General features: G+C 41.9%; 1 protein-coding gene across 1 annotated transcript; it reads left to right on the forward strand.

Annotated features, from left to right (window-relative positions):
* The first annotated feature begins 27,709 nt into the window (after positions 1-27,709).
* Positions 27,710-101,595, forward strand: LOC142741824 (tetraspanin-18-like). The gene is made up of 7 exons (XM_075851152.1): positions 27,710-27,742; positions 77,042-77,236; positions 84,379-84,453; positions 84,581-84,679; positions 90,830-91,009; positions 92,427-92,510; positions 101,548-101,595. The coding sequence occupies exons 1-7, from the start codon at positions 27,710-27,712 to the stop codon at positions 101,593-101,595; spliced, it is 714 nt and encodes a 237-aa protein (XP_075707267.1).
* Positions 101,596-144,179: the final 42,584 nt, after the last annotated feature.

Consider the following 144,179-nt stretch of genomic DNA (forward strand, 5'->3'; position numbering starts at 1 on the left):
GCCCTGCCTTGTTTATAGTGCCACATAGCCTCCCCCTTGTATATAGTGCCACACTGCCCCCCTTGTATATAGTGCCACACTGCCCCCTCCCTTGTATATTGTGCCACACAGCTCCCTCTAGTCTTCTATATAGTGCCACACAGACCCCCTTGTACACAGTGCCAGACAGCTCCCTCCCTTGTATATAGTGCCATACAGCCCCCCTTGTATATAGTGACACACAGCCCCCCTTTGTATATAGTGCCACACACCCCCACCCCTTGTATATAGTGCCACATAGGCTCCCTCCCATGTATATAATGCCACACAGCCCCCCTTTGTATATAGCACCACACAGCCCCCCTACCCTTGTATATAGTGCCACACAGCCCCCCTTGTATATAGTGCCACACAGCTCCCCCTCCCCTTCTATATAGTACCACACAGCCTCCCTTTTATATAGTGGCACACAGCTTCCCCCTCCCCTTGTAGATAGTGCTACACAGCACCAACACATTTTTTTTTAGCAATGAGGAGAAAGAAATGATCCAGTGCTGGTGGTGGTATTAAAAGGGAGATGAGAGTCCCATGTTTATTTGAAAAGTAGTAAAATCGGAAGGGAGACGCAGTCCCAAGATGCATGTAGTCAGGACTTGAACCTGAGCCTACGCGTTTCGAACGCGATCTGCGTTCTTAATCATGGCAAGTAAGGTAATGACCGTGTGTCTGAGCTTTCTCTATATGCTGAGCAATCAGGTGTTGTAGCCAATATGCAAATATCAGTAATTGGCAAACCACGTCAGTTAAGGAATAGCTGGCGATCGTCCGGCAGGTAAATGAAAAATGAATGAATACATAACATATCTACACATTGACATTCTGTATACATCAAGTGTATGATGTTGATACAATTTATTTCAAAGAGTGCAATATACGAAGATAACTACAGCGTTGTTGATATTGGGTGAGCCCGTTTGTAATTGGTGAGCTCGTACGGGAAAACTGAGACACACGGCCCTGCTATTACTTGTGCATACATGAAACACAAACATTACATGTTGACAAACCAAAGCATAAAAAATGTTAGTATGTAGAAACAGTTAAAAAAGGAGATGAAGAAAAAACAAATAATTATATATTTCTATAATATGATGAACTGTTCAAGATCTGTAATTGTTCAAAAGAAATCTCTCGTTTGTGGAGTTGATATATATTGAGGTAAATAATTTAATTGTAATATAATATGAATATATCGAAGTTATATCATGTTAGATGTTATAATGATCTAATGTCCCAAATGAACAGAGAATTATGGTCTTTATATGACCTATATTGATGTAACAATATAGTTTATTCTTACAAGTATGTTAAATGTTGGATGTTAGATATTGATCCTGTTATAGAAAGATTAAAATACTTAATTCAAAATGACCAATAAAATCTGTTTCAAAAGAGGAGAAGCATCATGGTGGATAGAAAATTGACGCTGAGTCTCAGACCAGACAAAAACCTGTGAATGGAAAGCATAGGCCCATGTATACACCTAATAGTCTGTCAGTACCGCAGGAAAAGAGCTTCTATGAAAAAACAATAAACATAAATATGGATGTAAACTGCATATGCTGATGGTATTGTTACATTGACGCAAATATATGTTATAGTATAAAGTGCTATTGCTGAAATATACACTAACGCATCATGAGGAGTGTGGATTAAGTCTGATGCTATGTATGAATAGAATCCGTTTTCTGATGAATAATAAACCACAAATAAATTGACCAATTATCAGTTGATAGTAATATTAATATAAATGTGAAAGAGAGTGTCACAATGTCAGAGTAAAAATAAACAGTATAATTTTTGTATTCGCAGAAAAACATGTAATAAACCCGTTGACATAACTACAAATTATAGGTGACCGTATGTGGCCAATGTATGCATGTCAAATTAAGGTGTCCTTCGTACGTATGACACATTTAATTGTGTAGGCATCTCTCACTGCGTATAGAGAACAAAGATTGATAAATCGTAATGGTGAATATAAATTATATCTTAAGGGAAAACGTGGTATGGATAGTTATAAAGTTGTTTACATGTGAACATGTATGATCCAATAATATAGGTCCGATTTGGAGTGCGTCTATGTTCATTTGCCATGGAAGTCGCTAAACATAAGATTGTTTTTTTCGGGATATTATATGACATATATATGAAAAATATGTGTAGAGAGATTATGACTAGTAGGACTCATAGGGCCTGCATATAATTAATCCTGTATATATTATAATGAAATTGATATTAGATGGAAATAAACAATCAAAGTGGAAGAGACCGCTACGCAGAGAAAATCCATCTCGAAACAAAGCCGAAAATTGCAGGGAGACCAAGTCGAGCAGAGAAACACCCCGCAACCACGGCCAAAACACCCAGCAATACCGGGTGAGTATCGGGTATATTTGAATGGTGGTACAACCAGTCAAAAAATGATATATATGGGGCTAATGTTGGAAATATCATAGTATGAATATACGGCCCTTGAATAGTTGGCAAGAATATTATATTTGTCCAGAGCAAAGCCAGTACCAATGTTGACAAAGGTGACAGTACTTTATTATAAGGGATAGGTTGTTCAGAAAATTGGATAGTGTGTTACTGGGATGGAAATGTATATTGAGACTCAGTTAGTGTTTGTTTGTATTGTTGGTTATTTGTCATCAATAAGTTCTTATATCTAGGATATGGATGAAAAACCAAATATCACAAAGTTTAGTAGCAAATCATGATGTTAATATAATTGTCAGAACCTGATTTAGAGGGATATGTTTGGTAATAGACAAGATAATGTATTAATCAGCAAAAAAATTGTGATTGAAACTAGTTGTTACTATATATATTGCTTATTATTAACATCAATGAGATTTGCATTCTGGAGTATAGGATGGATATTGAATATCTATAAGTTTAGTAATGGAACATAAGATCCTTCCTAAGGTTGAGTCCTTTCGGAAAACGAGTTTCCAAACTGTAAATCCAGAATGCCTCCCGTGTAAGTAAACAATGTTTCAAATCTCCTCCTCTTTTTGTCCCCCTTATTTTCTCTATAGCATATGTGCAGAAAGAGTTGACATTTCTGTTATGGCAAGTGACAAAATGTCTGGCTGCGTTGGAAATGTTGATAATAGATGGATTGCGTATATAACTGAGATGTTCCAAAATACGAATTTTAAATTTCCTTGTAGTGCAGCCTACATATTTAAGTTTACATGTAGTGCATTCAATGATATACACTACGTGGTCGCTATTGCAGTTCATGTAGGATTTAGTCGCAAAAGTAGTGGTTTCTGTAGAGTTTGAATATTGTTTGGTTGTTTTAACAAATGTGCAGACTTTGCAAGGGCTGACCCCACACTTGTAAAATCCCTTATATGTCAGCCAAGTAGGTTTGGGGTTGTTTGTTGGTAACAATGATGGAGACAATATATTACCCAGGGTTTGTGCCCTACGGGGTACTATTCTACATCCGTCTTTCAAGAGGTTCCCTAATTTGGGGTCTTCGTACAGTAAAGGGATGTATTTTAACACCATATTTTTTATGGTGTCAAACTGCTTACTATATTGGAGTACGAGAGTTGGAATACTATGACTTTTTGTTGGAATGATTTGGGTTCTGTCCGTTAGTATAAGAGAATCTCTGTTTTTAGTTGCAACTATGTTTTTAGCCCTTGCCAGGGTCCAATCCTTATAGCCTCTAGCTTTTAACCTTTTATAGATGAGAGACTCTTCTTTGGCATAGCCTATGTGAGAGCTACAATTGCGTCTAGCGCGTGTTAATTCACCTATGGGGATGGCAGAAATGGTGTGCATGGGATGACAGCTTGATGCATGCAATATAGTATTGCCTGATAGTGGTTTGCAATAGATTTTAGACTGAATAATGTCTCCAATTTTACATGTCAGACTCAGATCTAGAAAATTGGTACACGTTGAGTTATAGTTGAAAGTGAATCTGAGATTGGAATTATTGTTGTTCATGAACGAAATGAACAACGGTATGGCAGATATATCTCCCTCCCATATAAATAGGAGATCATCAATGTATCTGCCATACCAATGAATGAAGTTGGAGAATGGGTTGGCTGGAGAATATATATGGTGCTCTTCCCACCATGCCATGGTGAGATTGGCTATCGATGGGGAGAACTTAGCCCCCATAGAGACTCCACGTTTTTGTAAATAAAATTGATCTGTAAAACTGAAATAATTATGCGTCATGAGATACTGGGTTGTTTCTATCAGGAATGATTGCATGTTATGGTCATATCCACTGTATTTGTGGAGATGATACCTCAGGGCCTCTAGGGCAATATCTTGAGGGATGCTGGTATAGAGAGCAACAACGTCACAAGTGAGCCATGTGAAATCACAGTGCCAAGTTTTCTTGTGAAATGCCTCTAGGATGTCTTTGGTGTCCTTGAGATATCCCGGAGTTCTATTGACCAAGGGCTGGAGAAAGGTATCCAACCATTCAGATATCCTTTCTGTAAGGGAACCTATGCCAGAGACAATAGGTCGCATGGGGGGAGGATTCAAACCCTTATGCGTCTTGGGAAGTGCATGAAGGATAGGAACTATCGGATGTTCTACCAACAGATATTTGAGTTCTTTGTTTGAAAATATACCTAGATTTAAACCTTTTTCCAATATTTGTTTAAGAGTGGTAAGAAACTTTTCAGTTGGATTGTGGTGTAATCTGGTATACGTATCTGTATCGTTTAGTAATATAATTTGGCTGATATACATATCCTTATCTAGTACCGTGATGCTACCTCCCTTATCAGCCATGCGAATGACTATATCTGGATTATCATGTAGGGATCTAATTGCTTGTTTCTCAAGTAATGTAAGGTTGTGTGAGAAATTATCATTTTTAGCCATTTCTTGAATTTTGTACAGCTCACGTTCCATGATCTGCTGAAATGTGTCCATTGACTCTGTACGAGACTGGATGGGGTAGAATCGTGGGTTCTTAATTTCAAATGTGGATGTAAAGATGGGAGATGGATTAATATGTTGCCCAGCTAGATCTTCCAAATGTAACAGTGTAGTTTGTTCTTGGAACAATAAGTTCCTGTATACATTAGCTGCTGGGAATGTTGGCAATATTTCTGATGGTGAAATGACTGGAGAATCTTCAGAGATTGAGAAGTGTCTCTTAATAGTAAGATTTCGTACGAACTTGTTGATATCAAGCAAAGTATTGAATAAATCGAAATTTTGGTTAGGTACGAAATTTAGACCCAAAGAAAGAACATGGGTCTGAGCTTTGGTAAGTGACAATGATGAAAGATTGACAACATCAAGGGTTCTCAGTGTCTCTGGTTCCTCAGTCTGCGGGGCAGTATGATGTCGGCTTGATTGATGCTTTCGGCCCCCCCTCCTCCCCCGTTTTTTGGAACATCTCGAGTACGGTTGTAATTGGATCTTGATCGTTGATTGTATCTAGACGTATCCGTGTCCGATTCTCCTTCTGCTCCGTCTGTAGTATCAGGTTCAGTGGAGCTGAAACTGACTTTGCGGGAGTTCAAAAACTGATTGTGTGGAGAGCGTCTATTCCTCAGAATGGATTTGGTCTTGTATTTGGTATAGTTGACTCGATCCCATGTGTATACTTCATTGTTGCTGTAGTCCTGGTTATCTCTATGGAACTTTGTTCTTTTGGTTTCTGTAATTGATTTCTCCAATTGCTCCAGGTGATCGTCAGTGCGTTTCTGCAGCATAGTGAAGTCTGGTGAACTGGAGGATAGGTTGATCTCATCCCTTACTTTACTAATGTCCCTTTGTAATTCCAGTAGTTTGATATTTTCTTGCTTTGTGATAAGCCGCATGAGGTTAATGGAGCAATCCGTCAAAGTGTTGTTCCATTCCTTCAGAAATTCATCAGAGTAATTGTGTGTGGGAATTTTTCTTAATCTCAGACCCCTTGGGATCATGTTTTTGGAGATATAGTTCTGTAGTGTGGTTAAATCCCACCATACTTTGGTTTCCGTAGCTGATAATTTTTCTAATTCCTTAAATTTGTTATGTAAGGATGAATTAGATAAATCAGAATATTCGGAATCTCCAAATACTAGAGCTGCCATTTCTGCTCTTGAGCGCTGAGGTATTTGGGAAAACGACATATTTGTAATGATAATGACTTGGATATAATAGCAATAGATTCAAACAAGAAAGATTTTCTTGATACTTGAACCAAGAATGAGTATAATGGTATTCTTCAAATCTTGATTAAAAACATAACACATGAAAACATGAAAGGAGCAACACATGCGTTGATTGCAAAATATGTATGCCTTGGGAATGTAGATTGGTGCACTCGCTTGAATACAGTCCCGGAATAGAATGGAAATATTCCAAATATCTGTAAGTTTCAGATCGAGATAACGTTATGATCAATGTGAACTAATTGTAGAAGATGCCAGCTGGTATGCATAAAAGCTATATTTAGCATATATTGCAAATAAATTGTAGCTCTAAATTGAGTTAACGTTGAGATCAAAATGACATGGGAAGCTGTGCAAGATGCTTGCCGGTGTGCACGGAGGATAAGCCGTAATATGAATTATAGAAACAGGGAGAGAACCTCCAGCTCACCGGTCTGCGTCTCCTGGTAGCGTCAGTCGGATCCCCGCGACGGCCCGCGGTGTAGAATAGCAATGAAGAGAAAGAAATGATCCAGCGCTGGTGGTGGTATTAAAAGGGAGATGAGAGTCCCATGTTTATTTGAAAAGTAGTAAAATCGGAAGGGAGACGCAGTTACAAGATGCAAGTAGTCAGGACTTGAACCTGAGGTATCATCTCCACAAATACAGTGGATATGACCATAACATGCAATCATTCCTGATAGAAACAACCCAGTATCTCATGACGCATAATTATTTCAGTTTTACAGATCAATTTTATTTACAAAAACGTGGAGTCTCTATGGGGGCTAAGTTCTCCCCCTCGATAGCCAATCTCACCATGGCATGGTGGGAAGAGCACCATATATATTCTCCAGCCAACCCATTCTCCAACTTCATTCATTGGTATGGCAGATACATTGATGATCTCCTATTCATATGGGAGGGAGATGTATCTGCCATACCGTTGTTCATATCGTTCATGAACAACAATAATTCCAATCTCAGATTCACTTTCAACTATAACTCAACGTGTACCAATTTTCTAGATCTGAGTCTGACATGTAAAATTGGAGACATTATTCAGTCTAACATCTATTGCAAACCACTATCAGGCAATACTATATTGCATGCATCAAGCTGTCATCCCATGCACACCATTTCTGCCATTCTCTCATCTATAAAAGGTTAAAAGCTAGAGGCTATAAGGATTGGACCCTGGCAAGGGCTAAAAACATAGTTGCAACTAAAAACAGAGATTCTCTTATACTAACGGACAGAACCCAAATCATTCCAACAAAAAGTCATAGTATTCCAACTCTCGTACTCCAATATAGTAAGCAGTTTGACACCATAAAAAATATGGTGTTAAAATACATCCCTTTACTGTACGAAGACACCAAATTAGAGAACCTCTTGAAAGACGGATGTAGAATAGTACCCCGTAGGGCACAAACCCTGGGTAATATATTGTCTCCATCATTGTTACCAACAAACAACCCCAAACCTACTTGGCTGACATATAAGGGATTTTACAAGTGTGGGGTCAGCCCTTGCAAAGTCTGCACATTTGTTAAAACAACCAAACAATATTCAGACTCTACAGAAACCACTACTTTTGCGACTAAATCCTACATGAACTGCAATAGCGACCACGTAGTGTATATCATTGAATGCACTACATGTAAACTTAAATATGTAGGCTGCACTACAAGGAAATTTAAAATTCGTATTTTGGAACATCTCAGTTATATACGCAATCCATCTATTATCAACATTTCCAACGCAGCCAGACATTTTGTCACTTGCCATAACAGAAATGTCAACTCTTTCTGCACATATGCTATAGAGAAAATAAGGGGGACAAACAGAGGAGGAGATTTGAAACATCGTTTACTTACACGGGAGGCATTCTGGATTTACAGTTTGGAAACTCGTTTTCCGAAAGGACTCAACCTTAGGAAGGATCTTATGTTCCATTACTAAACTTATAGATATTCAATATCCATCTTATACTCCAGAATGCAAATCTCATTGATGTTAATAATAAGCAATATATATAGTAACAACTAGTTTCAATCACAATTTTTTTGCTGATTAATACATTATCTTGTCTATTACCAAACATATCCCTCTAAATCGGGTTCTGACAATTATATTAACATCATGATTTGCTACTAAACTTTGTGATATTTGGTTTTTCATCCATATCCTAGATATAAGAACTTATTGATGACAAATAACCAACAATACAAACAAACACTGAGTCTCAATATACATTTCCCTCCCAGTAACACACTATCCAATTTTCTGAACAACCTATCCCTTATAATAAAGTACTGTCACCTTTGTCAACATTGGTACTGGCTTTGCTCTGGACAAATATAATATTCTTGCCAACTATTCAAGGGCCGTATCTTCATACTATGATATTTCCAACATTAGCCCCATATATATCATTTTTTGACTGGTTGTACCACCATTCAAATATACCCGGTACTCACCCGGTATTGCTGGGTGTTTTGGCCGTGGTCGCGGGGTGTTTCTCTGCTCGACTTGGTCTCCCTGCAATTTTCGGCTTTGTTTCGAGATGGATTTTCTCTGCGTAGCGGTCTCTTCCACTTTGATTGTTTATTTCCATCTAATATCAATTTCATTATAATATATACAGGATTAATTATATGCAGGCCCTATGAGTCCTACTAGTCATAATCTCTCTACACATATTTTTCATATATATGTCATATAATATCCCGAAAAAAACAATCTTATGTTTAGCGACTTCCATGGCAAATGAACATAGACGCACTCCAAATCGGACCTATATTATTGGATCATACATGTTCACATGTAAACAACTTTATAACTATCCATACAACGTTTTCCCTTAAGATATAATTTATATTCACCATTACGATTTATAATATATATTCGTGGTATTGTATATCGTCTACCACCTTGACAATGTTGGTTTAGCAAGCATAATCCGTAAATTATAACAAATAAACAAGATTGATCCGGAGTGTATATATAAAAAATAACTTTTACTTAAATTTCTTTAAAACATAAGCATTTTTGCGACATGTGCGCATAAATTCAATTCATTCGTCACAGTTGTATGCAATTTTTCATGTGTTTTTTCAGTATGCATATACAACAATATTGAAGACAGCAAAATAGTCCACCTTTTAAGGTTTCCTAATCCATATGGTTTCAATAATTTGTTAATTTCAGAGGTTCTCTCATGAGCACTTAGATGATCTGTTTGTCATATAAGATATACAGGAGACATAAGATTTATTCGGGCAGTTGCCCTACCCCTTTATTTTTGGGATGATGGTGTTCCTTTCAGGAGTTGTCTGTAAAATCCTGGATTTAGTTGGACCTCTGAAGTAAGGTAATTTTTCTCCCAATTTCTCTCCCAACGCGTTTCCTCTGACCCATTGATTCCTCAGGGGAGATAGGTCATGAATGCTGCTTCGTCCTATTCCTTGGGAAGCTGCATGAAAATTAGATGTAGCTGTCTTGTGAAGAAAGTAGTTTGCTGTCAGCAAAACATGCTTGCAGTTGGCAAGAGAATGGCCTCTCGGTTTGGAGGCAGAGTATCGGTGTCTGGTCCTGACAGACGCTATTCTCCACAGCGGGCCGTCGCGGGGATCCGACTGACGCTACCAGGAGACGCAGACCAGTGAGCTGGAGGTTCTCTCCCTGTTTCTAACATTTTTTTTTACTTATCTTGCCCTGCGCATGGATTCTTCCCAGTGCCTTATAGGGTGCAGGCATAATGTGGCCGGCAGCCTATAGTGTTCAATTGTATCTGTGTCCTGAGGATGCAGATACAATTGAATGTGGCTGTCGCTACCACCAGTGCCCCCCTGGTACTAGCGATGCCACCGGGCATGAGGGGGCCAGTGCCGCCCGGCCCATAAATGTTATGTGCCTGTCAACACGGGCTTTCTCATGCCTCGGGCCCCGTTGCAGCCGCTATAGTGTTTATTTTAAACCTTAATTACCGAGCAATTTTTTAAGTTTTTCCATCGTCGCATTCAAAGATTTATAGTTTTTTTATTTTTGCGTCGACATAGCTGTATAAGGACTTTTTTTTTGCGGGACAAGTTGTAATTTATAATAGCACCATTTTGGGTACATATAATTTATTGTTTAACTTTTTAATAACTTTTTTATTGGGGTACTGGAAAAAAACAGAAATTTCGGCATTTGTTTTGCGTCTAAATTTTACGCTGTTTAACATGTGGTATAAATAACATAATAACTTTATTCAGCGGGTCGTTATGATTGCGGCGATACCAAATTTATGTTTTTTTTTTATGTTTTCCTACCTTTACACAGTAAAAACAAATTTTTTCAAAATTACTTGCTTTATTTTAAGAGCAATAACTTTTTTCTTTTTTGACCGATGCAACTGTCTGAGGGCTTTTTTTTTGCGGGACGACTTGTAGTTTGTATTGGTACAATTTTGGAGTAGATGCGACGGTTTGATCACTTTTTATCAGCTTCTTTTGAAGGCAGGATGAACAAAAAACAGCAATTCTGGCGTTCTGTTTTATTATATTTTTTACAGCGTTCACATTGCGGGTTAAATAATGTAATAATTTTATAGTTGGGTTATTTCGGGAGTGGCGATACCAAATATGAGTAACTTTTTTTCATAAAGTATAAGGGGAAAAAGTGTTTTGTTTTTTTTTACTTGGAACATTTATTTATTTAAAACTTTATTTAACTTTTTTTAACTTTATTTTTAGTCCCTCTAGGGGACTTTACTGTGCAGACTGTTGATCACTATTATAATACACTGCAATACTTCGGTATTGCAGTGTATTATTGCCGGTCAGTGTAAAACTGACAGGCACCTGCTGGGTCATGCCTCTGGCATGGCCTAACAGGCAATTACTAAAGGCAGAATTCGGAGCGTTTGTTAGGCCCCAAGGCTGCCATAAAACCCATCGGCACCCCGCGATACACGCGGGGATGCCAGTGGGATGAGAGAGGGAGCCCCACCCTCTAAAATCACTCAGATGCGGCGCTCGCTATTGAGCACCGCATCTGAGGGGTTAAATATGATCGGAGACAACTACTAGTGGTCTCCGATGGTTGCCTTGAAGCCTGAGGCTGTTACTAACAGCCCGGGCTTCAGCAGCACCCCGCACGATGCGGGGAAAGTTCTTGTAAAGTGCCAACGTGGAAACACGTTGCTTCAGAAGAACTACCCTGAACGGCCGACGTAAAAACACTATACGCCGGTCGTTAAGGGGTTAAAAGCAAATTATTCTTCTATTACTTCTCCAACCTAAATGTATCTGGTTTTGTTTTTCTCAGAACATGTTGGGCTTCTATATCGTGTAAAAAAAATTGTGATATATTTTAATAAGGCAAATAAATAATTTAAAAAAATGTGGATATGTTATTTTAGGTGATATTTTTTTACATCTGGTACATGCCACTGGGTAAACACACCTGAATACATATTTGGCAACTTCTGCCGACTTCATCGATATTTAATGTGTGTTAATTTCTTACACGCTGGGCGCAAAGTGGTGCTTACAATAAATGGTGCGCAAAGTGGCTTTTGGAGACCAAATTTTCCAAAGCTGGTTTGCTGACACCATATGACCATTACAGATGTTCTAAAGTGCCAAAACACTGTCAACACCCTCAAAATGATCTTTTTCGGAAATTAGACCCCCAAAGGTATTCGTTTAGTGACACATAAAAGATTTTAGTCCTCTATTTTTTTCCAGGCAATTCATTGATATTGATGGTAAAAATTAAAACTGGCCTTTTTTCCCCCCAAATATATGAATTTAGCTGACTTTTTTTGGCATCTGGTGCATGCCACTGGATAAACCCACCTAAATACATATTTGGCAACTTCTGACGACTTCAGATATACCAAATATGTGTGCATTTCATACAGACTCCGCAAGGCGGAGCTTACAATGAATGGTGTGCAAACTGGCTTTTGGAGAGGAAATTTTCCAAAGCTGGTTCCAAAGCGAACTTTGTGTATGCGACCAGTGTCGTAGCCAAAGTTGCCATGTAGCCCCAGCCTAAAACTGTACAGTACATCAATATATATGATATGAACAATATAGATAAAGAGATAGGTAGATAGAAATTATAATCTTTATTTGTACAACACCAAAAAAATCACAATTTAGATAGATATACTAGTATAAAGATATTATAATCATCTATCTATCTATCTATCTATCTATCTATCTATCTATCTATCTATCTATCTATCTATCTATCTATCTATCTATCTATCTATCTATCTATCTATCTATCTATCTATCTATCTATCTATCTATCTATCTATCTATCTATCTATCTATCTATCTATCTATCTATCTATCTATCTATCTATCTATCTATCTATCTATCTATCTATCTATCTATCTATCATCTATCGTATAGTTCTAGGCTGGGGCTACAAGAGGACTTTAGCCACGACACAGGTCCCATGGCCAAAAATCGTTTTGTCCAGTAGCCTACATTGCAAATAAAATGACCGCTACCACATTCACTGCAGTTACTTGCCATGTAGGCTAAAGAACATACTAATCTTTAACCATGTGACCTGTGTCATGGTCAAAGTTGCCGTGTAGCCCCAGCCTAAAACTATACTATATATCAATATATATGAGAGATAGATGATAGATAGATAGATAGATAGATAGATAGATAGATAGATAGATAGATAGATAGATAGATAGATAGATAGATAGATAGATAGATAGATAGATAGAATAATAATCTTTATTTATATGACACACAAAAAAATCTGCATTTAGATAGAATGACTTGAAAAAAATCAGTATAATATCTTTATTATGGACTAGATAGATAGATAGATAGATATGAGATAGATAGATAGATAGATAGATAGATAGATAGATAGGTATGAGATAGATCAGGGGTCTCAAACTCGGCCGGGTAAATGGGCCTTACATAGAAAAAACTTTGAAGTTGACAGGCCGCATTACATTCAAATTTGATAAAATACAAAATTATTTGTTAATTAATTTTTTATTTTAACTACTATAACAATACTACATTACTATAATAATACCGTTAGTTTTAAACTTAACGGAAATTTGCGAGTTTTCCAGTTTAGGTGTCGCTAAATGCAGTCGGGCTAGTCAGTTGGCAGCATTTGGCACAAGAACGTCAAGATTGGGCTGCCCGTTTTTAGATAGTGCCACAGTGCCCTCTGTAGATACTGCCACCCCCTGTGGATAATGCCACAGTGCCCTCTTTAGATAGAGATACACCCCTTTAGAAAATTCCCCAGGGCCTTCTGTAGATAAGGCCACAATGCCGTCGGGAGATAATGCCACAGTTCCCTCTGTAGATAATGCCACACAGCCCCGTAGATAATGCCACAGTGTCCTCTGTAGAATGCCACACCACCATAGATAATGCCACAGTTGCCTCTGTAGATGATGCCACACACACACACACACACACACACACACACACACACACACACACCTTTGTAGATAGTGCCATACACACCCCTTTATAGATAGTACCACACTAGCTCCATTAGGGTTCCCTCTAGGAGTGGAATCTCTAGGCAAAGCGTTGCTGACACTTTGGCCGGGGATTCCTCTCCTGGAGGAGCCCCTGACGTCAATGTCCATATAGGGACAATTACGTCAGGGGCCTCGTCTATCAGCGGAATCCCCGACCAGTGCGTCGGCAAAGCGCTGGCCGGGCATCCTGGTCCAGGAGGAGCCATTGACGTCACTGTCCATATATGGACAGCTATATCAGAGGCCTCGTCTATCAGCGGAATCCCCGATAAGAGCGCTCTGGCTGGGATTCCACTCCTAGAGGGAGCCCCAATTAAGTTATCTATAAAGAGGGGGAGTGTAGCGCTGCCCACAGGGTGGGATGTGTGGTGTGTCACTATCTACAGGGGGATGTGTGCTCCTCCTTTGGCCTGCTCTCCTCTCTCACGTTGTCAACGGGCCGCAGATGACCGCTTCAGGGGCCGGATATTTGAGATCTCTGAGATAAAAACATTAGATACAAACATATTTTTCAAAAAAACAGGCAGCACTTAAAAAGTTGTAGCAAAATTAGAAAAGGTGCTTTATTCCATCAATCCAATACAGCAACGTTTCAGCTCTTCAATAGAGCCTTTTTCAAGCTAATGAATGCACACTCAACAGCATATATATAGGGGAAATACAATCAAGTGGGAGGTACTTGCATCACATGGCAATCCACCATGAAACCACACATGCAGTGAATAATAAATGAGCAATCATAAAATGAGTTAAAGAGGCTCTGTCACCAGAATAAAAATGCTCTATCTCCTACATCAGTTTATCGACGCTGGAATGTAGTTACTAGCAATGTGTTTTTATTTTAAAAACGATGTTTTTTAACAAAGTTATGGCGTTTAGAACATTTATGCAAATGAGGTCCTTCATGCCCAACTGGGCGTTTTTTAATTTTCAACCAAGTGGGCGTATGACAAAGAGGTGTATGACGCTGGCCAATCCGCATCATACACCTCTCTGTCTTACACCTAAGCTAGATTCACTGAGCAGCGTGACCTCGCGAGACCGCGCTGTGACGTCACTTCCGCCTACAGGTCCTTCATCCCTGCGTCTGAAGACATCTTTCGTCTCCCTCCAGGCCGATGAGAAGTCCCAGTCGTCGGATCGGTAGTAGCAGCAGCAGCCTGGAGGGAGACGAAAGATGTTGTCTTCAGACGCAGGGATGAAGGACCTGTGGGCTGAAGTGACGTCACAGCGCGGTCTCGCGAGATCACGCTGCTCAGTGAATCTAGCTTGGGTGTAAGACAGAGAGGTGTATGATGCGGATTGGCCAGCGTCATACACCTCTTTGTCATACGCCCACTTGGTTGAAAATTAAAAAACGCCCAGTTGGGCATGAAGGACCTCATTTGCATAAATGTTCTAAACGCCATAACTTTGTTAAAAAACATTGTTTTTAAAATAAAAACACATTGCTAGTAACTACATTCCAGCGCCGATAAACTGATGTAGGAGATAGAGCATTTTTATTCTGGTGACAGAGCCTCTTTAACAACAACACATGCAATGTTATGACCTGCCAGTGTGCAGGTTCCAATTCATAAGTGACACAATAATATTCTGTGAATCTTCGTGATTTTACATAATCGGTTACAGAAATCACCTGTGAAAATAATACATGATAATATGAGGAAAACACTCACCATGATGTAATCGGCCATAGTGTTTCAAATGCTGCCGCGCTAATCGCGGCACCCCTCGTGCGCTACTGCGCATGTCCGGGAAGTAAAGTATGTCAGGAATGCACTATTACATTGCGCATGTCCGTGCATGTGCAGTCGCACCGACTACGTCAAGATCGCCATTTTTATTGTGGGAAAAGACGATATCCATCCATATCGTTAGATATTAGGACGGAGGAGAGCCCCAAAGATACAGCAGGCAAAGGTGTGGCACAAGGTATATAGTGTGTACAGCACCTTAAATGCGAGAGTCCACTAATTAAACTAAATTAGTAGTGCCACTACCTCCAATGTTCTATACATATATATAATTATAACATGTAGAAAGACAACCTATTTTTTAATTATGGATTCGCGCAACCTAGGTTATATCTTTTTGGTTAAAGAATATATAGGAGCACCCACAGGAGCGCACTCAAGGCTCAGCCATCATTTAAGCCGGAAAAGCCAATAAGTGCACGGGTATGGAAAACGCATACTAACCACATTTGTAGTGTGAATAGGTGCCTATAAACCTCCCCACTCAATCCTGTATAGGGTATCTCATAAGCACTTCTTATTCAGTCCCACACTATAAAGTAGTGTATTATTCCAGGGAGCGGTTGTCACTCTACATTTAGTATTGGACACAAATCGTCACAGACTAATTACAAATAAATAAGGGACACTATATCCTCCTGCTGAAAATGTATAGGCTCCACCCACACGACCCTGTGATAGACATAGTGCTGATAAAGAGTATGGTACAGTAGATAATCATTTTTATTGTCAATATAAAAAGGTTTTCAAAACTAATAACTAATTATTAGCCGATTACACTTCTGGTGTGTTCTTCCATTTCACAAAAAAGCATGATCTGTGAATAGATAGAAAGGTGAAATATTAAAATCAGACAAACACTATAAAATCAAGATACCTCCAAAGAGGCTGACATCAGTGCAGTTCAAAGGGACATAGAGGGAAGAGGCAAGTTATATAGCATTACCCAAAGGGAAATCAATATTTAGCCCAAGTGGTTTTAGGGTCTTTAATCTATGTATCCACTGTAATTCCCTCGTCTTCAATATTTTAATACGATTACCACCCCGTCTAAGCGGGGGGATGTGATATATGATACAGAATTTGAGGTCTCGTTCATTGTGTCTCAATTCAGTAAAATTCACTTTAGTTAGCTCACGGACGACACTACAATTTTTGGACGTCCTGGTGGAGTTTGACGGTACAAACTTTACAACAGACCTTTTTATAAAACCGACTGACCGGAACAACCTACTAAGATATGAGAGTTCCCACCCAAGTGGCAGGTCATAACATTGCAAGTATTGTTGTTAACTCTTTTTATGATTGCTCATTTATTATTCACTGCATGTGTGGTTTCATGGTGGATTGCCATGTGATGCAAGTACCTCCCACTTGATTGTATTTCCACTATATATATGCTTTTTGAGTGTGCATTCACTAGCTTGAAAAAGGCTCTATTGAAGAGCTGAAACGTTGCTGTATTGGATTGATGGAATAAAGCACATTTTCTAATTTTGCTACAACTTTTTGAGTGCTGCCTGTTTTTTGGAAAAAAAATATATACCTTGGAAGACTGTGGCCGTATCCCTGGCGGGCTTGCACCCTCATTTTTATGAGACCTGGACTGTGCGGTTGAAATTTTTTGTGTACCTAGATACATACATAGATAGATACAGGGCCGATTCCAGCTTTTCTGCTGCCTGAGATGAAAATTTAAATGGCGCCCCCCAGATCTTGATTGACATACCTCCGGCTGTTCTACATCACTAGCAGCCTCCTCCAACTCTTCCGTTGCCTTGCTCTGCCCTGGCATGCGCTATTCAGCGATGAAGCCAGGCAGAGTACACCTCAAGTAGTGCCAAAGTAGTACAAGGCAATGGCGCATCCGAGACTTGTAGTGCTGTATAACAGCCAGGGGGATGTCAATCAAGCATGGAAGAGTGGGTTTGGAGGCAGGACTATATGACTCTTCAGTATAGCGGCACCACCAAATGAACCTTTATTGAGTAATTAGCATATAGAGTGTGCCGTTTTAAAAGTTGATTTTATAGATTTTGCTGAATCTTCAAAAAAACATACAAGGGAATGTTTGAAATATTGTCAGTTCATCTATTACCGCATGGTGGCAGTTCAAGGGGTTAAAACTTCTTGACAGGTTCCCATTAAATATACAATAAATTGAAAACACTTCCATCTGCCCTGCAATTTTGTTATTATACATATATCCTATATAATTACAGCACCAGAACCATGCTCAATACATATATACAGCACCAGAACAAAGCCCATTACATAAATACAACACCAGGACCAAGCTCAGTACATGAATACAACACCAGAACCAAGCTCAATACATAAATACAACACCAGAACAAAGCCCCACATATAGCCCCCCTGTAGATAGTGAGTGCCTCACATATAGACCCCCTATAGGTAGTGCCCCACATATAGTCCCCCTGTACATAGTGCCCCACATTTAGTGTCTCAGAAAATTAGAATATTATATAAGCCCAATTTAAAAAATTATTTTTAATACCGAAATGTTGGCCTACTGAAAATTATGTACAGTATGCACTCAATACTTGGTCGGGGCTCCTTACTGCATCAATGCGGCGAGGCATGGAGGCGATCAGCCTGTGGCACTGCTGAGGTGTTATGGAAACCTAGGCTGCTTTGATATCGGCCTTCAGCTCGTCTGCATTGTTGGGTCTTGGTGTCTCTCATCTTCCTCTTGACAATACCCCATAGATTCTCTATGGGGTTTAGGTCAGGCGAGTATGCTGACCAATCAAGCACAGTGATACTGTGGCTATTAAACGAGATATTGGTACTTTTGGCAGTGTGGGTGTAGCGTACATGCCGCGGGCCGTCCGGTGTTCTTACCTCCCGACGCCTGCAGCCATGGATCTGTGAGCGCTGGTCGCCATCTCCTTCCTAGGAGGCACCAGCCCTCACTTCCGCTCCAGTCCGCTGTGTCCCGTAGGGTGCGCGCGCTCGTGCCCACTCTTAAAGGGCCAGCGCTCGCACATGATCAACACATGATTTCCTGGACTATAAGAAGGCCCCTGCCCTTCTGATCCTTGTCTCTGCGTTGTTTGTCATATCCTAGTTTGTCTAAGCAAATGGTCTCCTAGTGTTTTCCAGTTCCAGTGTTCCCTGTTCCTGTATCCTGTATCCCATGCTATTCTGGTCAAGTTCCGTGCTGAGCTGTAGTCGTGCTGTGCTGTATCTATGCCTGTCCTGCTGCTCCACGCCTGACGTCTAACCGCTGCCTAGTCCCAGCCGAACCTGCCTTGCTACTGTCCGAGCTGCCACAGGTACCTTATACGAACTGTGGACTGTTACATGCACCCTGTTGGCCAGCTGCCATACCGCCAAGGCGGTACGGCCCAGTGGGTCCATGAACCCAGCGTGACAGTACGCTCAGGCCATGGACCCCGCTGCTCAATCCAAGACCATGACGACGTCACAAGAGATGCGGGCAGATATGCTCGACCTCCGGTCTCGACAGGACCAACTCCTCCAGGCCTTAAACATTTTTGCACGTCGGCAGGAGGCACAAGCTGCGGTTCCTCCTACTACACCTCCTGGCAGTACTGTTCCTCGGACTACCCCTCCTGTCAGTGTTGATCCTCGTTTTTCTTTTCCATTTCCTGACCGCTATGGTGGAGAAGCAAGTGCCTGTCATAGATTTTTGAACCAGTGCCAGATCCACTTCCGCCTGTATTCAAGGGCATTTTTGTCTGATGGCGCAAGGGTCGCTTTCATCATCTCTCTTCTTACTGGCAAGGCCCTTACATGGGCGAATCCTATCTGGGAGAGACAAGGACCCGAGACCCGTGACTTCCATGGGTTCCTCCGGACATTTCGCACAGTGTTTGAGGAGCCTGGACAAGTCTCATCTGCAGCGGCTTCCTTACTGAACCTACGCCAAGGAGACATCTCTGTGGGCGAGTACGCCATCCACTTCCGCACCCTAGCGGGAGAACTGTTGTGGAACAATGAGGCCCTGGTGGCTACATTCTGGCATGGACTGGCTCATAAAATTAAGGACGAACTTGCCGCTCGTGATCTGCCATCTGCCCTGGATGACCTCATCCTTCTGTCCGCCCGGATTGAGGTTCCTCCAAGAGGTTCGACGGGAGGGAGTCCTTCCCAGTCTCGCTCCTACTTTGCAGCAACCCCTGCTGTCCTCAGATGTCGATGCTCCTAAGGTGTCTGTGATGATGAACCAGTGTAAGTTATCCACCCAGGAGAGACAACGCAGACGCACTTCTGGACTCTGTCTTTATTGCGGCCTCGGAGGCCATCTTGTGCATCTGTGTCCCCAAAAGCCTCAAAGCCTAGGGTTTGTAGGAGAGACAACCTTGGGCAAAGAAGGTTTCCCGTCTAAATTGTCCATACCCGTGACCATAGTGTCCGGTGAGAAAACGCATCAGGTCTCTGCGTATCTGGACTCTGGATCCGCTGCTAATTTCATTTGTAGAGACCTGGTGGACCTTCTTCAATTACCCACTACCCCTCTGGAAAGACCGTTGATGGTTGCATCAGTAAATGGACTACCTCTGCCAGACCCAGTTATAGCTGTGTCCAAGCCGCTGAGGCTCCAAGTAGGGGATCTCCACTCCGAGCTCCTCTCGTTCTTTGTCTTGTCCAATGCGGTTAACCCCGTGCTGCTGGGCCTGCCTTGGCTCCGACTGCATGCCCCAGTCCTGGACTGAAACTCTGTAGAGGTTCTCCAGTGGGGCCCCCAGTGTCACAGCCGATGCCTGGTGCGGATTCGTTCGGCTCAGCCTCCTCTGCCTTGGTCATTTGCAGGATTGCCTGGTCATTATGCTTCATTTTTGGACGTCTTCAGCAAAAGGGAGGTGGAGACACTGCCCCCACACCGGGCGTATGACTGTCCTATCGAGCTGATTCCTGGTGCATCCCTTCCCCGTGGTAGGATATATCCGCTCTCCTTGCCAGAGACTCTGTCCATGTCCGCCTTTGTTAAAGAGAACTTGGAGAGGGGCTTCATATGGAAGTCGTCCTCCGAGGCAGGAGCCGGGTTCTTCTTCGTCAAAAAGAAGGATGGCCCCCTGCGTCCTTGTATTTACTACCGGGATCTCAACCAAATCACGGTGAAAAATAAGTATCTGTTGCCACTGATCTCTGAATTGTTTGATCGTATACGTGGTGCCAAGCCAGGGTGATGAATGGAAGAATGCATTTAACACCTGTGACAGACACTATGAATATCTAGTAATGCCCTTTGGCCTGTGTAATGCTCCCGAGGTCTTCCAGGAGTTCGTTAATGACATTTTCCATGACCTCCTCTATGTTTGTGTTGTGGTCTATCTTGATGACATCTTGATTTTTTTCTCCAGATCCTATGACGCATCAGAGACATGTCAGTCAAGTTTTGCTGCGGTTAAGGGAGAATCGTCTGTACGCCAAGTTGGAGAAGTGCGTATTTGAAAAAGATGCTCTACCCTTTCTGGGCTACATTGTCTTGAATAGAGGTCTCAATATGGATCCTGAAAAGGTAAAGTCTGTCCTGGAATGGCCACGTCATCAAGGCTTGAGGGCCATACAGCGCTTTCTGGGATTTGCCAATTTTTATAGACACTTTATTCCAAACTTCTCCTCACTGACATCTCCTATCTTTAACGTCACTAAGAAGGGCATGAACGCTAAGGTGTGGACTCCTGAGGTAGAGTCCGCATTCAATAGCCTGAAGAGAGCCTTCACGTCAGCCTCTATCCTCCATCATCCAGATGTTTCCCTACAGTTCTCATTGGAGGTGGACGCATCCTCTGTCAGTGCTGGTGCACTCCTGTTCCAGAGAGGTTCTAAGGGCAAGTCAATGGTATGTGGATACTTCTCTAAGCTCTTCTCTTCCGCAGAACGCAACTACTCGATTGGGGATCTGGAGTTACTGGCCATCAAATTGGCCCTGGAGGAGTGGAGGCACCTACTAGGGGGCGCAGCTCATCCCATCCTGATTTTTACGGACCTCACTCATCTTCAGACGGCCCAACGGCTGAACCCTCGTCAGGCCAGGTGGTCACTATTCTTTACCAGGTTCCAGTTTGAGCTCCATTATCGCCTGGCCAACAAGAATGTGAGGGCCGATGCCGTGTCCAGGTCTTTCGAGACAGAAGACACCATAGACATTCCTCCAGGGAGTACTTTTGTGCGCCTGGCTGACAGAGGGAGAATCCTCCACTGGAGACACTCCTCTAGACTGGCAGGTCACACAGGTACTCGTAAGACCTGGGATCTTATTGCCCGTCATTTCTGGTGGCCCACGCTGCCCAAGGACATTATGGACTTAGTTTCCTCCTGCTCAGTATGTGTAGCTAACAAGGTCTCTCACTCCAGACCTGCTGGCCTGCTCCAGCCATTGCCTGTGCCCGATGCTCCCTGGCAGCATATAGCTATGGACTTTATTACTGACATGCCTCTCTCTGCTGGATGCAGTGCTGTCTGGGTGGTGATGGATCGATTTTCGAAGATGGCCCTCTTCGTTCCTCTGACCGGTCTTCCTTCTGCTCCTCAACTGGCCAAGCTTTTCATTCAACACATCTTCCGCCTGCACGGCTTGCCGCAGCATATTGTGTCTAATCGGGGGGTACAGTTCACCTCAATGTTCTGGAGAGCCCTCTGCAGACTCCTAGGTGTAAAGTTGGACTTTTCCTCGGTCTACCATCCTCAGTCCAATGGTCAGGTCGAGAGGATCAATCAGATCTTGGAGAACTACTTACGCCACTTCATCTCCAAGCAGCATGATGACTGGGTGCAGTTCCTCCCGTGGGCTGAATCCTCCTACAATAATCACACCAGCGAGTCCACTAGGAATACTTCGTTCTTTATCGTCTATGGTCAACACCCACAAATTCCTCTCCCGGTGCCTGATACTTCCAAGGTACCAGCTGCTGAAACTGCTTTTAGGGACTTTCTGCAGATCTGGCAGCAGACTCGATCCTCCATCCTGCTGGCGGTCGACCGCATGATATGGAAGGTGGACACAAGGAGAAGAGAACCTCCTCAGTTTTCTCCTGGCACGAAGGTCTGTCTGTCCTCCAGGAATATTCGTTTGAGGGTGTCATCATACAAATTTGCTCCCAGGTTCCTCTGACCCTCGAGATCCTGCAGCAGATCAACCCTGTCCCCTACAAAATTTTGCTGCCTCGTACCATCAAGATCCCCAACTCCTTCCATGTCTCTCTCCTGAAACCGGTGGTTCTGAACGGCTTTACCAAGACTCCTAGCCCTGCGGTTGCCCCCAGTGGCCCTTCAAACACCTTCGAGGTTAAGGAGATCTTGGACACCAAGAAAGTGAGAGGAAAGACTTTTTATTTGGTGGATTAGAGGGGGTTTGGTCCTGAAGGGAGGTCCTGGGAGCCAGAGGAGAACGTCAATGCTCCTACCCTTCTGAAGAAATTCCTTTCTCGCTCTGGCCCCAAGAAAAGTGGGCATAAGAGGGGGGATATTGTAGTGTCCATGGCCGTGGGCTGTCCGGTTTACTTACCTCCCGATGCCCGCAGCCATGGATCTGTGAGCACTGGTCCCCATCTCCTTCCTAGGAGACGCCAGCACTCACTTCTGCTCCGGTCCGCTGTGTTCCGTACACACGCACGCACGCACGCACGCTCGTTCCCGCTCTTAAAAGGCCAGTGCGCACACCTGAAAACAATCATCATCATCAACTCACATGATTTGCCCTACCCTTCTGATCCTTGCCTGAGCGTTGTTTGTCATATCCTAATTTGTCTATGCAAATGGTCTCCTAGTGTTTTCCAGTTCCAGTGTTCCCTGTTCCTGTATCCTGTATCCTCTATCCCGTGCTATCCTGGTCAAGTGCTGTGCTGAGCTGTAGTCGTGCTGTGCTGTATCTATGCCTGTCCTGCTGCTCTACGCCTGACGTATACCCGCTGCCTAGTCCCAGCCGAGCCTGCCTTGCTACTGTCTGAGCTGCCACAGGTACCTTATACAAACTGAGGACTGTGACCTGCACCTTGTTGGCCAGCTGCCATACTGCCAAGGCGGTACAGCCCAGTGGGTCCACTAACCCAGCGTGACAGTGGGCAGGTGTCAAGTCCTGCTGGAAAATGAAATCAGCATCACCATGAAGCTTGTCAACAGAGGGAAACATGAAGTGCGCTAAAATTTCCTGCTAGACGGCTGTGTTGACTCTGGACTTGATGTAACACAGTGCATCAACACTGTTGCTCAGTGAATCAAAGTCCTGTTTTCAGATGAAAGTAAATTTAGCATTTTATTTGGAAATCAAGGTCCCAGAGTCTGGAGGAAGAGTGGAGAGGCTTTAAGCCAAGTTGCTTGCGGTCCAGTGTGAAGTTTCCAAACTCAGTGATGGTTTGGGGAGCAATGTCACCTGCTGGTGTTGGTCCACTGTGTTATATCCAGTCCATAGTCAACGCAGCCGTCTACCAGGAAATTTTTCTAATTTTCTGAGACACTAGATTTTGGGTTTTCATTAAGGGCGGATTCACACGAATGTGAATTGTGTCCGTGCAGGTCGCGTGGTTTTCATGCGGCACACATGGACCAATAGAAGTCTATGGGGCAGTACAGACAGTCCGTGCTTTTTGCGCAGCGTTTGTCCGCTGTGTAAAAAGCGCGACACGTTCAATATCTCGGCGTATTTCGCGCATAACGCACCCATTGAAGTCAATGGGTGCGTGAAGACCACGCAGGTCGCACGGAAGCACTTCCGTGCGAACTGCCTGTTTCGCGCAACAGCTGTCAAAAGGATGAATGTAAACAGAAAAGCACCACTTGCTTTTCTGTTTACAAACATCCAAATGGCGTGTCATAATGATGGCGGCTGCGCGAAAAGCACGCAGCCGCGCATCATATGATGCTGCCTCACGGAGCAGGTAAGTGGCTTTTGCGCAGGCAAAACGCTGCGTGTTTTGCATGTGCAAAAAAAAGGCCACGTTCGTCTGAATCAGCCCTTACTGTCAGCCATAATCATCAACATTAAAAGAAAAAAATGCTGGAATAAATACGAATTTCTGTTTTTGAATTGAATTACTGAAATAAATTAACTTTTTGATGATATTCTAATTCATTGAGAAGGACTTGTATAATTGGACATTAGAAAGATCTTTTTAATTATCTGTTTACACCTAGGCCTGTAACAAGGACAAGGAGGCATCCTCTACGTCTAGAGGAGAAAATGTTTCACCACCATCACAGACGGGGATTCTTTACTGTGAGAGCAGTGAGACTATGGATCTCTCTACCACAGGAGGTTGTGATGGTTGATTCATTGAACAAGTTCAAGAAGGGACTTGATGCCTTTTTTGAAAAATATAATATTACAGGTTATGAGTACTAGATTCTGGAGATGGGACGTTGATCCAGAGATTTATTCTGATTGCCACATTTGGAGTCAGGGAGGAATTTTTCCTTTAATGAGAGAATTGGCATCCACCTCATGGGGTTTTTGCCTTCCTCTGGATTAACACGGTAGGTTATATAGGTTGGACTTGACGGACCTTTGTCTTTTTTCAACCTTATCAACTATGTAAACATATAGCTCTAGTGGCATGTCCGGCATCACAGTTCACACGTGGCAAATGCCGGCCCTTTTCAGTATCTTATGTAGCTTAGGCTGATTGGCTCCACCTTGTCATCTCTGTATTTGGGGGCAGCACAGCCTAACTTTACTACATTAATATGTCACTTTACTGCTTTGACCCAAGTACTGTCACAGGACTTTGATAGCGCTGGGTGGATTGTGTTTGGTTTGCTCTAATAGAGACTGCTCCTTATAGATATGGTAAATTTTCTATCTAGCAATGGAATGCAGGTAAAGCTCCTCTTACAAATATCAGTGCTGTCAGATTAATGTGACAGTTCCAAGGTCTAAGCAGTCAAGTTAAATGACTGCACAACACTGACCTTAGCACTTATTAGAGCAGTGTATCTGTTAATTCTCACAAGGTTTGGTGCTCAGGCCCTGGGTACCCCCGGTTGCCAATGCTGCAGACCAAAATATATATTTTTTCATTTATTTTTTGTTAATACTTTTAAACATGCTGTATGTATACACTTTTTTTGTCCCTAAAAATAAGTGTTTCTGCTAAGAGTTTGTGTATGATGATACTATTTAACTAATGAGAGATTTTGGCTGCTGCTAATGCATTTAGTTCACAAAGTACTGCCTAAATTGGATCTAATTGTAGCAAGCTTTTAGAGTTAGGTCTGTAGAGGTTTTCAGTATCTGGTTGTAAATAGAATGTTTCCATTCACTGCAAACAAACAAGACATCCTGAAAATGTAAAGAAAATAAACGTAAATGTATTTAAAACTTAAAAACTGTAGATGGGGAAGCAATTCACTTATCCGTGTATGCATCAGGCCATCAGAAATCATAGCTTAATTTTCTGGTACCTTGACGTAGTTTATAGACTCTGCTTTTGTTTTTTTTATTCAAGTCTTCTTTTTTTTTCTAGGTTTGTATCCAGCCAAGTCCTGATGAATTATAATGGAATGAGGACGATAGTGCGCTGATAAATTTAGAGGAAAGGGTAAGGTTGATAATGATACAAGTCATTTCATTTAAGTTTCTCCAGTACAGGAGAAACTCTTTTGAAGTGTAATTGTGACATGGATTTGGTTACTTGTGTAGCCATAAACAATAAATTACTGTGTGATGGTACAGTGAACTTTCTAATCATGGATTCTCTATAAAAAAAAACATCAACAGCAATGCATTTAATTAAAGAACTGTTATTTTTAACCGCTTAACCCCTTAGGGACGCAGCCTAGTTTGGGCCTTAATGCTCAGAGCCCATTTTTCACTTTATGTGGTAATAACTTCGGAATGCTTTGACCTATCCAAGCGATTCTGAGATTGTTTTCTCGTGACACATTGGGCTTTATGTTAGCGATAAAATTTGGTCAATACATTGAGTGTTTATTTGTGAAAAATAGCAAAATGTAGTGAAAATGTTGAAAAATTTGAATATTTTTTAATTTAAATGTATCTGCTTGTAAGGCTTATACCACACAAAATAGTCACCAATTAACATTTCACATTTGTCTACTTTAGATTGGCATAATTATTTGAACATTATTTTATTTTCTAGGACGTTATAAGGCTTAGAACATGAACAGCAATTTCTCATATTTTCAAGATAATTTCAAAAGCCTTTTGTTTTAGCTACCAGTTCAGTTCTGAAGTGGTTTTGAGGGGCCTATGTATTATAAACCCCCCATGAAACCCCCAATTTTAAAAACTAGACCCCTGAAAGTATTCAAAACAGTATAGAGAAAGTTTTTTAACCCTTTAGGCGTTTCACAGGAATTAAAGTAAAGTGGAGGTGAAATTTGCAGAAATTCAATTTTAATAAAAAAAAATCTGTAATACAGAAGGTTTTACCAGAGAAAGACCATTCAATTTGTATTGGCCAGATTCTGAAGTTTTTAGAAATCTCCCATATGTGGCTCTAGTGTGCTAGTGGACTAAAATACAAGCCCCAGAAGCAAAGAAGCACCTAGTGCATTTTGGGGCCTGTTTTTTATTAGAATATATCTTAGGCACCATGCTAGGTTTATGGTGCCAAAATAGAAGAAATCCCCCAAAACTCACCCCATTTTGGAAACTAAACCCCTCAAGGAATTCATTTATGGATGTTGTGACCATTTAGATACCACAGTTTTTTCACAGAACTTATTTGAATTGAGCTGTGAATTTAAAAAAAAATTAATTTTTTCCAATAAGATGTAGTTTTGGCTCAAAATTTCTTATTTTCACAAGAAATAAAATACAATTTTGTTGTTCAATTTGTCCTGAGTGCGGCAATACCCCATTTGTGGTGATAAACTGCTGTTTGGGCCCATGGGAGGACTCAGAACGAGTTCAGATTTTGCTGGATTGGTTTTTCGGTTGCCATGTCGCATTTGCAGAGCCCCAGAGGTATCAAAGCAATGGAAACCCCCAAGAAGTGACCCCATTTTAAAATCGACACCCCTTAAGGCATTCATCTAGAGGTGTAGTGAGCATTTTGACCCCACAGGTATTGTTTAAAAGGTAAAGCGCAGCTGATGGTGCAGGGTGAGATTTGCAATTTTCTATATATGAATACCATTTCAGTGTCCAATATATTGTGCCCAGCATGTGCCACCGGAGATATACACCCTATAAATTGTTATGTGGGTTCTCCTGGGTACGGCAATACCCTACATGTGGCTGTTATCAGCTGCCCGGGCACACAGCAGGGCTCTGAAGGGAAAGATGAGCGGGAGAAGCAGTGCGGAGTGCATCAGGGTAAGTTAAACTAGGGTAGATTGAATATCAAGGGATGTATGATAAATTTTAAAACACTTTCATACAGAGCCCTGGTTTTTCGGGACACATGTCACATTGATATATTGTGTCCTTCCTTATCCCCCTCTTATAGCAGACTTTGCACCTCTTGACTTTTTCCCTTCTTGCCAGTTTGGGGAACTTCTCTTGGAAAGTGTTGCCCTGGTACGATGCGTGTGGCCTCGCTTCCAGAAGTACTGGGTGCCCCCCCCCTTCTTGGTCCCTAAAGATTATGTTCTTGATAACCACCTCTTGAAATTCCAGGAAAGTTTTCGTTTGGCCTGTACATCGACGTAGCACGTACACATTGTATAATTCCATCGGTATGATGTGCATTGCCAGCTTCTTATACCACACCGCATGGCGCTGTAGGGCTTCAGGACTTGATCTGACAAGTCCACCCCTCCCATGTACCTATTGTAGTCCAGTATGTAGTCTTGTTTGGGGGTCTTTGTACTGGTACCTCGTACATGTACATGTACATGGGTACTAGTGTGGCCATGTATTGTTGTCAATACAAGGACATCTCTCTTGTCCTTGTACTTAACACACAATAATATGTTGCTGCTAGAATGTGCCCTGCTCTCACCCCTTCTGAGTGTTTGCCCAAGCAGTGTCTTAGGGAGGCCTGCCAGATTTCTTCTAGCAGTGCCGCATGCTGCAATACTTCTAGAAGCGAGGCACTTGAAAAGTGGGACGCTGGTATAAAAATTATCTAGGTAGAGGTCGTAACCCTGTTCCAGCTGTGGGTGCACCAAATCCCACACAATTTTTGCATTAACTCCCAGTAAGGGGGGGGGGGGGCATTCTGGGGGCTGAATACTGCTGTCCTTCCCTTCATATATCCTAGATTTGTAGGTATACACTCTCGCACAGCTTATACATCTTCACGCCATACTTTGCCCTCTTACTCGGCAGGTACTGGCAGAATTGAAGCCTCCCTTTAAAATGTACCAGGAACTCATCAATAGATATACAATTCTCGAGGGTGTATGCTTGGGAAAACCGGGCACTGAAACGGTCTAATAGGGGTCTCAGTTTATACAAACGGTCAAAACTGGGGTCATCCTGGGGTGGCACTGCTCATTATCAGCATAATGTAAGAAGCGAAGTATTGCCTCATAATGCATCCTGGACACGGCTATACGGTACATCGGTGTGTGGAATAAGAAAAAGCCTCTTTTTTTTTTTTTCTTAGGTTGCAGTTCAGCTCTGAAGTTGCTTTGAGGGGCCTATATATTAGAAACCCCTATCAAACACCCCATTTTAGAAATTAGACCCCTCAAAGTATTCAAAACAGCATTTAGAAAGTTTATTAACCCTTTAGGTGTTTCACAGGAATTTAAAGCAAAGTAGAGGTGAAATTTATATAAACAGAAGGTTTTACCCGAGAAACACAACTCTATATTTATTGCCCAGATTCTGCACTTTTGAGAAATATCCGACATGTGGCCCTAGTGCGCTCAGAAGCAAAGGAGCACATAGTGGATTTGGAGGCTTCCTTTTTATTAGGCACCATGTCCGGTTTGAAGAGTTTGGTATGGTGCCAAAACAGTGGAAACCCCCCAAAATTGACCCTATTTTGGAAACTAGACCCCTTGAGGAATTCATTGCAGTTTTCATGGCTTGCATGCGACTTTTTGATCAGTTTTTATTCTATTTTTAAGAGGCGTGGTGACTAAAAAACAGCAATTGTACTATTGTTTTTTATTAAAAAATTTTTTACAGCGTTCACCGTGCACTATAAATGACATATTCACTTTATTTTGTGGGTCGATACGATTAAGTTGATATCAGATGTTTATAGTTTTTTTTATGTTTTATAACGTTTGCACAATAAAATACTTTTTGTAAAAAATCTTTTACTTTTTCTGTTGCCTTATTCTAAGAGCCAGAACTTTTTTATTTTTCCATCAATAAAGCGGTGTGAGGACTTGTTTTTTGCGTAACGAACTGTAGTTTTGATCAGTACATTAGGTACATGCAACTTTTTGATCTCTTTTTATTCCATTTTTTGAGAGGTGAAGTGACCAAACAATTGTGATTCTGGAATGGTTTATTATTATTTTCTTTTATGGCGTTCACCGCGCGGGATAAATAACGAAATAATTTTGTAGTTCAGGCCGTTACGGACACGGTGATACCAATTATGAATAGTTTATTTGTTTATATATTTATTTTTATTAACCCCTTAGCGCACCAGGACGCATCGGTACATCCTGGTGTGGGGGGTGATGTTTGGAGCGCGCTAACGCGCTGAGCGCGCTCCATTTGCTACAGGCGTCGGCTGTGTTTTACAGCCGACACTCAGGACTAACTGTCAGCAGCATCGATCAAGCTGTTCCTGGATGTTTAACCTCTCAAATGCTGCTGTCAATTGAGACCACAGCATCTGAGGCGTTGAAAAGAGGGAGGGGGGAGCCCCTCCGACTGCTCATCACCCCCCCCGCAACGAGATCGGGGGGTGACGATGGCTGTTATGGCAGCTCAGGGGCCTAATGAAGGCCCCCAGGGCAGCCTTCATTCTGCCTCTGTTAAGCCCTGCCTGTGGCAGGGCTTAACAGATGCCTGTAAAAATTACAATTAACTGCAATGCATTAGTATTGCAGTATATTGTACCAGCGATCTAACATTCGCTGGTTCAAGTCCCCTAGGGGGGCTAATAAAATGAGTAAAAACAAGTGATATAAAGTTTTTAGTAGTGAAAAAAATGTATAAAAAAATAAAAAGTTCAAAAAACCCCCCTTTTCCCATTTTTCCTCTAAAGTAATGTAAAAAATAAAACAAGTAAACAAAATTGGTATCGCTGCATCTGTAAAAGTCTGAACTATTACAATATAGTGTTATTTAATGCACACGGTGAAGGCCGTAAAAATAAAAATTGTAAACCGCCAAAATCTCAGTTTTTTGGTCAACTTAGCTCCCAAAATTTTTTTAATAAAAAGTGATCAAAAAGTCATATGTACCAACAAATGCCAATAAAAACTACAGGTTGTCCCGCAAAAAATAAGCCCTCACACCGCTCAATGCACGGAAAAATAAAAAAGTTACGGCTCTCAGAATGTGGTAAAACAAAGCTATTATTTTTTTAACAAAAAGTTTTTTTTTTTTTAAAGTAGTAAAATATAAAAAAATCTATATATATTTGATATCACCGTAATCGTTCTGAGCCGCAGAATAAAGTTAAGTTGTTGTTTTTACCATACGGTGAAAAACGGAAAAACGGAACCCAAAAAATAATTGAGTAATTGTAGTTTTTCCCGATTCAGCCCGCAAATATATTTTTTTCAGTTTCCGAGTACATTATATGGTACTTTAAATGCTACCAATAGAAACTAAAACTCCTCCCGCAAAATATAAGCCCTCATACCGCTCTATTGTTGAAAAAATAAAGAGGCTATGGCTCTTGGAATGCGGGAAGTGAAAAATGAAAAATAAAAAAATGGCTGTGTCCTTAAGGGGTTAATAATAAAAGACTGATAAGGGAAAAAGGGGGATTTTTACTATTCTAACTTTTATTTTCTTATTTTTAAACAACTATTTTTTTTACTTTGTCCCACTAGGGGACTTGAGGGCAGGAGGCCCTGATTGCAATTCTAATACACTGCACTACATGCGTAGTGCAGTGTATTAGAGCTGTCAGCTACTCGCTGACAGCAAGCATAGTGGGTCCTGACTTTGTCAGGACCCGCTTGGCTTCCGTAGATAGCATAGCCGGACACCGTTATTAGGCGTCCGGTTGCCATAGCAACCATCGCCGCCCGCTATCATGTAGAGGGCCGTCGATGGTGCTTTAACCCCTAAGAAGCCGCGATCACTATTGAAGCGGCTTCTAAGGGGTTAATCAGCGGAGACACAGCGATCGGTCCCCGCTATAGGAGCTGCGGTAACTGGTGTACGAGACAGCAGCTGCCACAGCTCCTGTATGTGTCGGGAGGACAGCCGAAATGGCCGTTCCTCCCGTGACGTACTGTTCCATCATGGAGCGCGAATGAATTGGTTACCATGACGGAATTAAGGACACGGCCAATCTTCGTTTTTTCATTTTGTTTTTTCCTCCCCGCCTTCCATAAGCCATAACTTTTTACATTTTTCCTTGACATACCCGTATGAGGGCATTTTTTGCGGGACAAGTTGTAGTTTTTCATGGAACCATTTATTGTACCATATAATGTACTAGGAAGCTGAAAAAAAATTATTTATGTATTGAAATGGGAAAAAAACCTTATTCTACAGGTTGATACGATTACAGCAATACCAAATTAATTTTTTTTATTTATGTTTTACCATTATTAGAAAAGAAAAACTTTGCTAAAAATAAAAATTGTTTTGTGTCGCAACATTCTGAGAGCCATAACTTTTTTATTTTTCCGTCAATTTAGCACTGTGAGAGATTATTTGCGGGACGAGTTGTAGTTTTTACCAGCACCATTTTGGGGTATATGCGACTTTTAGTTTTTTTTCATGGCGTTCACCAAGTGGGTTAAAGAACGCTATATTGTGATAATTCAGACTTTTATGGACTTATTTTTTTTAACATTGCTTTAGGGAAAAAAAAAATTGGTACATTAACCCCTTCCTGACATTATATATGGATACGTCATGGAAAGCTAGTGCTTCCTGCATTTTGCCGTATTCATACGACAAATGGATGTCACAGGCTCAGAAGCTGAGTCGGTGCCATCATCGCCAGATGTCATCGGTGTATTACAGCTGACATCTGACAAAATTTGCTTAGATCCCAGCCATTAACCCCTTAAATGCAGCGGTCAAAAGCGATCTCTACATTTAGGGAGTTTGCAGCTCATTGGCACCCCAGGAATGAAATTGCCGGTGTTACAGTGGCTGCAATGGCAACCGGAGGCCTAATACTGGCCTCCGTGATGCCTAGTACGGAAGCCGTTCAGGCCCCGCCCAGAGCCGACGGCAAGATGGCGCCAGCTCAGGAGCTGAGCGGGCGCCATCAGTGGTGGATGTTACAGCTGACATCCACCTGTAACGGCTAGCTCCGATCCCTGCCATTAACCCCTTAGATGCAGCGATCGAAAGCGATTGCTGGATCTTAGAGGTTGCTAGCAGATCGACCGCCCTGCCTTGCGATAGCAGGGCTGGTGACTGCTGCTATGGCAACAGGAGGCCTAACAATGGCCTCCTGCTCTGCCATTACGGAAGCCGATTAGGCCCCACCGGGAGGCAAAGCCTAATCGGCTTGTTGTCAGTCAATGACTAACAGAACTAAGATATTGCACTACATATGCTCACTACAGCACTAGATGAATTCCATAAGGCTGGGTTTGCACGACCTATTTTCAGACGTAAACGAGGCATATTATGCCTCGTTTTACGTCTGAAAATAGGGCTACAATACGTCGGCAAACATCTGCCCATTCATTTGAATGGGTTTGCTGACGTACTGTGCAGACAACCTGTCATTTACGCGTTGTCGTTTGACAGCTGTCGAACGACGACGCGTAAAAATACAGCCTCGTCAAAAGAAGTGCAGGACACTTCTTTCAGACGTGATTTGAGCCGTTCTTCATTGAACTCAATGAAGCACAGCTCAAAATTTATGGCTGTCAGAGAAGCCTCGCAAAATGCGAGGAGGAGCAATTACGTTTGAAACGAGGCAGCTGTTTTCTCCAGAAAACAGTCTGTCATTTCAGACATAAAAGCCTGCTACCGTGTGCACATACCATAAGGGGTGTAGTTTCCTAAATGGAGTAACTTTTTGGGCGTTTTCACTGTTTTGGACCCTCAGGGGCTTTGCAAATGTGACATGGCCTCCACAAACCATTCCTGCTGAATTTGAGCTCCAAAAGCCAAATAACGCTCTTTCCCATCTAAGCCCTACTGTGCTATTTATGACCACATGTGGGGTATTGTTTTTCTCGGGAGAAATTGCTTTACAAATTTTGCAGTGCTTTTTCTCCTTTAGTCCCTTTGGAAAGGAGAAAAAATTAGCCAAACCTACATTTTTTTTGAAAAAATTTAGATTTTAATTTTCACGGCCTACTTCCAATCATTTCTGCAATAAACCTGTGGGGTCAAAATGCTCACTATACACCGAGATAATTTCCCTGAGGTGCTCCTTTGCTTCTGTGGCCGGTGCTTCAGTCCATTAGTGCACTAGGGCCACATGTGGAATATTTCCTAAACTACAGAACCTGGGCAATAAATATTGAGTTGCATTTCTCTGGTAAACCTTTCTGTGTTACAAAAAAAAATGGATTAAACATGAATTTCTGTAAATTTCACCTCTACTTTGCTTTAATTCCTGTGAAACGTCTAAAGGGTTAAGAAACTTTCTAAATGCTGTTTTGAATACTTTGAGGGGTGAAGTTTTAAAAGTGGAGTGACTTATTGGGGGTTTCTAATATATAAGTTCATTTCACAACTGAACTGGCCCCTGTAAAAAACAGCCTTTTGAAATTTTCTTGAAAATGTGAGAAATTGCTGCTAAAGTTCTAAGCCTTGTAACGTCCCAGAAAAATAAAAGAATGTTAAAAAAAACTATGCCAATCTAAAGTAGACATATGGGGGATGTTAATTAGCAAAAATTTTGTGTGGTATAACTGCCTGTCTTAAAAGCAGATACATTAAAATTTAGATAAATGCAAAGTTTTGCAATTTTTCGCTAAATTTTGGTTTTTCACAATTAAATAATGAATGTATTGAGTAAATTTTGCGGGTAACATAAAGTCCAATGTGTCACAAGAAAAAAGTCTCAGAATTGCTTGGATAGGTAAAAGCATTTTGAAGTTATTACCACATGAATTGAAATATGTCAGAAGTGAAAAATGAGGCTCTGTCAGGAAGGTCAAAAGTGGCCAAAGCAGGAAGGGGTTAAAAAAAGCTTTTTTTTAAACTGTTATTTTATTTATTAGTTCCCCTAGGGGACTTGAACTGGCGATCGTTGGATCGCTTGCATGATATACTGCAATACTAATGTATTGCAGTATATCGCTATACTGACAGTCTCCTTTGAAGTCCTGCCATAGTTCAGGCTTCAAATGAGTACAAAGATGGCAGACCTGGGGGCATTCATTAGGCCCCCAGGCTGCCACGATGACCATCGGCACCCCCCGATTGCATCGTGGGGGACTAATGGCATGTCCGCCACCCTGATTCTAACAATTTAAATGCCGTGGTCAAGATTGACTGCAGCATTTAAGGTGTTGAACGGGCGGAATCAAAGGGATCTTTGATTCTGCCTGTTGTGGTGAGGTGTTGGCTGACACACGTTGAGTATGGAGCAAGCTCAGCCTGTGAGCCCGCTCCATACTTTCCCTTAACGACTACTACGTAGATGTACGTGGTATGTTGTTAAGGGGTTAAACATTTACTTGAATGCTTTTGTGTCATGTTTACATACAACATAACTGAAAGTGATTTTCCACATTTGAAAAATATTTTACAGTTTACATATAGAATTAATCTACATAATAATCTGAGCAACTTTATAAATACATTGCATTAGTTATCTTGCATTGTTTTGGAATTTCAGCCTATTTTATAGTCCAGAGCTGCGTTCACAATTCTGCAGGTTATAGATCTGAAACCTCCCAGCCTACCTTGTTTGCTCATTGTCTGCATGGAGCTTGTTTTATTTATTCCTATTCTGGGAATAGTACTAAGTAATCTACTACAGGGAAATCTAGCGTTACCTAAAGGCTTGATCATCCTCCAGCTATCCCCAAGGAAAGGGACAAAGGATCGGTTATGTTGAATCTGACAGTCAGACTGCTTTAACACATTTGATTTCTGTCTGATTTTGCTGTAATTGGCAAGAACTGTCAACATCAATTGTTTTTGGCCAGCTTAATTTCCATTGGGCGTAAATTCAGATTTGGTCGAAAAATTTTCCATGGATTTTGATGCGAATTTGTGTCATGATTCACATATGTTTCGCAAGTATTTTGGCACAGATTTTGATGCGGATTTACCGCAGATAGCACCCTTTGCATTTCAAAATCCACAGCATGTCCTAAAATCTGTGCTGATTTTTTTTCACTATGTGTAAATGAGGTTAAAACCCCCTTCGTATATATTGTACTATAATCTGTTGCAGATTTTCGGTGTGGAAACTCCACAAAAATCTACCCCTGTAATGTGGACGTAGCCTTACTGCATCATGGAAGGCCAGGACTGAAATGGATCTATTATTTGTATAGCAGCATTATTTAGCCACTTTATAGCACTGTTATTAGTTTGTGTGTAGAGTTGTTTTGTGGTCACTTTCTGTTAGTATTAGTTGAGCACTGCAAGAGGCTATTTACATTGTGTGGCAGCGCTATTTAGGAACAGTATATTATTTTTGCAGTGTATGTTGGTGGTGGCAACAGTGTATAGCACTGTTATTTAGGTAACTGTATGGATGTATGGACATTATTTGGCTGCATATACAGTATGGCACTGTTATTTTGAGATCATACTGTAGGGTGCATATTATTAGACACTGTTTGGAATTGCTATTTTGTGCACTGTGTGACTGAACACGATATAGGGGGAAGCCAACAATAGGTACCATACAGAAAAACATCCAACATAAGGATGATGGGTGCTGTGTTCAGCTGTTAGTAATGTGTCTGACAGGATTTTTACATATTTCTAATTTTTCTCCAGCAGCTCTGACCTATAGAATAGACTGTAATTCTAAGATCATTATAAAATAGGTAACGTAATGTATTTACAAAGTTACTCAACTTTTATGCAAATTATATATAAAGTGGTATTCAATGGTTGATATACCCAATTTTTTTTCTTGTTTCAAGGTGTTTACAGTGCTCAAATTGCCTAATATTATGCATTGCTGATAGAATGTTTTTCATCTGTCGACAGTGACATGGACATAACGTAGAAGCTGCAATGGTGCCCATAGGTTGAGAGGGCCCACTTAGGTGCAAGAACATGGTTATTTTTGTGGGGAATAACAAGTTGGTGGCTTGCTGTTATCTAGTAGTACTATTTGGGTTCTCTGATATATGGCATTGTTATCCATATCTTTAATTATTGCTACTAATGCAGTTTCTTGTCACTGGGTGATGAGGGTCTATCTGATTTTGCTATGGTGTCCTATGAATTCTAGTTATGCCCTTGGACAGTCAGGATTATATAAGACATATTTAAATGGTCACTGTCGTTTCAACAAACTTTGAATAAATCAATAGTACAAGTGAATAAAATAAACATTGTTATATACACTATATGGACAAAATATTGTGATACCTACACATTACTCCTAGAGGAGCTTTTATGACATCTCTTTCTAAATCCAAAGACCTTATTAGACCTTATTATGCAGTTGTTAACTCCTTCGCAGCTAAAACAACTTCCACTCAACTGGGAAGGCTTTCTACAAGATTTTGGAGTGTGTTTGTGAGAATTTTTGCCCATTCATCCAGAAGGGCATTTGTGAGGCCAGACACTGATGTTGAACGAGAGTATCTGGCTCGCAATCTCCGTTCTGAGGTCAGGAATCTGTGAGGGACAGTTAAGTTCTTCCACACCAAACTCACCCAACCATGTCTTTATGGACCTTGCTTTGTGTACTGCGGCACAGTCATGCTGGAAAAGTAAAAGACTTTCCCCAACCTGCTCACACAAAGTTGGAGGCATGCAGTTATCCAAAATGTCTTGGTATGCTGAAGCATTAAGTTTGCTCTCCACTGGAACTAAGGCTCTTAGGCCAACCCCGAAAAACAGCCCCATAACATTATCCCTCTTCCACCAAACTTTACAGTTGGCACAATGCAGTCAGGCAGGTAACATTCTCGCCAAGCCCAGACTTGTCCATCAGACTGCCAGATAGAGGAGGGTGATTCCTCATTCCCCAGAACACTTTTCCATTGCTCCAGAGTTCAGTGTCCAGTGTCTAGTGGCGGCGTACTTTACACCACTCCATCTGACACTTGGCATTGTGCTTGGTGATGTAAGGCCTGCCATAGAAACCCATGCCATGAAGCTCCAAGCGCATAGTTTTTGTGCTGATGTTCATGCTAGAGGAGGTTTGTAACTCTGCAGTTATTGAATCAGCAGAACATTGGCAACTTTTATGCCCTATGCGTCTCAGCACTCGGTGTCCTTGCTTTGTAACTCTTTGTGGACTGCCACTACATGGCTGAGTTGCTGTGGTTCCTAAATACTTCCACTTTGCAATAACACTACTCACAGTTGATCGTGAAATATCTAGGAGGGAAGAAATTCCACAAACTGACTTGTTGCAATGGTGGAATCCTTTTACAGTACTACGCTCGATTTAAGTGATCTTTTTTGAAGGACACATTCTTTCACAATTGCTTGTTAGGTCAGACTACATGGCTAGGTGCTTGATTTTATACACCTGTGGCAATAGGACTGAATGAAACACCAGAATTCAATGATCAAAAGGTGTGTCCTAATACTTTTGTCCACTTCTTATTTGAGAAAATTGGCTCTATCTCCACTTATGAGCCAGGCCCCCTGCACTGATCATTCACTCTCAATTCACTGCTTAATTTTGTCTTTATAGATGAGACAAATTATCAGCTTGCTGAGAGATAAGATTCCGTACTTTCCATAGAAGTCTATAGAGATGGGAGGCTGAGGGAAACAGAGGCAGAGAGAGACACGGAGATGCATCTCCAGCTTCTAGTATGTGTTTTATCTCACCCAGTGGCGGATTAAGTAGACCATAAGCCCTGGACTGTTCCCCAAACTTGGGCCCTCCTTCTCCAACGCTGCCCTGCCGCGCCGTGTCTATAGTTAACACCACCTTTCTGTGCGAACTTTGAAAAATGAATGTTACGATTCCTATTGTCAAATGGCTCTGTCCCTACATAGTTTCAGTCTCCAAACATCGCTGACAGTATCACATTGTGTAGGGTAACATCCTCTTCACAAGGAGAATTGTAACACCCACATGTCTGTTAGTCCTGGGCTACATAAAGACTTTTTTGTGGAACACAAGGATTTCCCATTGCCAAGGAATCACTACTTGAGCAATTCCCCAGAGTGCAAGTTTATGGAATTGCTATACGAGTAATTCACCAAAGACAGCTGAAGACTGCCTGGATCAAGCAACAAAGAGAAAACTGAACAGATTCAAATACTACACTCTTGGCCCTGATTGATTGATTGATTGCAGACAGAGAAATGAGATTGGCTCAGCATCTCAAACCAGGGCCACCCAGAAGCTAGGCTAGTAGTCATGACAACCTTAAGGTGACGGACGTTTCTTAACAGTACCCCCTTTCTGCAAGTGGCCACCGGACCCACAGGCTAGGTTTCAAAGGAAACTTCAAATGAAAAACTTTAACCAAACGATTAGCATGGACAGAATAAGCAGGGACCCAAGTTCGTTCTTCTGGCCCGTACCCCGTCCTGTGCACCAAGTACTGGAGTGTATACCTGATCTTTCTGGAATCCACAATTCTTTGTACCTCAAATTCCATATCTCCTTCTACCTGAACTGGAGGAGGAGGTTTCTTGAGTGGATTAGATGGCGGTACAAATTTTTTAAGGAGAAATTTGTGAAAAACATCATGAAAAAATAGGAGGAAGAGCCAGGAAAAGACACAGGGTTAATATAGGCCAATAAACCTAGGAGCAAACTTAAGAGACGGTACTTTCAGTCACAGATTCTTAGTAGAAAGGCACACCTTTTGACCCAAACTGAACACAGGACCCACTGTACGTTTTTTGTCAGCATTTGTTTTCTTTTGAATTAATTGGGAATGCTTCAGATTCGATTGAACCTAAGCCCAAACTGTGCACAGTTTATTTGATTCAACTTCCACCTGAGGGTTATCACTAGAAGAGGCGGAAAATTAACCAGAACGACGATGAAAACCATAATTACAGAAAAACAGCGAGGTATCAAGAGAAACATGGTGGCGATTATTTATAGCAAATTCCACTAATGGAAGATACAAGACCCATTCAGCCTGGTTATCAGCAATATAACACCTAAGATACTGTTCCAAGGTTTGATTAAAGCGCTCAGTTTGTCCATTGGTCTCAAGGTGAAATGCCAAAGAGAAAGATAACTGTACACCAAGTTTCTTACAGAAAGCTCTCCAGAAGCTTGCCACATATTGTACTGGCCTCCCCGATGCCTATTACGGAAGCCGTTCAGGCCCCGCCCGGAGCGGTGGATATTACAGCTGACATCCACCTGTAATGGCTAGCTCCGATCCCTGCCATTAACCCCTTAGATGCAGCGATCGAAAGCGATTGCTGGATCTTAGAGGTTGCTAGCAGATCGACCGCCCTGCCATGCGATAGCAGGGCTGGCAACTGCTGCTATGGCAACAGGAGGCCTAACAATGGCCTCCTGATTTGCCGCCATTACGGAAGCCGATTAGGCCCCACCGGGAGGCAAAGCCTAATCGGCTTGCTGTCAGTCAATGGCTGACAGAACTAAGATATTGCACTACGTATGCTCACTACAGCACTAGATGAACTCCATAAGGGGTGTAGTTTCCTAAATGGAGTAACTTTTTGGGCGTTTTCACTGTTTTGGACCCTCAGGGGCTTTGCAAATGTGACATGGCCTCCACAAACCATTCCGGCTGAATTTGAGCTCCAAAAGCCAAATAGCGCTCTTTCCCATCTAAGCCCTACTGTGTGTGTGTGTCCAAACAGCCATTTATGACTACATGTGGGGTATTGTTTTTCTCGGGAGAAATAGCTTTACACATTTTGCAGTGCTTTTTCTCCTTTAGTCCTTTTGGAAATGAGAAAAAATTTGCCAAACCTACATTTTTTTTAAAAAATGTAGATTTTTATTTTCACGGCCTTCTTCCAATAATTTCTGCAATAAACCTGTGGGGTCAAAATTCTCACTATACACCGAGATAATTTCCCTGAGGTGTGTAGTTTTGCAAATGGGGTCACTTTTGGGGGATTTCCACTGTTTTGGCTCCGCAAGAGCCCTTCAAACCTGACATGGTGCCTAAAATATATTCTAATAAAAAGAAGGCCCCAAAATCCTCTAGGTGCTCCTTTGCTTCTGAGGCCGGTGCTTCAGTTCATTAGCACACCAGGGCCAAATGTGGGATATTTCCTAAAACTCTAGAACCTGGGCAATAAATATTGAGTTGCATTTCTCTGGTAAACCTTTCTGTGTTACAAAAAAAAAATGGATTAAAAATGAATTTCTGTAAATGTCACCTCTACTTTGCTTTAATTCCTGTGAAATGTCTAAAGGGTTAAGAAACTTTCTAAATGCTGTTTTGAATACTTTGAGGGGAGAAGTATTGAAAGTGGGGTGACTTATTGTCGGTTTCTAATATATAAGGTAATTTCACAACTGAACTGGCCCCTGTAAAAAATAGCCTTTTGACATTTTCTTGAAAATGTGAGAAATTGCTGCTAAAGTTCTAAGCCTTGTAACGTCCTAGAAAAATAAAACAATGTTCAAAAAAACGATGCCAATCTAAAATAGACATATGGGGGATCTTAATTAGCAAAAAATTGCCCTGTCGCGTCGTGTCTATAGTTAACACCACCTTTCTGTGCGAAATTTGACAAATGAATGTTACGATTCCTATTGTCAAAGGGCTCTGTCCCTACATAGTGTCAGTCTCCAACCATCTCTGACAGTATCACATTGTGTAGGGACACATCCTCTTGACAAGGGGAATTGTAACAGCAGAAGTAGTTAACCCATAGGACGAACTCAAGGAGTCTTAGCGCGAGCGCAGACATCAAAGGCAGAGAAATGGGAACTAACATCACGAGATACAGACGGCCACCACTAATGCCGTGAGACAATTTTTTTTAGTACCAGTTATCCCTGGATGTCCACACAAAACAGAATCATGTTACTCTTTAAGCAAATTAAATCTGAACTGAGGAGGTACAAACAATTTCCCAGCAGAAATGGTTTGCAGAGCGAGGTGCTGACATTCTTTAATCTCCGTTGCAAGATCAGGCGATATTGCAGAAACCACTATGCCTTTAGAAAAAATAGGTTCAGGCTGAATGTCTGGGACCTGTGAGGAGCAGAAACTTCAAGATAATGCGTCAGCCCTAACATTTTTAGACCTAGGTCTGTAGGTTACTATAGGGTGAAGTACAATAGGGCAATCAAATGGTCTATGAGGATGTGGAGATTCACAACCGATTTCAGAAAATACATCCTCAAAGTCTTGAATACGCTCAGGCAACGCTGTTGCATTACAATATACATTAGTAGTAGACAGAGACATGCAAGATTCATAACATTTAGGTTTCCACTTAATCAAATCTGCCTTTACCCAATCAATAACAGGATTGTGTGCCTGTAACCATGGAATAACCAATATTACCTCAGTAGGCAAATTTTCTAGGATAAAAAAGAAATTAATTCAGTATGCAAGGTACCCACTTCTAAAGTAACAGGCGGAGTGAAGAACGGGACGGACCCCTGAGAGACAGGGGTATTATCTACAGCAAACACTTTGACAGTGCTCCTCAGATGAACAAGGGGAATAGGAATAGGCAATTTTTTTAAAACCTAAAAATCCCAAAAATTACCTGCAAAACCACAATCTATGAAAGTCTAACCAGAAATAGAAACATTGTTAAACAATATATTAGCAGGCAAAAGGATTTTTTGAAAAAATTTGCGCATTCCCGGGGGGCCATCTAAGCTCTGAAGTTTTACAGAGCCGGACATTTTGGAACAGTTCTTGAGCATATGACTAGCATGCCCGCAATAGAAACACAGCCCTTTGAGTATCCAGAAATGTCTCCGTTCATGAGAAGACATCGTGGAGCCCCACTGCATGGGCTCCTGTGAGTCAGATGGAGGGAGCTCAGCGCAAGGAAGAGAAGAGACCATTGCTGAACGTTCTTTTTTGCTCTCGTAGACGTTGGTCAAGATGCACAATGAGAGTCATGGTATCCCCTAAAATGAAGGGCAGAGGGTAATTTACCAGAACATTTTTATGCTTACAGAAAGGCCTCGGCGGAATTTACATCAGAGCGCTGCATCATTCCACTGTGAAGGGACGGGCCATCGTATAAATTCCGAACAGTAATCCTCGACAGGACGCCGTCCCTGCTGGAGAGATAACAGATTGGCCACCACCACTGCAGTGACATCTGGTCCACCATATAATAAACCTAGGGCCACAAAGAAGGTCTCAACAGAGAAAAATTCTGGGGCATCACCACTCTGGTCAGAAGAGTCTAAGGCTATTCTATGGTCTTCGCCAGAGCCCACCGCAAGGCAGGTTGGATTTGGCTGCATAGGACCCAGGTTGCTTTTACAGAATACGGTGACGGACAGGAGTTGCAACTGCAGGCAATACCAGAACGGATAACCAGACAAGCCAGAGAGGTGATCAGCAAGCAGAGTACAAAACCAGGAGATACTAAAAGTCCAAATCAGTGAGCAGATGGTAAATTCAAAGACAAGCTGAAGTCCAATTCAAAGAATCCAAACAGTCAAGGTGCTACAGAGTGTAACCAGGAGCTTGATCAGAAACATGCATAGACAAGAGAATCACACGCAACAATGAGAAAACTGAACAGATTCAAATACTACTCTCTTGGCTCTGATAGGTTGCAGACAGAGAAATGAGATTGGCTTAGCATCTCAAACCAGGGCCGCCCAGAAGCTAGGCTAGTAGTCATGACAACCTAAAAGTGATGGACGTTTCCTTACACATATAACAGACATGTAGGGAGAGGTGATATATTAAGTGACTGACAGGTGACATCTTCTCAGTTTCTATTCGTTATTTTTCTCTTTTCTTCTCCATCCGGTTCAACCTCATGATGACTTAGAATTTGCCACACAGGTGTCTTCGGCTCTTCCCTTTTCCAACATTTCCACAACTATAAACAAATATAAAATGGTGCCACACACTATGCCCCTAATTATAATAACACCATACACTGCGCCCCTGAATACAATTGTGTCAATCACTATAAAGTAAAGCACCCCCCATGCACATAGTGTCCCCTGTAGAGAGTTCCACTAAAAATGCCCACTGTAGCAAGTGCCACTCACAATGCCCCCACTCGGAAGGGCCCTATATAGAGCCCCCTGTAAATAGAGCCACACAAAGAGCCCTCTGGTAGATCGTGCCAATCACAATGCCCGCTGTAGATAGTGCCCCAAATAGTGCCCCTGTAGGTAGTGCCACTCACAATGCCTCCTGTAGATAATGCCATTTACAATGCCACCCATAGATAGTGCCCATATAGAGACCCCTGTAAATAATGCCCCTCAGAGCCCCCTGTAAATAATGCCACGCATAGATCCCCCTGTAGATAGTGCCGCCCATAGAGCCCCCTTTAGATAGTGCCCCCCATAGAGCCCCCTGTAGATAGTGCCCCCATAGAGTCCCCTGTAGATAATGCCCCTCAGATACCCCTGTAGATAGTGCCCATCAGATATTCCTGTAGATAGTGCCCCTCAGATACCTCTGTAGAAAGTGCCATTCACAATGCCCACTGAAAAAAATAAACATTACATACTCACTTGTCCCCGTTTCCGCACCGTCCTCCAGTGATGCAGGCCATAATCACGCCATCTGCCTTATTAGTAAAGCGCTGAATGGTGGGGCAGGGAACTGATAGTTCCTGTGCCATGCAGGCGCTAGACAGGTCAATTGTATCCACGTATACAATTGAGTGCAGGGGCTGTGATGCACTGGAACCCCAGGAGCCTCAGGTCTTGGGTGGCTGCCCCAATGCTGATCTGCTATTGATCTCACCCCAGTGCTGGATTCAAAGCTACATTACTCAGTACGGCTGTAGAAGGTCCTCCATGCTGCTTCTACAAAGAGATAGGAGAGCAGGATTTTCCTTTTTTCTGTGTCTGCTGCATATTGGAGACATGATAGCAGTTAGACTCCTCCCCCTAGCTCAGGGAAAACTAAGAAAAGCCTGCAGAAAACTGCTAAAAAAAAAAAAGGAAGTGCAGTCATATAATGGCCAGAAATAGTCTTATTTCTCATGTACACACATAAGACAACTTTCTCTGAAAAGTTACCAGAACGACAGGTATGCTTTAACTGTCATACTGCAGTTAATGAGAATATAAATGAAATTAGAAGCTCCTGGGCCCCAGTGCAAAATCTATAACAGGGCTTCCAACTCACACGCATCGTTTATAGCACTGGTCCTTTCATTAGGTATAGATACTGTACTAGTCTGATGTGTTTCATATCTCGAATATGAAAGTAACCGAAGGGTTAATGAAGTTGTTTACCATGTATCATTCGGACTACGAGAATGAGATAAAAAGTTAAAGGCTTTGTAAATGTTTGAAAGCGTTTTTTTATATATAAAAATGTGTATTAGTTTGTTTTAAGAAACTTGGTAAATACATAGTTACATAGTCAGTACGGTTGAAAACAGACACATGTCCATCAAGTTCAACCAATGGATGGGAAAAGGGAAGGTAAAAATGTCTACACATAGGAGCTAATATTTTTTTGTTCCAGGAAATGATCTAAGCCTTTTTTAAAGCCATATACTATCCCTGCTGTGACCAGCTCCTGCGGTAGACTATTCCATAGATTCACCGTTCTCATAGTAAAGAAGGCTTGTCGCCTTTGCAGATTGAACACTTTTTTCTCCAGACGGAAGGAGTGCCCCCTTGTTTTTTGAGGGGGTTTTACATGGAACAGGATTTCACCATATTTTTTGTATGTGCCAATAATATATTTATATAAGTTAATTATGTTAATTATTAACTTTTTTCAAGGCTAAATAGGTTTAATTGTTTTAATCTTTCCTCATAACTTAGATTCTCCATGCCCCTTATTAGCTTCGTTGCTCTTCTTTGTATTGTTTCCAACTCCAGGGCATCCTTTCTATGAACTGGAGCCCAGAACTGAACTGCATATTCTCGGTGAGGCCTCACTAATGCTTTATAAAGTGGTAATATGATATCCCTGTCCCACGAATTTATGCCTCTTTTAATACACGACAATATTTAGCTGGCCTTTGAAGCAGCTGATTGACATTGCATGCTGTTATTTAGTTTATGATTTACAAGTACACCCAGATCCTTCTCAACAAGTGACTCCCACAGTGTAGCTCCACCTAGGACATATGATGCATGCAGATTGTTGGTACCCAGATGCATAACTTTACATTTATCTACATAAAACTTAATTTGCCAAGTGGACGCCAAAACACTTAATTTGTTTAACCGGTTAAGGACTAGGCTGTTTTACAGCTAAATGACAAGAGCAAATTTCACAATTTTGCTGTGCGCTTCTTTAGATGACTATAACTCTGCAGGTGAATAAAGTTCATCTTTGAATTTTACACTCTTTTTAAAGGACAGATAGGGCTTTGTTTTAAATGCATTTGTCAGTATATATCATTTTTATTTTTTTCTCTAAAGTGGGCAAAATTGGAAAAAAATGCAAGAATTTAGCAATTGCGTCAGTTTATGCCAGCATTTTTCACACACAGTATGGACCACGGACAAAATTAATCTCCTTTCACATTCTTCCACTTCTCCCGTGCATGGGGATACCAAATATGTGTGCCTTATTCACTGTGCGGGCATGTGCCAGGGCTTGGCATAAAAGGAGGCTTTTTGGCCTTTTCGGTCCAGGAATTCTGCATTTGATTTTATAGCCGCATACTGTTTTCTGGGGGGCGTAATGCTGCTGAAAGATTAGAAACACCCCATGAATGACTTCATTCACACAAGTAGACCCCACAAGGTTTCCTTCAAGGGGTTTATCATATTTTTAGACAGTCCAGTTTTCTTCTGAAAGTTTCTTGAATAAGATGGAACAAAATAAAATCAGTGCTTTTTTAGCAAATGCGTCAGTTTATGCTAGCATTTTTCACACACGGTATAGACCACGGCCAAAATTAATCTCCTTTCACATTCTTCCACTTCTCCCGTGCATGGGGATACCAAATATGTGTGCCTTATTAACTGTGCGGGCATGTGCCAGGGCTTGGCATAAAAGGAGGCTTTTTGGCCTTTTCGGTCCAGGAATTCTGCATTTGATTTTATAGCAGCGTACTGTTTTCTTGGGGGCGTAATGCTGCTGAAAGATTAGAATCACCCCATAAATGACTTCATTCACACAAGTAGACCCCACAAGGTTTCTTTCAAGGGGTTTATCATATTTTTAGCAAGTCCAGTTTTCTTCTGAAAGTTTCTTGAATAAGATGGAACAAAATAAAATTAGCTTTTTTTTTAGCAAATGCGTCAGTTTATGCTAGCATTTTTCACACATAGAATGGACCACGGACAAAATTCATCCCATTTCACATTCTTCCACTTCTCCCGTGCATGGGGATACCAAATCTGTGTGCCTTATTCACTGTGCGGGCATGTGCCAGGGCTTGGCATAAAAGGAGGCTTTTTGGTCCAGGAATTTAGCATTTGATTTTATAGCAGCGTACTGTTTTCTTGGGGGCGTAATGCTGCTGAAAGCTTAGAATCACCCCATAAATGACTTCATTCACACAAGTAGACCCCACAAGGTTTCCTTCAAGGGGTTTATCATATTTTTAGACAGTCCAGTTTTCTTCTGAAAGTTTCTTGAATAAGATGGAACAAAATAAAATTAGCTTTTTTTTAGCAAATGCGTCAGTTTATGCTAGCTTTTTCACACACAGAATGTACCACGGACAAAATTCATCCCATTTCACATTCTTCCACTTCTCCCGTGCATGGGGATACCAAATATGTGTGCTTTATTCACGGGCATGTGCCAGGGCTTGGCATAAAAGGAGGCTTTTTGGCCTTTTCGGTCCAGGAATTCTGCACTTGATTTTATAGGAGCATACTATTTTCTGGGGGGGCGTAATGCTGCTGAAACATTAGAAACACCCCATAAATTACTTCATTCACGCAAGTACACCCCACAAGGTTTTCTTCAAGGGGTTTATCATATTTTTAGACAGTCCAGTTTTCTTCTGAAAGTTTCTTGAATAAGATGGATCAAAATAAAATTTGCAATTTTTTAGCAAATGCGTCAGTTTATGCCAGCATTTTTCACACACAGTATAGACCACGGACAAAATTCATCTCCTTTCACATTCTTCCACTTCTCCTGAGCATGGGGATACCAAATATGTGGGCCTTATTATCACATAGAGATGTAGGAGGGCGGACGATAGAAGAAGCTTATTTCACAAATCGCTTTTTTTCAAAACTCAACAGAGTTTCTATAACACTTCCAAAATATCTGCCCTTGAAGCAGAAATCCCAAAATATTCATCTAGGGGTATAATGGGAATTTATTTTTTGGGGTTTTCTAAAATAAGAAATTGCAGGTTTATGCAAATGGAGCTCTCCAGCAGATGATCTTTAGAAAATATGCAAACATGACATCCACCCCCCACCCATTCCCTCCCTCACCCTTGGAGTAAAATCAGGGGAAAAATAAAAAAGTAATGTAGGGCAAATATATTTTCAACGAATTAACTAAAATCTAATAATGCAGAACAGTGTGGTATTTTTTAAAACATGGCTCAATGCACAGGCCTGGTTGCGAGGGACATGAGGGACAGAAATATCGGGAATCTTTTCGGTGCCCGTCTTTTCTGCAGACACGGCACTTTTTCTGGGGGTTGCTTCTGTTTGGTGTTGGGGGAATCCGACTGATGAAGTGTCTTTCAGTCAGTCGCGTGACATCCTCAGACTGGGGGCATTCTCGGGTGTCCTGAACATCAAATATGAGGCCTTCAATAATTTTCTCCTGGACATCCAGGTATGTGTCTCTGCCTCTGTTTTTTTTGTAGAGCACAAATAAATTGTGGATGGCCACCTGTAACAAATAAATGGCCACTTTTTTGTACCAGGTTTTTGTTTTTCGCTTTTCTAAATAGGGCTGTAAAACCTGGTCGCTTAAATCCACCCCCCCCCATGTACTTGTTATATTCGGACACGCTCACTGGTTTGTGCTTGTCCGATGTTGCCCCTCTTTCCCTCACTGCCACTGTTCCTGTGGTATGAATCGTGCTTAGCACATACACGTCTTTGCGATCCCTGAACTTGACCGCCAGCAATTCCTCGGATGCATAAGCACAGGAGTCCCCCTTTACCATGCGCTTCCCCACTAATTGTTGTGGAAAACCAATTCGGTTTTTGCGCATGGTACCACATGCCCCAGTCTTTGCAGCATGCAAATGCCTAAACAGGGGCACACTGGAATAAAAATTGTCGCAGTACAGGTGGTACCCCTTGTGAAGCAGAGGCTGCATTATCTCACACACGATCTTACTGCTGGTGGAAAGATCAGGGGGGCATCCAGGAACATTTATTGAGCGGTTCCGCCCTTCATAAATCCTGAAGGCGGTGGTATATCCTGACCCACTTTCACACAATTTGTAAAGCTTAACGCCATATCTTGCCCTTTTGGAAGGTAGATATTGGCGAAAGCTAAGTCTTCCATGAAAGTTGAGGAGGGATTCGTCCACACTTACATTCTGCTCAGGGGTGTAGAGTTGCAGAAATAAATTATTCAGGGAATTTATTAGCGGTCTAATTTGAACAACCGATCCCGGTTTGCATCGGTACTTGGGGGGGCCTGTGCGTTGTCGTTGAAGTGGAGGAACCTCATTATTTTCTCATAACGAGACCTTGGCATTACTGCAGAATATACTGGGGTGGCTTGTGCGGGTCTTGTTGACCAGTAAGACCTAATGGAGGGCTTTTTGACAATACCCATATTTAGGGTGAGCCCCACATTTTTTTTGAATTCCTGCAAATTGGTGGGCGTCCAATCTCTGGCATGGGTGGATGAAGGTTTCTGCCTTATATATTGAGTGGCATATAAATTTGTTTCGTGGACAATCTGATTTAGGATGTCGTCCGTTATAAATAAATGGAAATAATCCATTTGGACAAAATTTGTATTGTCCACGGTTATGCCAGGAGTGGCAGTAAATCTGTGGATTCTAGGCCCAAAAGATGAGGCAGGTGCCCATACAAGAGCCTGGACTGGAGGGACCAGGCTGTCCCGTGCTATAGCGCTACTTGGCCCTGCGCTTTTTATGTTCTGCAGTTTCAACTGCATCAGGGACAACGTTCCCTGAAGTGACGCTATCATCGTCACTGCCCAAAACAGGTTCCATCTCTGACGCCATCTCTGATGCGGTCTCCGACTCAGACCACAGCATGGCGTATGCCTCCTCGGCGCTAAACAACTTCCTCGCCATAACGTCACTAACACTAACTAAACAAATTATTATTTTTTTTTTATAAAACACACAAACTAACTGGTGTATATATCTACACTACCGCTAACAAAAAAATAAACCGCTATTGCTATATATATTATATATATGTGGATATATATATATATAATTATATACTCCCTACCTGCCTATTCTAATAGAATAAAAGAAAGGTAGATAGATAGATGGATAGATAGATTGTATAGATAGATAGAAATCTATCTATACAGAGAATGTTTTATAGTGTAACTGTATTTTTTTTCACTGTATTCTTCTGGCAGCAATTCTCAAGAGTCTCTTCTTCTCCTCAAACTGAAACAATGTTTGAGGAGAAGAAAAGAGGCAGGAGATTTGCTGCCAGAAAAGTCAAAATAAAACAAATGTGGTCGCTGTGATAGGTTTTCACAGCGACCACATGTTCAGGGACCATCAGATTGGTCCCTGATACTCTGCCCAGTGCCCAGAGCTGTTGGTAACAGCGTGGGCACAGCGCTGTGTGCACGCGATCGCGTGCACACTGTTTTATATGTACAAATGCATGTGATCGCTGTGATTGGTTGTCACAGCGATCACATGTTCAGGGGCCAAAAGATTGGCCCCTGACATTCTGCCCAGTGCCCATGGCTGTTAGCAACAGCCAGGGCATAGAGCTGTGTGCACGCGATCACGCGTGCACAGTCTCTGAAGTGCCGCCGTAATTAGTCTATACGGCGGACTTCAGAGACCCTGACCGCTTGCCGTATATATACCGTATATGCCGTATATATACAGCCAGCGGTCGGGAACCTGTTAAATCTGCTTGCAATTCACGAACATCTTCCATAGACTTAACATTACTACATAGCTTGGTGTTATCTGCAAAAATAGAAATAGTGGTATTAATCCCATCCTCTTTATCATTAATAAATAAGTTGAATAATTGTAAAGGATCTGCCAGGCACAACTTCTGTGTATACGCCCATGGGTAATCAGTCTGCACCTGGTTCTATGTCTCTGAGACTGTCTTGTCTTTTCATCAAGTTTTAAGGGATGTCCAGTTCTTGGTAATGTCACTGATATGCCAAATGTAATCCACTTCTTGATGACCGTCTTCCATGGTCTTCCATGGTATATCTAATGCCTTGGAAATTCTTTGGTACCCTTTTCCTGACTGAGGCCTTTCCACAATCAGATCCCTTTGATGTGTTGCAAGCTCTTTACGGACCATGGCTTTCGCTGTCACATGCTACAAAGATAATTTCAGGAAAATCCTAATAGAACAGCTGAACTTTATATGGGGTTACTCAGAATCACTTTAAATAATGGCAGCTGTGTACTGACTACTATTTAATAATTAAACGAGGGTGTTCACACTTGTGCAACCACATTATTGTAGCTTTGTTATTTTTATTTTTCCCCTATAAATGATTTCAGTTTGTTTTTCAGTGGAATCGGTACAGATTTTGGGTCACATTAAAGGTGGAAAAAGTTATGAAATGATTCACCTTGTACTGATTTTTTGACATGACAAAACCCTGGCATTTTAACAGGAGTGTGTAGACTTTTTATATCCACTGTATTTACAAAGTTTATTAACACACACTAATACAAATGTTTATTAAAATAACCCCAAAACAAAACACTTTCAAACATTTACATAGCCTTTTAATGATTGTTTTGTGTATGTGGTATGTGGAACCCCAGGAACTTTTAAACTCCAATGATGGGGGCTCAGGGCGTTTCCGACAGGCTTCCTCTTTGTTTAAAGGGAACCTGTCACCAGTATTTCGCCTATTGAACATTATTTATCCCTCACTGGCCGCTGCTATTAAAAGTTCATTGCCGGTATCCCCTTTCCTAAGCTCCTCCTCCGACTGTAAATAACAGTCTGCAAACATTTTGCGCCTTTTATCATAATTATCCGGTGTCCCTTTGTGCGCACACACCAGAACAGGACATCAATGCACAAGCGCGGGATTTTGTGTGCTGGGGAAGGCGAGGAGCTGTCAATAAAAAGTAAGGAGGTGGGGTAAACTCGGAAACACTTGAGAAATGAAGATATGACTCTTTTCAAACGAAGATATGACTCTTTTATGCTCATTAGCATACAGTGTGGGAACACTAAAAAACGGAATACTAAAGCACAGAGCCGACTAAGAAGACAATTATAGGTTATATAGAAATGATTTTTCACCCACTACCACCAGGTTTTGCTGGTTTAATAGGTGAAATGCTGGTGGCAGGTTCACTTTAAGTAATATATAGGCATATGCCATAAGTCATCTTAAACCTAATTCGTTAAGCTACCTCTGCAATGAGACTATACTTGTAATCTTGTTTCCTATTGGCTTTTGTATGTTCTCTTTCTTTGGCATCCTGTCCTGTATAAATAAGCCACCCAAGGTGTCAATCTACAGAGAATGCCACAGTGTGATACTGAAGCTCTTCTGTGTCTGTATCATCTCTCCGATGCATCATTATTCTGATTTGAACTCCGAGGTTGGATTCTTAGAGGGAACCTGTCACCAGCATTTCACCTATTAAACCAGCAATACCTGGTGGTAGTGGGTGAAAAGTCATTTCTATATAACCTATAATTGTCTTCTTAGTCGGCTCTGTAGCTTTAGTATTCAGTTTTTTAGTGTTCCCACATCGTATGCTAATGAGCATAAAAGAGTCATATCTTCGTTTGAAAAGAGTCAAATCTTTGTTTGAAAAGAGTCATATCTTCATTCTTCAAGTCTTTCCGAGTTAACCATGGCTCCTTACTTTTGATTGACAGCTCCTCGCCTTCCCCAGCACACAAAATCCTGCGCTTGTACATTAATGTCTTCTTCTGGTAAGTGCGCACAAAGGGGCACCGGATTATTACGATAAAAGGCGCAAAATGTTTGCAGACCGTTATTTACAGTCGGAGGAGGAGTTTAGGAGAGGGGAGAACGGCAATTAACTTTTTATAGCAGCGGCCAGTGAGGCATACGTAAAGCTCAGTAGGTGAAATGCTGGTGACAGGTTCCCTTTAGGGTATGTTCACATGCAAAATCAAAATCAGCTGAAAATGACGGAGCTGTTTTTAAGGGAAAACAGCCTCTGATTTTCAGCCGTTTTTGTAGCCGAAAAGTGTTTTCTTGAGCCATGTTCGGAGCTGTTTTTCCATTGACACAATGAAAAACAGCTCCAAAAACGGCTCATGAATTAACATGCTCCTTCTTTTTATGGGGCATCATTTTACACGCCGTTTTTAAAAACAGCTGTGTAAAATAATGACCCGTCTGAACTAAATGCCATTTTTCCCATTGTATTCAATTGGGCTGATGTTTGTATGCATTTAGCTAGCATGTTTCAAGACTTATTTCGAGGCCAAAATACACCTGAATACTTTGCATGTGAACATACCCTTAGGGTATGTTCACACGGCCTATTTACGGACGTAATTTGGGCGTTTTTGCCCCGAATTACGTCTGAAAATAGCGCCTCAATAGCGCTGACAAACATCTGCCCATTGAAAGCAATGGGCAGACGTTTGTCTGTTCACACGAGGCGTATATTTACGCGCCGCTGTCAAATGACGGCGCGTAAATAGACGCCCGCGTCAAAGAAGTGACCTGTCACTTCTTTGGCCGTAATTGGAGCCGTTATTCCTTGACTCCAATGAATAGCAGCGCTAATTACGGCCGTAATGGACGCGGCGTTCAAGCGCCTGCACATGCCGGTACGGCTGAAATTACGGGGATGTTTTCAGGCTGAAACATCCCCGTAATTTCAGCCGTAACGGACGCCCTCGTGTGAACATACCCTTAGGATGGGAACAGTGCAGACTTGCAGCAGATTTTTACCTGCATTTTGTATGCCAAAACTAGAATTGGATGGAGGAGAGGAGACACTTTAAGGTCTACTTTTTATATGTTTCTTCTATTTAAGTTCCGTTACTGGTTTTGGCTTAAAACATACATGCAAAATCTGCAGCAAATCTGCAATTTGTGAACCCAGCCTAAGAGTATCATTAGCTTTCCCCAAACCCAGGCTATTCTGATACCAATGATAATATTTTTGAATCTATCCTCCTTTATGGCAAATCCTACTGTGTAACTTTCATCCCACTATGTTCTTATATTGAGGCTTATCTATGAATATAGGTTCTATTATGTGTCACTGGGCGGCAGGACTGCCAGTAATGAGCAATTCTGTTAATGTTGCTAGTAATAGGAACATGCTGAGTAATGACTGCATCTCGGCCACAAATTACAGATGATTTGCTGCTGTATAACTTATGTGTGTGTGGTATCACATGAACACCTCATCAAAATTTAAAATAGCTGCGTGACTAGCATATGGAAAACATAAGGCTTTGGATGAAGTTACAATTTAAGTATCTCCGTTTGAAACCCTGAGTAACATGACACATAATATATACAGTACTGTTGTTCATTCAGATATCCACTCTTAAAAAAACAAATAAGCATAACTTCATGTTTTTTTTAACCTACTAAATTTGTTAAATTTAATGAAAGTAAATCTGTAACAAATTTTATTTTGTAGATCAATCCAGAAATACAGAATGGGCGTCTTACTTTTTATGAAGTATATGATGTTTCTCTTCAATGTACTTATATTTGTAAGTATTCACTTCCTGAATGGCATGATCCCATACAGGGGCGTAGCTAAAGGCTCATGGGCCCCGATGCAAAAGTTCTTACTGGGCCCCCCCCCCCGCAAACTTCTCATGGCCGACAGTCCGCAGTTTTCAACTGCATCGCTGGGTCTCCTAAGTGACCCAACAATGCAGCACTAGTAGCCAGGGGCGTCACTAAGGGCTTAAAATGACAGGAGAAATAGCCCCAATACATATGTGTTCGTCCAAAAAAATGTGTGTATAGGAGATAGCATAGCATATCTATAGCACTACGACCCTATCAACTATGGATAGGATTAGATACCTTGGCTCAGCAGACAGTATCACACATGATAGGATTAGATACAGTGGCTCAGCAGACAGTATCACACATGATAGGATTAGATACAGTGGCTCAGCAGACAGTATCACACACATGATAGGATTAGATACATTGGCTCAGCAGACAGTATCACACACATGATAGGATTAGATACAGTGGCTGAGCAGACAGTATCACACATGATAGGATTAGATACAGTGGCTCAGCAGACAGTATCACACATGATAGGATTAGATACAGTGGCTCAGCAGACAGTATCACACACATGATAGGATTAGATACATTGGCTCAGCAGACAGTATCACACACATGATAGGATTAGATACAGTGGCTGAGCAGACAGTATCACACATGATAGGATTAGATACAGTGGCTGAGCAGACAGTATCACACATGATAGGATTAGATACAATGACTCAGCAGACAGTACCACACATGATAGGATTAGATACAGTGGCTCAGAAGACAGTAGCACATATGATAGGATTAGATACAGTGGCTCAGAAGACAGTATCACACATAATAGGATTAGATACAATGGCTCAGCAGACAGTATCACACATGATAGGATTAGATACAGGACTCAGCTCGCTGACATTGCGGCTCCAGCGCTGGACCCAGGAAAGGTAAGAATAATAATTTTGCTTCTTTATGTGTTACTGATTATTTTTGTGTGTTTGTGTATTTTTTACAGGTTCGGTTGTTGGACTTCGGATACGAGGACTTCAATGATGGCATTTTTTTATTCTCAATAAAATGGTTAATGAGGGTTGTGTTTTTTTATTTCAATAAAATATTTTTTCTATGTGCTTGTATCTTTTTAAACTTTATTATCACCGCCTTAGTAATGGCCGCTGGCTGATTGACAACCTCCATTACTAAGGCGGGGCTTGTTAGCCGGTGCAAAGGCCAATACTAACCCCCATTATTACCCCGGTATCCACCGCCACCAGGGGTACTGGGAAGAGCCGGGTACGATCCAGTACCCGACCATCTGTAGTGACGGGCCGGCACCGGGGCGGCCGCAGGTTGGTAGTATTAGGCTGGGGAAGGCCAAAAACAGTGGCACCTACCACCCTGGTAATGCTGCCTGCTGCTGTGTTGTATCTGGCTGGTTATGAAAATTGGGGGGGACCCGACATCGTTCTTTCCAATTATTTTAATTTTTATTTTTTTTAAATGACGTGGGGTCCCCCCCATTTTTCATAACCAGCCAGATACAATAAAGCAGCAGCAGCCTAGCATTACCAGGATGTGAAGGGCCACTGTTGTTGGCCTTTCCCCTCCTGATATTACCAGCCTGCGGCCACCCCAGTGGCCGATCATCACTACAGATGGTCAAGTACTGGATGGTACCCGGCTCTTCCCAGTACCCCTGGTTTCGGTGGGTACCGGGGTAATAAAGGGGGTTAGTGTTAGCCTCTGCACCGGCTAACACTAATACCCGCCGCCTTAGCAATGGATGCTGTCAATCAGCCGGCGGCAATTATTAAGGTGGTAGTAATATAGTTTTAAAAAAAACACAAAGACATAGAAAAGATATTTTATTGAAATAAAAAAAAAAACACACAACCCTCATTAACCATTTTATTGATAATAAAAAAAAAAAAGCCGTCATCGAAGTAGTCCTGGAATCCGTCGTAGTCCAACGACCGAACCTGTAAGAAAACACACAAAAAAAAAAATAGGATTAGATACAGTGGCTCAGAAGACAGTAGCACATATGATAGGATTAGATACAGTGGCTCAGAAGACAGTATCACACATAATAGGATTAGATACAATGGCTCAGCAGACAGTATCACACATGATAGGATTAGATACAGGACTCAGCTCGCTGACATTGCGGCTCCAGCGCTGGACCCAGGAAAGGTAAGAATAATAATTTTGCTTCTTTATGTGTTACTGATTATTTTTGTGTGTTTGTGTATTTTTTACAGGTTCGGTTGTTGGACTTCGGATACGAGGACTTCAATGATGGCATTTTTTTATTCTCAATAAAATGGTTAATGAGGGTTGTGTTTTTTTATTTCAATAAAATATTTTTTCTATGTGCTTGTATCTTTTTAAACTTTATTATCACCGCCTTAGTAATGGCCGCTGGCTGATTGACAACCTCCATTACTAAGGCGGGGCTTGTTAGCCGGTGCAAAGGCCAACACTAACCCCCATTATTACCCCGGTATCCACCGCCACCAGGGGTACTGGGAAGAGCCGGGTACGATCCAGTACCCGACCATCTGTAGTGACGGGCCGGCACCGGGGCGGCCGCAGGTTGGTAGTATTAGGCTGGGGAAGGCCAAAAACAGTGGCACCTACCACCCTGGTAATGCTGCCTGCTGCTGCTGTGTTGTATCTGGCTGGTTATGAAAATTGGGGGGGACCCGACATCGTTCTTTCCAATTATTTTAATTTTTATTTTTTTTAAATGACGTGGGGTCCCCCCCATTTTTCATAACCAGCCAGATACAATAAAGCAGCAGCAGCCTAGCATTACCAGGATGTGAAGGGCCACTGTTGTTGGCCTTTCCCCTCCTGATATTACCAGCCTGCGGCCACCCCAGTGGCCGATCATCACTACAGATGGTCAAGTACTGGATGGTACCCGGCTCTTCCCAGTACCCCTGGTTTCGGTGGGTACCGGGGTAATAAAGGGGGTTAGTGTTAGCCTCTGCACCGGCTAACACTAATACCCGCCGCCTTAGCAATGGATGCTGTCAATCAGCCGGCGGCCATTATTAAGGTGGTAGTAATATAGTTTTAAAAAAAACACAAAGACATAGAAAAGATATTTTATTGAAATAAAAAAAAAAACACACAACCCTCATTAACCATTTTATTGATAATAAAAAAAAAAAAGCCGTCATCGAAGTAGTCCTGGAATCCGTCGTAGTCCAACGACCGAACCTGTAAGAAAACACACAAAAAAAAAACCGATTAGTAACACATGTGTTAGGCTTAGATACAGGGCGCATGTGTGATACAGTCTGTGGGACCCTGTATCTAAGCCTACCACAAGGTAGGCTTAGATACAGGGTCCAGCAGACAGTAATGTTATACAGGTATAAGATTACTGTGTGCTGGGGCCCTGTATCTAAACCTACAGTGTGGTAGGCTTATATACAGGGCCCATCAGACAGGATCACACATGGGCCATGTATCTAAGCCTACCATGTGATTGGCTTAGATACAGGGCCCAGCAGACAGGATCACACAATCTGTGATCCTGTCTAATGGGCCCTCTAAGTCTGCTACATCATAGGCTTAAAGGGGTTGTGCAGTCCCTAAACATTGATGGCCTATCCTCAGGATAGGCCATCAATAGCTGATGTGTCCGGGTCCGACTCCCAGGACCCGCCAATCAGCTGTTTTGAAGGGGCCGCAGCACTCGTACGAGAGCTACTCCCCCTTCATTTCACTTACTTGCTCACACTGTGAATCGCTGACACGGATTCACAGTGTGACCGGAATGAAGGGGAAGTAGCTCTCGTACGAGTGCTGCGGCCCCTTCAAAACAGCTGATTGGCGGGTCCCGGGAGTCGGACCCCGCCAGTCAGGGCTACTAATCTTACCTTCCTCTTCAGCCGCGGTGGTAGTTCTGTCCTCTCGATGTTGTGCGTGGCGCATACCGCTGTGACGTCATGCGCTGCGCACAGCGCTTGACGTCAGGACCTCCGCTGCGATCCAGAACCAGGAAGGTAAGTACAGTCTGCTACTATAGTAACAGGGGCCCGCGACCCGAGTTACTATAGTAACTTTTTATTGATGTGGTGCGGGGGGCTGTGGGCCCCCCTGGCTTCGGGGCCCGGTCGCAATTGCATACCGCTGTGACCCCTATAGCTACGCCAGTGATCCCATATCTATAGTATATAAAATATATATAAAATTATGGGCTCTAAGATTTTCATAGCAAGATAATATGACATTATTTTTTTATTTTCATTTGCTTATATAGCGTCATATATATTAGATAGCATCATATTTAAAACAAATAGGGTTATATATATATATATATATATATATATATAACAAAGCAGAAACAACAATGTGATGTAACTAGTAACCATGGGACACTACAAAAAAGCAAAAAGTCCCAAAAAAATGTCCAAACAAAATGAAAAGTCATTCCACTAATACACCGCAGAACGATCCACTTTAGGGACTGTCCTCCCTTCTTCTCCAGCTTGTAGTAAAGGTGTAAGTGATCTTACTCTAGCTTTTGCAGGAAAATACCTCCTTTCAGTCTTTGCTCCGTTCAGTTAAAAAAACAACCGAGTCTCCTCGAATGCTTTCACTCCGCAATGTAGCCTCCCACTGCAACAAAGTTTAAAGTGACCTAAACACAATGTAATTCAGGTGAACAGTTAAAAAGAGTTTTAATTATACTCACAAACATGAATAAAAACAGAGCTTTTTAATAACAACGTAAGCAGCACGCCACACATGGACCTGACCCTGGGTTTCGCCTTAAGGACAGGTTCGCACGTAGCGTAAACGCAACAGAATTTCTACAACGGAATTCTGTGCGGAAATTCCGCAGCATTTACAGTAGCAGCAAAGTGGTTGAGATTCAGAAAATATCTTGCCTACGTTGCCGAAAGAAACCGCAGCGTAAACATTAATAAATTGACCTGCGGTGTGGAATTTCATTCCGCAGCATGTAAATTTATGCTGCGTTTTTGTTGATTTTCCGTTGCAGGTTTTCCCCATTTAATTTAATGGGGATGTAAAACCCGCAACAGAAAGCCAAGTGTTGCAACTTTTATTGTGTATTCACATCGATTACGCCGCAAAAATCCCAACTCCGGAAATACAAAACAACATACTTACCCAGAATGCCCTCCTTCTCCCTGCAGTCCGGCCTCCTGGGATGACGTTGTATCCCATGTGACCGCTGCAGCCAATCACAGGCTGTAGCGGCGGTCACATGGGATGATACGTCATCCCGGGAGGCCGACCTGGATAAAGTCAGAGGTCCGGCCTCCTGATGTGATGTTAAATCCCATGTGACCGCCGCTGCAGCCAATCACAGGCTGCAGCGGTCACATGGGCTGCAGCATTATCCAAGGAGGCCGGACCGGACTGCACAGGAAGGATGCGTCGCAATAACAACGGCTTACGTAAGTATGAGCGGCTTTTTCCGCAGCGGAAATTCCATCCGAAAAAAGGCTCCACACTGTGGTGGTTTACGGATTGAATGTACTGCCGGTTCCAGGTCGGATAGGCTGCGTGGTATTACGCAGCGTATTCGTCCCATGGGAACCCGGCCTAATGGCTTCTTCCTGGGGCATGTGCGTGTGTAACAGAGGTCTTCTTTAACCCCTTCCCGACATTTGCCGTATGGGTACGCCATGGAAAGCTATGACTTCCCGCAAATTGCCGTATCCATACACCAAATGAAGAAGGGGTTACAGTGTAAACAAAGTAAAGATGGCTGTTGTTCATAACAGCAGGCCATCTTTACACAAGGGCCAGGGGGTGGTTCACCCGCCCCGCATCGGCGATCGCTGCAATTGGCCGGGCAAATCATACCGGCCAATTGCGGCCGTTTGCGGCTTTCGCCAATCACTGTGCCACAGTGATATGGTGGTGATTGGTGCTGCCTAGGACAGCACCAATTCCTGCCATGTAATGATGATGAGGTGGCAGTGATGCCACCCCACCGATTGCTACGATTGGTCCGACCGACCAACTGCACCGACCGACCAATCGCAGCCATGGCGGGTGTTTGAAACACACTCCACCGACTCTGTCCACCTCATTCCGTTTAGGAACGGTGAGCAGAGCTGGTGTGACCGTCTGTGAAGCCATACTTACTGATTCTGAGGCATTCTGTGCTGCGATACTGCTGTGACGTCTTCATCCGACTGCTTCCTCCTGAAGAGTGAACCGTCGTCATCATCATCATCTGTGCTGTTGCTGATTTTTTTTTTTTTAGGCGCAGCACTTGTTTTTTCCTAAATTTCTTATCCCTGTAACCAGCCCCCTCCCCCTCTTTCCCTTTTTACGTCCTGCGGCCGCTGAGTGCGGATCAGTGACCGCCATCACTGACCGCCAATTTTTGGCACAGGACCCTCTTCACTGATCGGCATCTGTGCTCAATTATTGGCGCAGGTTTTTTATTTTTTGGCCTTTTTTATTACTGCACCGTTTTTTTGCGTGCGCCCTGCGGCCACTGAGTGCTCAGTCTAATATCAGCCTCAGTGATAATTTGTTTCTGCAGGTTTTTTTTGGCCTTTTTTTTTTTGTTTTTATAAAACTGTAAAAAAAAAAAGAGTAGCATTAGGGTAGCGGACGTTTACTGACAGAAGTTACTTAGCAGAAGTTATAGCTATATATTTTTTATACAGTTTGAGTAAATTTACGGCTTCTAGTTAGCGTCCATTTAGTGACGGACATTCAGTTTTTTTAACTGAAGTTCAGTCACTAAATTTTAGCGACAGTTTTAGTATAAATTTATAGCGTTATAGTCAGCGTCCGTTTAGTGACGGACATTCAGTTTTTTTTAACTGAAGTTCGTTCACTAAATTTTTGATAACGTAGCGACAGTTAGTATAAATTTATAGCGTTATAGTTATTGTCCGTTTAGTGACGGACATTCAGTTTTTTTTAACTGAAGTTCGTTCACTAAATTTTTGATAACGTAGCGACAGTTAGTATAAATTTATAGTTAGTATAGTTTATAGCGTCCGTTTAGTGACGGACATTCAGTTTTTTTTAAACTGAAGTTCGTTCACTAAATTTGTGATAGCGTAGCAACAGTTTTAGTATAAATTTACAGTTTCTAGTTGGCGTCTGTTTAGTGACGGACATTCAGTTTTTTTTAACTGAAGTTCGGTCACTAAATTTGTGATAGCGTAGCGACAGTTTTAGTATAAATTTACAGCTTTATAGTCAGCGTCCGTTCAGTGACAGACATTCAGTTTATTTTAACAAAAATTTGTTCACTGAATTTGTGATACTGTAGCGACAGTTTTAGTATAAATTTACAGCCTATAGTCAGTGTCCGTTTATTGATCGAAATTCATTTTTTTTTAACTGAAGTTCGGTCACTACATTTTTGATAGCGTAGCGATACAGTTGTAGCTCAATTTTTTTTACAGTTCTATATTGAACGTTCAATAAATTTCTTTCTCCTAAATTTTTCTTATTCTCCTCCTCTTTTTCTTCTCCTTTTTTTTTTCCCTATAAATTTCATATACACGTGTAAAAGCACAACATACACAACCACCTCTATAAAAATAAATTGAGTATTACACGTGTTGAAGCACTGCATACCCCCCTAATAAAAATGTCCCAATCATCTCAAAGGGTCTACTCAGCTGAGAAGGCATACGCTATCCTGGCCTCGGACACTGAATTGGCCAGCGAGGGAGAAGAGGAAATTGCCCCATTCCTCTTGAGCTCCTCCTCATCCTCATCCAGTGATGAGGAACCCCCGCAAAGACGCCCCAGGACATCAGCTGAGGCAACCCCCCAAATGAGTGATACCCTGTGGAATCCACCCCCTGATAATTATGAGACTCACATTCCAGATTTCACAGGGAGCTCAGGAATTCGGTTTGAGACTGTAGGCCTCGCAGAAATTGACTATTTCAAGCTCTTTTTATCTTAGGATTTCGTTAATTTAATGGTAGCACAGACAAATTTATACGCCCAACAATTTTTAGCCCAAAACCCCACGTCATCATTTGCTAGGTGGATCCCCATAGAGGCAGCGGAGATGATGACATTTTGGGGCCTTGTCCTAGATATGGGCCTAGTAAAAAAGCCAGAGATTAGGCAATACTGGAGTGCGGACATTTTATACAGCACCCCATTTTACCGCATGGCAATGACCCGGACACGTTTTGAAATTATTCTAAAATGTTTGCATTATAATGATAATGCACAGTGCCCACCCCTTGATGACCCCACATACGACCGCCTATTCGAAATCAGGCCAATGATTGATTATTTCTGCACCAAATTTCAGGAAGTGTACACCCCCGAAAAGAACATAGCAATAGACGAGTCCCTTGTACATTTTAAGGGGAGACTAAAATTCTGCCAATACCTGCCAAGCAAGAGGGTGAGGTATAGAATTAAAATGTACAAGCTGTGCGAGAGCAGCTCAGGGTACATCTACAGGTTTCAGGTTTATGAAGGGAAGGACACCAGGATAGAACCTCCAGAATGCCCCCTGCCCTGGGAGTTAGTGGAAAAATAGTGTGGGATTTGGTGCACCCACTGCTGGACCAGGGTTATCACCTTAACGTGGATAACTTCTATACCAGCATCCCACTATTTAAATGCCTCTCCACCTGAAGTACTGTATCATGCGGCACTGTGCGCAAAAATCAGAGAGGCCTCTCTAAAAATCTGATTGCCCAACCCCTAAGAAAGGGGGAAAGCAGGTCACTAAATAGCGAGAAGATGTTGCTGGTCAAGTATAAGGACAAGAGAGACGTCCTTATGTTGACCACAATGCATGGTAGCGGCAGCACCCCTGTCCCTGTCCGAGTTAGCACTACAACGACCCCCAAGCCAGATTGCATCCTCGGCTACAATAAGTACATGGGAGGGGTTGATCTCTAAGATCAAGTACTGAAGCCGCACAGTGCCAATGCGTAAAACAAAGGTGTGGTACAAAAAGCTGGCCGTGCACATGGTACAGATGGCATTGTATAACGCTTACGTGCTATACCAATGTGCAGGCCGGACAGGGACATTGCTTCAGTTTCAAGAAGGGGTTATTAAGGCCCTTGTATTTGGGAACCAGGAAGGGGAGGGCCCCAGTACTTCTAGATGCGATGGTCCACGTATTGTACCAGGGTAACACTTTCCTGGCGAAATCCCCTCCACTGGTAAAAAGGGAAGGAGCCAAAAAAGGTGTAAAGTGTGTTACAAAAGGGTGAGAAGACGAGACACAACTTATCATTGTGAAATGTGCCCCGACAAACCTGGCCTGTGCATAAAGGAGTGCTTCAAAGTTTATAACACATCTATGGATTTTTAATTGAAACATTTTTTTTAAATGCTCACTATACCCCTAGATAAATTCCTTGAGGGGTGTAGTTTCCCACATGGAGTCACTCTTGGGCGTTTCCACTGTTTTGGCCACTCAGGGGCTTTGCAAATGTGACATGGCCTCCGCAAACCATTCCAGTTAAATTTGAACTCCAAATGGTGCTCTTTCCCTTCTGAGGCATGCCGTGTCCAAACAGACCTTTATGACCACACGTGGGGTACTGTTTTACTTGGGACTAACTGCTCTACAAATGTTGTGGTGCTTTTTCTCCTTTAGTCCTTGTGGGAATGAAGAACAATTAGCTAAACCTACGTTTTATTGGGTAAAATGTAGATTTTCATTTTCACGTCCTACTTCCAATAATTTCTGCAAAAAACCTGTGGGGTCAAAATTCTCACTATACCTCTAGATAATTTCCTCTAGGGGTGTAATTTCCAGAATGGGGTCATTTGTGGGGGGTTTCCGCTGTTTTGTCCCCTCAGGGGCTTTGCAAATGCGACATGGCCTCCGCAAACTATTCCTGCTAAATTTGAGCTCCAAAAGCCAAATGGCGCTCCTTCCATTCTAAGCCATGCCGTGTGTCCAAACAGCCATTTATAACCACATGTGGTGTACTGGTTTACTCGGGACAAACTGCTCTACAAATGTTGGGGTGCTTTTTCTCCTTTAGTCCTTCTGGGAATGAAAAAAAATTAGCTAAACCTACGTTTTATTGGTTAAAATTTAGATTTTCATTTTCACGGCCTATTTCCAATAAATTCTGCAAAAAGCCTGTGGGGTCAAAATGCTCACTATACCCCTAGATAAATTCCTTGAGGGGTGTAGTTTCCCATATGGAGTCACTCTTGGGGGGTTTCCACAGTTTTGGCCACTCAGGGGCTTTGCAAATGCGACATGGCCTCCGCAAACGGCCTCCGCAAACCAAACAGCTGTTTATGACCACATGTGGGGTATTGTTTTACTCAAGACAAACTGCTCTACAAATTTTGTGGTGCTTTTTCTCCTTTATTCCTTGTGGGAATGAAAAAAAATGAGCTAAACCTACGTTTTATTGGGTAAAATGTAGATTTTCCTTTTCACGTCCTACTTCCAATACTTTCTGCAAAAAAACCTGTGTGGTCAAAATGCTCACTATACCCCTAGATAATTTCCTCAAGAGGTGCAGTTTCTAAAATGGGGTCACTTGTGGGGGGTTTCCACTGTTTTGTACCCTCAGGGGCTTTGCAAATGCGACATGGCCTCCGCAAACCATTCCTGCTAAATTTGAGCTCCAAAAGCCAAATGACGCTCCTTCCCTTCTAAGCAATGCTGTGTGTCCAAACAGCTGTTTATGACCACATGTGGGGTACTGTTTTACTCGGGACAAACTGCTCTACAAATGTTGTGGTGCTTTTTCTCCTTTAGTCCTTGTGGGAATGAAGAACAATTAGCTAAACCTACGTTTTATTGGGTAAAATGTAGATTTTCATTTTCACGTCCTACTTCCAATAATTTCTGCAAAAAACCTGTGGGGTCAAAATTCTCACTATACCCCTAGATAATTTCCTCTAGGGGTGTAATTTCCAGAATGGGGTCTTTTGTGGGGGGTTTCCGCTGTTTTGTCCCCTCAGGGGCTTTGCAAATTCGACATGGCCTCCGCAAACTATTCCTGCTAAATTTGAGCTCCAAAAGCCAAATGGCGCTCCTTCCATTCTAAGCCATGCCGTGTGTCCAAACAGCCATTTATAACCACATGTGGGGTACTGGTTTACTCGGGACAAACTGCTCTACAAATGTTGTGGGGCTTTTTCTCCTTTAGTCCTTGTGGGAATGAAAAACAATTAGCTAAACCTACGTTTTATTGGGTAAAATGTAGATTTTCATTTTCACATCCTACTTCCAATAATCTCTGCAAAAAACCTGTGGGGTCAAAATGCTCACTATACCCCTAGATAATTTCCTCAAGGGGTGTAGTTTCCAAAATGGTGTCACTTGTGGGGGTTTCCACTGTTTTGTCCCCTATGGGGCTTTGCAAATGCGACAATGCCTCCGAAAACCATTCCTGCTAAATTTGAGCTCCAAAAGCCAAATGGCGCTCCTTCCCTTCTAAGCTATGCCGTGTATCCAAACAGCCGTTAATGACCACATCTGGGGTACTGTTTTACTCGGGCCAAACTGCTTTACAAATGTTGTGGTGCTTTTTCTCCTTTAGTCATTGTAGATAATTTCCTCAAGGGGTGCAGTTTCCAAAATGGGGTCACTTGTGGGGGGTTTCTACTGGTTTGGTACTGCAAGAGTCCTTCAAACCTGATATGGTGCCTAAAATATATTCTAATAAAAACAAGGCCCCAAAATCCTCTAGGTGCTCCTTTGCTTCTGAGGCCGGTACGTCAGTCTATAAGCAAGCTAGGGCCACATGGTGGATATTTCTAAAAACTGCAGAATCTGGGCAATAAATATTGAGTTCCATTTTTCTGGTGAAACTTTCTGTGTTACAAAAAAATTGATTAAAAATTAATTTCTGCAAAAAAAAAATGACATTTGTAAATTTCACCTCTACTTTGATTTAATTCCAGTGAAACGTCTAAAGGGTTAAGAAACTTTCTAAATGCTGTCTTGAATACTTTGAGGGGTGCAGTTTTTAATATGGGATGACTTATTGGGGGTTTCTAATATATAAGGCCCTCAAAGCCACTTCACAACTGAACTGGCCCCTGTACAAATAGCCTTATGAAATTTTCTTGAAAATTTGAGAATTGCTGCTAAAGTTCTAAGCCTTGTAACATCCAAACTAAAGTAGATATATGGGGGATGTTAATTAGCAACAATTTTGTGTGGTATAACTGCCTGTCTTACAAGTAGGTACATTTAAATTGAGAAAAATGCTAATTTTTTCAATTTTTCGCAACATTTTTGTGTTTTTCACAATTAAATACTGAACGTATTGAGCAAATTTTGCCAGTATCATAAAGTCCAATGTGTCACGAGAAAACAATCTCATTTTCGCTTGGATAGGTGAAAGCACTCCGACGTTATTACCATATAAAGTAAAACATGTCAGATTTGAAAAATGAGGCTCTGTCAGGAAGCTCATAAGTGGCTAAAGAGGGAAGGGGTTAATAGGCCACTTCTACAACACTCTATAACACATACAATAAAAACATCCTAAAAAAGGTATCCTAAAAAAGTGTACAACGATACATCAAATGTATAGTTCTTTAATTCTTTATGGCTTCACCTAACTACCACAGTATTTTTCTTACTCTAATGTTATATATAAGTCTACCTGAATTTATCACAAAACATATGATATAATCCATATTTCATCGACAATGAAGCCACATTATGTTTATAATGTCCTTACAATTGAAAAAAACACACATAGATCTCATATTGTGTAAGGCCCCATGCACACGACCGTGCCCGCGATTGCGGGCACGGCCAGCCGCTGACTGACAGCCGCATTTTCGGGCCGTGCTCCCACACAAAGTATGGGAGCACGGCCCGCAAAATGCGAAAGAACGGACATGTTCCATAATTCCCGGAACATTTCCACGGCACTGACACCCTTCCGTAGTGCTACGGAAAGGTGTCAGTGTTCAATGAAAGTGAATGGCTCCGTTTTTGCTGACCGCAATTGCGGTCCGCAAAAACTGAGGTTTTTTGCTGTCGTGTGCATGGGGCCTAAGGGAGTACTAGAGATCCCAGCTCACCTCTCTCTCACTTATTTTAGTTCTTAATTGCTTGAACTCTATACCTTATAGAATATAATATCAGTAGAATAAAATATTTAAATAAATATATATGTATGTGTTAAGGATCTGCCAGGCACAGCTTCTGTATCCACGCTCATAGGTAATCAGTCTGCACCTGCTTCTATGTCTGTGAGACTGACTCCATCTTCCACCACTCATGATGGCAGGTTTAGGAGTGGGAGAGCCTATCCCAGCCTGGCCAGACGGAGCTAGCTCCCGCCCTCTGTCTATTTATACCTGCCTTTCCTGTTCCTCCTTGCTTGTGATTCTTCTCATTTTGTTTCCTGGCCCTGCTGCAGCTTCTTGAACCATTTGACCCTGCTTCATATTGACCCTGGCTTACTGACTACTCTCCTGCTCTGCGTTTGGTACCTCGTACACTCCTGGTTTGACTCGGCTTGTTCACTACTCTCCTGCTCTAAGTTTGGTACCTCGTACACTCCTGGTTTGACTCGGCTCGTTCACCACTCTTGTTGCTCACGGTGTTGCCGTGGGCAACTGCCCCTTTTCCCTTGCTTCTGTGTACCCTTGTCTGTTTGTCTGTCGTGCACTTATTGAGCGTAGGGACCGTCGCCCAATTGTACCCCGTCGCCTAGGGCGGGTCGTTGCAAGTAGGCAGGGACTGAGTGGCAGGTAGATTAGGGCTCACTTGTCTGTTTCCTTACCCCCATCATTACATAATCACAAGCCCATATACCTACTCTACCCTGGTCCCTCACACTACTATGGACCCCCTTGAGACCCTGGCTCAGCAAATGCAGGGCCTCTCCCTACAGGTCCAGGCCCTGGCTCAGAGGGACAACCAGCCTGATGCTACCATGGTAGTGCCCCTCACCTCACCTCTTGAACCCCACCTCAAGTTGCCTGAACGGTTCTCAGGGGACCGGAATACTTTTTTCTCCTTTCGGGAGAGTTGTAGGCTCTATTTTCGCTTAAAGCCCCACTCCTCTGGTTCTGAGAGCCAGCGGGTGGGTATAATTATTTACCGGCTCCAGGAAGGGCCCCAAGAATGGGCCTTCTCCTTGGCTCCTGACGCCCCTGAACTTTCCTCCGTTGATCTTTTCTTTTCTGCTCTCGGACTCATTTATGACGAGACTGACAGGACTGCCTTTGCTGAGAGTCAGCTGGTGACCTTACGTCAGGGTAAGAGACCTGTTGAGGAGTATTGCTCTGACTTTAGGAAGTGGTGCGTAGCTTCTCGGTGGAATGACCCTGCCTTAAGGTGCCAGTTTAGGTTGGGTCTGTCGAACGCCCTGAAAGACCTGCTAGTTAGCTATCCCTCTTCTGACTCCCTAGACCAGGTTATGGCTTTAGCGGTACGACTTGACCGACGTCTCAGGGAACGACAACGTGAAAGTTTTTGTGTTTTCTCCTCTGACTCCCCCATGATGCCTCCCGAGGTTCCGTTGCTTCGTTCTTCCACGGAAGACTCGGAGGTACCTATGCAACTCGGGGCCTCCGTGTCCCCCCAACAACGTAGAGCATTCCGCAGGAAGAACGGTCTCTGCTTCTATTGAGGGGATGACAAGCATCAAGTGAACACCTGTCCTAGGCATAAGAATAAGCAGCCGGAAAACTTCCGCGCCTAAGTGATCATCGGGGAGGTCACTTGGGCGCACAGGTTTTTCCCGTAAATATGAAACGTAATAAAATCTTGCTTCCCTTTCAGGTCTCTTTTGGTGGTAGGTCTGCTACCGGCAGTGCCTTTGTGGATTCAGGGTCGTCTGCTAATATCATGTCTGTGGAATTTGCTATGTCTCTAGCTATGCCTTTGATTGATTTGCCTAAACCTGTCCCAGTAGTGGGTATCGACTCCACTCCTCTTGCTAATGGTTATTTTACACAGCATACCCCTGTTTTTGAACTCCTTGTTGGCTCCATGCATTTGGAGCAGTGCTCTGTACTGTTGATGCAGGGATTATCGTCTGATTTGGTTTTAGGCCTTCCCTGGTTGCAGTTGCATAATCCCACGTTTGACTGGAATACTGGGGATCTTACCAAATGGGGTAATGAATGCTTGACGTCATGTTTTTCTGTTAATTCTATTTCTCCCCCTGAGGAGGTGAACACGCTACCTGAGTTTGTTCAGGACTTCGCTGATGTTTTCTCTAAGGAGGCCTCCGAAGTGTTATCTCCGCATAGAGAATACGATTGCGCTACATTCGCCCCTCTACTTCTCCGGTAGGTGCTGGCTTCTTCTTCGTAGGGAAGAAGGTTGGTGGTCTTAGGCCATGCATTGACTACCGTAACTTGAATAAGGTCACTGTAAGGAACCAGTATCCCCTTCCTTTGATTCCTGATCTCTTTAATCAGGTTCAGGGGGCCCAATGGTTCACTAAGTTTGATCTACGGGGGGCGTATAACCTTATCCGCATCAAAGAGGGGGATGAGTGGAAGACTGTGTTTAACACTCCCGAAGGTCATTTCGAATACCTCGTCATGCCCTTTGGGTTGTGTAAGGCTGGGTTCACACGTGGCGGAATTTCACTTGAATTCCGCTGCGGACACTCCGCAGCGTTAATCCGCAGCGGAGCCGTTTCTCCATTGACTTCCACTTCTATTTAGAAGTGTTCGTTTAGACGATGCGTAAAATTCCGCTGCGGAGCATAGGCTGCGGAGCGGAATTTGGTGTCCGCAGCATGCTCTGTCTGTTGCGGACTAGTGGCGGACTGGTTGCGGACTCATGGCGGAATTTCTCCATTGACTTCAATGGAGATTCTAAATTCCGCAATGAAGTCCGCAGCTGTCATGCACATGTTATGTGTGCTGCGGATGCGTCTTGCTTTTTTGCCATGACATTTCTTCATTCTGGCTGGACCTATGTATTTCTAGGTCTACAGCCAGACTGAGGAAGTCAATGGGGCTCCCGGAATTACGGGAGCGTTGCTAGGAGACGTCAGTAAATAGTCACTGTCCAGGGTGCTGAAAGAGTTAAGCGATCGGCAGTAACTGTTTCTGCACCCTGGACAGTGACTACCGATCCCAATATACAGCAACCTTTAAAAAAAATAGAAGTTCATACTTACCGAGAACTCCCTGCTTCTGTCTCCAGTCCGGCTTCCCAGGATGACGTTTCAGTCTAAGTGACGGCTGCAGCCAATCACAGGCTGCAGCGGTCACATGGACTGCCGCGTCATCCAGGGAGGTCGGCTTGGATGCCGAAAGAGGGACGCGTCACCAAGACAATGGCCGGTAAGTATGGAATTCGTTTATTTTCACTAGGGAAAGTGCTGTCCCTTCTCTCTATCCTGCACTGATAGAGAGAAGGGAAGCACTTTTCCCGCAGTCCGCAGCAGCTAGTCCGCATCAATTTACTGCACATTTTGGGCAGATCCGCCGCAGAATCTGCAACGCAGATTCTGTGCGGCATTGATGCGGACAGCTGCGGAGGAAATCCGCCACGTCTGGCCGTGCCCTTATGCTCCCGCGGTCTTCCAGAATTTCATAAATTAGATTTTAAGAGATTACCTGGGGGTATTTCTTGTAGTGTACCTTGATGACATACTTGTGTTTTCCAAGGACTGGTCCTCCCACATTGAGCATGTCAGGAAGGTGCTCCAGGTCCTTCGGGAAAACAAACTGTTTGCGAAGACCGAAAAATGTGTGTTTGGGGTGCAGGAGATACCATTTTTGGGTCAAATCATCACTCCTCATGAATTCCGCATGGACCCCGCAAAGGTCCAGGCTGTGGCGGAATGGGTCCAACCTGCCTCCCTGAAGGCGTTACAGTGCTTCTTGGGGTTCGCTCATTATTACAGGAGATTTATTGCTAACTTCTCGGTCATCGCTAAGCCTCTTACGGACCTCACTCGCAAGGGTGCTGATCTCCTCCGCTGGCCTCCTGAGGCTGTCAAGGCTTTTGAGGTCCTTAAGAAGTGCTTTATCTCGGCCCCGATGTTGGTTCAGCCCAACCAAATGGAGCCATTTATCGTGGAGGTTGACGCGTCCGAGGTGAGAGTGGGGGCTGTCTTGTCCCAGGGTACCAGGTCCCTCACCCATCTCCGTCCCTGTGCCTACTTCTCCAGGAAGTTTTCACCCACCGAGAGTAACTATGATATTGGCATCCGCGAACTCTTAGCCATTAAATGGGCATTTGAAGAGTGGCGCCACTTCCTGGAGGGGGCTAGGCACCAGGTAACAGTCCTTACCGACCACAAGAATCTGGTTTTCCTAGAATCTGCCCGGAGGCTAAACCCGAGACAAGCTCGATGGGCGTTATTTTTTACCAGATTCAATTTTTTGGTTAACTATAGGGCTGGGTCTAAAAATATTAAGGCTGATGCACTGTCGCGTAGCTTCATGGCCAGCCCTCCTTCGGAGGAAGATCCTGCTTGTATTTTGCCTCCAGGTATAATCATTTCCTCTATTGATTCTGCTTTAGTCTCTGAAATTGCTGCTGATCAAGGTTCAGCTCCCGGGAACCTTCCTGAGAACAAGCTGTTTGTTCCCCTGCAATTGCTAAGGGTACTTAGGGAAAATCATGACTCTGCACTATCTGGCCATCCAGGCAACCTGGGTACCAAGCACCTTATTGCCAGAAACTACTGGTGGCCTGGGTTGCCTAAAGACGTTAAGGCCTACGTGGCCGCTTGTGAGGTTTGTGCTAGGTCCAAGACTCTCAGGTCCCGACCAGCGGGCTTACTACGTTGTTTGCCCATTCCCCAGAGACCTTGGACCCATATCTCCATGGATTTTATCACCGATTTGCCTCCATCTCAAGGCAAGTCGGTGGTGTGGGTTGTAGTAGACCGCTTCAGTAAGATGTGCCACTTTGTGCCCCTCAAAAAACTACCCAATGCTAAGACGTTAGCTACCTTGTTTGTCAAACACATCCTGCGTCTCCATGGGGTCCCTGTCAATATTGTTTCTGACAGAGGGGTACAATTTGTTTCTTTGTTTTGGAGAGCCTTCTGTAAAAAGTTGGAGATTGATCTGTCCTTCTCCTCTGCCTTCCATCCTGAAACTAATGGCCAAACCCAGAGGACTAATCAGTCTCTAGAACAATATTTAAGGTGTTTTATCTCTGACTGTCAATATGATTGGGTCTCATTCATTCCCCTCGCCGAATTTTCCCTTAATAACCGGGTCAGTAACTCGTCAGGGGTCTCCCCCTTTTTCTGTAATTTTGGGTTTAATCCACGGTTCTCCTCCGTTTCACCTGGTAGTTCCAACAATCCCGAGGTAGAGGTCGTTCATCGGGAACTGTGCACAGTTTGGGCCCAGGTTCAGAAGAACCTAGAGGCGTCCCAGAGCATACAAAAAACTCAGGCAGATAGAAGACGTTCTGCTAACCCCTTGTTTATGGTCGGGGATCTGGTGTGGCTATCGTCAAAGAACTTGTGCCTTAAAGTCCCGTCCAAGAAGTTTGCTCCCCGGTTTATAGGGCCATACAAGGTCATTGAAGTCCTCAATCCTGTCTCCTTCCGACTGGAGTTGCCCCCATCTTTTCGAGTACACGACGTGTTTCATGCCTCCCTCCTTAAACGCTGCTCCCCGTCCTTGGCTCCCTCGAGGAAACCTCCTGTCCCCGTTCTCACCCCTGAGGGGGTAGAATTCGAGGTGGCCAAGATTGTGGACAGCAAGATGGTCCAAAGCTCCCTCCAGTACCTGGTCCATCGGAGAGGATACGGGCCAGAGGAGAGGACTTGGGTACCCGCTCAGGATGTTCACGCTGGGGTATTGGTCAGGAGGTTCCACCTTCGTTTCCCCAATAAACCAGGTCCATCTAGAAAGGGTCCGGTGGTCCCTCATAAAAGGGGGGGTACTGTTAAGGATCTGCCAGGCACAGCTTCTGTATCCACGCCCATAGGTAATCAGTCTGCACCTGCTTCTATGTCTGTGAGACTGACTCTATCTTCCACCACTCAGGATGGCAGGCTTAGGAGTGGGAGAGCCTATCACAGCCTGGCCAGATGGAGCTAACTCCCGCCCTCTGTCTATTTATACCTGCCTTTCCTGTTCCTCCTTGCTTGTGATTCTTCTCGTTTTGTTTCCTGGCCCTGCTGCAGCTTCTTGAACCATTTGACCCTGCTTCATATTGACCCTGGCTTACTGACTACTCTCCTGCTCTGCGTTTGGTACCTCGTACACTCCTGGTTTGACTCGGCTTGTTCACTACTCTCCTGCTCTGCGTTTGGTACCTCGTACACTCCTGGTTTGACTCGGCTCGTTCACCACTCTTGTTGCTCACGGTGTTTCCGTGGGCAACTGCCCCTTTTCCCTTGCTTCTGTGTACCCTTGTCTGTTTGTCTGTCGTGCACTTATTTAGCGTAGGGACCGTCGCCCAGTTGTAACCCGTCGCCTAGGCGGGTCGCTGCAAGTAGGCAGGGACTGAGTGGCGGGTAGATTAGGGCTCACTTGTCTGTTTCCTTACCCCCATCATTACAGTATGTATGTATATATATATATATATATATATATATATATACACTACCGTTCAAAAGTTTGGGGTCACCCAGACAATTTTGTGTTTTCCATGAAAACTCACACTTATATTTATCAAATGAGTTGCAAAATGACTAGAAAATATAGTCAAGACATTGACAAGGTTAGAAATAATGATTTTTATTTGAAATAATTTTCTCCTTCAAACTTTGCTCTCGTCAAAGAATTCTCCATTTGCAGCAATTACAGCATTGCAGACCTTTGGCATTCTAGCTGTTAATTTGCTGAGGTAATCGGGAGAAATTTCACCCCATGCTTGCAGAAGCCCCTCCCACAAGTTGGATTGGCTTGATGGGCACTTCTTGCGTACCATACGGTCAAGCTGCTCCCACAACAGCTCTATGGGGTTGAGATCTGGTGACTGCGCTGGCCACTCCATTACAGATAGAATACCAGCTGCCTGCTTCTTCCCTAAATAGTTATTGCATAATTTGGAGGTGTGCTTTGGGTCATTGTCCTGTTGTAGGATGAAATTGGCTCCAATCAAGCGCTGTCCACAGGGTATGGCATGGCGTTGCAAAATGGAGTGATAGCCTTCCTTATTCAAAATCCCTTTTACCTTGTACAAATCTCCCACTTTACCAGCACCAAAGCAACCCCAGACCATCACATTACCTCCACCATGCTTGACAGATGGCGTCAGGCACTCTTCCAGCATCTTTTCAGTTGTTCTGCGTCTCACAAATGTTCTTCTGTGTGATCCAAACACCTCAAACTTTGATTCATCTCTCCATAACACTATTTTCCAATCTTCCTCTGTCCAATGTCAGTGTGCTTTTGCCCATATTAATCTTTTCCTTTTATTAGCCAGTCTCAGATATGGCTTTTTCTTTGCCACTCTGCCCTGAAGGCCAGCATCCCGGAGTCGCCTCTTCACTCTAGATGTTGACACTGACGTTTTGCGGGTACTATTTAATGAAGCTGACAGTTGAGGACCTGTGAGGCGTCTATTTCTCAAACTAGAGACTCTAATGTACTTGTCTTATTGCTCAGTTGTGCAGCGGGGCCTCCCACTTCTCTTTCTACTCTGGTTAGAGCTTGTTTGTGCTGTCCTCTGAAGGGAGTAGTACACACCGTTGCAGGAAATCTTCAGTTTCTTGGCAATTTCTCGCATGGAATAGCCTTCATTTCTAAGAACAAGAATAGACTGTCGAGTTTCACAGGAAAGCTCTCTTTTTCTAGCCCTTTTGAGAGTTTAATTGAACCCACAAATGTAATGCTCCAGATTCTCAACTAGCTCAAAGGAAGGTCAGTTTTATAGCTCCTCTAAACAGCAAAACTGTTTACAGTGGTGCTAACATAATTGCACAAGGGTTTTCAAGTGTTTTCTAATCATCCATTAGCCTTCTAACACAGTTAGCAAACACAATGTACCATTAGAACACTGGAGTGATGGTTGCTGGAAATGGGCCTCTATACACCTATGTAGATATCGCATTAAAAACCAGACGTTTGCAGCTAGAATAGTCATTTAGCACATTAACAATGTATAGAGTGTATTTCTGATTAATTTAATGTTATCTTCATTGAAAAAAAACTGTGCTTTTCTTGCAAAAATAAGGAAATTTCTAAGTGACCCTAAACTTTTGAACGGTAGTGTATATATATATATATATATTTATATATACAGTATACACATACATTTTCTCAGCTGCATCAATAGAGAGCAAAGGAAAGGAGAAAAACACCTTTGAGCTACACCTTTTTAATGATATTTCCTGTGTATTTGTACCAAAAGGCATTAAATCCCATTCAAAAAACGGGCCAGAAAGATTACTTCTCACATCACCTATATAATCTATTACCTAATTATTCTCACTATAGGGTGCATTCACACAGCGCGGCTCCGCAGCGTGCTCTGCCGCGGTCTCCTCTTCGGTCTCCGCCGAGCCCTTCCCACGCAGCTGAAAGTAGCACTGAAAAATGCACGCACCTCCCTACACAGTATAATGCCCCTAAGTTGCCCCCCCACAGTATAATGCCCCCATAGTTGCCCCCACACAGTATAATGCCCAACACAGTATAATTCCCCAGTAGCTGCCCCCACACAGTATAATGCTCCCATAACTGCCCCCACACAGTATAATGCCCCTATAGTGCCTCCCCACACAGGATAATGCCCCTATAGTGCATCCCCACACAGTGTAATGCCCCCATAGCTGTCCCACACAGTATAATGTCCCCATAGCTGCCAACACAAAATAATACCCATATAGTGCATCCTCACACAGTATAATGTCCCTATAGCTGCCAACACAAAATAATGCCCATATAGTGCCTCCCCACACAGTATAATGTTCCTATAGATGCCCACACAGGATAATGCCAATATAGCTGCCCACTCAGTATAATGCCCTTATAGCTGCCCTTAAACAGTATAATGCCCTTATAAGTGCCCCAGACAGAATAATGCCCCTATAGCTGCCACCACACAGTATAATGCCCATATAACTGCCCCCACACAGTATAATTCCCCCATAGCTGCCCCCATTCAGCATATTGGCCCATATCACCTCCCATCCCCATACCCAGTATAATGCCCCCATAGTGACTAATAGAAATAATAAAATAAAATAGTTATTTACCTAGCCCAGTTCCGACGATGAGTGGAGGAGATCCTTCTCCTCCTTTGGTCTGTGCTATGAGTGACTCGGCGCAAACAGGCGCGATGACTTCACTACATCGCGCCCTTCTGCTCTGAACTGCTCACGGCTCCAGCATTGAATTCATCTGATACAGTTGGAACCGGATAAACAGTGAGTGTCTCGCAACCCCCTGGAGGTCTACACATGACCCCCCAGGGGTCTCGAGCCACAGTTTGGGGAACCCTGCTCCTAATCAAGGCCTTTCGGGCAGAGAGTTTAGGTTTTATTTAACTTTATGATATAAACATATTCCTTATTAATGATTCAAGCCTATTTTGCATTATAATGTTATTACCTTATCTAAAGTTGTTATCTTTTACTACTATATCTGATAATACATTGAACTTTTTTTGCAGTTGGGAGGTATTTGCCTCTTAGGAATAGGTATTTGGATTGTTGCTGATCCCGATGGATTCCAGAATCTTTTCACTTCTAACCCTTTATTAAGCACTGGTGGGTACATCCTGCTCTTTGTTGGAGTAGCCCTTTCACTTCTTGGATTCTTGGGATGTTTTGGAGCAATTCGGGAAAACAGACCTCTGCTCTTAGTGGTGAGTTTGTCATTTAAACATTAAATGTTTTTAAAACCAGAGGTTTGGTGGATAGGTTTAGTTATTCTTCAAAAAGAAAATATATGATATCTATATACCTGGCTATTTCATAATATTGGATAATATTCAAGTTACCAAAGTCTTCCGCAATCACCCTAATGTCTGAAATGCAGTGGATGAAAGGCTAGTGTCAGGTAGCTGTATCAAGCACAGGATTGATATATATATATTTTTTTTAATTGGAAAATGTTTTCAAATAAGCAAGGGAGCAAATAGGGTCATCAAAAAATTGGCCACAATGAAAATAAATGTAAGCATGCCAAAACAGAGGCCTTTAAAGGAACAGTGTCACCAAAAATGTTTTTTTAATATGTTAAAGATGTTAGTGCTTTATTAAAAACGTTTGGATTAATTTGTGTGTTTGTGTGTTACTTTTTTTTATTTTTACACTTTTTCTTCCCTATGGGGGCTGCCATTTTTTTTTCCATTTCTGTATGTGTCGATTAACGACACATACAGACATGGAATACGGCAGCTCCAGTCCCATAGGGACTGCGAACGGGGCCCGTTCCATCCACTATCGTGTACGCCGCTGTGTGGGAACGGCGCATTCGCCGCTCCCACACAGTTCAATTTGAAATGCGCGGCGTTCGGCGCCATTTTCCTGTGGACCGTAAGTCGCGGCCGGACAGTAAGATTACTACTTCCGGTCGCGGCTTCCGGACTTGTGCACATGGAGCAGCGGCAGCAGACGGAGCAGATGGACCGGAGGGAGCGGCGGCGACTGGAGCAGGTAAGTTATTTCTATGTATGTTCGTGTTTCAGTGTGTGTTTACTACTGTATGTAATCCTACTACACTGTGTGTTAGCTCAAAAATGGCGACACACAGTGTAGGAGGTTAGACCGTTCAAACCCCTCGTTTCTCCCGGCACTAGCCAGGATAAAGGAGGGGGGGATTCTGAGAGCTCACTAGAGCGAGGGATTTTTACCCAATTTTGCAGCATAAAGCAATGTGGTTGCTTTACCACATGCAATGCTGCAATTTTGGGAATGGCTCCATCTAGTGACCAGTGCTGGGAAATATTATAAATTGAATCCAATTTATAATATTTCCTGACTCGCGAAAAAAAATAAAAAATTAGAACAATGTTTAATCACCTATACACTAACTGTTTAACTAAAAAAAAAACAACATGTTTTGCTGGCAACACATTCCCTTTAAGGCATGAACAATGAAAACATTATAACAGTGTAGAAAAACGGCTAGATTAGGAGGCAGAAGTCAAAATAAAAGACTAATGCTGGTTAGACATATGTTAAAAAGAATAGCGTCAAACTTGGCCGCAGCTCAATTGTACGCAAACAACAGGTAGGGGGAGGAGAGTGTAACATTTAGGGTATGTGCACACACACTAATTACGTCCGTAATTGACGGACGTATTTCGGCCGCAAGTAGTGGACCGAACACAGTGCAGGGAGCCGGGCTCCTAGCATCATACTTATGTACGATGCTAGGAGTCCCTTCCTCTCCGTGGAACTACTGTCCCGTACTGAAAACATGATTACAGTACGGGACAGTTGTCCTGCAGAGAGGCAGGGACTCCTAGCATCATATATAACTATGATGCTAGGAGCCCGGCTCCCTGCACTGTATTCGGTCCGGTACTTGCGGCCGAAATACGTCCGTCAATTACGGACGTAATTAGTGTGTGTGCACATACCCTTAGACTGTTCACTGGATCAAGACACTAGACATCAGAGGGTTAATCACAATGGATATACTCCACCTACAGTCCAGGTAGTGCATAGAGGACACAAACCCCTATAATTCATACTAAATTAGTAGTCAGACAAAAATCTGATAATCTGGCACCCGCCTAAACTAATAGCTTACATATATTGCTAACATTTTGAGGACCAAATGAAAACAGAATTATGGGATGATGTGTACATAATAATATGGCCATTTGCATAATGTGGTACATGAATAAAAATTTGTCAGATGTGCACCGAATTCACCAAGTTCTTGCATGCTTGTGTGTGAATTTGATACATTTGAGTAAATATTCAGCATCAGTTTCTCCCAAAAAATTGTTGTAATTGTGCTGTGCTACATACATCCCGCTGCAACGACCGGGATCGTTACCTCCAATCCCGACCATTTAATCCCTTAGATGCCACGGTCACTGGTGAACGTGGCATCTAAGTGACTACAGAAGGAGTGGCTCTCCCTGTTACCTATAGGCAGGGCCATATTTACCACTAAACACTGGAGGATCGTATATATTTTTTTTTATTAAAAAACTTAACTGGTGACATGACTGGCCAGCCGTCAGGTCACTAACAGGGCAGGAGGGCGGGGGTGCGCTTCACCAGTGCTCCTTAGTCTATAAGACATGTTAAGGATTGGCCAGAGAAACACGATGGGGTTAATTAATATTAATGTGAGGCACGCAGAGGTTCAAAATTCATCACCTGAGCTGTCATTTGTTAGTTTACATCATTTTGTCGCTGGTTACCTAAGTTCATTGGCCTACTTTTAAAAGTAGGCCAATTAACTGAGGTAACCTGGGACCACATGATGTAAATTAACCAGTAATGTTTAGTTAACTGTCACAGACCCAGGAAGGCAAGTATGATAATGGTTTTGCTTTTTTTACTCATTAATGTTACTAATGTTTTTTTGGGTGTTTTTTTTACAGGTTTGGTCGTTGGACTACGTCGGATTCAAGGACTACTTTGATGATGGTGTTTTTATTTTCAATAAATTGCTTAACAAGGGTTGTGTAGGGGTTTTTATTTCAATAAAATATTTTTTCTGGGGTCCCCCTATTTTTCATAACAAGCTAGATACAATAAAGCAGCGGCAGCCTAGCATTACCAGGGTGGGAATTGCCATTGTTTTTTGGGCTTTCCCAGGCTAATAATACCAGTTTGCATCCGCCCCAGTACCCAACCATCACTTCAGATGGTCGGGTACTGGATTGTACCCTGCACTTCCTAGCACCCCTGATGGTGGTGGGTAACGGGGTAATAATGGGGGAGGGGTTAGTGTTAGCCTCTTCACCAGCTAACATTAAGCCCCGCCTTAGTAGTGGACGCTGTCATTCAGACAGCTGCCATTACTAAGGCAGTAGTAATTAAGTTAAAAAACACCTACACAGAAAAAATATTTTATAGAAATAATAGCCCCCACACAACTCTCGTTAACCGATTTATTGAGGAAAAAAAAACCCGCTGTAATCAAAGTAGTCCTCGAATCAGACGTAGTCCAACAACCGAACCTGTACAAAAACACACAAAAAAAAACCACATTAGTAAAACTTATAACTAAAAAAACAAAACGATTATTATACTTACCTTCCTGGGTCTGTGACATTAAACTAAACAGTGACCGCTCGAAGCTGTCAAAGGTTTGTTTAGATCACATGGTCCCAGGTTACCTCAGTTCATTGATCTACTTTTAAAAGTAGGACGATATACTGAGGTAACCGGCAGGGCGTTTTTTGCTCCAGTCGAGAAGGGAAGTGTTTTTTTCTTTCTAAAAAATAATAAACTGTGACCTGATCAATAATAAGGGAAATGGGCCCCAGTGTTCATGTGGGGAGCAGGGGAGGGAATATTAATGGAGTAGCACTGAGCATTTCTTTTAGGGTATGTCCACACGTAGCGTAAACACTGCAGATTTTCACAACGGATTTCATTGCGAAAAATCTGCAGCGTAATACAGTAGCAGTAGATTGTATGATATTTGAACAAATCTCATCCACACGCTGCGTAAATAACCCACCGAAAAAAAAAATCATAAATTCACCCGCAGTGCGTTTTTTTTCAAATTCGCAGCATGTCAATTTATGTTGTAGAATCGCCGGTTTTCTGTTGCAGGTTTTCTCTATTAAATTCAATGGCTAGGTAAAACCTGCAACAGTTATAGGGAGCGACAGCCCTAAAAGTGCCTAGGACAGCATGAACCCTAAATACCGCCCTGCCCATAGGTGCCCTGCGACACGATCGGTACTGACCAATGTCGGCCTAACAAAGGCCCCCAAGCTTTCCAAGGCTATATGCCTATTAGGTTGTGCTTAACAGATTTCATATCAGTTTTACCCTGACAGGCAATAATGCTTTGGTATACTGGTATACCAAAGCATTATATAGGAGATCAGTAGGTCACATTTTGAAGTCTCCTAGTGGGACTAAAAGAAAAATAGTTAATCTAAAATTTAATAAAGTTTATTAGGGAAGTAATTTTACCAACCCATCGAATGAAGGCATTATTTATGTCGCACGTGAGCATCGTAAATTTAAAGGGCAAAAAGCTATGGTGGAAGTGCTGTTTTTCTCCTCCAAAAAAAAGTTAACCAATAAAATGAATGTTACCCCAAAATGGTGCCGCCAAAAATACAACTCGTCCCACAAAAAACAACGAACCGCAGAATATAGTTAACATGTAATTTTTTTCCACACAGTGAACGGCGTAAAAGCGAACACAAAAAACAATAGTGTAAGGCTTTATTCAGAAGAACGGGAATTACGTCCGTGCAACGCGCGTGTTTTTCACGCACGTTGCACGGACCTATATTAGTCTATGGGGCCGTGCGGACATGTGTGTGATTTTTACTCAGCGTGAGTCCGCTGAAAAAAAGTCACGACATGTCCGTTCTTTGGGCGTTTTGCGCGAATCACGCACCCATTGAAGTCAGTGGGTGCGTGAAAACCACGCATGCCGCACGGAAGCACTTCCGTGCGAACTGCGTGATTCGCGCAACAGCTGTCAAAAGGATGAATGAAAACAGAAAAGCACCACGTGCTTTTCTGTTTACAAACATCCAAATGGAGTGTCATTATGATGGCGGCTGTGCGAAAAGCACGCAGCCGCGCATCATATGCTGCTGCCACACGGAGCTGTTAAGTGGCTTTTGCGCAGGCAAAACGCCGCATTTTTGCGTGCGCAAAAACGCCACGCTCGTGTGAATCCAGCCTTAGTGTTGTTTTTTTTCCATTGCCCTTTGAAAAAAGAGCTATTAAAAGTTTTTTTTAATACATTATATGTACCCCACAATGGTACCATTAAAAAAATACAGCTTGGCCTGCAAAAAAACAAGCCCTAATACGGTTTCCCCAAGGCCCAAAATAGCTGTGTCTTAACCCCTTAGTCACCAGCCCATTTTAGGCCCTAAAAACCAAGCTATTTTATTCGTTTTTCTATAGTTGCATTCAAAGAGCTATAACTTTTTTATTTTTTCCTCTACATAGCTGTATGAGGACTTGTTTTTTGCGGGATTATTTGTACTTTTTAATAGCACCATTTTTGGGTGCATCTAATTTTTTTATTAACTTTTATTAACTTTTTTTGGGGGGATTATAAAAAAAAACTGAAATTCCGCCATTGTTCTATGCATTTTTAAATTGACGCTGTTCACTGTGCGGCGTAAATAACATGTTACCTTTATTGTATGGGTCTGTACAATTACGGTGATACCACATATGTAGAGGTTTTTTTATGTTTTACGACTTTTGCACAATAAAAACACTTTTGAACTAAAATTATTTGTTTTTGCATCGTTGCTTTCCAAGAGCCGTAACTTTTTATTTTTCCATCAATGTAGTGATTTTTTGGGCTTGTTTTTTGCGTGACAAGACGTAGTTTTGATTGGTACTGTTTTGGGGTGCATGGGACTTATTTATTCATTATATGCCTAATAGGCATATATCCAGGGCAGACCTGGGGGCTTTTATCAAGCTCACGGCTGCCATGACACCCCATCGGAGACCCGCGATTGACGGCGGCATTTAACAGGTTAAACGGCCGCGATCTAAGTAAACTTCGATCACGGGTGTTGGAGCAGGAGCCCAGCTGTCACCAGACAGCAGAGCCCCGGCTCCAGCCTGCATGGGAGACCCGTGCAGGACTTAGACTGGGCCAACGTGAAAAGGCGACGGCCTAGCCTAAGGCCCCTTAGTGACCAACGTGAAAAGGTGTATTGGTGGTCACTAAGGGCTTAAGGGTACTCTCTTTGAAACTCCGGCATATTTTTTTATATTAAAGGAGTTTTTCCATGAGAGACATTTATGACATATCCTCAGGATATGTAAAAAATGTCAGATAGATGTGGGTCCCACCTCTGGGACCTGCACCGATCTCTAGAATGGGGCCCCCTAAACCTCGTTCTAGCTTTGCCTGATCTCGCTGACTCCCGGCCACTTACTGATTAATTGGTCGGGAGTTACGAAAAAGCTACGCTGTTTCCATAACTCCCATAGTGGTGAATGGCAGTTACGAAACAGCGTAGCATGCGAGCTACGCTATTTCCATAAATTCCATTCAGTTCTATGGGACTCACAGAAACAGTGTCGCTCAGCGAGCTATGCTGTTTACGTAACTCCCGACCATATAACCTTTTTCATGGTCGGTATTCACCTCATTCTCGCTCAACACAGAGCGGCTGAACGGGGTTTAGGGTGCCCCGTTCTGGAGATAGGTGCAGGTCCCAGAGGTGGGACCTGCATCTATCTGACATTTATGACATATCCTGTGGATATGGCATAATTGTTTCTCATGGGAAAACCCCTTTAACATTCTTAATTTAGCTTTTCTATGAAGCTAGTGTATTTTACATTTTAGTTAGTTGTTTTACTGGATAAGTAGGATCAGTTCCAGTTAGCCTTTACATTGATACATTTTGAAACGTATATATAATATCAAAGTAGATAAGTACATTCAATATTAAATAATATTAAATAAATTCCTTAGTCCAAGGCAATGGTGACTCCATGAGCAATGCTTCTAGGGGAGAATACTGCTGTAACATGGCATGCATTGGAACATGCCAAAACTTATACCAAGTATAATATTTGAGGGAAAAGCAGGTACAGTTTTGGCTAATTGCTGGTTATGGGCATTATATTACAGTTCCATCCAACCCAACTCTGTAATACTGCTGTGCACATAGGCCATATAGACTGGATTTATCCATCCAATAGGGTAACAGAGTCTTGTAAGAGAGACACGGTGATGCAGCGGCAATATTGCCAACGTCATACCTTGCTAGTTCTCCTCAAATCTAAATGACAAAATAATCAAGTAACTTAAAAGATTATTTTTTACTAATATATTACATTATATTTTTGTTTATTACAGTTTTTTATACTTATTTTGCTCTTCTTTACTGTGGAACTTGTTGGTGTTATTCTGGCCTTGACCTATCAGAAAGTGGTAAGCACACACACAATTTTGGAGAGGTTGCATACTTTAGTCTGCTATAGAATTTTGAAATGTTTAATTTTTTAACTCATGGAGTATATCCAAATACCTTCCTCTAACTCTGGTTACCTCTCTACAGATTAAGGAAGAACATTTTCTGTTTGAGTTGCAGAATTATTACAAAGGAGACAATTCTTCAGAAGTTTTCAGCCAGTCTTGGAACAGCATTATGATTGCAGTAAGATTTATTGAGGATCATTACAAGTATCAAATATCTTCTAAATAATTCCCATACTGAAATAAATGTAATTCATTATATTATAAAAAGTTTTCTAATTGACTTTCTGTATCAGATAAATATGTATAATTTCTTACAGTTTTCAAGTTCTCTGCTTGCGGTCATTCAATAGAAACCTTTATATTTACTTCAATCGGTCCAGGTCATGTGATGGACACACAGGTGCACAGCCCATTACAGTTAGGATATGTCCAAAAAAATTGCCCCACGGATCCCATTGCTAATCCACGGCAAATCCGCAACGATTCCATAACAAAATCCAAAATCCAATTTAAAAAAGGAGCTCATGTTCCATTATTGAAATAAAATAAAATCAGATACATAATTATTACCAACCAAATTTATTGTTCTATTTTTACAATAAGCGGGTTTACTAGCTTATAAGCCCATATATACAAATACACATTCTATTGATAGTTATTATTCTGTCCAATTTAATAGTGACCTAGATACTGTTTACATTTATGTTATAATGCAGGAAATTATTAATAAAGTCATGTACATAGAAAATATTTTTCTGATAAACTTGAAACATGAGTACACAAACAAAAATACAAATACATAAAATCTCATGTCACACCAAATTAAAAGCTTTCAAGACAACCATATTCTCAACTTTCAATCTAATTTAATTCATTTTTAAACAGCAGTATATACCAGAAAACCAAAAAAGATATATATTTGCTTTTTAGCCTCTTTCCACACAATTCCCCAATACCCAAAACCCATGTTTCCCACTTTTTACTTAGTCATTATACACACGATACCGACACAATGCGATTCATTGGTTACTACTGACATTACCGGCATTTAAAGAAAATATCAGGAATGCTCATCACAAATTCTTATGTATATTGGAAAAGTTACTATAAGAACAATAACTCCAAGAAACATCACGACAACGGGTTCTAAATGTAAACAATACTTACCACTACGAAGTGTTCAAACTTGGAGACCGGATGTTGGTCAGCTGGAGCGAGCTAGGTGGTGCGTTCCACCACCTTGTGTTCCTGAAACGCAATCAATAATAACACGTTACTCCGGATATTTAAACATAGCATTCACAGTCAGTCACTATATCACAAGCCATGAATAAGAACGCAGGAAGCGTTCGAAACGTGTATCTACCTTCACTCCATTTTTTCAGCATTGCAGGACATCATTATTATTATGCTACCTATCCAATTTTTAACGAAGATAATTAAAACGTAGAAAAAGATTCTTTTTTAAGCAATATAGCGCTGGATCCATCTCTCTTCTCTTCTACAAAATCCAAATGTGTTACTGTGGATTTTGCTGCGGATTCACCACAAACTTCACCCAAAAACACTGAGTGGGTAAAAATCTGCAACATAATGAGCATGCTGTGGATTTGTGTTTATTACATGACCAGAACAGATTTTCATCCACTGGAAGTAAACAATGAATCCTCAAAATTGTCAGGAATTGAACAGAATGTACTGTATGTTGAAAATTTCAATACTGTGCGTCCAAATCCATTTTCTGAAAGTAGGCACCCAGAACATTGTTAACATGTCACTCAGAACTTTATACTCCCAAGTTATTTTGTGTATTTTTGTACAAAGTGTAAGTTTTGTAAAAAAAAAAAAATGCATAACAGTTGATGTTTATGCTTCAAATTCTTATCCGAGCATAGCCTTAGATGAACACCTCTTAAAAATAAAAGTTGAAGATGTGAGTTTATACATCATTCACCGCTTTTGAAACAAACATTTTTTGGTCAGCGTTTGTAAACCAGGAGTGGAACATAAACCACAAATAGTATAATAGAAAGATTTGTACCCTTTCCATGTTTTGGACCAACTCCTGGTTTTGGCCTATTGGAGCAGATTTACTACTGTGTCGAAAAATTTGCCAAATTTTGGTGGAATTTATCCCATTTTGGCACAATTTGGTGCTTTTAATTTCAGACTAATTTAAGAACAAATGTTTGTGTCAGGGATCATTACTATGTATATTGTTTGAAAAATATTATCCTCACACATATGTATATACATTTCAGTTCTTTGTGTAATATACTGATATATATAACAAGTTCTTTGTTCATGTCGGACACACCTATGGAAGACACCGCCCCCTGGAATGCAAGAAGAGTGAGTCTGAGAAGTTACAGCTGAGAAACCGGTGGGGGGGCTTGGGCACTCCCACATCTCTGGGGAGGAGGCATGTGTCTCTTTCTGTGTTTCTTTGTTCTGAATAAAAAGTTTTCAGTCTTCCTCCTGGCTGACAGAGGGAAGCTGTGTACCAAACATATTTGGCTGGTTTACTTCTTTCCAGGCATGCCTTCAGCTTTCAATTTACAGAGGTGGTTATTCGGTATGAAATACGGACCAGACATTTGCACCTCACTAGATACTTTTAAATAGTGTCTAATAAGGGGGCATGATTTAGCAGGAAGGAGGTGTGACTTAAAATGCACCACAGTGTGTCAATGTGCGCCAAACATAAACTAAGCCCACCAAGTGTTGGTATAAGAAAAAAAAAACATCTACCAAGATGCGCCAAATTTATAATACAGCGTGCACCATTGTGATACATTTGGCCTGACTGATATCCGTATTATCAATTTTCAATACAATTGCTGCGAGCGATTGAATAATCATTTTATATTCATCATTTGGCTGCCTATTTAACATTGTTACATATCAGCTATGATTCATGTTTACATACCACAATGTCAAAATGACCAATGTTTATTCTTACGTTTTATCGCATTCGCTATTCGTGCAGTCGTTACAACTATTTACATTAATCAACTAGCGTGCATGCTCTCTTTTTAGCATTGTAATTTGACCAATTATTTGTTCATGTTAACAAATGGGCCTTTAGTCTACATGTAGCAAATCACTAAAATTGTAGATATTAAAAATCTGATTTTAAGTGTAACATTTTGAAAAAATGAACACCTCTTAAAAAAACACTATTTTGATATTTTGGTTTTGAGTAAACCCTTAAACCCTATTTTGTATATTTACTGAAGCCAGAAAATCGGAAGAATGTAATTGTCCTACCTAGTCGTAAAGGAGAACTGCAGGACTAGTCCAATGTGCAAAATAATGTTTAGCTTTTATTCAGCAAACAATGTTTCATCCCAACATTTTTTTTTTACCTACGTCCAACTTTCAATACACAGTCATTTTTTAAAAATTGCATGGTAGTTTTAGGATATATTTCTACAGGTGGGATATGCTGCGTTAAAGTAAGCAGCGTATCCAACCTAGAGCCTGCAGTTAATTATGGCTGAAAAACTGCCCCAAATTGTGGGGAAGATTTTCAGGCAGAATCTCCACTGCGGAAAACAGAGTTAGAAAAAAAAAATCCAGTATTTACACCCTAAGGGCATGACCACACATGGCGGAATTCCTCCGCAACTGTCCGCATCAATGCCGCACAGAATCTGCGTTGCAGATTCTGCAGCGGATCTGCACAAAATGTGCAGAAAATTGATGCGGACTGGCCGCTGCGGACTGCAGGAAAAGTGCTTCTCTTCTCCCTATTCAGTGCAGGATAGAGAGAAGGGACAGCACTTTCCCTAGTGAAAGTCAAAGAAATTCATACTTACCGCCCGTTGTCTTGGTGACGCGTCCCTCTTTCGGCATCCGGCCCGACCTCCCTGGATGACGCTCCAGTCCATGTGACCGCTGCAGCCTGTGCTTGGCCTGTGATTGGCTGCAGCCGTCACTTACACTGAAACGTCATCCTGGGAGGCCGGACTGGAGACAGACGCAGGGAGTTCTCGGTAAGTATGAACTTATATTTTTTTTTACAGATACATGTATATTGAGATCGGTAGTCACTGTCCCGGGTGCAGAAACAGTTACTGCCGATCGCGTAACTCTTTCAGCACCCTGGACAGTGACTATTTACAGACGTCTCCTAGCAACGCTCCCGTCATTACGGGAGCCCCATTGACTTCCTCAGTCTGGCTGTAGACCTAGAAATACATAGGTCCAGCCAGAATGAAGAAATGTCATGGTAGTAAAAACAATACGCTCCGCAGCACACATAAGATCTGCGGACTTCATTGCGGAATTTTGACTCTCCATTGAAGTCAATGGAGAAATTCCGCCATGAGTCCGCAACCAGTCCGCCACTGCTCCGCAACAGACAGAGCATGCTGCGGACACCAAATTCCGCTCCGCAGCCTATGCTCCGCAGCGGAATTGTACGCATCGTGTAAACGAACACTGCTAAATTAAAGTGAAAGTCAATGGAGAAACGGCTCCGCTGCGGATTAACGCTGCGGAGTGTCCGCAGCGGAATTTAAGTGAAATTCCGCTATGTGTGAACCCGCCCTAAGCGTTACCATAGCGATGTGTACCTCTGTTTTCCGAGCAGCCCGGCCTTCAGTGATGAGACCCTTGTGACCGCTGCAACCTGTGATTAGCCCAGGAGGCCGGGCTGCATGGAGAAAAGCTGGGAAGAAAAGAAGTCGTCGCTGTGACAACGCTAGGTGGGTAAATAAAGACTTTTTAAAAAAATGTTAAAAAAAGTTTTTGTTGTTTTCAGATTTGCGATTTTGCGGTGGAATCGCAGTGTTTCCACCAAAAAAATCGCAACATTTGCTATTTGGTGCGGGTTTTATCTCTCCATTGAATTCAATAGAGAAAAAAATTGTCAATTTATGCTGCGGATTAAAAAAACGCAATGCAGATCAATTTATGAACGTTTTCGCAACAGATTTCTTCTGCAGCATGTGGATGAGATTTGTTCAAATCTCATCCACTTTGCTGCTACTGTAAATGCTGTCGATTTTTTGCACAGAATTCCATTGCAGAAATCTACAGCATTTATGCTACGTGGGAACCCAGCTGACCTTCGTTTTAGACCATTTTATAGTGGTCCAAGGGCACGTTTATATGTAGCAGATAATTTCCACTGTGGATTTTGCTGTAAATTTGCGACAAATACGCAAAGAATCTGCTTAGCATATTTTGAGGGTTTGTTCAGACGTGGTGGATTTTGCAGCGGACTTGCTGTACATTTCAGATTTTGCATTGCAAAGACCGAAATCCGCAGTGAAAATCCGTTGCTTTTCCACAACAGACTGAGCATGCTGTGGAAGGTAAATTCTGCACCGCATGCTATTTTCCACACAGTTGTCTGCACTAGCTTAACTAAAAAGCAATAAAAACCAAAGGAAAAAATGTCTGCTGAGGATTTCCATTTCGGCCTGTCCGCAATGGAATTTTGCAGCAAATCAGTCACGTCTGAATATGCCCTAAGGGTATGTGCACACGATAACTGCAATTATGTCTGAAATTACGGAGCTGTTTTCAGGAGAAAACAGCTCCTGAATTTCAGACGTTTTTGCATGTACTCACGTTTTTCGCAGCGTCTTTTACGGACGTAATTTGGAGCTGTTCTTTATTGGAGTCAATGCAAAACGGCTCCAATTACGTCCCAAAAAGTGTCCTGCACTTCTTTGACGCGGCTGTAATTTTACGCGCCGTCTTTTGACAGCGACACGTAAAATTACAGGTCGTCGGCACAGTACATCGTAAAGCCCATTGAGAGTAATGGGCAGATGTTTGCCGACGTATTAGAGCCGTTTTTGCAGACGTAATTTGAGGCGTAAAACGCCTCCATTACGTCTGAAAATAGGTAGTGTGAACCCAGCCTAAGGGTCTGACTAAAAGTCTATATGCAAGCTCAAAAGTGTGACTACACACACCTCTAAACACACCAGGGCAGATGGAATGCAAAGTTTGATATAAGAGGCAAATTTGATGTTAACAAAAGTAACAACATCAATATAAAATAATGAAATATCCCTAAAAAAGTGGACATACCCTTAAACTCTTTATATTTTCTGATTGCATTTGTCTTAACATGCTGCTTACACCCAAATCCACCTCCATTCCCTTTTGTGGCAAATAGGTACAAACAAACAAACAAACAAACAAACAAACAAACAAACAAACAAACAAACACCAAATACATGAAATTTTAATACATCAGACATCTTGCTTATGTATTCTATAAAAAATGGTATAAATAGGCAATGCTGACAATTGTATTTGTTGATGTTTTGTATGTATGGCACTACATTGTTTTCTCTGTTTTTAGATGTCCTGTTGTGGTATATCTGGCTTAAATGACTTTGATAACAGATCCCATTTCCACCACTTGTATCCTTTTGCACCATGGCCGGAAGCATGCTGCAAGCGTGACAACCCAGTTTTATCTGGAGTAATAAAGGACAAGAAGAAGTGCATGGAGAACACTCCAGACTATACGAATAATCAGGTATCAAACTTGCTGATAACAACCATCTCTATTATTGCACATACACTGTATAAGAAAACAGAAGCATGAAGTCTGAAGCAATCCAGCTTTCAATTTAGTTGTTTTAGAAATGAGATATAACCATCTGCTATCTAAAATGGATATCGCATTTGTAATAAACAGCAAAAGAGAATGCAAGGAAAATGCATAGAAAAATATGTAAAAAACTTATTTCTGTGTTGCCCCTTTAATAGGGGGGGGGGACGGGGACGACATCTAGCAAATATATATAAAAAAGAGGATTTGTTCTTAATAGAAAATTAAGGGCAAGGCGACATGGAGCGGCCCTGACAGGGTCGCGATGCGGCCAACAACTGCGCCGGCACCATGCTCGGCGCAGCTGTCAAATACTCTGTTAATGGACGCGCGTTATTGTGGGTAAAACGTTTCTTTACCTGCAAAATCGTGCAACCATGAGTTAATACTCCCTTTATGGCTGCTCGATTTTGCAGGTAAAGGCCGTAAATGTACCGAAAAATTGGTGAAAAATCAAAAGTACAAACATCTGCCCATTGATTTCAATGGGAAATACGGCATTCTGTTCCGACGGGCGTTTTTTTACGCCTCATTTTCAAAAAGCAAAGCCGTTTTTCATTGACTCAATAGCCTTAGGGTATGTTCACAAGCTTAACAAAATACTTATGAAAATACGGAGCTGTTTTCAAGGGAAAACAGCTCCTGATTTTCTGCCATTTTTGAATCAAACAAGCGTTTTTCGCAGCGTTTTTTACGGCCATTTTTCGAGCTGTTTTTCTATTGAGTCAATGAAAACAGCTCCAAAAACGGCTTAAGAAGTGACATGCACTTCTTCTTACGTTTTTTGAAAATGAGGCGTAAAAAAACGCCCCGTCGGAACATAACGCCATATTTACTATTGAAATCAATATGCAGATGTTTGTAGGCATTCTGCTTCCGATTTCTCAGCCATTTTTTGTGACGTTTAGTGTCAGGGTATATTCACACACTATTTTCAGCCGTTTCTCAAGCCGGAAACCCCCTGAAAAATGGCTGAAAAAACTGAAGCTGAATGCCTCCAAACATCTGCTCATTGATTTCAATGGGAAAACGGCGTTTCGTTCCGACGGGATGATTTTTTTACGCAGCCGTTTGAAAAAAACCCCCGTAAAAAGAAGTGCATGTCACTTCTTGAGCCGTTTTTGGAGTCGTTTTTCATTCTGTCAATAGAAAAACAGTCGCAAAAAACGCATAAAAAAACACTTGATGCTTTAAAAACAGCTGAAAATCAGAGGCCGTCTTCCCTTGAAAACAGCTCCGTATTTTACGACCGTTTTTAGTTTGCCATGTGAAGATACCCTCAATTAGAACATTAACCTTTTATTCTATAACAATGAGTCCTGTTCTCCCCTTATTCCACCAGGGCTGTTTTATTACCATTGCTAGAAGTTTGAAGAAATATATTTCATTATCTGGAGCTCTAGGCATAAGTGTACTTGGAATCGAGGTAAACGACAATATTATTATTATTATTATTATTATTATTGTTATTATTATTATTATCAGTTTAGACCAGTTTTGGCACCATTTTTCAGATTACATTTTCTATAGATTTTTTGTCTACTGGTAACAAACATATTTTATTACATTTAAAACGGTTTTGGTTACAATCACTAAATATACGTTTGGAGAAATAAAAATCTTCTTGTCAAGCATGGGGATGGATTTATTATGCTTTAGGGTAGTGTGGAAGTCTGTGGCACTAAAAATAATGGGGCAGATTTACTATTCAGAATGAGCCAGAATACTGGCATACATGCTGTGCGACATATTTATAACTGTTTTAGACACTTTTTTTTATTTAGACACTCTAAGGGTATGTTCACACGGCTTTTCTTCGGCCATATTTCGGGCCGTAAACGGCCGAAAAACGGGCAAAAATCGGAAGCAGAACGCCTCCAAACATCTGCCCATTGATTTCAATGGGAAAAACGGCATTCTGTTCTGACGGGCCATTTTGAAATACAGCTGCGTAAAAAAACGCCCGCGAAAAAGAAGTGCATGTCACTTCTTGAGCCGTTTTTGGAGCCGTTTTTCATTGACTCTATAGAAAAACAGCTCCAAAATAGGCCGGAAAAAATTCTGCGAAAAACACGAGTTGCTAAAAAAAACTGCTGAAAATCAGGAGCTGTTTTCCCTTGAAAACAACTCCGTATTTTCAGACGTTTTTTAGTAAGCGTGTAAACATACCCTTAGAGGGACGTGGCTTAGCAGAAAAGTGGATGTGGCCTATTGGAAAGTGTGTAACTTAAAATGCAACACCATGCGCTAAAAATGCACCAAAGTTTTGGCGCAATAAAACTGGAGTAAACTGAGCTAACTAATAGGTCATATAAGGAAGAGAAAAGTATTTAACATGTCTAGGAAGACGTACCAAATTTATCATGCAGCATTCTCCACTCTGATAAATTTGGCGTATTTTCTGACTGCCTTATCGAAGTTTATGCAGTCGAAAGCTTAAACGGTATTAGTAAATCTGCCTCAATTGTGGAGAGTGAAGAAATGGAAGCTGGAAAGAGGTAGGATATTATTAATGACAATGATACTAAAATCATACCTCAATATTAACCTTGAACTACTTCAAGAAACTAAAAGGTTATGTTCACACCCTTAACAAAATACTGCTGAAAATACGGAGCCGTTTTCACGGGAAAACAGCCTCTGATTTTCAGCCATTTTTTCATCAAACTCGCGTTTTTCACTGTGTTTTTTATGGCCGTTTTTGGAGCTGTTTTTCTATTGAGTCAATGAAAAATGGCTCCAAAAACGGCTCAAGAAGTGACATGCACTTCTTTTTATGAGGCGTATTTTTAAAAATACGAATGTGAATAGGGCCTTAGTGTCCAGTCACACGCGGCACATTTTATTTGCAGCAATCTTTAAAAATCAGTTCCAGTTATCTGAATGGCGTTGTTTTTGCAGCAGGTCCATGGATTTCTGCAAGTTCTATTCAGATGAATAGAACTGGTTTTCAGTCACAGAAATTTTTGCAACAAAATCTGCCGTGTGTGAATCCAGTCTAAGGGCTAGTTCACGCAGAGTATTTTGGTGCTGTTTTTGACGTGGAAACCGCGTTAGAAACAGCACCAAAAAACTTCAGAAATTGCCTCCCATTAAATTCAATGGGAGGCGGAGGCGTTTTTGTCCTGCTCGCGGTAGAAAACGATCACGGGAAATAGAAGCGACATGCTCTTTCTTCGGGCGTTTCTGTCTCTGACCTCCCATTTACATCAATGGGAGGCAGAGAAAGCGGTTTTCGATTGCGATTTTTGCCTGAGGCGCTCAATGGACGCAGCCGAAAAACGCCATGAAAAACACCGCAAAAAACGTGGCAAAGAGAGTGCAGGCAGGTCAAAATCTGAATTTTTCCCCTGCAAAAAACTCAGAATACAGAAACATGTTATTTTTAAGTTTGCTCCCTGCAGAGGTTGTGTAAACACATTTTTACTTTAAAAAAATAAATGGTATTTGTAGATAGAAGGGTACCTAAAGTATTACATTTATCGAGGCCTCATGTAGATAACTGTATAAAAAATATCGCTACCACATGGTACAAACTGAACTTGTAAATTTCCATATTGTACCATATTTATCACCATTTATTTCTGTATGGTGATTCCTATGGGCACTGTAGGAGTTCCAATGTATTTTGCGCTTTAAGGGCATGACCACACATGGCGGAATTCCTCCGCAACTGTCCGCATCGATGCCGCACAGAATCTGCGTTGCAGATTCTGCAGCGGATCTGCACAAAATGTGCAGTACATTGATGCGGACTAGCTGCTGCAGACTGCGGGAAAAGTGCTTCCCTTCTCCCTATCAGTGCAGGATAGAGAGAAGGGACAGCACTTTCCCTAGTGAAAGTAAACGATTTTCATACTTACCGGCCGTTGTCTTGGTGACGCGTCCCTCTTTCGGCATCCAGCCCGACCTCCCTGGATGACGCGCCAGTCCATGTGACCGCTGCAGCCTGTGCTTGGCCTGTGATTGGCTGCAGCCGTCACTTACACTGAAACGTCATCCTGGGAGGCCGGACTGGAGACAGACGAAGGGAGTTCTCGGTAAGTATGAACTTATATGTTTTTTTACAGATACATGTATATTGGGATCGGTAGTCACTGTCCCGGGTGCAGAAACAGTTACTGCCGATCGCTTAACTCTTTCAGCACCCTGGACAGTGACTATTTACAGACGTCTCCTAGCAACGCTCCCGTCATTACGGGAGCCCCATTGACTTCCTCAGTCTGGCTGTAGACCTAGAAATACCTAGGTCCAGCCAGAATGAAGAAATGTCAAGTTAAAAAAGCAAGACGCATCCGCAGCACACATGACATGTGCATGACAGCTGCGGACTTCATTGCGGAACTTAGAATCTCCATTGAAGTCAATGGAGAAATTCCGCCATGAGTCCGCCACTGCTCCGCAACAGACAGAGCATGCTGCGGACACCAAATTCCGCTCCGCAGCCTATGCTCCGCAGCGGAATTGTACGCATCGTGTAAACGAACACTGCTAAATTAAAGTGAAAGTCAATGGAGAAACGGCTCCGCTGCGGATTAACGCTGCGGAGTGTCCGCAGCGGAATTTAAGTGGAATTCCGCCATGTGTGAACCCGCCCTTAGAAAGTCATTTTAGGGAGTTTCGGATCCCTAGAATTGTGCGAAGACCATATAGGGGATGTAGAGCTGGTTTTTAGACCAAGTTGAGAAGCAGGGCATTTAAACCTTTTGTTACATATATTATCATAGGTAATGTATGCTCTCTGGGAAACAAGATTGTCGAACTACGGGTCTTAGTTGTGAGCCAGAGGGACTTCAGGATGTGTAGCCTCTTCTCTTTTACTGAAAACTACAGGGGTGTAACTAGGAAAGACTGGGCTCCATAACAAACTTTTGACTAGGTCGCCCCTCGCCTGGGTGCCACACACAGCCCCCTTGTAGATAGTGCCCCTGTAGATAGTGCCCCTCTGGTAGATTGTACAATACAGCCCCCCCTGTAGATTGTGCCATACGGCCCCCCTATAGATTGTGCAAAACAACCCCCCCTGTAGATCTTGTAACCCCCCTTGTAACTAGTGCCACATTTCCCCCTGTATATAGTGCCGCCCTCCCCTTGTAGACAGTACCATACAGCCCCCTTGTAGATAGTGCCCCCTCCCGCCTTTTCACCGGCTAACATTAAGCCCTGCCTTAGTAATGGATGCTGTCAATCAGCCAGCGGCCATTACTAAGTCGGTAGTAATAAAGTTTAGAAAAATACAAGGAACAAAAACGCCGTCATTGAAGTAGTCCTTGAATCCGAAGAAGTCCAACAACCAAACGTGTAAAAAAACACAAACACAAAAAAATTAGTAACACATAAAAAAGCAATTATTATCTTACCTTTTCTGGGTCCAGTGCTGGAGCCGCAATGTTAGCGAGCTGGGCCCTATATCTAAGCCTATCATGTGTGAAACTGTCTGCTAAGCCATTGTATCTAAGTCTATCATATGTGATTAAGCCTGCTGAGACAATGCATCAAATTCTACCCAGTGGTGTAGCTATAGGGGCCTTAGTCTTAGGGCTTATTTAGACGAACGTGATATACGTCCGTGCAACGCGCGTGGTTTTCACACGCCTCGCACGGACCTATGTTAGTCTATAGGGCCGTGCAGACTATCCGTGAGTTTCACGCAGCGTGTGTCCGCTGCTTAAAACTCACGACATGTACTATATTTGTGCGTTGTTCGCGCATCACGCACCCATTGAAGTCAAAGGGTGCATGAAAATCACGTGCAGCACACGGAAGCACTTCCGTGTGACGCGTGTGACGCGTGTGATTCGCGCAACAGCAGTTAAAAGTATGAATGAAAACAGAAAAGCACCACGTGCTTTTCTGTTTACAAACATACAGAGTGTCATAATGATGGCGGCTGCGCGAAAATCATGCAGCCACGCATCATATGGGGCTGACACACAGAGCTGTCAAGTACCTTTTGCGCGCGCAAAATGCAGCGTTTTTTGCGCGCGCAAAACGCACACGCTCGTGTAAAGCCGGCCTTATAGATATGCTATCTCCATGCATGTAAAAAAGAAATTTGGTTGGGGAGTAAACAAGTGTCTCGGGGCTTGTGCCCCTGATCTTTTAAGTCCCTAGCAATGCCCCTGGTGATTACAAAATACTTAAAGAAGTGGAGATTGAGCTTCAGGCGTGGTTTGAAACCACAGATTTCTATGTGTTATACAATGGTATGGGAATGAACATTGACAAGCTGGTTGTAATGTCGGGATCGGGAGACAGACAGGTGAGCCCTAATCTACCTGCCACTCAGTCCCTGCCTACTTGCACGGCCCGTCCTAGACGACGGCGTACAACTGGGTGACGGTCCCTACGCTCAATAAGTGCACGACAGACAAACAGATAAGTGTACACAGAAGCTAAGGGAAATGGGGCAGTTGCCCACGGCAACACCGTGAGCAACAAGAGTAGTAAATGAGCCGAGTTAAACCAGGAGTGTACGAGGTACCAAACGCAGAGCAGGAGCGTAGTCAGTAAAGCCAGGGTCAATTTGAAGCAGAGGTCAATAGTACTAGAAGGAACGGCAGAGCCAGGAATCCAGACAGAATCACAGGCAAAGGAAGAGCAGGAAATTAAGGTATAAATAGACCGAGGGCGGGAGCTAGCTCCGTCTGGCCAGGCTGTGATAGGTTCTCCCACTCCTCAGCCTACCAGCCTGAGTGGTAGCAGATCGAGTCACTCTATCAGACCTAGGAGCAGATGCAGACTGATTAACCACGGGCGTAGACACAGAAGCTGTGTCTGGCAGATCCTTTACACTGGTGGATTTAGTCTCAGGGTACATTAGTTTCTGTACAGATAACATTGTCCCTAATAAAGGGGTGAAATATTTTCCAAATAATAAACCTTGGGTCAATAAAAAACTTAAAGATGTTTTGAATAGGAAAAAGCAGGCATTTAGACTACAGGACAAGGAATTGATCAAGGATGTCCAGAGTGAATTAAAGGGTAAATTAAGGGAAGGTAGGGAAGCATATAGAATTAAATTAGAGAATTAGATATTAATAAATGATACCAGAGAGGTGTGGGCGGGCATGAAAAAAAATAACTGGTTTAAAATCTAAACAGGTGACAGAGCAAATGAGTTAAAGAGGCTCTGTCATCACATTATAAGTACCCTATCTTCTACATAATGTGATCGGCACTGTAATGTAGGTAACAGCAGTATTTTTTATTTAGAAAAACTATCTATTTTCAACAAGTTATGAGCGATTTTAGCTTTATGCTAATGACTTTCTTAATGCCGAACTGGGCGTGTTTTTACTTTTGACCAAGTGGGCGTTGTGGAGAGAAGTGTATGACGCTCACCAATCAGCGTTATACACTTCTCTCCATTCATGTAATCATAGTGATCCTGCGTTGTTCACTATGTGCTGTCACATATACCCACATTAACGTTACTGAAGTGTCTTGACAGTGAATAGACATCACCTCCAGCCAGGACGGGATGTCTATTCACAATCCCGACACTTCGGTAACGTTTCTGTGGGACTTACAGCACAGCAAGCGTGAGCTCGCTGTAAGCTGTCATTTACAGCGTGATCTCATCTGTACTGTAAGAATCTGTTTTTTTTTACTTTTCCAGTGCATTTAACACCATCCAACTGAGCTTGTTGAGAGATAAGCTTATGGGATGAGGGGTCGATTGTCAGATGGTGAATTGGGTGCATGATGTACGGCTGAGTATGAGCCTGTAATGCTGGGAGTCATGTGGGTGCACCACAGTGTACGGTACTTACCCCTTTACTTTTTGCGGTAAATACTTCAGACTTTCCGTATAACTCGAGTCTTTGCCATTTGCAAAAGTACTCGGACGATGCCGTGGTGTTTTGGGTGTATCGCTAATGGGGGATGATATAGAGTATTGGGAGATGGTTGACAGGTTCAGTGTCTGGGCCAATGAGAACCGGTTAGTCTTGAACATCGGTAAAACCAGAGAAATGGTGATTGATTACAGTAAAAGGAGGCAAGAAATCAATCTGATGATTATCGGTGAGCAGGAAGTCTTACAAGTTGATAATTACAAATAACAGGGAAAGCATCTTGATAATAAACTGGATTGGAAGTGGAATTGTGATAAACTATATAAGGAGGGATCGCCTTTATTTATTGCGACAATTAAGGTCTTTTAATGTATGTACAAAAATGCTACAGATATTTTATGAATCTCATGTGGGGAGTGCTATCCTCTTTGCAGTGGTGTGCGGGAACAGCAATGCCAGGGCCAAGTATATTAATAGGTTGAATAAATTAATTAGGATGGCAAATAGTGTGGTAGGGTGTTTGCTTGATCCGATGGCTGTTGTGGTGAACGGGAGGAAGCTGAAAAATTTCACATGATTCTTGCGAATCCGCAGCACCCGCTTCATAATTTGATTAACTCTCAAAATAGCTCAATTAGTGAGCGATTCATCCAGTTCAGGTCCTCAAGGATAGGTACAGGCGGTCTTTTCTGCCTACTGCTATTACATTATTTAACAAGGCAAAGCACTGAATTGTTGGTGCTTTTTATCTATTTTTTATTTTATTTATTATTTTAAATTGTACTGCTTTTCATCAAATGTTGATGGTCATAGTAATTGGGGGAAAAGGTTGGGTGGGATGTTTAGGATTATTTTTTATGTAGACTTTTAGGGCCCTTTTACACTGGCCAATTATCAGCCAAACAAGCGTTCACAGAACATTCATTCTCAATATTTGCCCAGTGTAAACAGGGCAACGATTAGCTGAAGAAACACTCATTTATCAGCTGATTGTATTGTTTTAAATGCTAAAACTATTATCGTTGTGGGCAGCATATCTCCCTGTGTAAACAGGTAGACGTGCTGCCGACATGATAGAAATGTATGGGGAATGAGCAATCGTAGTAACGAGCGCTCGTCCCGATACTAGCTGCTTGTGAAAGGAGCAAACGAGTGCTGATCAACGAGCTTAAAGGGGTTTTCCACGACCGGAGAAAGGATGACCTATGTACAGGATGGGTCATCAGTATATGATCGGTGGGGGTCCATCACCCGAACCCCACACCGATCTGCCTACCGGCTGCCCCAGGGTGTCGGATGTTTTGAAAGGTATGCAGTAGGAGCCAGAAACAGTCGGCTCCGTCACGGAATAGCGGCCGAGTTGAGGTACTGCAGATCTGCTCCTATTCAAGTAAACAAGAGCAGAGCTGCAGTTCTGCACAACAGCCGCTATGCAGTGGTCGGAGCCATCTGCTTCTGGCTCCAACAACTGTATACCGTTCAAAATATCCGATGCCTGGAGGCAGACAGAGCGGCTGATCGGTGCGAGGTTCGGGTGTCAGACCTGCATCGTTCATATACTAATGACCTATCCTGTGGATAGGTCATCAGATGTCCGGTCGTGGAAAACCCCTTTAGGCCGGGTTCCCACGGAAATTCTGCAGCATTTACAGTAGCAGCAAAGCGGGTGAGATTTAGTAAATCTCATGCACACTCTGCGGAAAAAAACCCACAGCTTAAATGGTAATAACTTGACCTGCGGTGCGGAATATAATTCCGCAGCATGTCAATTTATGCTGCGTTTTTGTTGATTTTCCGTTGCAGGTTTTCCCCATTGAATTCAATGGGGCTGCAAAACCTGTAACAGAAAGCCAAGCATTGCCACTTTTGCAGCATAATCGCAGCGTTTACGCCGCAAAAATCGCAACACCGGATGAAAAAAGAAAATCATACTTACCCACTGCAGCCAATCACAGGCTGAAGCACCACATGGCCTGCAACGTCATCAAGGGAAGCCAGAGCTGACGTCAGAGGAGGGAGGGGGTAAGTATGAACAGCTTTCTTCCGCAGCGGAATTTTCCGTCCGAAAAATCGCACCATAATGGTGCAATTTTTCGGACGGAATGTCCTGCGGGTTCCAGGTCGAACACGCTGCAAGATTTTTAGGCAGCGTATCCATCCCATGGGAACCCAGCCTTAAGGAGTTTTCTATATGCCCCTGAGGTTATTACTTATAGAAAGCTTTTAATAGTTGTATGAAGTAGGTATGAACATATCACTAACAACTATATCTATACTGTTTATTTTTTGTGTTAATATTTTTTTTTTGTCCTTTAAGAGAATTTTTATGTTTTTATATTATGAGCATTTTTGTATTTGCTACTCAAAATTAAATAAAAGGGTAATAGTGTCCCTTTAAAAAGACACCAGTATGATATAATATTTAGCGTTATCAACTGTAATCATCTATCATACCTGATATTGCCCAGATTTGGCTTTGTATGGTAGGAAAGAGTCTGCCCAGTAAATGTAGTGTTTTGTGAGCACTACTCTATGTATTGTGCAAGAATTCTCAAATACAAAGTAAAAAGCTTATGTGTGATAAATCCAAGAGAAACTACTAATAATTACTTAAGTATTTTTTGTCTGAATTTTGTGAAACCATGTACTCTTTCTTACCCACAGATGTTCGCCATGTTCTTCTCTCTCTGTCTGTATTACAACTTTGACTAGAAGACCTGGATTTATAAAGAAGTCAACAATAATTAATTCTGAACATCCACTGATATTAATTTTTAGAATATAGATTTTTCTATACATATGTCAAGAAATGTAAGCTGCATTCAAATTAATGTTTATGTGTACCTATACTTTCCAAAAACTTTTGACATGTCATAGTGACATGTCTTTCAGAAGTTTCAATCAGTGTTAGTCCGAGCACTGGGACCCCCCCTGATCGCTAAAACAAAGAGGCAGAAGCTCTCAGGAGAGCGCTGTGCCGCTTAGTTTCCTCAGAGAGCCGAGCAAGTGGTGTACGGGCTCAATAGATAGTCTATGAATCTGTAGACAGCTCGTCTGGCTCTCCGAGGAAAGCTGAGCAGGGCAGAAACTAAGCAACACAGCGCTCATCTGAGCGCTTCTGCTGCTTTGTTTTAGCAATGGGTGGGGGTCTCAGTGGTCGGACCCTAACTGTTTAAAACTTCTGACATGTCGCTTTCCAGAGGACCTATTGTCTCTCCTGACATATCGGTTTTAGTAAATACTTTTATTCCACATTAAATAACAATTCTGAAGCATCTTATCTCAACCTGTATTGTGTCGTTCCTCTGTTATTCCTCCTGGTATGTATAAATTGGCAACAGGCTGTTATTTTTCCCTTTGTGAATGGGATGTGTCTCTACATTGTTTGACACTTTCCAATTAGTGCTGACAGTATCAGACTGTGTGCGGAAACACTCTATTGACATGGGGAATGGTAACACCAAGTTGTCAATTCAGACAAAGGAATAACAGAGTTACAGCATGACACAGAGCTGTAAGAAAATATTCTCCAGTTTTTATTGGGAATGAAAGTATTTACTAAAACAGACATGTTAGGAGAGTTGACAGGTCCTATTTAAACAATCCACGCAGCATACATACTATGAGTTATTCTCCCTGCAGTTAGAGTTATAAGTACTGACATTAATATATTGCTGTTCTGGAGCAATGTACTGTATACTTTAAAAATGTGATCCTCTCCTGACCCTGTGGTCAGTAATGTTCCTCAGCTATGAATATACTATAATTATTTAGTGTATTATTAAACAGTGTCTTCATTTCAGTTGTTTAGAAAACATGAAAATTGTTGAAACATTTAAAAAATTGTTTGATTACGTGTTTCTTATTTTTTTTTTTAATGGCAACAGTTGCGATTAGAGCATTTGTTCTAATTTCCTCACTCTGAATTTGATCAATTAGTGACCAATTGAAGATCTCTGTTTGTAGTCACTGAATGAAAACTTTTCTTGTTATCTGGTTTAATCTTACCCAATGACACAGATGCAGCACTTCTTTCAAGAGACAGCTCTGATACGCTTCAGGGGACATGCACCTGTGTCAGATGGACATGAACTTGGCAGGTTTCCATTCACTTACATAAAGCAGAAATATTAAAAGTAGTTGATAGTTATGCAACTCCATCAAAGTAGATAAGGAAGAACATTTTTCTTAAATAAAAAGTTGACTGCATTTTAAAGGATCATAAAACAAATATATGAAATATATGATATAATAAATTGTAGCAGTGCTCTATATATACACAAAATAATAGAGTATGACTTCATGTGAAGAGGGATATCAATGAACTCAAAATAGTCTGGTGGAAGATTACTTATTGCATACAAGTTTAAGGAGTTTCTGTTTGGAATGACAATAAAAACCATCAGTTAATAAATAACCAAGAGGATAAATGATGGATTCCAACCTCACAATTTGCCACATTCATTTTTATACTTACATTAATGTCAGGCACAATTTACAACTATGAAAGTATTAATCCAGTGCTTCATCTGAGTCCAGTTCCAGTAAAGGCTGTAGTCAGATTTTACAACATTTTGCAGAATATGAAATCGGTCAATGTGACCGACTACTTACAGGGTATGCTCCTCATTTTGGCTCCCATTTTGCACTATTTTAAAGAAATTGAAAAAGAAAATGCATTTATATTTGGAGAGTACTTTACTTGGAAATGATGCCATAAAAATTATTCCACACACTAATCACTCGCACTCAAGTTAGAATTTGGTCAATGTTGCTCTTATGTACCTTTATTAAGTTGGCCGCCATTGGCCAGAATGAGTGTGATAACGATATGCAGGTATCGGACTACTACCATGAAAATGTTTCCCTATTATGTGCTTCAGGACAAGGTGGGAAAAGTAGCAATAGGAACCAGTGATTCTGATCGGCCAACTTCATACCCATTAGATTCTAAATCCCAGGTCTTGCTTTTTTGCTTTTTAAATAGTTTTTTTACTTAAAATCAACAATGATAAATAAATAAATAAAATATTATTAACTTTACATTGGTTTCCATTTGGGTTAATTATGAAGTTAAAACGGAATAAATGTGGGCATGGCTTAGCGGGGGAATGCACAAATCTAACATCCTTGTCTCTGGTGCCATGAGAATCTGCGGTATCATACTGTCCCTGGTGGCATCTACATCATCCTGTACATTACAACAAGGGGGATGCAGCTCCTTTGCTACTATAAGTTGTGCCCTATTCCAGTCTGCTGGACCACAAAGCTGTAGTCTTGAGTAGCAACCATCCTTGCTCAGTGGGCCTGCTGTTGCTGCTTGCGGACGCTTGCCTTGGGCTTGTGTTAGTACCCTCCTATGTGTGTGGTGGCCTTTAAGCTCTACTGCTGGAGCTGCACCATTTAGGAGTATTATAAGATTGTGTAAGAAGTTTCTAGAACCTATAATGCTATAACATTTGTCACAAACACCTCACTGACTGACCAACAATGTGTGATTTGTCGTTAAAATTTTCAGGTTTGTAGAAAAATAGCCTAACACTAAACATCGCGTTTGCTATTAACGATTAGCCATGTATTGACGCAATCATTGGAAAAATATATTAGAGGCAAATTTTAGATAAATGCAAAACCTACACTAGCCCAGAGAACTTATTCATATCAAAATCATGGGTTATATCGATATATCGGAGAGAAGTAAGAGACACAGATGCTTGTATAATCAAAAATCCTTCTCTGACTTTATTTACAAAAGCAATTACAATAATATCTTTCGGAAAAGGAGTAGCTTGATTTCAGCCAATCTTTTACAATCTGACGTTTGGTTCTGATTTAGCCAATAGCATACAATGAAAATATGTTTGTCCTGAACTAACCATAGGCTTAGAAGACGTTTTAAATGTAAAACCATGATTTCCCAAATTATACCACGTCATTAACCCCTTTAGGACACAGCCTATTTTGGCCTTGTGGACACACGATTTTTTCAAATCTGACATGTCAAATTATGTGGTAATAACTTGGGAATGCTTTTACCTATCCAAGCGGTTCTGAGATTGTTTTCTCGTGACACATTGGACTTTAAGTTAATGAAAAAATTTGGTTGATAAATTCAATATATATTTGTAAAAAACTTAAAAATGTAGAAAAAATTTGTACAAATTACCATTTTTCTAAATTTAAATGTATCTACTTGTAAAACAGATAGTAATACCACACAAAATAGTTACATCATTTTTTGAACGTCCTTTTATTTTTCCAGGACGTTACAAGGCTCAGAACTTTAGCAGCAATTCCTCACATTTTCAAGAAAATTTCAAAAGGCTATTTTTTCAGTGACTAGATTAGTTCTGAAGTGGCTTTGAGGGCCTTATGTATTAGAAAGTGCCCATAAATCCCCCCATTTCGAAAACTGCACCCCTAAAAGTATTCAAAACAGCATTCAGAAAGTATCTTAACCCTTTAGGCGTTTAACAGGAATTAAAGCAAAATAGAGGTGAAACACATGTGGCCTTAGTGTGCTAATGGACCGAAGCATAGGCCTCAGAAGCAAAGGAGCACCTAGTGGATTTCAGGGCCTCCTCTTTTTTTAGAATATATTTTAGGCACCATGTCAGGTTTGAAGAGGTCTTGTGGTGCCTAAACTGGGGAAACCCCGCAAAGTGACCCCATTTTGGAAACTACACCCCTCAAGCAATTCTTCTAGGGTTATAGTTAGCATTTTGTCTGCACAGTTTTTTTCTTTTGCAGAATTTAGTGGAATGGGTCTGTGAAGATGAAAATCTATTTTTTTTTGGGAAAAAACATAGAATTTTTTCATTTTTACAAGGAATAAAGGAGAAAAAGCACCCAACATTTGTGAAGCAATTTCTGACAATTACGGCAATACCCCATATGTGGTAATAAACTTCTGGTTGGACCAACGGCAGGACTCAGAAGGGAGGGAGAACCCTTTGAAGCACAGATTTAGCTGGGAAGTTTTTCTGGTGCCATGTCGGGTTTTCAGAGCTCCAGAGGTACCAGTACAGTGTAAACACCCAAGAAATGACCCCAGTTTGGAAACTGCACCCTCGAAGAATTTATCTAGGGGTGTGATCACTTTCATGACCCCATTTTTTTTGGGCTGAATTTAATAGAAATTTGGCATTAAAAATAAAATGTTACATTTTTCACAAATGCATCATTTATAGGACAGATTTTTCAGGCACAGGGCATGTAAGTGAAGGAAGGCACCTCAATATTTATTGGGATTTTTCTGCTGAGTTTAGAAATACCCCCAAAGTGGTCTAAATATGTTGTCTGGACACCTAGCAGTACCTGGAAGTGAAGGAGTACCACAAGGATTTTGTTATTTTGTTTATTTGAAGATTATCCCCCCTTGAGGACTTGCCTAACCTTTCCTTTATTCTCTTAGCTCAACCTATCTCCTACTTGACCTGCATAATGCCGGAAGGGTCTATATAATGGCAACATGCCGGTCCAACTACTTGACACATGCCCCCTTAGGGGCTGTCAAATAATCTACCACTATTTTATGTTTGTTAACTACGAATATTAATTGTCTAGCAAATGCAGAAGTTACTTTCAAAACTTCAAACACATAATCTGTAACATTGTCAGATATGTATTCCAGCTAATTTCTCTATATTATGCGCCTTCTTTACTGCTAAACCTACTAATGTTAGCGACTATACCAACTTGTCCTGTCACGGCACATGTATTGGTCATAATAATTGTGTTGCACTGTCACTTACTGTCCTAATGGGACTTTTACCACTGTGAATATAACAGGTCGTGGGCAGCATCTTTCTCAAACCTAAGAAAATACCCAGGTAACATAACCTCAGGGCTGTCATTGCTGCTATGTACTTCTTACTTATGAGTGACAAAAATCAGTGACCTTTACCTCATAACTCCACATAAAACACCTCAGATTGTAATTTGCAGTGCCGTGGCATATTTACATACATTATAATTATAAACCGCAAACAATATAAACAATAGGGCCTCAACTAATAAAATAATGCTATTACTAATCTCAGTATTTCCCCTCAGGTTTGGGTCCCATCAGTTCATTGACAAGTCCTGTACATCATCATCCTCTTCTGTCTTCTGGACTTCAACTGACTGTCACCTTTAGGGTAACCCACACAGATGTGGAGTCAGACTGTACGGTGGTGTCCAGTGGGGGAGTTATTATTACCCACCTCCTAGTCACTTACTTGTCTTCCGCTGTGAACACTTGGATGCTGCTGACTGGTTCACTCAGGTCTTTGGCCTTTGTTCTCCTTGACGATTGCTGATGTCATCAGGACTTGGTTTGGTCCTTCTCATTTGTCAGACACTGTCTATTGTTAGTATACATCACCGGGCTGTACATAGCCCATCATGCTGTGAGCCTGGGATGAGTTCCCTCATAGGTGGATTAGTGGAGTTTTATTATGACTGCCACAAACCCTCTGCATCGAAATCCTCTTCCTCCGGCAAGTTGCTTGTCTGCACGGCTGCTTAGAATAGTGACACTGCCGTCAGTTCATGACAAGCACGTTGTATTGGCTCAGGCTGGGCCTGCCCCATCTCAGTAATGGAGTTGATCATTTTCAAGTCTTTGATTTAAGTTTGTTGGCACTTCCTGGGGACCCAACCTTTATCAATTGTTAAAATAAATTTGGTGATAAACAACAACATCTACATACTCTATAAAAATTGTTCAATAAAAGTGACAAGCCCTTAAACTAAATCAAACAAACACCTTTATATACAAAAACTAAAAACTTTTCTCTGTACCACAGGACAGGGCATCTAGAAAATTTGTAGCTACTGGGTACATTTTATTTTGCACTTTATGTTACACTTTTCATTAGGATTTTTGCCCTGATCTGAGCTGGTTACCTGTGACAGCACATCCCCACAGAAATATTCACAGATAGTATACATTTTATCGAAAAACCTTACCTACTCAGAACAAATTAACACATTTAGGGCACGTCCAGATGTGGCGGAATTGCCGTGGAATTTCGCTGCGGACAGTCCACAGTGGAATTCTCCAGCGGACATTTTTACAGTTGTTTAAATACATTTTTAGGCAAGTTAGTTCAGACGTTGCGGAAAACTTCGCTGCGGACCATAGGCTGCGGTGCGGAATTTTTCCTCCACAGCACGCACTGACTGTTTCGGAGAAGAAGTGGAATTTCACTGCGAATTTCAGCCTTTGCAATGCAAAAACTGAAATCTGTGGCATGTCCACTGTCTTTTCTGCAACGTCTGAATTACCTGTCAAATATGCAAATGTTGGCGCAGATTCGTTGCGTAATTGCCACAAATCTGCACCAACATTTGCAGCGGAAAAACTCTGCCACGTCTGGCCGTGCCCTTATACACATACCTAATATCTTAGGAAGCTAAAAACAAATTGTATTACTTGCGACGGCCTCTCAAGGTCTCTCCGTGGGAGGCAGGCATGCTGATAAGATTGGCCCCTACCCGTCCACCCGGACTGTTCAATAGGCAAATCAAACAGCTTTAACAGAATTTACCAGCAACAGGTGTAAAACCAGGGACATACCAATTTGATCTTACCAAATTGATCTTTGCATTTTTGGAGGCATATGTGAGGCTACACTCCATCAATACAACTGTCATCAATCATGCCTTGGGTGCTGCCGGTTTTCCTTCCTTATCCGTCCACATTCCATTAGAATCTGGTTTTGTAATGACGGGGTAGGGGGAAAGACAGGTGAGCCCTAATCTACCCGCCACTCAGTCCCTGCCTACTTGCAACGACCCGTCCTAGGCGATGGCGTACAACTGGGCGACGGTCCCTATTCTCACTATGTGCAAGACAGACAGACAAGGGTACAAAGAAGCTAAGGGAAACGGGGCAGATGCCCACGGCAACACCATGAGCAACAGAGTAGTGAACGAGCCGAGTCAAACCAGGAGTGTACGAGGTACCAAACGCAGAGCAAGAGAGTAGTCAGTAAAGCCAGGGTCAATATGAAGCAGAGGACAAATAGTACAAGCAGCAGCAGCAGAGCCAGGAAACAAGCAGAATCACAGGCAAAAGAGAAGCAGGAAATGAAGGTATAAATAGACAGAGGGCGGGAGCTAGCTCCGTCTGGCCAGGCTGTGATAGGCTCTCCCACTCCTCAGCCTCCCAGCCTGAGTGATGGAAGAAGGAGTCACTCTATTAGACTTAGGAGCAGGTGCAGACTGAGTAACCACGGGCGTCGACACAGAAGCTGTGTCTGCCAGATCCTTTACAGGTTTTCATGCCTTCTGCTCCCAGTTGGAGACTTCCTGTGGAGAACAATCTTTTTACTGCATAATCAAATTGATCTTAATCAGATAACTAAATTAAAGAAAAACATTAACAAATTACATTTTTAAATTAAACATTCACATAGAGCAGTGCACCAAACATAATATATGCAAACAAATTTTTTTCTTCTTTTTATATATCTGGTTCCCGACCGCTGGCTGTGCTTTTACGACCAGCGGTAAGGGTCCTTAAAACCCGCGCCATAGATTTTTTACGGCTCAGGTTTTAACTTGCTGGCGGAGCGATCGGGCTGCTGAATGTCAGGTCTCCAGCTGTCAGTGACTGCTGGGAACCCTGAGGAGAGGATAGAGGCAGCTTTCACTTCTTCTGTCTTCTCCGATCTCTTTTACGCAGCGCTCAATGAATGCTGTGTATAGGAATAGAGGCAGCGGCCGCCCCGCTGTCTCTATTGCTCCCGGTGTTCATGTGACTGGTCACATGATCGTCGGGTGCTGTTAGTGACAGATTGCTGCGGGGTCTTACTAGACCCAGCACAGCCCTATTAGTGACAATCGAACTATGAAAGGGCTGATTTTCCCTGTAACTGGGGCTGCTGTGCAGCTTCAGTTACAGTGGAAAAGCATGGTGTAAAAGAAAGAAAAAAAACATATATAAAGTTCCCCAAAGGTCTTTTTTGACCTTTGACGGACAGACCATAGTAATAAAAAACTAAAAGTAAAGTAAAGTGCAAATTTTTTTTTAGAATAATACACATAAAATACCCACACCCCCAAAAAAACTTCCCCCCCGCCAATCATTGTTGTAACGCTAGCGCTGACCCAATTACTCTAATATAGACATTTTAAATATAAAGACTCGACAGGTTAAGTCACAAATTAGGTGCCACTGGCAAGTGTCTGAGCACCTCTAATATATATTTATAACATAGCAAACTTCATTGCATCATAGAAAACTTGGAGAAAAATAAGCCATTACGCCACAAATATTATAAGAAATTACAAATTTTATTAGGACATACAACATGAAATAACATGTATATAAAATTCAAAGGGATCTGAAAAAAGAAACAGTGTGGTAGCTTCAAACAAGTTAAATTTGGGGTGTCCTGCATAAAAAATTCCCTGGCAATTGTGTATGCCTCATACAGACCAGAAATCAAGCATCTAAGTCGTATAGTAAGTGCGTATCTGCAGCCTATTAGTGACGACACAGGTACCGTTTATCGGAGACACAAGGTTCAACATATAACCGTGTGTTACAGGGTGTCCGAAGCTAAAGGGTTGCATAACAGATTACACTATAATGAAAAGAATAGATCAAGACAAGAAGGTCATGGTCAGGCAAAAACAGCCGGAGAGGGAGTCAAGTGTACAAAATATATACAGATCATGAAGAGTCTGTTTAAAACACAATGGATATTGTGGCAGGGAGATTGACTACCCCCTGAGGAAGCTAGACTGGCGAAACGCGCGTCGGGGCGCTACCATTTCAGGCTGCAGTGTGGGGCCATCAGAATATTCATCCTTATGGGTAAGCCTGCCACAATATCCATTGTGTTTTAAACAGACTCTTCATGATATGTATATATTTTGTACACTTGACTCCCTTTCCGGCTGTTTTTGCCTGACCATGACCTTCTTGTCTTGATCTATTCTTTTCATTATGGCGTAATCTGTTATGCAACCCTTTGACTTCAGACACCCTGGAACACACGGTTATATGTTGAACCTTGTGTCTCCCGTAAAATGGTACCTGTGTCGTCACTAATAGGCTGCAGATACGCCCTTACTATACGACTTAGATGCTTGATTTCTGGTCTGTATGAGGCATACACAATTGCCAGGGAATTTTTTATGCAGGACACCCCAAATTTAACTTGTTTGAAGCTACCACACTGTTTCTTTTTTCAGATCCCTTTGAATTTTATATACATGTTATTTCATGTTGTATGTCCTAATAAAATTTGTAATTTCTTATAATATTTGTGGCGTAATGGCTTATTTTTCTCCAAGTTTTCTATGATGCAATGAAGTTTGCTATGTTATAAATATATATTAGAGGTGCTCAGACACTTGCCAGTGGCACCTAATTTGTGACTTAACCTGTCGAGTCTTTATATTTAAAATGTCTATATTAGAGTAATTGGGTCAGCGCTAGCGTTACAACAATGATTGGCGGGGGGGACGTTTTTTGGGGGGTGTGGGTATTTTATGTGTATTATTCTAAAAAAAATTTTGCACTTTACTTTACTTTTAGTTTTTTATTACTATGGTCTGTCCGTCAAAGGTCAAAAAAGACCTTTGGGGAACTTTATATATGTTTTTTTTCTTTCTTTTACACCATGCTTTTCCACTGTAACTGAAGCTGCACAGCAGCCCCAGTTACAGGGAAAATCAGCCCTTTCATAGTTCGATTGTCACTAATAGGGCTGTGCTGGGTCTAGTAAGCAAATTTAACTTGTTTGAAGCTACCACACTGTTTCTTTTTTCAGATCCCTTTGAATTTTATATACATGTTATTTCATGTTGTATGTCCTAATAAAATTTGTAATTTCTTATAATATTTGTGGCGTAATGGCTTCTTTTTCTCCAAGTTTTCCCTAAAATAGACATGTAATATATTAAAATTTATGCTAGACAATGACGATCACAAATAAAAGGCCTATTTTAGGGTAAAACTATGATATTATCAAAAAAAAAATAGCTAAAAAGTTAAAAAGCTTATTTTTTTACTATTATTTTCAAAGTTTAAGAATAAAAATTCTAAAATAGCAAAAAGGATGTGTATAAAAACGATAAAAAAAAGAAACCTGCATTGTTTACGGAAAAAAAAATCGCAAATATCACGTCGCTAGCCCAACAAATAAAAACTTTATAGCCATTTAACTAACGCGTGCTAAAAATGGCTAAACGGTGTCTGGTCCCGAAGGCTCAAAATAGCCCGGTCCTGAACTGGATATACTTCAAAGAATTTTCTTATTAAACAGCTGTTTCAATTCTCAGCAGAATAATATAATATTGTGCACACTCAGACCAGAACCAGGTATAGTTCCTGATTGGAATTTTCTTTTCTAAAATTTTCCTTGCACAACCAAAAAAATGTTCAAATGGGAATCTACTTCCACTGAGAAGTTATCATTTACACAGTTATAAAACGCTGCTACACTTTTTATCTGACATGCCTTCAATAGTCTAATTCTAAGGCACGCTGATCCAGAACTTTACATAAAACCTAACCTCAGTATTTAATATTCCCACAACACTTCTTGAATACCATTATCAAACAAACTAACTTCGGGACAGCATCTAGAGAGCTGCTGATATTTAAGTCATTGTACAAACACCAGTTCAATACTTGGGGTAAAAACTATTCCCCTGTCACATACACACAACTTCACTCAGAATTTTTCTTGGTCGTGTTCCTTGCAGTGGGGAAGTTACTGGCCAGGCTTCAGGCTGCCCTGAGGACAGGTCTACACATAGGAGCACATATTCATACACACCTACCTTGGGTAGTTGTATGTTTTGCAGTCGCTGGAATGGGTAATCTGGCCGGGGGGGAACTATTTATCGGTACCTTTGCTGTTTTACCTATGTCATGCCGTGCACATATCATGTAGGCTACTACAAACCTAGTGGTGGCATTATTGAATCCAGGGGCAAGCCAATTTGCTGATACCTGGCTGCACATACTCTCCTTGCCAGGTGTGCCATCTCTTTGTGCTCTCAATTGGCTTACCCAATGATTCAACAAAGTTCCTACTACCAATGGGCCCATAAACTTGGGCGATGCCAAAGCATATCTAGTGTCAGTTTAAATGTTGGCCGTCTTACCTTCTGCCGGGTTACAAGCCCCAGCGAGCACCTCCAGCCCCACTTCTTGAGATGAGCAAGAAGGTGAGAGTGGTTTCTGGATGATTTACCCATGCATCGTGAATAACTTGTATCCTGTCTTGTACATACTGTATATGATACGGATGAGCTATTGTTCAAAGGTGGACTCTTGTTTATTCTCAAAAATAAAAACGAAATGTTAGATACTTCTCCACAAATAACTGATAATCCAGAACACTTGAGAATTCCACCCCCATCAGGTACTATAGATGCCTGATTAATACCACAAACAAGCAAAAATTATTTTACTAAAATCTGGCATAAAACCAAAAACGCTCAGGTAATTTTCACCTCCTTCCCATCTGAGTCTGTAAAGACTCACCTGTGAGTGACATCACCTTGGCCTCCTGTGCAAATTTGCTGGAAGGGAGTGGCCAATCATAGTTTTAGAAGACTTTTTAAATGTAAAACCATGATTTCCCAAAATATACCATGTCATCAAGGCTAAGGCTGGGTTCCCACGACCTATTTTCAGACGTAAACGAGGCGTATTATGCCTCGTTTTACGTCTGAAAATAGGGCTACAATACGTCGGCAAACATCTGCCCATTCATTTGAATTAGTTTGCCGACGTACTGTGCAGACGACCTGTCATTTACGCGTCGTCGTTTGACAGCTGTAAAATGACTGCCTCGGCAAAGAAGTGCAGGACACTTCTTTGCAACGTAATTTGAGCCGTTCTTCATTGAAGTCAATGAAGAGCAGCTCAAGATTTACGAGCATCACAGACGCCTCGCATAATGCGAGGAGGAGCTTTTACGTCTGAAACGACGCAGCTGTTTCCTCCTGAAAACAGTCTGTCTTTTCAGTCGTAAAAGGCACTTCTCGTGTGCACATACCCTAAGAGTCAAAATTCTGCCTCAAAATTCAGTTTGGAATATTGAGGCAGATTTTTATCTGCCTGCACGCCGTTTGTCGCGTTTTCGTGGCGTTTTTTGCTCGCTGCCATTGAGCGCCACGGGAAAAAACGCCACGAAATACGCTTTCTCTGCCTCCCATTGATGTCAATGGGAGGTCAGAGACGTGAACGCCCGAAGATAGGGCATGTCGCTTCTTTTTATCGCAAGACGGTTATTCCGCTCGTGGGAAAAAATTGCCTCCGCCTCCCACTGAAATCAATGGGAGGCATTTTCGGACGTTTTTTTGGCGCGTATTCCGGTGCGGTTTCCAAATAAAAAAAGTGTCAAGAAGTGACGTGTGAAATGACCCTTACAGTAAACACTATCTACAAGGGGTCTGTGTGGACTATCTACAAGGGGAGCACTATCTACAGGGGGCTGTGTGGCACTATCTACAAGAGGAGGCTGTTCATTATGTCACCATATAGTCTCATTAGCCTCACTTATACAATCTGTTTTAGTCAGGCAGACTGACCTCTTTAATTTATGTTCTTTTAATTTATTGTTCTGTTAACTACCTTATATAACCATATTGCTTGTAAAATGTACAAATGGTTTTATGCTCGAGTTTCATAAAAAAAAAAAGTTGAAAATAAAGTGGCACCTCAGTGATTGGTAGAGAAATCAAATATGTCAAGGGGGAAGGAGATGTCGGGAAAGAAGTTGTGGGGGGGGGGGCACCAAACTTAATCTTTGTCCCATGTGCAGGAGAACCTAGCTACACCTCTGCCTGTGTCTAATGTGTGCATGTGCATGATAGGTATGGGTCCTACCTTTGAGACCCTAACATAATGCGAGTACAGATGTCTTGGCCGCCGCAGCCTCCATAAATGGAGTTGCGAATTATCAGGCATTAATGGCATATCCTCTGGACAGAGGTGAGACCCGCATTTATGGCATATTTTCTGGATATGTCTTAAAGTGTACCCATCATTTTCTCAAAAACCGTATCAAAAGCATGGGCTTGCAGTGCTCATGCCCTAAACCGATTGTATCTCCTCCCTGTGTTATACAGTCAGAAAATGTGCTGATTATGTTGCTCTCCTATTTGGCGTCCATTATTTTTGAGTGCGAGTGTACTTTCCTTCAAACTTCTCCCAGCACTTTCCGTGCTGCAACTTTCCCTTTTTTCTTTCCCAGGATGCATAAGTCCTACCTCGGGAGCACACTCATGCATTATTCAATGGGATGCCGCTCCAGCTGCAAAAACCCCTTCTCTCTGTTATTGCTGCATGTCTTTTGACAGAGAGGAAAGCTGCAATGCCTGCAAGGCCATGCTCCCATTTCCTGTAATCCGTCTCGGTGCCTCTGGTGCTAGAGACAGATTTTTCTTGACAATAGGGAATGGACAGCAAGTTATACAGAAGGAAGGCACTTAGTGGCTGGGACTTTATTGCGATTTTGTGGTAGGAAAACATCATTTTTGGTAAATAAAGTATGTTAAATTTTAATATGGGAACGGTTTTGTGGAAAGACACTGCCCATTTAAATGTTTAAGATGAGAATAGTTCTTAAAATAGTTTTAAATGGTAGAAGTATTTACTCTAAGTACAATGCAAAAAAATTGCTATTAAAAAAATTGCAGTGTGTATAAACTGTGGTATGTGTGATAGTGTTGAAAAATTGCATACATGTACAGCCACCTTACTGTGTATGGACATCGTGTAATGTGACTTCCACTCTTGACTGTGTTCTTCTGAGGATGTCCATGCAGAGTAAAGCTGCCCACACATTTTAAATAACTATTGGCTGAACACTCATTCAGCCGACAGCTATTTCTCCAGACTCCCCCATATTCATGCACAATTGCCTCGTTTTAAATGGGGAGAAGGGAATAAATCGCTGCTGGCGGTTTCAGCTAACTTTTATCTAATGTCTATGGGCACAATTAGGGAAATGTGAATGGACACATATGGCAGTATAGACCCGTAGGCACTACATGTTCTTCTGTGTGTTCACTATGTGAAACAACTTTATTTCACTGGTCATTGCGATTAGGGCGATTTAAAAAAAATTATATAGTGTTTTTGTTTTACTAATTTTGCAAAATAAAAAAATATTTTTTTAAAAAGTTTGTGTTTTTGTGTCACCATATTCTAAAACCCATAACTTTTTTATTCATTAAGTTCATACGTCTTTTTGATCTGTTTTTACAGCATTTTTTAGAAGGCAGGATAAACAGAAAACAGCAATTCTGGAATAGTGTACGGCATTTACCATTACATAACATAACATAGTTCGGGTCGTTACGAACGTGGTGATACCAATGATGTGTTGGTTTTTGCTATATAAGACAGCACTTTGTAAGGGGAAAAAGTGGGTTTTTAATATTTTTTTACTTGGAATTTTTCATTTCTTTAGTATTGATTTTTATTAAACTGTCTTTTACTTTTTTTACTCCCACTATGAAATTTCACTATGCAATCGTTTGTACATTTTTCTATTATACTGCAATACCTCTGCATTGCAGTATTTTGTGGTCATTGTAAAACTGACAGGCATTCTATCAGGTCTTGCCTAATAGGCATACACTGATGGCAGACCTGTGGCCTTTGTTAGGTCCCCAGCTGCCACGGAAACCATTGGCACCCCGTGACGCGGTGGTGTCGATGGGGAGACATGGGGAGCCCCCTCTCTCTGAAACCACTTTGATGCTACAGTCACTATTGATCACTTCTTCTTAGGAGTTAAACATCTGGGATCAGAGGTAACTCCGATCCTGGCCGTTAGAGCAGAAGTCGGCTGTCTTTAGACAGCCCAACACACACTCTAGCTAGTACAGGACACCCGTGCCAGGCTTATGACACAGTGCACTATGGTATAAGTACCCTTAGTGACCGCCTTGAAAAGGCGTATGGGTGGTCATCACAGGTTAAAGCAGATCTGTCACTCATTATAATATGCTGCCCTTAAACAGTATGAGAACAGGTCCGCTCCATTACTCTACTATTAATCCTAAAAAAAAATACAGCAGACTCATGTGTATAACTTTGCTATTTTCTTAATCAGGGTAGCATAGTATAATGGCAAATTTGCTTTAACCCCTTCCCACACATTGGCATAAATGCACGTCCAGGTGAGCAGTAACTTCGCGCACCTGGGCATGCAGTTACCTCGGCTCTACACCGCAGCGCCGGTTAACTGTGCAGGGTGTCTCCCCTGCTCTCCATGTTGCTGATCAGCGGCCCATTGCCGCTGAAATTGTCAATGACATAGTTACATAGTTAGTACGGTTGAAAAAAGACACATGTCCATCAAGTTCAACCAAGGGATGGGAAAAGGGAAGGGAAACATTTCTACACATAGGAGCTAATATTTTTTTGTTCTAGGAAATTATCTAAGCCTTTTTTAAAGCCATCTACTGTCCCTGCTGTGACGAGCTCCTGCGGTAGACTATTCCATAGATTCACAGTTCTTACTGTAAAGAAGGCTTGTCGCCTCTGCAGGTTGAACCTTTTTTCTCCAGACGGAGGGAGTGCCCCCTTGTTTTTTGTGGGGGTTTTACATGGAACAAGATTTCACCATATTTTTTTTATGTGCCATTCATATATTTATATAAGTTAATCATGTTCCCCTTAGTCATCTTTTTTCAAGGCTAAATAGGTCTAGTTCTTTTAATCTTTCCTCATAACTGTTATTTAGTTTATGATTTACAAGTACACCCAAATCCTTCTCAACAAGTGACTCCTCCAGTGTAGCACCCCCTAGGACATATGATGCATGCAGATTGTTGGTACCGAGATGCATAACTTTACATTTATCTACATTAAACCTAATTTGCCAACTGGACGCCCAAACACTCAGTTTGTTTATATCCGCTTGCAATTCACGAACATCTTCCATAGTCTGAACTATATTACATAGCTTGGTGTCATCTGCAAAAATAGAAATAGTGCTATTAATCCCATCCTCTATATCAATAACCCCTTCCCCCTGCTTGCATTCTGGGCCCTAATGTCCAAGCCATTTTTTACATTTTTCCATTGTCACATTCGAAGAGCTGTAACTTTTTTATTTTTGCGTCGGCATAGCTGTATAAGGTCTTGTTTTTTGCGGGACGACTTGCAGTTTTTATTGGTACCATTTGAAAGTAGATGCGACTTTTTGATCACTTTTTATCAAATTTTTTTAAAGTCAGGATTAACAGAAAACTTTTCCATTGTTTTTTATTTTATTTTTTACGGCGTTCACAGTGCGGGTTAAATAATGTAACAGCTTTATAGTCGGGGTCGTTACGGACGCGGCGATACCAAATATGTGTAACTTTTTTGCTTTATTGTATTTTTTTTTAATAGTAAAGCATTTTGTAAGGGGAAAAAGTGGGTTTTTCATTTTTTTTGTTTCACTTTTTTTTTAAAATTAACTTTATTAAACTTTTTTACTTTTTTACTAGTCCCACTAGGGGACTTCACTATCCTCCGATCGCTATTATAATACACTGCAATACTTTTGTATTGCAGTGTATTACTGCCTGTCCGTTTAAAACGGACAGGCATCTGCTAGGTCATGCCTGCGGCATGATCTAGCAGGCATTCGCTCCAGGCAGACCTGGGGGTCTTTATTAGACCCCCGGCTGCCATAGAAGACACAGACACTCGGCGATTTTATCGCCGGGTGTCAGTGAGATGAGAAGGAGCTCCCTCCCTCTCTCCAAAACCATTCAGATGCGGTGCTCGCTATTGTGCACCGCATCTGAAGGGTTAAATGGGTGAGATCGACACTAATATCGATCTCACCCGGCAGAGCAGGGACGCCCCCAGCCCTCAGCTGCCTCTGACAGCTGAGAGCAGGGAGATTTCACGGCTCCCTGCTCTGTTTACTTTATTCTACAGCAGCGACGTAGAATGGCGGCGCTCTAGAATAAAGCCCACTAATGACCGCCGTAAAAAGGCTTATCGGCGGTCATTAAGGGGTTAATAAATAAATTGAATAATAGTGGTCCCAGCACTGAACCCTGGGGTACACCACTTATAACCGGGGACCATTTAGAGTAGGAATCATTGACCACAACTCTCTAGATACGGTCCTTGAGCCAATTCTCAATTCAATTACAAACTATACTATCTAAACCTATAGTCTTATTTACCCATTAGACGTCTATGAGGGACAGTGTCACATAATCCTGCAAGCTTACATTGCGATCGCCGCATTGAAGAGGTTTAGAGCAGATCGGCAGCCCCCCACATGCATTTGCGGGAGCTGGCGATCCTTGTCACGGCAACCGGAGGCCAGACAATGGCTTCCGGGCTGCCACGTATGGAAGCCTATGGGGAGCAGCCGGAGGCTGGTCCTCATAGGCTTCCTGTCAGAATAAATGTCACGTCACAATGACGGTTAGAACACATTACACTACGTAGGTAGTGTAATGTGTTCTAGAGGCGATCAGAGCTGCAAGTCTAAATGTCCCCTAGTGGGACAAGTAAAAAAATTTTAAAAAAAGATAATAAAAATGTTTTTAAAAAAGTGTAAAAATAAAAGTTAGAAGTTACATAAACAAACACTGCTTTTTTCCTATAATAACTCTTTTATTTTAGGTAAAAAATGAACATGTTAAAAAAGTACACATATTTGGTATCACTGCGTTTGTAACGACACAAACTATAAAACTATAATATTATTTTTCCCGCACGGTGAACACCGCAAAAAAATGCTAGAATCACTATTTTCTAGTTCCCACTTCTCACAAAATCGAGAAGCCTTGTTATAATTACAATATACTGCAATACATTAATATTGCAGTGTATTGTACCAGCTATCTACTGATTGCTGGTTCACATCCCCTAGGGGGACTAATAAAATTTGTAAAAGCAAAAGTAAATAGTTATTAGTGAAAAAAATTAAATAGATATTTAAAGTCCCAAAAAAAACCTTTTCACACTTTTGTTCTCTAAAGTAATGTAAAAAATAAAAAAAATACACAAAATTGCTATCACCGTATCTGTAAAAGTCCAAACTATTACAATATACCATTATTTAACTCGCACGGTGAAACTGCAAAATCGAGTTTTTTTTGGTCACCTTGGCTCTACCAAAAAATGTAATAAAAAGTGCTCAAAAAGTTGAATGTACCAAAAAACGGTACAAATAAAAACTGCAGCTTGTCCCGCAAAAAATAAGCCCTCACAGCACTCTATTGACGGAAAAATAAAAATGTTATAGCTCTTGGAAAGCGAAGAGGGAAAAACTAAAAAGAAAAAGCAAAAAATGGTTCAGTACGGAATGGGTTAATTACTTTCAAATGAAAAAACATTTATGACCACAAGTGGTGTATTTCCATACTCAGGATGAAATTACTTTACATATGTTGGGGTACGTTTTACTCCTTTATCCTTTGTGAAATTGAAAAAATTCAACATTTTAGTGGAAATAATGTTGATATTTATTTTCACGGCCTAATTCTAATAAATTCTGAAAAAGACCTGTGGGGTCTAAATGCTCACTATACCCCTAGATTCCTTAAGTGGTGTAGTTTCCCAAATGGGGTCACTTTTGTGGGGTTTCCACGGTTTTGTCCTCTCAGGGGCTTTGCAAATGCGTCACGGCACCCGTAAACCATTTTAGCTAAATTTGAGCTCCAAAAGCCAAATAGTGCTCCTTCCCTTCTAGGCCCCGCTTTGGGTCCAAACAGAAGTTTATTACCACATATAGCGTATTTCCGTAAAGTGGAGAAATTGTTTTAAAAATGTTGGGGTGCTTTTTCTCCTTTTATTCCATGTAAAAATTTAAAATGGCTACGTTTCTTCAGAAAAAAAGTCGATTTTTACCTTTACAGACTAATTCCAATGACTTCAGCAAAACAACTGTGGGGTCAAAATGCTAACTTTACCCCTAGAAAAATTCCTTGAGGGGTGTAGTTTTCAAAATGGGGTCACTTTTGGGGGTTTCCACTATTTTGGTCCCTCCAGTGCATTGCAATCGCGACACGGCACTGAAAACTATTCCAGCAAAATCAGAAATCCAAAATCGAAATGGTGCTCCTTCCCTTTTGAGCCCTGCTGTGGGTCCAAACAGCAGTTTATTACCACATATAGGGTATTGCTATAATCGGGAAAAATTGCTTTACATATGTGGGGTGTTTTTTCTTCTTTATTCCTTTTTCCAGAAAAAAAGTAGATTTTCATCTTCAACTACTAATTCATATAAATTTAGCAAAGAAAACCTGTGCATTCAAAATGCTAACTATACCCCTAGATAAATTCCTTGAGGGTGTGGTTTCCAAAATGGGAGCCTTTATTGTTTTGTCCCCATAAGACCTCTTCAAACCTGACATGGTGCCTAAAATATATTCTAAAAAAACGGAGGCCCCAAAATCCACTAGGTGCTTCTTTGCTTCTGAGGCCTGTATTTCAGTCCATTACAACACTAGGGCCACATGTGGAATATTTCTAAAAACGGCAGAATCTTGGCAATAAATATTGCGTGGCATTTCTTGTGTAAAACCTTCTGTGTCACAGAAAAAAAATGTATTACAAATGAATTTTGGCCCCAAAAAATTTAATTAGTAAATTTCACCTCTACTTTGCTTTAATTCCTGTGAAACGCCTAAAGGGTTAAAACACTTTCTGAATGCTGTTTTGAATACTTTGAGGCGTTCCGTTTTCAAAATGGGGTGATATATGGGGACTTTCTAATATATAAGGCCACTTCAGATCTGAACTGGTCCCTGAAAAAATAGCCTTTTGAAACTTTCTTGAAAATATGGGAAATCGCAAAATCGCGAAAGTTCTAAGCCTTGTAACGTCCTAGAAAAATAAAAGAATGTTCAAAAAACAATGCAAACATAAAGTAGACATATAAGAAATGTAAACTTGTAACTATTTTGTGTGGTATTACTATCTGTTTTACAAGCAGATACATTTAAATTTAGAAAAATTCTAATTTTTGCAAATTTTCTCCAAATCTTGTTTTTTTTTACAAATAAATATTGCATTTATCGACCAAATTTTTGCACTAACATAAAATACAATATGTCATGAGAAAATATTCTCAGAATCACTTGCATAGGTAAAAGCATTCCAGAGTTATTACCACATAAAGTGACACATGTCAGATTTGAAAAATCGGCTTCGTCCTGAAGGCCAAACAGGCTCAGTCCTGAAGAGGTTAAAGTGTTCCTCCAACTGTAAACTACATTTATAATATATTTAGTTCAGGTTCAAAACTTTGTTATGCTTTTGCTCTGTTTACATTAGCATAAGGTAGTTAACAGATAAAGTAGTGTAGCAGATTAAATTATTCTTTCCGCCTAAAGCAATGGAAATCATATGGAATGAAATAGTTTGGAAATCAGAGGGGATTTAACAACCCGTTTTATTGTATGAAAATGTGGCCCAGGGAAGCAGATCCATCAAGTCATCCTGTTGGGAAGACACAAAGTTCCCTAGAAACATTTAAGCAGTTTACAAAAAGAACTCTAGAATCTAGAAGTAAACTGTACACCTCTATCAGACACAATGTGGTCAAAAGATCTGTGTAAACAAAAAAATATATTGTACTGTACAATAAGTGAGGCCAATATGACAGCAGAAGGTAAACTTTTATTTTGTGCACAGACAGCACAAGTCTTTCACATCTTTAGACAATGTGGACCACCAGTCCACTGGACAGATCAATTCCAAAGACTTGTGAATGCCAGAGAGATCATCCATTTTGGAACTATGCTCCCATTGAAGAACTATTCTTCTTTGCTGCTTGGGCACAAAGGTTTTAACTAGAGGTATGTCACTAAGATAAGTGGCAAAAACTTGAATCATGCGAGAAGAGTCAGTGATGTACTGTGGTTCAACATCAGCATGCAAAGAATCTAAACAGAGCATCATCTTTTAAGTTTTTCTCAGCATTCATCTCACCTGGCAAGGATTTAGACATTGGGCAGTTTGCAGGTACAATAAGTTCTTGTGATTGTTGTAGGTACTTACAAGATAACGAGCTCCTTCCATTAGATGTTTCCACTCTTCTAATGCCAATTTATTGGCAGACACCTCCGTTCACAGATGGAGTAATTTTGTTCAACAGGACTGAAATTTTACTGTAGAAGAAACCTCAAGGCTGAATTTTCCCCAAGAGTTCTTTTGTGAGAGGACTGAACCAACTCCCATGGATGGAGTATCAATTTCCAAAATGAACTAGCGGCTGGAGTCAGGGCACTGAAAAACTGAATCAGAAACTTTTGGATTTGCTCCCTTGCGAGTCAGAATAGGGGTTGGAGCTACAAGGGGGAGAAATGATGGCTGAACTGGCCATAATAGTTAACGAATCCCAAATAGCTTTTATATTTTGGACTTGCACTAGCTGAGCACCTTTCTTTGACTAGTACTATGTGACCTGTTTGGGCTTCTAAGCAGGACTTGCCCTTCGTCCAAAGGACTATTAATCTCGGTAGTGCCGACCCAACCTCTTCATTTTGCAGTTACATTAAAGTCTACAGTAAAATATCAAATGCACTACACACAACTGCATTTTGATTTGTGGTGTATGTGGTGTTTTTGAGGCAATTTTGTTGTCAGTGGCGGTTTATTCCAATCACAGCATGCTCTGGGTATGGTGTTTTTTTCAGGCGCTTTCCCATAGGTTTCACTATAGGAAACGTAAAAAAAAACGCCAGAAATTTTTTTTTGCAAAATGATACCAAATAACGCCACTAAAAACTCCTTAAAAAACGCATCCTTCTTTTTAATTGTGCTAGAGGTTTTTAAAGCGGATTTTGATGCCAAAGGACGCCATACACATGCATTTAAACATTACACACACATATACAACATGCATAGGCACATTTCGTACACACATTATGCACACATATACAAATGCTTATACTGTACACATTGCAAACACACACACGCATACATTACGCACACACATATACACATACATAAACACATTGCTAATGCAGACATATACACATGAATTTAGATATTACGCACACACATATTACGCACAAACACACACATTATGCACACATATACACATTAGGATGGGTTCGCACCTGCATCAGTGTTTCTCTTGTTCTGCTGTGTTCCGCTGTATGACAGACACCACCGGCTGACGATGGTACCCTTTGACATCAATAAGTTTCATCTGGTGTCCGTCGGGGTTTCCGTGGTTTTACTGTAAACAATAGCCCAGTATGCCCAGATCTGCGATGGATGCCCCCAACAAAGCCTCAAGTGCAGATAAGAATGAGGCCTTACACACGCACACGCAAATTATGTACACCTATATACATTACACACACATATTCCGCACACATTTACATATTATGCACACACATTATACATACATTTGTACATTACGCTCTCAAATACACATGCATACACATTGTACACATTTTACAAACACACTCACAAACATGCACATATATACACATTTCTCACACACATTACACACACACAAATTACACATGCATGCATTAGACATTCATTCTGCACACATACATTATGCACACATATACACATTACACACACACACACACATACACATTACAAACACACACACACACACACACACACACACACACTAGGAACACGTATACATGCATAAACTATACAATTTAGTCACACATGATGCACACATATACACATGCTTATACATATCACACACACATTAAGAACATATATACACATGCATATACATATTACTCACTTACACACACACATTACACACACGCATTATGCACATATATACATATGCATATACTGTACACATGGCCCCTGTACAGGACATGTGTATGGGCCCCTCCCACATATATACACACACTCATATATAAAATATTCACATACACATTACACACACATATACATATTACACACATATATGCACATATATAAAATACTGTACACATTACATATGCATTTACACATTACACACATACACATGCATATACACATTACGCACACGTATATACATGCATATACTGTACACATGGCCCTTATGTGACCCTGCCCCTTTCCCCAGTGCCTGAGCAATGTTGTTGCTACCCTTGTGTTAGTCTGCAAAAGTTCCGTAAACTGTTCCTAAAACCAGTATCTGTGTCCGTTGTCAGTGACAAGTTCAGAATCTGTGTCAAGTCCAGTGTCCGTGATGACTTCAGTATCCGTGTATGGTGTCCGTGGGAAGTCCAGTGTCCATGACGACTTCAGTATCCTTTTCCGGTATCCATGACAAGTCCATGACAAGTCCAGTATCTGTGTCCAGTGTCTGTGTCAAGTCCAGTGTTCATGACGACTACAGTATCCGTGTCCGGTGTCCATGCCGAGTCCGGTTTCTGTGTCCAATGTCCGAGACAAGCCAGCTTCCGACACTGCAGCACAAGCCAGCTTCCGATAATCCAGTACATGCCAGATTCCGATAATCCGGCACAAACCAGCTTCCGATAATCCAGCACAACCCAGCTTTCAGCTATCAGGCACCAGCCTGCCATCCAGGTAGCACCAACCAGTGACTGTCCTATATTTGTTTGGCCAGCTGGTACTCCGTTACGGCAGAGTGGCCCAGTGGGTCCACAACCCTGGTGGACGTTACATATATAAAATATTTATATACATATTACACACATATATAAAACACTGTACATGTTAAACATGCATTTACATATTGCACACACCTATTAAGCCCACACATTACGCACACATATACAATAAACATTGCATACACTATTCAGGAGGAAAGGATCAGCACCCCTTGTGGAATTTGAAAATAAATCTCTTTATTTAAATAGCCAGCAGAAAAGCTGAACGTCTTGAAGTGGACAAAGTAGATATGTCAGCTCACCCCCCCAGGTGCAGGAAGAAAATAGCAATCTCCCCGCTACAGGAAAAATATTCAGGAGGAAAAGTTCAGCACTCCTTGTGGAATTTGAAAATAAATCTCCTTTATTTAAATAGCCAGCGGAAAAGCTGAACGTCTTCAAGTGGACAAATATCTATATTTACACATTGCTGGCACACACACACACACACACACACACACAAACACACACACACACACACACACACACACACACACACACACACACACACACACGCATATACACATTAGCCACACACATTACACATGCATATACTGTATCACGCCACCACATTGGATTTGAAATGAAACAACTGAAATGCAATTGAAGTGTTAGACTTTCAGGTTTAAATCAAGGGGTTGAACAAAAATATCCTGTGAAAAGTTTAGGAATGGCAACCATTTTTCTACACAGCCTCCTCATTTCAGGGGCTCAAAAGTAAGTGGACAAATTAACATTACCATAAATAAAATGTTTTTTCTTTAATACTTTGTAGAGAATCCTTTGCAGGCAATGTGTTAGGGATCTGCCAGGTACTTCATCTAGGTATACTCCTGGGATTAATCAATCCACACCTGAGGCCAGACCTGTTCGACTGACACCATCTCCCACCAACCAGGGTGGCAGGCTCAGGAGTGGGAGAGCCTATCGCGGCCTGGTCTGTCGGAGTTAGCTCCGCCCCCTGTCCTTTATTACCTGCCCTGTTCTCTCCCTCAGTGCTTGTAATTCTTTTGGATTCCTGGCCCCACTGCTGCTTGCTCCAGCCTGCTTCTGCCGTGCTTCTGCCTTGCTGCAGTTCTGCTTGACCTGCTTTGCTTTGCCCCTGGCTTGCTTCTGTCTCCGTGCCCGCTTGGGTGTACTCACTTCGTCCTGGTCCTGACTTTCGTTCGCCGCTCCGTTTCCTTGTGGCGTTCCGTGGCTACCGCCCCTTCCCTTGCGTGTTCCCTGTTTGTTTTCCTGTGCACTTAGACAGCGTAGGGACCGCCGCCCAGTTGTACCTCGTCGCCTAGGGCGGGTCGTTGCAAGTAGGCAGGGACAGGGCGGTGGGTAGATTAGGGCTCACTTTCCCTTCACCTCCTTTCTGCCATTACATAATTACAAGCCCTTACCTAGTCTACCATTTCTCCTACGCTGACGCTATCATGGACCCCCTTGAGACCCTGACCCAGCAGATGCAGGGCCTCTCCCTACAGGTCCAGGCCCTGGCCCAAAGGGTCAATCAGGGTGACACTGCTTTAGTAGTACCCCTCACCTCACCTCTAGAACCCGACCTCAAGTTACCTGACCGGTTCTCAGGGGACCGTAAGACGTTTCTCTCCTTCCGGGAGAGTTGCAGACTGTATTTCCGCCTAAAGCCCCACTCCTCAGGTTCCGAGAACCAGCGGGTGGGTATCATCATATCCCGACTCCAGGAAGGGCCCCAAGAGTGGGCCTTCTCCTTGGCTCCTGACGCCCCTGAACTTTCCTCTGTTGATCGTTTTTTCTCTGCCCTCGGACTCATTTACGACGAGACTGACAGGACTGCTTTAGCCGAGAGTCAGCTGGTGACCTTACGTCAGGGTAGGAGACCGGTTGAGGAATACTGTTCTGATTTTAGGAAGTGGTGCGTAGCTTCTCAGTGGAACGATCCGGCCCTAAGGTGCCAGTTTAGGTTAGGATTATCTGATGCCCTGAAGGATCTGCTGGTTAGCTACCCCTCGTCTGACTCCCTTGACCAGGTTATGGCCCTAGCAGTACGACTTGACCGACGTCTCAGGGAACGTCAGCTAGAACGCTTCAGTGTGCTCCCCTCTGACTTTTCTGCGATCCCCCCCGAGGTCCCGTCTCCTCGCCCCTCCACGGAGGACTCGGAGGTACCTATGCAACTCGGGGCCTCCATGTCCCCTCGACAACGTAGGGAGTTTCGCAGAATGAATGGTCTCTGCTTCTACTGTGGGGACGACAAGCATCTACTGAACACCTGTCCCAGGCGCAAGAATAAGAAGCCGGAAAACTTCCGCGCCTAAGTGATCATCGGGGAGGTCACTTGGGCGCACAGGTATTTCCCGTTAATGTGAAACGCAATAAAATTTTGCTTCCCTTTCAGGTCTCGTTTGCTGGCCGGTCTGCCACGGGCAGTGCTTTCGTGGATTCTGGCTCATCTGCTAATATCATGTCTGTGGAATTTGCTATGTCTCTAAAGATGCCTTGTATTGATTTACCTTATCCTATCCCTGTAGTAGGAATCGACTCAACTCCCCTTGCTAATGGTTATTTTACTCAGCATACTCCTGTTTTTGAACTCCTGGTTGGCTCCATGCATTTGGAGCAGTGCTCTGTACTGGTGATGCAGGGATTATCGTCTGATCTGGTTTTAGGCCTTCCCTGGTTGCAGTTGCATAATCCCACGTTTGATTGGAATACTGGGGATCTCACCAAATGGGGTAATGAATGTCTTATGTCATGTCTTTCTGTTAACTCTATTTCTCCCCGGGAGGAGGTAAACACGCTTCCTGAGTTTGTTCAGGACTTCGCCGATGTGTTTTCTAAGGAGGCCTCCGAGGTGTTGCCCCCCCATAGAGATTACGATTGCGCTATCGATTTGGTGCCTGGTGCCAAGCTTCCTAAGGGTAGGATATTTAATCTTTCATGTCCTGAACGTGAAGATATGAGGGTGTATATCCAAGAATGCCTGGCCAAGGGTTTCATTCGCCCCTCGACTTCTCCTGTAGGTGCTGGCTTCTTCTACGTGGGGAAGAAGGATGGTGGTCTTAGGCCGTGCATTGATTATCGTAACCTGAATAAGGTCACCGTAAGGAACCAGTACCCACTTCCTTTGATTCCGGATCTTTTTAATCAGGTTCAGTGAGCCCAATGGTTTTCTAAGTTCGATCTACGGGGGGCATATAACCTTATCCGCATCAAAGAGGGGGATGAGTGGAAAACTGCGTTCAACACACCCGAGGGTCATTTCGAATACCTGGTCATGCCCTTTGGGTTGTGTAATGCCCCTGCTGTCTTCCAGAATTTTATTAATGAAATCCTGAGAGAGTACCTGGGTAATTTTCTTGTTGTGTACCTTGATGACATACTGGTGTTTTCCAAGGACTGGTCCTCCCACGTGGAGCATGTCAGGAAGGTGCTCCAGGTCCTTTGGGAGAATAATCTGTTTGCTAAGACTGAAAAATGTGTCTTTGGGGTACAGGAGATACCATTTTTAGGGCAAATCCTCACTCCTCATGAATTCCGCATGGACCCTGCCAAGGTTCAGGCTGTGGCGGAATGGGTCCAACCTGCCTCCCTTAAGGCGTTACAGTGTTTTTTAGGGTTCGCCAACTATTACAGGAGATTGATTGCCAACTTCTCGGTCGTCGCTAAGCCTCTTACGGACCTTACCCGCAAGGGTGCTGATGTCCTCCATTGGCCCCCTGAGGCCGTCCAGGCCTTTGAGACTCTCAAGAAGTGCTTTATCTCGGCCCCCGTGCTGATTCAGCCCAACCAAGCGGAGCCATTTATTGTGGAGGTTGACGCTTCCGAGGTGGGAGTGGGGGCCGTCTTGTCCCAGGGTACCAGCTCCCTCACCCATCTCCGCCCCTGTGCTTACTTCTCTAGGAAGTTTTCGCCCACGGAGAGTAACTATGATATTGGCAACCGAGAACTTCTAGCCATTAAATGGGCTTTTGAGAAGTGGCGGCACTTCCTGGAGGGGGCCAGACACCAGGTAACGGTCCTTACGGATCACAAGAATCTGGTTTTCCTAGAATCGGCCCGGAGGCTTAATCCTAGACAAGCTCGGTGGGCACTATTCTTTACCAGATTTAATTTCTTGGTTACCTATAGGGCTGGGTCCAAGAATATTAAGGCTGATGCTCTGTCACGTAGTTTCATGGCCAATCCTCCTTCCGAGAAGGATCCTGCTTGTATTTTACCCCCTGGTATAATCGTCTCTGCCACGGATTCTGATTTAGCTTCTGATATCGCGGCTGATCAGGGTGCAGCTCCCGGGAACGTCCCTGGGGACAAACTGTTTGTTCCCCTGCAATACCGGCTGAGGGTACTCAGGGAAAACCATGACTCCGCTCTATCTGGTCATCCTGGCATCTTGGGCACCAAACACCTCATTACCAGAAACTATTGGTGGCCTGGGTTGCCTAAAGACGTTAGGGCTTACGTCGCCGCTTGTGAGGTTTGCGCTAGGTCCAAAACCCCTAGGTCCCGACCTGCGGGCCTACTACGTTCCTTGCCCATTCCCCAGAGACCTTGGACCCATATCTCCATGGATTTTATCACCGATTTGCCTCCATCTCAGGGCAAGTCGGTGGTGTGGGTGGTAGTCGACCGCTTCAGCAAGATGTGCCACTTTGTGCCCCTTAAGAAGCTACCTAACGCCAAGACGTTAGCTTCTTTGTTTGTGAAACACATCCTGCGTCTCCATGGGGCCCCAGTCAATATCGTTTCTGACAGAGGGGTACAATTTGTTTCCTTATTTTGGAGAGCTTTTTGTAAAAAGTTGGAGATTGATCTGTAATTCTCCTCCGCCTTCCATCCCGAAACTAATGGCCAAACGGAAAGGACCAACCAATCCCTGGAACAATATTTAAGGTGTTTCATCTCTGACTGTCAATTCGATTGGGTCTCATTCCTTCCCCTTGCTGAATTTTCCCTGAATAACCGGGTCAGTAACTCGTCAGGGGTCTCCCCGTTTTTCTGTAATTTCGGGTTTAACCCAAGGTTCTCCTCCGTCTCCCCTGGTTGTTCCAATAATCCTGAGGTAGAGGATGTTCATCGGGAACTGTGCACTGTCTGGGCCCAGGTTCAGAAGAACCTAGAGGCGTCCCAGAGCGCACAAAAGATTCAGGCGCATAGTAGACGTTCTGCTAACCCCCGGTTTGTCGTCGGGGATTTGGTCTGGTTGTCGTCCAGGAACTTGCGCCTTAAGGTCCCGTCCAGGAAGTTTGCGCCCCTATTTATTGGACCTTATAAGATCATTGAAGTCCTCAACCCTGTATCCTTCCGTCTGGAGCTCCCCCCATCCTTTCGCATACATGATGTCTTCCATGCCTCCCTCCTTAAACGCTGCTCCCCGTCCTGGTCCCCCTCGAGGATACCTCCTGTTCCCGTTCTCACCCCTGAGGGGGTGGAATTCGAGGTGGCCAAGATTATGGACAGTAGGATGGTCCAGGGCTCCCTCCAGTACCTGGTCCATTGGAGAGGATACGGGCCGGAGGAGAGGACTTGGGTACCTGCCCGTGATGTTCACGCTGGGGTATTGATCAGGAGGTTCCACCTTCTCTTCCCCACTCATAAAAGGGGGAGTACTGTTAGGGATCTGCCAGGTACTTCATCTAGGTATACTCCTGGGATTAATCAATCCACACCTGAGGCCAGACCTGTTCGACTGACACCATCTCCCACCAACCAGGGTGGCAGGCTCAGGAGTGGGAGAGCCTATCGCGGCCTGGTCTGTCGGAGTTAGCTCCGCCCCCTGTCCTTTATTACCTGCCCTGTTCTCTCCCTCAGTGCTTGTAATTCTTTTGGATTCCTGGCCCCACTGCTGCTTGCTCCAGCCTGCTTCTGCCGTGCTTCTGCCTTGCTGCAGTTCTGCTTGACCTGCTTTGCTTTGCCCCTGGCTTGCTTCTGTCTCCGTGCCCGCTTGGGTGTACTCACTTCGTCCTGGTCCTGACTTTCGTTCGCCGCTCCGTTTCCTTGTGGCGTTCCGTGGCTACCGCCCCTTCCCTTGCGTGTTCCCTGTTTGTTTTCCTGTGCACTTAGACAGCGTAGGGACCGCCGCCCAGTTGTACCTCGTCGCCTAGGGCGGGTCGTTGCAAGTAGGCAGGGACAGGGCGGTGGGTAGATTAGGGCTCACTTTCCTTTCACCTCCTTTCTGCCATTACACAATGACTGCCTGAAGTCTGCAACCCATATACATCAAACGCTGGGTTCCCCCCTTTGTGATGCTTTGCCAGGCCTTTACTGCAGCTGTCTTCAGTTGTTGCTTATTTGTGGGTCTTTTTGCCTTTAGTTTTGTCTTAAGCAAATGAAATGCATGCTCGATCAGGTTGAGATCTGGTGATTGACTCCGTCCAATCAACCTTGCTGCATTTGGTTGAATCTGAGCATAAAGTATATCCCTGACCACTTCAGAATTCATCCGGCTGCTTCTGTCTTCAGTCACATCATCAATAAACACTAGTGACCCAGTGCCTTTGGCAGCCATACATGCCCATGCCATCACACTGCCTCCAAAATGTTTTACAGAGGATGTGGTGTGCCTTAGATCATGAGCCGTTCCAAGCCTTCTCCATACTTTCTTCCTCCCATTATTATGGTACAGGTTGATCTTAGTTTCATCTTTCCAAAGAACGCTGTTCCAGAACTGGGCTGGCTTCTTTAGATGTTGTTTGGCAAAGTTTAATCTGGCCTTTATATTTTTGAGGCTGATTAATGGTTTGCACCTTGTGGTGAACCCTCTGTATTTGCTCACTCTGAAGTCTTCTCTTTAGAGTAGACTTAGATACGGATAAACCTACTTCCAGGAGAGTGTTCTTCACTTGTGTAGATGTTGTGAAGTGATTTTTCTTCACCATGGAAAGGATTCTGCGATCATCCATCACTGTTGTCTTTGGTGGGCGTCCAGGTCTTTTGGAGTTCACTGCATCACCGGTGAACTCTTTCTTTTCTAGAATGTACCAGACTGTTGATTTGGCCACTCCTAACATTTGTGCTATCTTTCTGATGGATTTCTTCATTTTTTTCAGCCTAACGATGGTCTGTTTCCCTTGCATTGAAAGCTCCACATTGTGGGTTCACAGCAACAGCTTCCAAATGCAAATGCCACACCTGAAAATCAACTCCAGACCTTTTACCTGCTTAATTGATGATGGATTAACGAGGGAATAGCCCATACAGCCCATTAAATAGCTTTTGAGATAATTGTCCAATTACATTTGTTCCCTTGAAAAAGAGGCAGCTACATATTAAAGAGCTGTAATTCCGAAAATCCTTCAAAAAATTTGGATGTGAATACCCACAAATTAAAGCTGAAAGTCTGCACTTTAACCACATATCGATTATATAACTGTATATTCAATATGTTTTGGTAAACACCTAAAATGCCAAAACGTGTCACTGTCCAAATATTTGTGGTCCCAAGTGTACATACAGCATGCACATGCACGCACATGCACACTCATTACACCCACTACGCACACATATACACATGCATACACATATTACACACACATTTAATACATATTGCACACACATTGCACACACATTACACATTATGCACACATATAAACATTACACACAATGCGAAAATATAGATACATTACACACACACACACACACACACACATACATATAACGCATGCATATACACATTACACATACACGTTATGCACACATATACACATGCCTATATTGTACACAGTACTTACACATTACGCACACATTGACACTTGCATATACACTTTACACACACTTTATGCATACATGTGTATAAACACATGACACACAAACTCACACACACACACTGTTATGGAATTTCAAGTTGAGCAATTCCCCAAAGGCTGCTGGAGACTGACTGTGTTCAAATGGATCTGCAACCTGATCAACATAGTCTTCACCAGAGCCAACCGCAAGGCAGGATGTTTTTTGCTGCATAGAACCCATGTAACGTCTAGGGCCGGGGGTCGTCGTCCTGACTTACCTCTTGACGATCCCGGCCATGGACATCCCTCTTCATGGCATCAGCTCCCTTCAGGGAGACGCCGGCACTGTCTTCCGGGTCCTCGGACTGATTCCCGCAGGGCGCCTGCGCGTGCACAGCCTTAAAGGGCCAGTACAATGCTAGACTATAATTAGGGGCTCTGCCCACTGGTTCCTTGCCTGAGCGTTGTTGTATACCCTAGTTTGTCTTGCTAAAGGTCTCCCAGTGTTTTCCAGTTCCCAGTGTTACCCGTTCCTGATGCCTGTACCCTGTATCCCGTGCTATTGTATCTACTGTGAAAGTCAAGTCGTGCCTTCCCGCTGCATCCGCGGTGTCACCTACTGTGAAAGTCAAGTCGTGTCTTCCCGCTGCATGTGCGGCGTCACCTGCTGTGAAAGTCAAGTTGTGCTCCTGCTACTGTCTACATTGCCTCAGGTACCCGTTCAGAACTATAGACATTGTTTTGTACCTTGTTGGCCAGCTGCCACCCCGCTACGCGGTACGGCCCAGTGGGTCCACACCCCGTGCCGTGACAACCCAGGTGTTCTTAGCAGAGTTCATTGTTGAATAAGAAGTGCAATGCAGGCAAACCTGAAACAGGAACCAGTCAGCCGAGGGTAAACAGAATGTCCAAAACAGTAAGCATGTGAATATCAGGTAAAGCAGAGATCAGAACCAGCTGGGAGCAGATAATCAAAATCCGTAAACAAAGGGTAATCCAAATACACGCCGAGGTCAATTCAGAAGTCAGAGGTAATGGGTGTAGGTAAGTAGCTTGATCAAAACACATACAGACAGGAAATTCACAAGCAAAGAACAGGTGGAGGATGCCAGGTATAAATACTAACCCTACGCTGATAGGCAGAAGGACAGAGAAAAGAGATAGGCTCAAATTAAAACCAGAACCACCCAGAAGCTAGAACAGTAGTCATGGTGATCTTAAGGGAATAGGCATTTTCCTAACACACACACACACACACACACACACACACACACACACACACACACACACACACACACACACACACACACACACACACAAAGAAGAAAAGCAAAGGAAACATCTATCTATCACCTATAATACTTGGGTGACATATGAGTCTTACAGCAGCCATGGTCTCTTCTCTGCTCCCCCTTCTTTCTCTGTCGGTCTCTCTGCCTCTCTCTCTCTTGCTCTACTCTCTGCTCCTTCTCCCCATTCCCTCGCCATAGACTTCTATGGGCAGCTGCAAACTGATGCTTCAGTGAGCTGAGAGTCCATCTTGTCTAAGACAAGATGGAGAAAGCAGGAAAATACAGAGTGAGTGAACAGTTAGGAGGCAGGGACTGGGGAGCAATGCAGCCTTATAATTAGAGAAAAATTAGAGAAAGCTGCATTTTTCTCTGTCAAGATATATCACAAAGTTTCTTGTATTCACTTGTACTATTGATTTAAGCAAAGTTTGTTCAAAGTGCAGTATCTTAATAAACATCAGTAAATAACATAGACATATTTGCTATCCTCATACTCCAAACAACCAATACAATAGAGTGAACACACTACTTATTGTGACCGGTAAATTGTGTAAATAAAAATTATGCAATTGCCTTTTTTTTTTTTTTGCATTTAAGCCATAATGAAAGTTCATATAAATTAAATGCTTACTTATGTGTATGGCAAAATGGAGCATAAAAAACAACATCTCATGTTGCAAAAAACAAGACCTCAGACAGCTTTGCTTTTGTAAAAATAAAAAGGTTATGGCTGTTATTGCTATGAATATGGGAAGTGAAACAAAAACATTTTTTTTATAATCTAAGCAATTACAGCACCTACATTTTCCGAAAGTAAAAGAGTTAGGCTGGGTTCACATGACCTATTTTCAGACGTAAACGAGGCGTATTATGCCTCGTTTTACGTCTGAAAATAGGGCTACAATACGTCGGCAAACATCTGCCCATTCATTTGAATGGGTTTGCCGACGTACTGTGCCGACGACCTGTCATTTACGTGTCGTCGTTTGACAGCTGTCAGGACACTTCTTTGCAACGTAATTTGAGCCGTTCTTCATTGAAGTCAATGAAGAGCAGCTCAAGATTACAGGCGTCAAAGACGCCTCGCAAAATGCGAGGAGGAGCTTTTATGTCTGAAACGACGCAGCTGTTTTCTCCTGAAAACAGTCTGTCTTTTCAGACGTAAAAGCCAGATCTCGTGTGCACATACCCATTAGTTAAAAACTGTGGCATACAGCTGCCTCTATACTTTTTAGGACATGTTCATATGTTCACACATTTGTTGTGTGTTTTTTGTTGGTAAAAATGACAGGACAATATATTTATGTCACACGCAAAAAAGACACACAAAAAAAAATACAAAAACCATGACAAGGACGTTATTGGCGCCACTATTGTTGTATAGTATACTGGGTAAACTAAAGTAGTTTAGGCATAAGTGTGGCCACTGTCACTCTATCGCCCAAGGGCCCACTTTAACCTGGAGCCGGCTCTGACCTCACAGATATCAAAAAATTTAAGGGACCATCTAGTGACAAAGGTACACAAAACATTTGAAGTTTGTGCATTCTGGGCATTTGCACATAAATTCAATAGAAAATAATGCTACCAGTAACACATGCTTAGCCACAGTGAACATTTGTAATTTTTTTTGCTGTTCTTTGAAATTAACACTAGATGGCGGTGTTGATACACCTTTCTGCATGCAGTGTGCAATTCGACAAAAATGTGCTTGTATTCATCATTTTGAAAATGAGATGAAGCAAATTCATCAACCAGCAATCCCTTGCATTTAGTACAGTTGCTAGCATTGTACAATCCCAGTGAATTGCATGAAATTGCTATTTGATGAATCCCAAACACTATGTATTAGTCACAAAAAGCCAAAGAGACTGCTAATTATACTTTTTTCCTTTCAATACAATGTAGTTATAACAATAAAAGTTGTTTATCTTTAAATAATTGTTTTGCCATAATAATAATAATACAGATCAGCTTTAAAAGCACCCTATACCTATTAATATGTCTAAAATGTATATAATTATTGTACTATTTTTTTTTTTTACTTAATTTGTTTATAGATTGAACATGTTTTGTGATATAAGGTTATTTTTTCATTATACACCAGTTCAATGTATATTCTCATTAACACTATTTTTATTTTAACTTGACATTTAGGCACCACCCAAACATACAGCAAATATTTCATACTGTTTAAGTACCAAACAGCCAAATGACCATGTTCAGAGGAAGTGTAAATTACTTTATTCTAATCAATGTTAATAAACAGTTGTTTTTGTTAAGCACATACACTTTTTTATATAAATAAACAATAAATGTAATCTCTTAGCAGCCATCAGGATGCATATATACATGACTCGGTCCAACAAAGCGGCTATTCTCCCTGGCTCATACAGGGGATCCTGAACAGTATACACCACTCTATGACATCCATATGCTCTAATAGGGCATATAGCCAGGGCTTGTATGCCCCCTCTAGTGCCTTAGTCTCGGATGCCCGCATCAGTGCAAAACGGTACAAGTTAAATCAGTAGTCTATCACTATCATTGGCACACTTGGAGGGTATGGTTTACAGACAGTAAACAATGGCTTCTTTATACTGGTATTTTACAGCTCCATATTTTTTCCAAGTTTTTGGAAGAAAAAATGAAAATGATCCTGGTAGAAAGGGGACGCAGAGGTGTCCCAAAGCAAGACAACATCCTGTTTGTCTTTAAAAATATCATATGTGATTGGACCCTAACCACACACTACGGGACACATATTTATGTATGAAAAAAAGTAACACTTTTATTCATCCACTTTAAAAGCACATAAAAAGCAGCAAGACACATGCACCTATCCTACCCTTCCCAGTTTATGCCCCAATGGTTTATATAATATGCAATATACACATAGGCCACTCTGTTATTCTATACTTAAGTGTATGAAATGTGTACAATAAAGTGCATGAAATGTATATAAAACACAGTATACTGTACACCCGGACAGCTATGTTATCCTATAATAAAGTGCATGAAGTATATATAAAACACAGTATACTGTACACCCGGACAGCTATGTTATCCTATAATAAAGTGCATGAAATCTATATGAAACACAGTATACTGTACACCCGGACAGCTATGTTATCCTATAATAAAGTGCATGAAATGTATATGAAACACAGTATACTGCACACCCAGACAGCTATGTTATCCTATAATAAAGTGCATGAAATGTATATAAAACACAGTATACTGCACACCCGGACAGCTATGTTATCCTATAATAAAGTGCATGGAATGTATACACATACAGTGCTAACAATAATGGGTGAGTACCCAGTAGAAAAGCAACAATAGTACACTGAAAGCAGATTAATACAGCAGACCAGAGGAGATATGTCCAGCATTAATCAGAGACAAACTAAGCAGTAAACCATAATCCTATGTTCTACAGCATGGAGACAGCATACAAAGTACAAATACCAACCAAGGGGAGGGTAGTGCCCTAATGCTTTTGAATTTATGTGCTTTTTGTGTACTATTGTTGCTTTTCTACTGGGGACTCTACTGGGTGTATACTGTGTTTTTTATACATTTCATGCACTTTATTGTATACATTCCATGCACCTAGTGGCGGATTATTATATGGGTGGTTCGGGCGGCCGCCCGGGGCCCGAGGCTCCCAGGGGGCCCATGGCAGCCCGAACCGCACATAGTCTTATAAAACTATTCAGCGCGCCAGCACTGCTAACTGCCGCTACGGAGATGGGGAGAAGGAGTAGGGAATTGGCTGGGATAGTGGTAGGTAGCAGGCATTAAGCATGTCTGCTAGTGTTTAGGACATGCCTCTCTGACACTGCGGGCGCTGCCATTGAGTAACAGAACAGCGACCCCGTCACAAAGCTGGAAGAGAAGAGCAGGGCGGTCACCATCAGTGAGGTTAGTGGTACTGGCTGCTGGTTTATCCTCCTGCCCATCTAACATTAAAGTAATTGGCTGACACTAGGTGGGGGATTATGCAGCAAGGGAGGGGTTTAACCATCTAACTGACGGCAGCTGGCTCCATGGGGGATAATAGTTTCCCTCCATAGAGCTCTCTTCAGTCAGTTAGACGCTCAACCCCCCCCCCCCCTTGCAGTATAGTAAATGCTGAGGACCCTATGGGGGATGGGGGGATTATTCTTAGAGCCCTCTGCCTGCAGTCAGATGGCTAGACCACCTTGCAGTATAACCCCCCCCCCCCATAGAGCTCTCAGTAGTTATTGTATTTTTATTTATTTTAATAGAAATGTGTGTTTGGTGCAACTTTGTAATTACATTTTATTAAAAAACATTTTTACTTTTTGAGATATAGCTGCTTTGTATCCTGTGTCCGTCATGTCAGTGGGACTGACGGGATCAGTGACACGGGGCATGCGCTAAATTATAATCTTAGATGTGATAGATTACATGTGGATGCTGCGTGTCAGAGACACGTAGGACCCGTGTCACTGATCCCGTCAGTCCCGCTGACCTGATGGATACAGGATACAAAGCAGCTGTATCTCAAAAAGTGAAAATATTTTTTAATAAAATATATCAATCACACTGATACACACACATCCATTATATATATGTATACACATATCTACACAATCCGGCTATTTTCACGTACGTGTGGATGACTTATCTAGCAGCCCAACAATTTTCTATGTCCTGGAAAGGATAAAAACTGCTTGGATGCATGCATTTATATTGTTCAAGATATCAGAATATTGTGTTTATTATTACATGTGTTTCTTGAAAACAGGGAGAAACCTCCAGCTCACCGGTCTGCGTCTTCAAGCAGCGTCAAACGGATCCCCGCGACGGCCCGCGGTATGAAATGGCAAAGTGAAGGAGAAAATGATCCAGCGCTGATGTTGGTTAAAAGGGAAAAACAAGTCCCATGTTTATTTCAGGAAATTATTAAAATCGGAAGGGAGACGCAGTCCCAAGGCAGAAAAGTAGGAGTAGTTAGGGTGAATGCCCAAGCCAACGCGTTTCGAACGCGGTCTGCGTTCTTAGTCATGGCAGGAAAGATATTGGCCGTGTGTTTAAGGCTCCTCTATATGCACAGGTTATCAGCTGTTTGAAGCCAATATGCTAATTTCGATGAGTGGAAAAATTCAGCGAATGAGGAGTGGCTGGCTGACAGCAAATAGGTAAGTTGTAATTACGTAAATTCAACAAAATGTCATTGTGTATTTGTTTATACATGGGATGTAACTCTGAAATAAATAATACCTTAGGTATATGAGTATAAATACAATGCAATGTTATTTTGATTAAACTAAACTTGGTTGTTGTTATGGGCATATAGTGGTGGAAGCCGAAACACACGGCCAAACGGAAAAATTATTTTATTAACTCAAGTATACATAAAACAAACAGATATAACATGGTATCATATCAGACAATTAAAAACATAATAGAAAAATTAAATGTTAAAAAAGGATTGAAGAAAATGTGTGTCAATATACCATAATGTTAATTATTTGGGGAATATATTTGACAGGTTCACAAATAAATATATACCAGTCAATTGTTCGCTAATTATACCTCTGAGAAATATAACATATATGAAAATACTATTATCCAACATCTGGAACAAATTAATATATCATTTAATTTTATTGTATTTAATATTTATTTAAATGCTGGTACAAAGCATTCTTATGCATGAATGTAACTTACGTTGTTTAATGTTAGTATTAATACACATGTAAAATTTTAACCTGCGTTCAAGACAATGTAATACACTCTTCTTTCGTAAGTATGAAAATGTATTGTAGGTCTGAACAAAGGGATTATTTTATATAATTCATTTGGGAGCTGTTGGTTATATCAGAGATTAGAGGGAATGAAAATAAAACACTGTCCTATTTTGTTCAAACATTTGATATATATAAAAATTTAATGTTAAGTAATTCTAAATATAGATGGTGGTTTATGATATCGTTAGTAGTACAAAATGTAGGGTTTAATATTAGGAAGACTATGAATACATGTGAGACGTAAATCTCGAGTAAAAAAGGATATTATCGCAAACTGTCAGATAATGTGAATAGGGTCATTCGGTCTCTGTGAATAAAGTGCGACTTTAATGGTCCGAAATGCTCACGTGTTTATACATGAGCAGATGGCAGTCTATTGTAATCAATAAGGATTGTTTACCACAGATGTATGTAAGACGACTTGCACACCTATTAAAAAACAAAAACAAAAAAAACATAGTATTTGAATTAAATAGTGTAATAATATATAATATTGAAGGTATCTAATTTATCATATAGTCTGACTGATGTTATTAGAAAAAATTATAATTTTTATTGTTTTAGATGAAAATAGTATATGAACGGAAAATCCCTCCATGAGGACAGAACGAGCCAAGAAGACACACCGGGCCAGGGGAAGTCCAATGTCCCGAGTGAAACCAACGAACATCAAGTCCGTAAGTAATTTGTATAATGAAACGAAGGATTAAGCCATGTAAGATGTTTATCGTACTGTTGCATATAATTAATAATATAGCTCCGATCATGATCATATTTATTTTAGGTTTGTAATACGTTTATTGAAAATTTTCTTTGGGGAGTACAAAACTAATACTTTTGTAATGGAAAAATGTAATGTCCAAAATTGGAAGGAATAGTTTACTGGGTGCAAGATATTTGTTGTCATAGAATTATTGATACAATGTATTAAATCCACTAAACGATTTCTATTAGTAATTGAAATGCTCAGAGTATATGTGTATGTTTTGCAGTCAGTAGTACAGAATATGATAGAATCTCAAAATTTAGTAGTGGAACATAAGTTCCTTTTTGATATTGAGTCCTTGGGGGAAACGGGTTTCAAGGTTGTATATCCAAAATGCCTCTCTTGTGAGTAGGCGATGTTTGAGATTTCCTCCCCTCATTGTCCCCCTCATTTTTTCAATGGCATAGGTACATTTCTGTTGTGACATGTAATAAAATGCCTGGCTGCATTCGAGATATTAGTAATAGATGGATTTCTAATATAGCTTAGATGTTCTAAAATGCGAATTTTGAATTTTCTTGTTGTGCAACCTACATATTTAAGTTTGCACGCTGTGCATTCAATAATGTATACTACGTAATCACTATTGCAGTTAATGTAGGATTTAACTGCAAAAGTGATGGTTTCTGTGGAATTTGAATATTGTTTACTTATCTTGGCAAATGTGCATACTTTGCAAGGGCTGGACACCACATTTAAAAAAAACCCTTGTGTGTCAGCCATGTAGGTTTGGGATGATTTATTGTCAAAAGTGACGGGGACAGTATATTACCCAGGGTTTGAGCTCTTCTAGATACTATTCTACAACCGTCTTTCAAAAGTGTGTCTAGTTTAGGGTCTTCGCACAGCAGGGGAATATAATTTAAAACCATGTTTCTGATGGTATCGAACTGTTTGTTAAATTGTAATACAAGAGTTGGAATATTGTGACTTGTGGTATGATTTGTTGCAGCAATTTTGGTTTTATCAACAAATATGAGGGATTCTCTATTTTTGGTACCAACAATATTTTTAGCCCTTGTCAGTGTCCAATCTCTATACCCTCTGGCACTTAGTCTCTGGCAAATTGCAGCTTCCTCCCTGGCATATCCCATATGTGAATTGCAATTACGTTTGGCACGTGTCAGCTCACCTATGGGAACTGCAGAAATAGTGTGGGTAGGATGACAGCTGGATGCATGCAATATAGTATTGCCGGATAGTGGTTTACAATAAATATCAGATTGGATAATAGCTCCAACTTTACAGGTCAACTTGAGATCCAGAAAATTAATACATGTTGTGTTATGACTACTAGTGAATCTGAGATTAGATGCATTGTTGTTCAAAAATGATAGAAATAGCGGTATGGCAGACACATCTCCCTCCCAAATAAATAGGAGATCATCAATATATCTGCCATACCAATGAATAAATTGGGAGCATGGATTGATTGGGGAAAAAATAAAGTGCTCTTCCCACCATGCCATAGTGAGATTGGCTATGGAGGGGGAGAACTTTGCCCCCATGGATACTCCTCTTTTCTGCAGGTAGTAATTTCCTTCAAAATTGAAGTAATTGTGCATCATAAGGAAGTAGGCTGTCTCTACCAAATATGTTTGCAAAACTGGATCATAACCACTGTATTTGTGGAGATGATACGTAAGAGCTTCAATAGCGATTTCATGTGGAATACTGGTATAGAGGGAGACAACGTCACAAGACAACCATGTAAAATCTTGATGCCATATTTTGTTGTGAAAAGCCTCAAGGACATCTTTGGTGTCCTTGAGGTGACCTGGTACTCTGGTTACCATAGGCTGGAGAAACGTATCCAGCCATTCAGATGTCCTCTCTGTCAAGGAACCTATGCCGGAGACAATAGGTCGCATGGGAGGAGGATTCGTTCCCTTGTGTGTCTTTGGGAGAGCATGCAGGATGGGAATTATTGGATGTTCTACTAGCAGATATTTGTGTTCTTTATCTGAAATAAAACCCAAAGTTAAACCCTTATCCAATATTTTTTTGAGAATGGTACAGAAATTTTTAGTTGAATCTTGGTACAATTTGGTATATGTATCTGTATCATTTAATAATATCATAATTTGGCTAATATAGACATCTTTGTCCATGACCGTGATGCTGCCTCCTTTGTCTGCCATGCGAATGACGATATTTGGATTGTCCCGTAACAATTTGATGGCTTGTTTCTCCGATACCGAAAGATTATGTGAGGATTTGTCGATTTTAAGTGATTCCTGGATTTTATACAGCTCTCGTTCCATAACTAGCTGGAATAGATCCATTGACTCGGTGCGAGACTGGATGGGATAGAATCCTGGGTTTTTAACTTCCAGTTTGGTTGTCGTTAGAGGAGACTGATTGATATATTGTCCTGCAAGATCCTCAAGATGTAGCAGTGTAGTTTGTTCCTGAAACGACAATGTTTTATAGATATTGGCCACAGTGTATGTTTGAGATATTTCTTGTGGTGGAATTACAGAGGTTTCTTCAGGAGTCAGGAAATGCCTTTTAATGGTGAGGTTTCGTATGAACTTATTTATATCAAGTAGAGTATTGAATAAATCAAAGTCTTGATTTGGCACAAAATTGAGCCCTAGTGATAGAACTCTAATTTGGGATTTTGTTAGTGGTGTAGAGGAAATATTAACCACATCCAAAGTTCTCAGTGCCTCTGGTTCCTCAGTCTCCGAGGCAATACGGTGCCGGCTTGATTTATGTTTTCTGCCCCCCCTCTTCCCCCGTTTTTTGGAACGTTACGTGTGCCAATGTGGCCAGATCTTGATTGTTGGTTAATTCTGGACGTGTCAATGTCCGATTCCTCATCTGCCCCATCCGTAGTTTCAGGTTCAGTGGAGCTGAAACTGACTTTGCGGGAATCACCAGAATATTTGTATGGAGATCGTCTGTTCCTTAAAATCGATTTTGTCTTATATTTATTGAAATTGGCTTTGTGCCAGGTGTACACTTCATTTCTGCTGTAATCCTGGTTGTCTCTCTGAAACTTGTTTTTTTTAATTTCTGCGATGGATTTTTCTAGTTGTTCCTGGTGGTCGTTGGTTCGTTTTTGCAGCAGTGTGAAGTCTGGTGAGCTGGAGGATAAGTTGATCTCCTCTCTTAGTTTACCAATATCTGTTTGTAGTTCTAAGAGTTTGATGTTCTCTTGTTTGGTAATCAACCGCATAAG

The sequence above is a fragment of the Rhinoderma darwinii genome, chromosome 2 (assembly GCF_050947455.1).
Source record: "Rhinoderma darwinii isolate aRhiDar2 chromosome 2, aRhiDar2.hap1, whole genome shotgun sequence".
Taxonomy (NCBI): Eukaryota; Metazoa; Chordata; class Amphibia; order Anura; family Rhinodermatidae; genus Rhinoderma; species Rhinoderma darwinii.

Coding starts and splice junctions, on each gene's coding strand:
- LOC142741824 (XM_075851152.1), top strand. CDS start 27,710: ATGAGCGGGAGAAGCAGTGCGGAGTGCATCAGG. Junction 77,237..84,378: donor ACAGACCTCTGCTCTTAGTG/GTGAGTTTGTCA, acceptor TGTTTATTACAG/TTTTTTATACTTATTTTGCT. Junction 84,680..90,829: donor GGAACAGCATTATGATTGCA/GTAAGATTTATT, acceptor CTCTGTTTTTAG/ATGTCCTGTTGTGGTATATC.